Source organism: Amphiprion ocellaris, chromosome 5 (assembly GCF_022539595.1).
Source record: "Amphiprion ocellaris isolate individual 3 ecotype Okinawa chromosome 5, ASM2253959v1, whole genome shotgun sequence".
Taxonomy (NCBI): Eukaryota; Metazoa; Chordata; class Actinopteri; family Pomacentridae; genus Amphiprion; species Amphiprion ocellaris.
The window spans coordinates 26,033,032-26,141,712 of NC_072770.1; the positions used below are offsets into that span (position 1 = coordinate 26,033,032).

The 108,681-nt window shown below is 39.2% G+C and overlaps 3 protein-coding genes, 1 long non-coding RNA gene and 1 pseudogene across 4 annotated transcripts in view; 2 read left to right on the forward strand and 3 right to left on the reverse strand.

Moving 5' to 3' along the window:
* Positions 1 to 18,242: 18,242 nt before the first annotated feature.
* On the reverse strand, positions 18,243 to 53,507 carry LOC129348941 (spindlin-1-like; annotated as a pseudogene).
* Positions 53,508 to 55,210: 1,703 nt separating this feature from the next.
* gata2b (GATA binding protein 2b) lies at positions 55,211 to 64,300 on the reverse strand. Its single transcript, XM_023267350.3, has 6 exons — positions 64,132 to 64,300; positions 63,458 to 63,882; positions 62,404 to 62,997; positions 60,535 to 60,680; positions 57,859 to 57,984; positions 55,211 to 56,711 (listed from the first exon to the last, which is right to left on the reverse strand). Exons 2-6 carry the CDS (start codon positions 63,681 to 63,683, stop codon positions 56,427 to 56,429), a joined length of 1,377 nt encoding a protein of 458 aa, XP_023123118.1. The 5' UTR covers positions 63,684 to 63,882; positions 64,132 to 64,300; the 3' UTR covers positions 55,211 to 56,426.
* A 14,554-nt stretch (positions 64,301 to 78,854) lies between these two features.
* On the reverse strand, positions 78,855 to 83,358 carry si:ch211-157b11.8 (fibroleukin). Its single transcript, XM_023267301.3, has 6 exons — positions 82,742 to 83,358; positions 81,997 to 82,192; positions 81,552 to 81,629; positions 81,366 to 81,478; positions 80,970 to 81,232; positions 78,855 to 80,025 (listed from the first exon to the last, which is right to left on the reverse strand). Exons 1-6 carry the CDS (start codon positions 83,018 to 83,020, stop codon positions 79,683 to 79,685), a joined length of 1,272 nt encoding a protein of 423 aa, XP_023123069.3. The 5' UTR covers positions 83,021 to 83,358; the 3' UTR covers positions 78,855 to 79,682.
* Positions 83,359 to 87,719: 4,361 nt separating this feature from the next.
* Positions 87,720 to 97,918, forward strand: LOC111566639 (ras-related protein rab7-like). The gene is made up of 6 exons (XM_023267343.3): positions 87,720 to 88,068; positions 92,702 to 92,764; positions 94,502 to 94,628; positions 94,783 to 95,001; positions 96,244 to 96,372; positions 96,511 to 97,918. Exons 2-6 carry the CDS (start codon positions 92,712 to 92,714, stop codon positions 96,604 to 96,606), a joined length of 624 nt encoding a protein of 207 aa, XP_023123111.1. The 5' UTR covers positions 87,720 to 88,068; positions 92,702 to 92,711; the 3' UTR covers positions 96,607 to 97,918.
* A 2,833-nt stretch (positions 97,919 to 100,751) lies between these two features.
* The window catches only part of LOC129348949 (uncharacterized), a 145,101-nt gene continuing 137,171 nt past the window's right edge, over positions 100,752 to 108,681 (forward strand). Inside the window, exons 1-2 of the long non-coding RNA XR_008601724.1 lie at positions 100,752 to 100,888; positions 101,517 to 101,674. This is a non-coding gene — a long non-coding RNA (uncharacterized LOC129348949). The remainder of the gene's footprint in view (positions 100,889 to 101,516; positions 101,675 to 108,681) is intronic.

Genomic DNA, 108,681 nt, shown 5'->3' on the forward strand with positions numbered 1-108,681 from the left:
ATGGGAGGCTGATAGTGATTTCCTTCCCTAGCAACTATCGTTACCCTTGCACAGCAACTCTTAATTAGAAAACGGCTTGATTGACGTTGAGTATGCACTATACGCACTTTTACACACATGCATACATAAGCGTTTTGCAAAACTATACAACACACCTTTGACTTGTGAAAAATCTGCTATGCTAAATCCAATCAATACTTGCCTTTTTACGGCACCAGGTCTGACAGCTTTGCACATTTTTCACAGTATTTGGCGGATGGTTATTTCAAGCATTGTGGAGAACTCGTCTTAGTTCTTCTGCATCTTCTGTTTCTTCATGTAATCTTCATGACTCTGGCTTTACGTCTGGCATCATACTGCAGAAATCATTTGGGACCAGTCAGACTCCTCTCTGATTATACTGCATGATCAATGTGAATCTAAACACCCAAGCTTTTTCTCAGCACCGTAAACCATCTACTCTCACCCTTTCTTCATTGGTTTTCTGCTCACATCTCATCTTGTCAGAACTCTGATAGGTTAATTCATGCAGTATTTACTGTCCCCAAAAAGATTCCCATCAGGCCTTTCTCCGCCTCTGTTTCTCTTTTATCCCCCGTCTCTCTTTTCACTGCTTCATCGCTGCATATTAATCATCAGGTGTGTGTACATAACATCATTTCACAGACGCACACAGTGGTGTGGAGACAACGGAGACCATTCAAGGGTGACAGTGAGCGGGAGACAGGGACTGATAATGCAGAATAAAATATCTCCTTCTCTTCTTTCATTTGACTCAGCATCTGCGTCTTAAGGCATCAAACAGCCTGTTTGTTGTGTTGTTACTCTCTGGGATGTATTAGTCTGGATGCAGCAGCACACAGAAGTTAATGTGAAACACTGGGGCAAAAATATCATGTAATGTTGCTTAATCATCAATTAAAATTACATGAGTCTTTAAACTGAAATCTTAGTATTCCTGCTTCATGTAAGCAGTTAGGAAATACCATTAGAGGTAGGAACAAAACGATGCAAAGTGTTTAATATTTAGACAAAACCAACATCAAACCATAAACTGAGTACAAAGAACAAATGTTTAGATATACAATTATTACAAATCATTCACTAACAAAGTAAAATCAATATAATTAAAGAAAAAATTATAATTTCTGAGAATACTCCCCCCTCCAATTGTGCCCAGTGGTTTGGTCTTTGAACTCATAACCAGGAGTTGAGGCCTAGTTTCCTCATTTGTTTGTTGGTCAGAAGACAGCAACTTTTAGGTGAGTGCTTCAAATCACTGCTTTAGCTTAAACTGTTGGTTAAATTTCAAACACTTTTAAGCTGATGACACACAAGATGGCACATCTGAACTGTTAACACTGCTAATACAGCTTTCTTAAAAGTTTGGCCTACACCCATATGCTTCCTCAATCAACCACACCAGTAACAAGAATGTCAAAAAGTAGTCAATTATTCAACCAAGAATAAAAACTCAAGGTGTGTTTTTATTAGTTAAACAATCGATATGCTCTCCAAGTCATTCATCACCAAAAAGTAACACTTTTACCTTGTTAGTGATATTGACAGTGATAGCTTGTGCGTATTTCTTCAATTCAATGTAATTTATATGACCAAAAGTTAGAAATTGAGTTTTGACTTCTGCAGAGATTTGAAAGTTTTAAAAAAAATACTATTTTTAGCTGGCATTGCATCATCTGTCACTGCTTATCTGAAAGCTTTTTTATGTCAAGGAATTTAGTCTGTATATCTCCTAGCAGATTTGCCCAGACAAACAAACAAACAAACAAACAAACAAACATGAGAAAGCCACTAATCATATATACAGCGAGCTCGGGTCGGTAGTTTCACCTGCTCTGCAACCAGCAGGCCCGACCTTCTGCTCTCTGGAGAGGAAGACCAAACTGAATAAAATCAGATTAGACATACTCCTCACTCTTTTTCCTGCTCAGACTGTGAGTGGATGGGGAGATTTAATGGAGGACGGGGGTTGAAAGTTGTCTCTTCACCCATGTCAGGCCCAAGGCTTAAGGGTAGTTTCCCATGGAAATGAGCCATTAAAATTGAGGATTTATTTATTTTTCTCCTTCCTCTTTTCCTTGTCTGCATTTGGCATGGGGTGCAGAAGTCAGGCAGGCTGTTTGGGAATGATTTGGGGGACGGATAGACGGCCTCGATGGCAGCCAGGCCTGTGAGTTAAATTTCATAAATGGAAACGCTGCTTCGATTATCACGGTTTTATTATTTCATCAGCAGTATCTGGGAGGGGGTTGGGTGTCTTAAATGCTTCCGATTTGCCCAGACAGTAGTTAAAGCGTGTAACTGGATCTCTTATTTTCACAGACAGGCAGTGCAGCAAAGCTACGTGTGCACGCTATTGACTCTGTTGTGACCTTCTCTTCTCTGCTGTAGTTTTCCACCTTCCAGCACTTTGTTGCCATTTTGTTTTGTATTCTTTAAAATAAGCCCCACACATGCATGTACAGGCTGGTTTTAGGCTGATATAGACGATAGCACAGGATTGAGGGTGAAGTTACGGATAAGGTGTTGTTTTATCATCCGGCACAAGGCTGGGATCGGTGCACTGAGGACCGCTTTGATGCGAGTTGCGATCCAGACAGCGGGGAGGTGAACTATCACACAGCAGTGATGAGTGATGAAGAGTGGAGGCCTCGTGTAGACACAGATGAGCTGCACAGAAGCACCAAAACAAATCTACAGCAAATCACAGCTACGGAAAATCTAGAAGGAAAAGCCTGGTGAAATTATTTGGTTGTTTTACTTTTTCCTTTGATGCAAAAAGTTAGTCACAAATTTTCGTGCTGTTGTGAACCTGAACTTGTTCAGCTGATGAAAGACAGTGTGCACACTTAGTCATGTAATTATTCAATATAATTCCAAACATTTTTATAATTACAACATAGCAAGTAAAAAGTGCAGTGATATCAGACAAAAAACTGTCACCTTGAGCTCAGAAGAATTTTGATGGTCGGGGTTTTAATTTTAAATATTAAATTAATTATAAAAGAAAAATACTCATAGGTTTGAAGCTAAGCAGGGTTGATATGTAGTGTCACAGTAAAATCAAATGCTACAGCAGGAAATGAAAATATGGGAAGAAGATGAAGGAACAAAACTTTCACCATGAAGCTTTAAACAGCCTGAACTGTCACTTAAAGTAACAAACCCCCATCTGAAGTTTCTAAAGTGATGAATACAAACTGACTGTAGACAGATTTGGTTACGGACTGTTTTCTGTAAACACCAGCAATGAAACACTGGAACTCTTCCCTCATCCTCCATTTTGGGGATTAGCAGCTGACACATTTCTACTTTGTCCGGCAACGCTGTGTGCTTTTGTTTTGCTGCGTGTGTTTTTGCAGCAGTGATATGGATTCCCCAGAGTTCATGTAAATACCAAACTCACCATAACCATCATCATAGTTGTCTGGTCTGATCGTCCTGCATCTCTCTGTGTATTAATCTTCATAATTCCAGTGTTTGTTTAACGAAAGGCGCGGTTGATTTGAAACCTCTGAACTCAGACTGCAGAATGATTTCATATGGAAAGGGTTAGCTGGCCGAGTGGCTCACTCATCTGGTTGTAGTTTTGACTTATGGAAGACACATCTTGGTTCCCTCATTCATTTTCCTTTTTTTCCTTCATCCCAATGAAGCAAAACCATTTTCAAACATTGTTGCTGTTTGTCTTTGTCAGTGTAGTCTTGCCTCAACTCCACCTTCACATATTCTAATAGCATTTTATCTTGATTAGTGTTGATTTTCACAAACTTTATGTCACACTTCACTATTTTGTGTAAATTCTGTGGTGCAACAGTTTGTTCATCCCAAGTTAAATGTGAAAAAAGTTTATATGTGAAAACTACATGAGTTTACTTTTCACATTTTCATGGTGTTTGTAAGATCTCCATTCATTTTATAATGTATAAACAATAGGAATGCTGCAACATCTGCCGAAGAAAGAGGAAAATGTTTAACAAGTTGCATCTCACGGTAGCATGTTAACATTTGATAATTATTTTAGTACTTAATTAAAACTCACCTTTAGACATTGACGTGCACAGCTGTTTGTAAATGTCATAATAATCAATCCAACAGATGTCAACACATTTCATTTAAAGACACATGAATGATTTAAAGGAACTCATGACTTTGGTGTTCATCCTCTGAGGATCATGAGCATCTGTACAAATTTCCATGACGTTCCATCTTATAGTTAAAGTGACATATTTCAGTCTGGACCTGCTGAATGGCATATAAGTGATATTTCCACTGGTTGAGCAAAGTTTTATTTTCAAATGTAGCCTGCTCTGTGTCCTCATACTCTATTTGCTGTCACAAAACCATAGTTTCATAGCATAGCATTAGTCTGGTACTTGACTTTCATCCAGCAGACTGAGGGTCGTTTGCTCTGTAAAACTGTTGTTTTTACACTTTAATGTCCCTTTCACTCGCTGTTCGGTTAGATTTAAGCCCCAAAACTACCTGGTTAAATTGACCAAAAAAACATAGCCACATTTGGGTAACAATACGACCCTTTCACAACATGTTCGAAACTCCATTTTTTGGATACCAATGTGATGAACTTCTCCCCATCTAATGCATGATTGGTTGGCTGAAAAGGAGTGGCAGCTGAAAAGCAATACAATAAATGACTGAGTTATGTTGATGTTAAACATCTTTGTGACATGTCACAACAAATGTAATCTGTCAGAAAATATATTTCCCACAAAACATAATTGAAAATACAATTAAATTTAAAAGGAATGCAAATTTCACAAGACCGTGCTTACTATCTACATGCATAGTTTGATAATTATAATCGCAAGTTTATCGTATTTCTAATAGACATAATAATAAATGACATCAATTTGTGGCCCTTAGTCCATTGTCCTCGTGCTTTGCCTGCTTCTGCACACTATAGATGGTTCCCCCCTCAGGGTTTTTACATTTGTTTCTTTTGTATAATATGAACGAAGCACCACAATTTCATTAATTATAACATGTTGGGAAAAGAGGTAATTTCACTCAGTTCTACTGCTTGTGCAAACACTGCAGGCGAGGTATGAAGTGGCGTAGCTGACTGTACACTCATAAATAGGCATGCACATAATTGCTAACACAGGAGGGACAGACACATGCAGACGTTTACAATCAGGTTTCCTACTACTTTGATCCAGGCCTCGAGGCTTTGAAACCCTTTCAGTATCTCAGCTCAGACCACATGGTTATGGTGGTTAGTCTTATATGTAATATCGAGGCTTAATGACATAACTCCCACCTGGAGAAGCAGCCTTTGAACAGCCATTATGAAGCCTGCTGCAGAGATAAGGCAGCCATTAGCTGAGCTTGATCATTTCATGGCTGCTGCAACAATAAGAGTGACAGGCCCTGAGCGTTAACTACGCCCACTGAGACGTGCTGCTTCCTCTTTTTTTGGGCATGTCTACAGAGATGTGGTGGAGGGTATTGTGTGTGGGTCAGAGGCCGATTTAAATAAGCAATAAATGTTAAATCTGCCTGACATCTTCAGTATCCATTACTGCAAAGAGCATGGCAGGGAGGAGATGGAGACGGAAAAAAGCGGGAGTGAAACTGGTAGACAGAGGAGATGAGATCAATAGAGGCAGAATGGAGGATTGATTCAGGCTCTTAGATCTTTCAGATTAGTGGCTCGATTAGAGACAAATATGGAGGCTTATTCATGTGACCTTAGCAGTGACAGCCTGAACTAAGTGGCCATAGAGTAATTACATTCAAACCCCAATATCCCACTGATGCTGGAGATTTGTAGATGACTGCTGCAATGGATTTTCTAGAATCTTTGGAGACCAAAAAAATGTTTATATGGCCCAGTTTTAGATGAAGCTGGTGCACTCTGTCACTTAATGTTTCTCTGTGGCCAAGTTATTTCTTCCAACAGCCTATAGAGAATGTTGGATTTCACTTCTAACAGCAGCAACGTATGTTTTCACCTGAGCTGAGGTGTTTGATGCATCGGTTGTGAACAATGGAGGCTTCATGTGTTCTGGATGTTCCCGTATGAAAACAGGCCTCATGCAAATGCAAGCAAATGGATCACATGTAGGTTATCAGTGCTTATCTGTATTGTATCTTATCTACTGGCTCTTGACTGTAGGAACTGGTTTAACTGGTGGATCCACAGAATAACCTCAAATGATCCAACACACACTTCCCAACTGTAAAAATGGGAGAGATTTTATCATAGCCTCTAAGGACAAAGTGTACACAAGAAATGGTAAAAATATTAAGGGAAACACTCTCAACGCAAAAATGCTATAAATACAAAAGCTCAAACACCTACTTTACTGTCAAAACACATTCAGATTGCTAAATAAGGTCCAAATTACTACACTAGAGGTGTTCCAGGACACTAGAGGGAGTGATGGGCTGGGTTTGGATAGGTAGCGATATTAATGACGATTTTGCATGTGCACCAGGCCTAACTGCTCTTAGTTACTTGCCTGTGAAGTCAGTGTATTTAATGTATCTCTATTTTTGTGATGTGTTTTCCTTAGTGTTTTGGAATTCTTGTGCTGGCTTTGTCCTATGGGGCCAGTCTATTTCTATTATTGAATATATCATATTTTCATTATTTACAATGCAATGTGTTAGATGATAAACAACGAAACTCCTAAAAATGAGTTTTTATACTAGTTTACAATTAGACTGATATTTGAATATTATTTGAGTAAAAGTATAAACTGTATCATGCATGTTTTTTTTGTATAAAACTAACAAAAGAAAATTAAGTTTTGGATTATTGGAGTCTGATCTTCAAGCCACAAGGTGGACATTTCCATCTCAGCATTTGACTGACATCTGAAATTGCTACTCAGTCTCCTTGTGATTTTTGATGCAGCATTTCATATCATTGTAAAACATAAATGTTGACATATTTTTCTGCAAGCCTACATGGGATTGACAATCAATTATAGAGCCCTTTATGTTTTTGTACTTTAAGTGGTCCGTGTTTTTGTTTTTTGTTTTTTTTTGTCTGCGCTAGGAGACAAACACTTGAGGAAATAAATGGTCAGCACCTTTTCTGTGCATATCCATGAGGAGTACTGATGAGCAAATACACAGATTCAGACTTTCTGGGTTCAAATGTAACAAATGGAAGGAGCCAATACTGTTGCATGCTGGGGTTTTCTGTATTTTTCTCCAGAACTGCCTTAAGGGTCAAATGTCTCTGGCTGAATAACGCCGATGTTACAGCTTGCCACTTGTGTATCACAGTCTGGTCTTGCAGTGTTTGAGCAGAGTTTGTGAACTTATGTTCTACCGTGAGTAAGAAGAGATCCCACAAACTATAAAAAGAAGGTCATAGACTGTCTTCAACAGATGGAAAAAGAAAAAGTCATTGACCACCCATCTTTCTACGGACTTTATGCTGGACAAGTCATACCATGCATCTTACCATGCATGTATGGCCTTCCAAAAACACACAAGGAGGGACCCTTCAACAGCAGCATCAACTCCTGTCACTTACAACTTTGCTAAACACCTAGCTATGATTTTAGCACTGCTGGTAGAAAATGCTGCTCATCACGTGCAGAACTCCACAGATTTTGCTAGCAAGGTTCAGAGAGTGAAACTGGCCTCAGTCAGATCCAAACCTTGTCACTTCGCAAAAAAATAACTCCAACATGCTGATTGCCAGAATGCAAAACTCACAAGTAAAGAAAATGGTGTCCACAAACCAGCAGGTGAGGTTACTATGACAATGTCGATCTTTTTCTCAATCTATACTTTGTTTAATTTATTGAGTCATGATCCTAAGTTTGGGATTCCCTCAAATCACTCCTGGCACTATGAAACAATTTATAAAGTCTCTTCCATTTTTTTGTGACTGTACAAACTATATTTTTAGTGTCCACCCACACAGATACTGCATCAGTCAAATATGACAACATTATCAGTCAGTATCAAAAACTGACTACCTCTGGAGACCAGTGAAGTGGGCTGGTGATGCCACTGCTGAAAAATAAATAAAACTGTCGACCTGATATGTTGTCAGTTAAGAATTCTGTATATATGAATGTGCTTGTTTTTTAACAGAAATTTAGTTTTTGAAATCTACTACTGTGCAGTCTTTGTGTTGACGCAAATGTTGTTTTCTCCACCATCGTCGATGTTTAATTAACGTAGCTTCCGGGCTGCTCATGATTGGCAGGTGAAGTTTGTGTCTGTTGCCCACGCTGATACGACTGTGAGAGATACGAGCGTAAACACTTACAGCTAGAATTAACGCAGGAAAACCCCTTCCTACCATGTACAATGTTCCTGTGCAGACGACCATTTTAAATTAGATGAATAAATTTGGAGGCTTAATTATTTTTGGTGCTTTGAGCTATTATTCTCCTCTATGGGAAAGTGAGGGATGAGATGAGGGAAAGCAAAGTGGTATATGATCCCTAGAAAACAAATGCAGATGTATTTGCTTGAAATCTCCTTCACTTGTGTCCCATTCCTTCTGTCGCCGACAGGCATAACTTTATTTTTCTCACCCGTCATTAGATTGGCACCAAACAAAACAAACTCAATTAACCTCATTTGTCCCCTTTAATTCTCTATTTCTATCCAGGACGCACAAACAGATATGAATATTAGATCAGAAGCTATAATGGTGCAGTTTTAGTGATTAACAAGCGGTCGTAACAACACTCTTAATCAGTGTATAACCATCGTTATTAACCACAGCCGGTCAGTCTCTTCGCTTTCAGCCCCACACATGGTGTTTTTGGCCGAGTGTAATTCAATCAATTCACACCAACTCTCTCCTCCTCCCCTCTTTTCCTGCTGAACTTGCCAGGTCGTGTTCTGTGGCTCATATGTTTGATTGAGGCCTCCATCTCGTGTCTGGGAGAAAGGGGAGGTGGGCTCCGTGGGGAGAGACGGCCGGGTCTCATCGGGACTGAACTTCCCTGAGCTGGGAAACAATTACAACTTCCCCCCGTTCCTCACCCTCCTCCCCCTTGTTTCTCAACTGTCTGTCCTCGACTGTTCTTTTCTTTCTCTCTCGCTTTAACGCTGTCTCGTCCATCCCAGTCCTGGGGCACTACATACCCCGTTATTTATTTATGTATCGAGAGACGGAAATGGACTCCCACCCAGGGAAGAGGGGTGAGAGCGAGGTGAATTGCGACTGCGTGCACGTGGACGTGTGTTTGCATGCGTGTGCACGTGCAGGCATGCTGCAAATGCTGCGTGTGCTGTGATTAAGGACTGGTATGTATTTAAAATAGCCTGTGGAGCTCCTGACCACTAATGGTGTTTTGTGCATCCATGTTTAGTTTGTCACATGATGATGGGTGGAGTCGACATGATTCACCTTCCTGTTGCTGGTTTTATGCATTTCAGCCTATTGACAGTGTCATTAGTGAGATGTAATGGAACATATGTACTAATACAGACAGTAAAGAAGCAGGCTGACATATATGCTGTAAGAAATGAGGGAAAATTCAAACAATTTTTAACTAATTTTTTAAACAATTTTCCTGTTTTGCTAAATTACAAATAAAAACCAGTGAAAGTGCAGAATTTTTTTTTAACATTTGGCTTTAAATTTACAATTTTTTCCACTGTATTTAAATCAACAAGAATAGCATTATTTTTCAGATTTTTCCCTTATATAAATAAGAAATTCAGTATATTAGGGATTCAAAAAAGGTAAATCTCATTTTTAACAGTTACTTTACAGATTTTATTTGTTTTACATTACAGATAATAATTAGTAAAATTACAGAAAATATTGACTGTAAAATAAAGAAAAAACTGTACATATTATTGACATCAAAAATCACCATTTTTGCAAAGACCGATTTGCTCTTGCACTTTACAGATACTTTGAATGTTATAGTATTTCACAATTCTGTGTGGGTCAGGGTTATTTTTTGGCACTCCTGCTGCTGAATTTTCACTTTCTTTTTCTTCCAGAATTTTCTTTTTTTTAACGTAGTAAACAGCAAGATTTAAAATGTATTTATCAGACTCAAAAGAGTAACACTGAGCAGAATTTTATTTAACAAAATCTTCAGTTACAAATTTTAGAATTTTAACACATGTATTAAGTGTTCCATTAATCGGAGCATGTTTTATATTGTACAGAGGAGTGTTGTTTTCTTGTTTTTAAAAAAAAAAAAAAAATCTGCTTTCTTTGATGGCATTGTAAAGCAACCCAGATGTAGTTGTCATACTGCAAAGTTTTCTTTCCGCAGGGGTGACTTACAGAGCAAGAATAATTCTCAGCCACAAAAAAAAAGAAAAGAAAATCAAATAAAATGTAAACGACAAAAACATACAAGGAGCATGGAGCAGACTTACCAGTAGATGAGAAGTTCTGATTGCATTGTGCACTTCCCAACTCCTTCCTGTATGTGACCTCTGTCTGACCTCGGGGAGACCCCTCTGAAAGAGGTCGAGGACTTCTGCTCGGCTGCTTTGGGCTCAAGGTGGATGAGGGTGGGGTGAGCTGAGGTTCAGAGTGCCAGCTTTCTGTTCGTCTAGAGTGCACGCTATCACCGCCATCACTGCAACACACTGCTGTAATTGCAGCCTCTGATCTCTTTCTGGCCCAGCTTTCATTTTCCTTTGAGATTTTTCAAGGTCTTTCAAATGTTCTCCTCTGCCCTGTTTGTCACCCTTCAACCCTTTCATTTCGGATACTTGAAAAGAAAATCACATCTTTCCTGTAAAAACACTCACTGAACTTTGTCAGGTCTGTGCTTAAGCTACATGTGTTTTATTTTTTTTGTCAACACACAGTAAGTGACCAACCGAACTGCAATTTGCCTTGATAATGTTTAATTCTGCTTGACACTTCTTTGTTCTCTTGAATGCAGCTCTGTCAGGTTTCTATTATAGCGGACTGACAGAACAACGTTTCACATACAGCACTTTGAATACATTATAGTCTCGCTGCCTTCCAAAGAAAACATTTGCTGTGAGGTTTTACAGACAAGAGGCACATAGAATAGGAGCTCAGTAGCAAAATCACGATCGCTGGGTTTTGTCACCACTCTACCTCACAAATGAGAACACGAGTGCTTTAATGTATAATTATTATAATTTTATAGCAGGCGGTTACATGTCTTTTTAAAGTTACAAACACCAAGCTTTGGCATTATGTGACCTTTAATCACACTGTAAGATTAAAGCACTAGTTTGGTAAACTTGTTAACACAAATTATTGGTAATTTAGCTTAATAATGAGTATATTATATGTATATATTTTTTAAAGTTATTTTTTTTGGCCTTTTATCAGCTTTATTGGACAGGTGCAGTGAAAGAGAGACAGGAAACGGGAGAAGAGTCGGGGGAAGACGTGCAGCAAAGGGCCACGAGCGGGAATCGAACCCTGGCCAGCTGCGTCGCGGACCAGCCCCTGTACACGGGTCGCCTGCTCAACGCGTTGAGCTATACGGGCACCAGAGTATGTTATATTTTAAAGACTTGAGTAGGAAACTGACTATGAATCAAAATCAGAGTAAAAAGATTATTTCCAATCTCCAAAAACAGTTGAGGTTCAAATATTTCAAATGTTATTGTCAATGTGAAGCCTTGTGGAAAAAATATTTTAATGTGATATGATCAAATTTTCTATACACAGCTTTTATCTTTTATTGAGCAAATAAGAGAAAGGCTAGTATGACTTGGATAAATTTCAAGGTGTTAAACTATACCTGCAGTGTTATACATGGCAGAGGAAGTGTGCTGTGTGAGACTGTGTGTGTGTGTGTTTGTGTGTGTTTGCATGTGGTTTGCGTGGCTCTGAGGCCTGAGCTCATCACCTGCAGGGCCAGGTCTGCTTTCTTATCACTTTATACCTCTCTGATTGGCTTTTATCAGCGCTCTGAGCTCTGATTGGCCTTTATCTCTGGGCCCAGCTCTGATTGGGAGGTCATAATGCCTCGCTGCAATGGAGCATAAATAGCCTGATAACACACTGATACCAGAGTTCAGCCCCAACACACCGAGTATTATATCCTGACCCTCATCCTGCTCCCACCTCGTCCGTCCATAAGCAGACCCACTCAGTTTTAATGTTATGTAATAGTAAATTGCTTGTTTGTTTTTGTTTTTTTTTAAATGAAAAGGGTAAAGTTGGTTTCTGGTATTGTGCATCCACATTCTGCAACTTTTGACAAGTTTTATTTAGTTTTCCACATCACTCCCTGGGTTTTGTGGCTGCAATGAAAGTACATCCTGATCCTCAGCTGATATGAGTAATAATAAATTAAATTAACTGTCTTTGATAGCAATAGCTTGAAATATCCAGTTTCCATCTTGTCACAGTTGCTTTGATTTATTTATTTGCCCTGTTACATAAAGGCCAAACAGAACACAGATTTAAGGACTGGAAATCAGTATTTTCTGCTCTGAGTCCATGTTTATGTCACACTAATTTCTTAGAATGTTTCTGTGTGTCTTTTCTGTGAAACTTGTCACTGCTGAAAGCTGACTCCAGATATTCCGGATATTTCTCTGCTAAATTAATACCTCTGGGAGTAATTAGGACTGGTGACCCCCAGTGATTTGTGAGGGTTACATGAATGAATATAGCAACATAGGTGTCTACATATTTTTTTTTTTTTTGAATATACTTAGATTTTTTTTCTTCTCCTCCATTGAGAAGAGAAGATGTAGAATGAGAAGCAGAAACAGGGAAATAAATGTATTCTAGAGGATCCTGTGCATGCAGATTAAACAGACTGTCACTGTTGTTCAGCTTAATTTAAATAATTATCAGTGATCTTGTTTAATATATTTTTTTCTTGATCACTCACAATTGAGAGAGGACAAAAATGTTCTTTCAAAAATCTTAACAGTAAAGTGTATGTGTATATAAAAACCCCAAAAATCTTAAACTTTCAGGTGTAGTGTACTGCAGTTGTGTGTACAGTATGTTTCATACAGAATTTAATTTCAATGTGAATGTGTCATGTAATTACAAAATTTTCTCAGTAGTATATGGATAAAACAAATAAACCAGCTGAGGGATAGAATAGACTTTTTAACTCTATTAAGTCTTTTACAGTGTCTTTAGGATTAAACCAGTAGTCATGTAAAGTACATTTACTGAAGCATAACTTTAAAGATACTTGATTTCCAAAAACCCTGCAACTTATGAATATGTAAATATGCATAAAATGCATATTATTAATATTAAATGTAACACTGACAGAGGCCATTCTGTACAATTTGTCCCACTTTTTCTTTGTAATATAGTATTCTGTAGTGTTGCTTGCATTACTCAAGTAAATAACTACTTCTGCCATCGTGACAGTAGTATTAAATACTGCCAGCCTATTTTGTCTAGCTGTGTATGATAGCAGTACACGCTGAGCCGAGCTGAATTAGACTAAAATACTCCTGAGGTTTTCCACAGTGGAACATTTCCTTTGCCCTGAACTCGACCATTCTCCCCCTCAGTAACCAGCTCAGACCTTTAGTTTAATGGTGTACAGTATATCAAACACATCCAGATCTCAATTATCATTCTTAATGAGGGAGCGACTCCAGAGGAATCCCCTTTTCCATCTGCAACCTTCAAAGGCCCTTAAAAGAACATCTGAGGGTCTTTATCGGACAAAGTTTCTCCTTCATTTGAATAATTCTCTAAATCGGCCAGAGGGAGATATGAGATTGAAGAGTGAGGTCCTAAACTCCTGAAACTGAAATGAGATCTGGGTATCACAGGGAGGGAGTCGTAGTAGACTATGATATGGATTAGAGTTTAGGGATGTGTATTACTCCCACTCCACCTTTTCCACTTATTTTTTCCTTCTTCTTTCTGCTTCTCTGGTGTTTGCAGCGAAGCCCTGTACAAGTGTACTGTATGTGCAGACACATTAGCATATACACACTTGCTCAGAGGTAAAAGCAGGGTCAGGAGGTGTCGGAGGGGAAGAGAAAACGTCTCAGATACGAGTGTTCACAGGGCCTGTATCTCATTACATAGCAGTGTGATAGCCATCAGAGTCACAATAATATTTAGCACATGCTGCCTGCTAATGAAACGGTAATGTCCACAGACTGGAAATGAGAACCAGAGGGGGCTCTTTTTCTTCTATCCCCTCATCTTTACCATCGCTGCTCTGTGGACTATTGATCGTCACATCAACTGAATACTACCTGTTAGTTGTGAGAGTCTTTCTTTTTCTTCTGTTAAAAAAATAGCGATGGCACACATAGACTTATATGATAGCATATATTTAGTGCAACTGTCTCCTTACTTTCAGCTGTTTTGCGATCTATAAATGTGTGCTTTATTGAGTTTAATCACAGTAGTACCTAACACTCACTACATAAGGACTTTTTAACTTATCCTCAGTGTTCATGTTAAGATTAATTGTTTTATATCAGAAGCACAATTAATGAAAACAGAAATATCTTCAGGGCTACTTCAGGAAAGCTTCTATTTTGAGATTTTTTTTTTTAATGTTGCCTTTTGCCTTTGAAGTGTTTTGCATTGCAATTTTTGTGCCGGTATTTTTTTTTTCTGCACAAAGAGTCAAACTGAAACAAAAGTGGTGGCTATATGAAGAGCTGCTATTTACAGATAATTTTTTATGCAAATCTGGTCACAGCAGCTGTACATCTGTTATAATGAATCAGCTGGAGGCCAGTGAATTTACACAGCTGTCGTTTTTGTCTGTAAGTTTACAGAAAGTTGTAAAAGTCATTGATTGTTGCAAAAAGAGTTCATTATTTACATGTATGATCCACACATATGTACAGGCTTTTTGTATTGCACTGCGCATGTGTACAATCAAGATTACAAAATATAAAACCAGAATAATTTTCAAATGTAAGAATCTATTACTTAATTAAGAGATGTTTACTGTCGTCGGGTTTCTCCTCTATTTCTCATTGTTCCTATCAAGTTCTATATAATTGTTTGCCTTTCTATTTTTAAGTTGTTGTTACAAAAAAAATTAAAACCTTCAAGGTAAGTACAATTTGGTGCAGTAAGAAATTGTATAGGCTTGGATTCTCATATTGTAGATAAGATGGTACATGACTTGTAGAGGGTTATTTACTTATTTTTTTAAAAAATGTACATGTATATACAATGTCAATGTAACTTTCCCTGCAATTTCTATGCCAAACTTCCTAATAAAGGTATTAATGAAAAAAAGAGATGTTTACAGTTTTTTTTAAATGTCAGCAAGACCTGACTTATTGTTTGACCTTTTTATTTTTATTTTCTAGATGGGATTACAGGGTTTATATAACAGATTTCAACACATAAATACCTTTATTTTATTTTTTTTTAATAAATGAATGCTCAAGAGCAACATCCTACAGAGAAGCAAATTAAAATAAAACTGTCAGCAACTACTTTTAAATGTGCTTTAAAGACTCTCGGACCACACTCATGGCTCTGATGGTGGATTAGGTTTATAGGCAAAGCATAAATTACATTTTATAGCTGCACTATAAAACACTCTGTACTGACCATCCTTTGCTGACTTGATTTACTTTTTGGTTCTAATAAAGATCTTTGTTACTATTTGTGCGCTCATGTGACATTTTTATGAAGATGGCATTAATTCCAGCCTCATATTATCAAATAGTTGTTACAGGACAGAATGTGGATCTAGTATTACAAATGTAAATATCAGTAAACTAAGCTGTCATGTGTTGAATGCTGTAACATAAAATATAAATGGAAACCTTTTATTGGTACATTTGCAGCACTTGCAGATTAAATATAATCAACTCTTTAATACAACTTTTCTGAATTAAAGTCCACCAAAAGATGCATTTGTGCTTTTCTCTCTTCCCTTCACACACATTTGAGGTTTGCAGTCGCTAAAGGGCAAATGCAAATCATCCAAAACTGTAACCAAAAGAGAAAGCAGATCTGAACTCGACTTATTTGGTTAATGCCATTAAGTCTGTCTGTGTCATTCACTCTTCACACAGCCAGGCTTCTCTTCTCTTTTTTTTTTTTTTTTAACACACGTGCAAACACAAAAACACCTGCACAAAAGAAAAAGTGATTGTTTCAACTTTCATCCGTGCCCCCTCTTTTCTCTTTCTCTAGCCCTCTTCCATGTCGAGAAGATTTACATGCTCTTTTTTCCCCCCTTTCTGGCTCTTTTATGTAGCGACTGTCGTCCTGTGTAGAGCTGCCTCCTCCCTCCGTCGCTGCACAAACACAGCTGACAGGAGGTGGAGGCACTGCCTTGACACGGTCGCGTGCCATCCAACAAATCCCTCTCAATCCGTCAGCCAGAAGGCCCCAAGTGGGCTTCTCTGTGTCTTTGAAACTGTCCTCAGTTTTGGAGTGTGTGGGTCTGTGTGTTTTATGGGCTCTGCATTGGTGTCTATGTGTGTCTGTTTCAGCTTCCCTTAATAGTGATTATTTGCAATTATTCCACTGCTGTTTGTCCTACAGATCAAGAAGAGAGTTTATTGATTATTGCTTTTAAAAGGAAATAGTGACACACACTCGATTGATTAACTCGAGGAGCTTGTCAGTGTATTGGACATCAATGCAAGTTTGTTTTGAGGCAGCGTGTTGTGTTCATCAATCCTCCGTCTGATCAGTTTGTCAGCCTGCGTTAATCTATTTGTCTTTCTGTTGGTTCAGTCTTCCTATAAATCTATTCTGTCATTTTTTTTAAGCTAAAAATTTGCACACAAGATTACAATCTACTTAGTCGCATTTTATTGTTAACTCAAATCTAAAATTCTAAATTTAAAGTGGTTCATATATCAAGAGGGCAAAATCAGCATCTTAATTTAGTGTGTTTGGATTCAAATTTTGTTAATCCTCATCAGCACTAAATATAAAGTGCAGCTGATGCTCAGGGGATGTCATTAGTTTTGTGAGAATTTGGGTATAACAGTGAGAAACTGAAACATTAACCTCATCGTAGCACTACAGAAAGCGTCGGGGTTCATCCTCTGGGCACCACATATCTGCACCACATTTTCTAGAAATCCATGTGACACTTTATCAGAAGTTTCATGAAAGAAAAAACACACTCACAAAGGTCAAGCTGTTGGCATAGTGGATACTTCAAAGATCACCAAAATCATTAGGATTTATTCTCTGATGACCATGATTGTCTGTGTAAAACTTGGAAAATCTGCTCACTTTTTTTGATGTTCAGTATAGGCCAAAACGATGGACCGACAAACCGATTGGCTCGGTGGATGTCAGTCTGTTGGTGTAACAAACAAGAAATTCAAGGCTGGAACAGTTCTTTTCTTCTATGTTACAGCTGAATCTAATTTTGCACAGTTGCTCGTCTCTATTCAAAAGCTATTTTTTGTTCACCGGGTCTTTTCATGCATGACCTTTGCCCCGTTGCGCGATGTAAAGAGGTTGCTGTTTGTCTTTGCTGTTGTTAGGACGTTAGAAACCATGCAGACACACTATTGTCATGTAAATGAAAGTTGCTGGTGGTCTATTGTCTAATGTGATATTAAAATTCTAGACAGTTTGTTTCTGTCATTGTTCTTATGTTTATTTAAAACCAAGCAAGTTAGAAAAATACTCATCACACATCCTCAGATGATAGATGATAGTTTCTTTTGTTCTTTTGGTTGTACGATAGATATTTCCGTGTGTTTATATTGTGTGTCTGCGTCCGTCTTATATTCTGTTTTGGAGATTGAAGTGATGCAGTCAATTATGGATGGATTTTCTTTGCTGTGTGGCATTTTAACCAGGTCTTTAGAAACGGCTCTGCAGCTGCCTCCTGTGTGTGTGTTTAACACTGCGGGTTAAACACACACACTGCAGCCCTCCAGCTCTCCTCAGTCCAGGGGGCAGTAAAGTGGTTATCTCTCTCTTTCAGATCCTAATCTGACAGCAGCTCCTGCCTGTTGCCAGGTTACCCCTGGGGCGTCAATCTCCATTTAAATCCTCGCTGCCTCCCCGCCCACCCATCATCACCAGGCCTGTACACCCACCACCACCCTCTACTGCCATCCTCCGCTACCCTGCTCTCACCCCCCTCCACCCCTGAGGGTCCACCCTCTTCTCCCCCACCCCTCCGCCTGCCCCCACTCTGACTGCGATGGTGGCATGAGGCTTAATTCACACCAGGCAGCAGGTGATACACGGATGCTTTGGAATCAGCTGGTATTCAGGAAAAGATGGACGGCATGTTTTTGTGTTGCACCGTGTTCTCAGTGCTCTGTGTTGCAGGCTGTTCCCAGTGTTCTTTGGCAGAGGTTCACTGAGAGTGAACAACCTGGTCTTGTAGAGCAGGGGGATGTGGGCTGAGTGGGTTTGTTTTAGAGAAAGGCGGCAGACAGAGGGTCTCGTAGCTGTAGGAGGATGTGGGCAGAGCCTGCTCGGCCTGCTCTGCTCAGACAGATGAGGGGAAATGATGGAGAGATGGAGAGATACGAGGTCTGATGTCTGAGAGAACGATCCTTTTCTTCCTCTCCTCCTTTTCTCCATCCACTCCTGGCTTGTGAATGGAAGTCCATTGTGTACGTTTGAAGGGGCGTCTTGCATGTTGACCCTCACCCAGAGGTCACAGGGTGAGCATGGTGGATGAGAGAAAGCGCATAATTGCAGCACAAACACAAAGACGAGCCCACTGAGAGGCCTGCCGAGGTGCCAGCTTCACCTCAGAGGAGCTGCCAGCCTGAGCTGATCTGCAGGATGCACTTCCTGAGCTCTCAGCGTACAGTACAATGTCTGTCCTGCCTGTCGTGGCTGTTTCTGCTTGGACATTTGTTTGATCTGTTATCTGTTATTAACTGGTTATAGCCTGGAGGCTGAGGAAGTTGTGGCATTTTTTTCCAGGAAGTAGGAAGCACCAGTACCTGTTGTAAGGTAGGAGGTAGTGACATGGAAAACTGCCATGACTAAGACAAACACTTGGTAGAAAGGTTGGTTGTTTACACCGTTGCAGTGGGTAGAGCGAGACGAATCTGTCCAGCATATTTCACTTTTCAAGGGAAACGGAATGACAATACATTTATGATATGAAAATGCATGCAAAAATGTTTTCCCAAGTTTAACCCACATTAAGCCTCCATACCTTGAAGAACCACCGAGTCCTGCTTTCCAAATTATGAAAAGACATCCCTCTAAATAGACCGTGGGCCTTCCCCAACTATATCAGATGCTCTAAGTCTACATTCCTTACAGAGAAACAAGCCTCTTAGGGCTGGAACCAAATCTTCATGAGGGCCTCAAGTCCCTATTTCGAGCCTTAATTGTGTAACAGACAACTGTCCCATCCCTAAAACAATTTCCTTTTCCTGAAATTGAGCATACACATAAACAACTGATCATGATCATTGACATATAAATAAATGATAACCTAAGAGCTTGTTATGTTTTTACAGTAGATGAGGGAGGTAAGTAGCTATCCATCCATCTGCTGGTATTGTAATGCAAACACTGCACTAAATTTGTAATAAGTAATATTATGGATAAAACATCAAACCTATTCTGTATGAGTGTATGCACATGAATGTGGTGAAAAATTAATTAAATTGATTAGTCATGAAATACTTTATCAAAATATTTTGGTGGTTGACGGATCGCTTTAAGTATTTAAGTCAAAGTTTTATGGTTGCAGCTTTTTAAATGGAATATTTTCTGTTTGTATTTAACTTCCCTGTGACAGTCATCTGAATATCTTTGGGATGTGGACAAAAAAAAAGACAATTGAGGACATCTTTAGTGAACACTGCTAAACAATTTTCACCATTTTCTGACATCTTCTAGACAAAACACCTAATTAATAAAGTAAATTATCAACATATCAATAAACAACAATAATCGCCAGTTGCAGCAGTAGGTGCAGCTAACACCATTATACTTTCTTTTTCATATATATATTCTTGGGGCATTTTTGCTTTCATTGAATATTGCTAGTGGGAAGAGAGAAAATGTTGGGAAAGAGAAGATGACATGCAGTACAGGTACTTGTTGGAACAAGTGAGTAGAATCTAGAGCCACACTAATGATTTTATTTATTCTGTTTTTACATAGAACAGCTGCCTGAAGATAGTATTGATGGAGAAATTCTAGGATCTTTCTGTGTGGCGTTTGCATGCTCTCCCTGTCTGCATTCTCCAGCTACTCCACAGTCCAGAAACATGCTGAGGTAATGTATAATTCTAAATTGTCTGTAGGTGTGAATGTGAGTGTGCTTGTTTGTCTCTGTGTAGCCGTGTGATAGACTGTTGAGTGTCCAGGGTGTCTCCTGCCTTTACTCTAAGTCAGCTGGGATAGACTCCAGCCTCCTGCGACCCTAATGAGGATTGTGTGGTGTATAGATGTTGGATGGAAGTTTAAAATGTAAGAATGTGGAGGTACAGTATGTTTAGCATGCAGAAGTACAGTGTTCTCATAGGCCTCCAAGAAAGACATCTTTTTGGCATAGTTCAGTCTGAGCGTTAGCATCTGGCAGTAGCTTCGCTGAAAACCTACATGGGGAGACAAAGTCAACACAAGAGATTTGTGCATGTGCCTTGCAGCAGAGATGACACTGAGTCTTCCTTGGCACTTTGCAGCTGCAGTTTGGTGCCAGAGTTGCAGAGGACCAGAGGCTTTGGGTGGATGTGTGTGTGTGTGTGTGTGTGTGTTGCAGCCTCTGCTATGTTTGTGTGTCTCTGCAGATTCAGGCGGCTCACTCCCGGTCAGTGTGTCAGTCAGTGTCGTGTGAGAGGGCATGCTTGGTGCATCTGAAGCCCCCGGGCTGACGGCCGGCGGGCACGGCTCAGCCACCGGTGCTCCACCTGGCTGATTGATGCGGGCCTGTTTGAAGTCGTCTCGGGGAGAATGAGCTCCATTCATAAGCTGCTGCACCCTCCACACTCCCAGCCCCACCTCTCACTGCTGTCCCTCCACTCTGTTAACAGCTGAAATGCTACACTGCTCAGAGCTCATAGTGGTATGAACCTGAGGTGGACAGACAGCTATATGATAGATAGCCTCAGGATATTCTCCATCCGTGTGTAGCTGCAGCCTGTTGCGGCTTTTAGCTTCCTGCTATTCTGATTTTAATATATTATACTGCAGGGGAGAGAAAAAAAACTCCCTGATACTGCTCACTTGTGACATTCACCAGTGGATTGATGAATCTGTCGAGAACTTCATGTGGTGCTGCTGTAAGTGTAGGGGTAAACACTTTAAAATAGTTTTGTTTTTGGTTCTAATGCTTGTATTCCCAGTTATTAGTTTGGTTAGTGAAACATCAAGTAGCAGGTACAAATATGCATCATGATTTCCTACATCCCAAAGATATTTAGTTTATTGCCATGTAAAACCAGAACAGCAATAAATCCTTGCTTACATGTAGAAGGAGCCACCAAATATTTGAACATTTTGCTTGAAGGTCACTTAAATTAACAAAGTATTAAAACAATTATTAAAATATTTTACAGCTCGAAAAACATAAACACTTTACATAATGGAAGTTTGCTCATATAAAAAAAAGCACAAAAAAAATGGTTTGCATTTATAAAGCAAAAGTCCACATATTGTAAAGCAGAAATACAACTTTTTTTGCGTGAAATGAAAAGACTAATACCAGTTTCATGTCTATACAGTAAACATAGATTAGTAGATTAGTTTAGCGTAAAGAACAGACAGGTGAAAACTTTTAGTCTGGTTCTTTTCAAAACCAACAAAATCTGCTCATAGCAAAACGCCTAAAGCTCATCGACTAACACTGTATCTGCTTTGTTTTATCTGTGCAACACTGAAGTACAGCAATGACATGTTATCCAACTTAAGACAGAGTCCAGTTAGATTCCCAATGTCAGTCAATTTAATTAGGCTTTTTTTTGGACAGTTTACAAATAAGATGACAATAACTCATGTCCATTAGATTCTATATAAAATGTTAAATAAATAAAACTTTTCAAACACTTTAAACTGACTCACCTAATTCAACACACAGTAACCAATTAGTACTCGGAGTCACAGCTGTTGATATGGAGATTTGAGTGCAGTGAATGTGTTTCAAGTGAATGTAGTATAAGGACAACTTGATCTGGAAGATCCACTCAGTGTTGAATAAGTACTTCTAGTTTTAACTACTAAAAGCTCATAATAAACCTTGACTAGAGTTTGGAAGAGGACATGCGGGACTCTCTGAAGTTACCTGGAAGAAGATTCTTTGATCTGAGACCATAATTTAGCTTTCTGGCCATCAGACCAGACACAATGTTTGGTGGACACAAAAAACTGCATATGATCATAAAGGCATCATCCCCACCGTTAACCATGGTGGTGGCAGCATCATGATGTGGAGATGCTTCTCAGCAGCAGCCCCTGGAAGGCTTATAAAGGTAGAGGGTAAAATGAATGTAGCAAAGTACTGAGAAATCTCAGAGGAAAACCTGATGTAGTCTGCAAGAGAACTCTCACTTGGGTAGATTTGTTTTCTAGCAACACAATGACCTGAAGCATGCAGCCAAATAGAAATAATTTAGACAACAAGGTGAATGTTGTGGACTGGCCAAGTCAGACCCCAGACTTCAATTCTACTGAGAATTTGTAGCTGGACTTAAAACGGAAAATGAAGAATGTTCTGAGAGCACAAGATTGATCGAGATCTATCTACACAGGCTCAGTGCTGTCATTGCAGTAAAGGTGCATCTACTAAATACTGGCTTGATTGGGTAGAAATGTTTTCACCTTGTCACTGAGTCTTTCTTTTGAAAGTTCTTGTCAAAAAAGTCAAATTTAATTGACTATGATTCAGTGTTGAAAGGCAATAAAAAGGGAAAGCTTCCAAGAGGGTGAATAGTTTCAAGAGCGAGTGGTATCAATCTTATTATCTCGTTCCCTGCAAGAAAGGGAATAATTTACCAAAATGTTGAACTTGAGAACAAAAGCAACTACACCTCATTGGCCTGCGATTAGTTTCCAAAAATTAAACTGAAATCAAAGCTGCTGTTTTTTTTTTTTAGGTATGTTGTGTTGTGTGCTCATGCATGCACCTGGTAATAAGAGTGTTTTTCTTATGTCTTCTTTTGTCATGCATATGTGAGTATGGACCCTTGCAATTTCTATCAGAGAGATCTGCTGTTGACAGGCCAAGCCGAGGTCAGTTCCGGGCCCTCTCACCACGCTTTGTCTGTGGGATCCCAGGAATGTACAGGAATGTGGACTCCGACAGGTGGCGAGGTCCTCCTCGGAGACAGACACCCAGACACAACCCAAACCACCACCTACTCCCTATTCCCATCCTTTTTCTTCCCCACTGGTTTGTCTACCTCCACTGGCTGGTTCCCCTCTTTCAAGTTTCCCCTCAGTCTGAAGAATGAATGTCAGGAAACCGTTCTTCTCTCTTCTCCCTGCACGTGGTAAGCAGAGGAGAAAAGAAGTCAGACAAACGGCAGACAAACATTAGATTTAACATGAGAGAAAGAGTCCAGGCATTTCCTTTTATTTTTTTTCCTCTTGGTAATTTTCTTCCTCTGTCTGATTGATTGGGTTTGGACCCTATTGTCAACCACAGATAGACAGATATTCCCATTCTCCTGCAGATGAACTGTCAGGAAGCAAACGGGCCCCTCGTTCCCAGCACCGCATCATCCAATCTACCTCAGCGTGAAGTTAGACAGGTATTTCTCCAGGTTAAACTGGAGAAATAACCTGCCTCAAGAAGAGCAGGATAAAACTGAGAAAACCGTCTGCTGTCAGCTTCCCTCATCCCCCATCCTCCCACCACCCTCTTCCCTTCACTCAGATTGTTATCGTCAGTTAGATTATTGCTTCCTGCAGAGACCTGGAGCTGCCTCAGCTCTCAGGTTTATGTTCCTCATGTTTCTAAATAAAGCATTATTACTATCCACATGCAATAAATGCAGCAAAAGATCAGATTTGCTCTTTGGAGTAAGCCACCCAATATGTTTAAAACAAGAAATGGCTATTTTTCTTCTTTTTTTTTTTTTTTTTTTTTTTTTAGGTCTACCTACACAACAGGTCACACTTAAATATTGTTAATATGAACATTATTAACTCAATTTCATTAAGCATCCCAGGGAACTATGTCTATGAGTGAGCATGGTCCAAACAGCAACCTCTGGAGCTGAAAGATGAAGCCAGTGTCCAAGTGCCAAAAACTGCAGTTCCATGAATGGTCACTTGAGACTGGTTCCAAAAGTGACTCAATTCCCAAAGGTCCCCATATTAAAATACCCATTCATAGCTGAAATAAGCATGTTTACAGCCTGGTACAAAAACAGCTTTGGTCTCTACAGCTAATTTTCCTATTCATTTCAAGTATACAGGGGGTGAATTTTAATATAACTCACCAGTTTAAACTGTCTTAAGGCTTAAAGTTATGCATGATGACTGGCAGGTCGATGGCACCACAGAACAACACCACTCACATTATTGCTAATTTTTTGCTTTGTTGGGGGTTGTTCAGGAATCCTAATAGTGAATGTTCATCAATCTTAATTGCCAGTGTCCGACAAAACCAGAACCCTGGATGTGATCACTTTATTTCTCATTTAATCCATGTAAATAAAAAAATACTACATAGAATCTCCTTTGTAGTAAAAAAAAAAAAAAAAAAAAGTTAAAACACAAAAATTCCAAGGTGGGAGAATATATTTTTTTATTTAGGCATTACAAATGGCTTAAACAAATGTAGAACACTTATAAATAGCACCTGTAATTTGACTTGCATACTCTACAGTCTTTGTCTCACCCAGCTTTAGCAACAAATTTAACTTTAACTATGTTCGTCTGTTTTTACAAAACTGGCATACTTCAATTCCTAGAAATCATCATACTCATTAGACAGTTGAAATTCCAAAGGGTAAACAATTGTCTCTTTCTGGCCTTTATGTTTTCTAGTAACCTTTGGGGTTTTGGCATGAATTGGTTTGTCTGCAGCTTTTTTTTCTATTCATGCTTCTTAAGTTAAAGTCATCTTTAAATTGGGTATAGTCTAAGACCTCTATAACACACCAACTAACTATGAAAACATAAGATAAACAAAAATGAGACAATTTCAGTTACTCTAATAAACAGCAAACATTACAAACATGACATTTATGTTTGTTTGCTTTGTCTCTAATCTTGCTGATTGGACGCTTTTCACTGAGCTGTCTTTTATTTCACGAACCAGAGTTGTCTGAAATAAGTCTTCCCACTTCACAACTCTATCACTTTCACACTGTGCAGACAGAGACGCTGGTGCTGAAATGTTGCCCTAAAGCATCCTTTGAGCACATTTGCATTGTAATTTTAATTTTCCTGCACACAGTTGTACGCACATTATTCAAATATCTCGTGTCTCTCCACAGTGCAGCAGCCGCCAGCCTCTCAGTCTCCGTTACTAGATCGCTTCAGGGGGAACTGGAGCCATCCAGGCCCCTTTGACACCCACTTCAGCACATGCTGTCCTCTAAGACTTCTGTGTCCTCTGATTAGATTTGACTCCTCAAATTGAATCTCCCTCTGAAACAAACACCCTTTTTTGCACATGAAAATACACACAAATGTGCATAACGTGGACACTGAAACCCTACTTAGTTGATTGTTTGCGCAGGGACTCTTATTCTCAGTAAAAGCTGCTAATAGGAGCAAATTACTCCCAACAACTTAGAAACATCAAGTACCTAACTGCCCAGCTGTAATGCAGTTAACTGTCGACCAATTCAATTATGGGCCTGCAAGGGGCTCGGTGGAGCCGGGGAGGGACGGATGGGATGGAGAGGAGGGGTGTGTCAGCCTCGGGGGACAGGGGAGTGGAAGGTACCTGGCTCCTGGGCTGCTAACTGTCACTGTTGGGCTGTAATTGGATTTGGAGTGGACCGTGGGGTAGAGTTGCCCCTGCCATCTTTGAGCTGGGGATGTGATCTGATCAGGCTTTATTAGCAAACGTACAAGAGCTCAGAGTCTCTTATTCCCAGTCTGTCACAAAATTACTCCTCCTCTGTCTCATTTTAGGGCCATTTAGAGCCACACAGAGCAAAGGGTTTGCCATATTTCCATTTAATAATCTGAAAAGTGTTTTGCCGAACTAAAATGCTTAAGGTAATTGAGGACTTGATGGAGCACTTTTAAGGTTAAAGTAACATGTAGCAGCCCTTGGAGTGTGAGCAGTTTCGGCCGTAGAGAACCGCCGTGTGTTTGTTTTTGTTCTGCTTTGTGAGAGACATTAGGCGGGTGGTGACCCAGGAGGTCAGTGAGAACACAGCTCTCCGCTCGCTGGGTCAACTTTGTTTGACGTCTGGAAATATTAGAGCAGTGACTCAAACCAGGCCCATTAATCAGAGCTAATGCAAGTTTGATGCAGCTGTATTTCTCCCTCTATCTCCACTTCATTTAACCTCCATTACCTCGGCCTCGTTTCCTCATTCCATGTCCCTGTCCTCCCTCCTCCTCCTCCCCTCTCCTCTGTCTCCCAGTGGTGCTCTGTTCAACTGGCTCCATTACTCGGAGCCCCCCCGCTCCCCTTAGGCATCCCAAACCTCATTTACACAGATATGTTTAGCCAGCACAGGAAGCAACTCGTGCCCTTAACAAAATTACCGTCCAGCCAGCGAATGAGCCGCAGGGCTGGTCTGCAGGGACCAATCACAGAGGGCCTTGGCTCTACCACTTCCTCCTTTGAAAGCAATGGTAGTTCCAAAATGCTGACTTTTTTTCGTATTCCCCCTTTTTGTGGTACGACTTTGGACCCAACCAGGAGCTTACCTCTCGCTAATGCGGTCCATTACAGCTTTTATATGGGCTTCATGTGTAGCTTTGAATGATGTTAATGATAAGAACAGTAATGATAGTGATGTAAATGCACTGAGTGCTGCGTTAACAGAGCCAGGGTGCACGTCCGCGCTCTGATCACTATCTCTGCGGCGCCTCTGTAATTTGGCTCTGAAGTTCGCTGTATTAATGGGACTTTGCTTTTCCTTTTTCCTCTCATATCCTTTAACTCTCTCCGTCCCTGCATTCCTCTTTGAGCCTTTGCGAAACTCTCTTGTTTATCCAGCCACACTCTTTAACAGATCACACTGTTTATATGAAGGTTGTCACACCCATAACAAATTAGCCAGGAATATTTTCTATATTTGTAAGCGTAAAAATTTTTTAAAAGTCTATTTGAGTGCATGAAGCGCATCTATTTTGCATTAACACCTCACAGGAAACCTTAACAACCTTTACTTGAAACATTCCCTCATGCTTTTTACTGCTGCAGGTCTGCGGCTCTGTAGGAAACAGCCTAAAGACGAGCGCCTCCCTTTGATTCCTGTTTAATATTCCAGTGTTGTCTGTGGTCTTGGAGGGACCATGAGGCCACTTAAACACCCCCGTCTTCCCACTCCTCCCCCTTAAATCTGTTTCAGTATGCATCAGAGACTTTGGAGGGTAGCCATGTGAGATATCTCTCCTCCCTCATTCCAATCACCTCTCCCTCCATGCCCTCTGCTCAGGTAATTAACTTCACCCTCACATCTCGATCCCCCTCCATGCCCAGCCTCTCTCTGCTCCTTATCTGGGCTCCTTTCAGACTGTTAAAACTATCAGCCCTCTTCCCCATCCCCCCTGTCTAATTCTTCCAGCTGAAGGTGGGGAATAGGTAGAAACTAATCCAGACCTGCCCTCCACCTCCACCACCACCACCACCTCTCCTCTCCCATCCTGTCACTCCCCACATCTGCTCACTACCTCTGTCTCACACCAGCCGAATCACTCTCTATGTGTTTTGTCCCCCCCCCCCCTTTTTTTTTAAGAATTGGGTCTTTTCAAAGATTCATCTTTCTCACCTTCCGTTTGAATGGAGATTCAAGAGCGAGAGATTGGATTAATTAGACATGTTATCCTGATCAGTGAAAGAGAGGCTTGATCCCTGTTTCTCTATATCCTGATTAGGACCTGCACACACATTCACACTGAGGAGGCGAGGTGAGCAAAGACAGGCTAAATCTTTGACTTTTGGAACTGCTAGGGATTAAAGGGAGATTGTAATTGCTTTTCTCCCCCCTCGCTCAGTTCATTTGTATTGACAACTTGTTACTCCTCTGTCACACAGCAGAGAGCAGAAAGGTCGCCGCTTCATGAATGGAGTTGGGATGACGGTTGACAAAGACAGAGCACGAATGAGGGGACAAGAGAGAGAGGAAGAAGCTATCATCTCCCCCCTCTAATACACTAATGCCAAGTTATGATCTGATTCAGAGCTTCTGTAAAAAGCTAATGCGCACACAGTTGGCAGATGTGAACAGAGAACACAAAGGAAGGTGTGATCTTTGGCAGATAATCACCGTCATAATTACCATAGCGTGATAATGGAGAGGGAGCTCTGATTGAATGTCAATGGCATTAAGTGGAGGGACGTATACGTTGCTCTTATTCTCTCTTTCTTGACTATTTATATCCCTCTCTAACAGCCTCTGACTCCTAGTGTGTGGTGCTGCTCACCGAGATAGAGGTCAAGTGTTAAGTGTTGTGTGTGTGGTGAGGATTTGTTCCAGATCTTGTGCGGTTAACCGAGACGAGGTGAAGTGCACTGTTAAAAATGAGCTGAACTCGAAGGCACAAATGGTCCAGCTCAAGTGGAGGATGTCAGTTAAATTCAGCAACAAGAATTAAAAAAGTTAAACAAACAAAGCTATGATTAATGTTTGTCGGACAAACAAACTCTCAAATGCTTCAGCGAGTTTGTAAAATTAATAGAAGAGTGTCTGTTGACACACATTTTGCAGTCACAATTGAAATGAACAAAAAAAAATTATTTTACCATTTACTATTTGTGCTTAGGAGCATATCAGTAGTAATTCTCGTAGGTTGTGGATTAACAACTGTTATTTTATTAAATGTAAAACTCAACTTAATTTTTTTAATACCAAAAATGAATTATTAAGGTCAAGTACCTTTTATTAATCATATGTGGAAAATATTTTTGCTATAAATTGTGTGCGGTTATCTAAGGCTGGTTGTTTTTTTTAAATATACTATTTACGGTGTGATTTTTTTTTTGTTACACCATGTCCTATTTTGCAACCTGTTTTCCCTTATTTTGAATAAGATGCCTTATAGACCTTATAGTAGGATGATGTACACTACCAGTCAAAAGTTTGGACACACCTTCTCTTTTAATGGTTTTTATTTAATCATTTTATACATTGTAGATTAATACTGAAGACATCAAAACTATAAAAGACTACTTATGGAATAATGTTGTCAACAAAAAAGTGTTAATCTTCAGTATTAATCTACAATGTAGAAAGTAATACAGATAAATAAAAAGCACTGAATGAGAAGTTGTGTCCAAACTTTTGACTGGTAGTAGGAATGACATAACATGTTTTTCTGTACACAACTATCATAAAACTAAATTTAACTGAACTTAGCTGAAAAGTCTTAGTCATTTTTTTTGAAGAGAGATAACTCTGTTGGCTTTATCCTTTAATCAATTTGCCAGACAGGGTAGATCTTTGTGCACCAATGCTCTAATAGCAGGCATGAACATGAAGGATTTCTGTAGAGGAGGATAAAGCTGTCTTTGTATGCAGATGATTTAATTATACACACTTACAAAACAGACATTTACATTTCTCAATCATCCTGGATGTAATAGCTAGTTTTGAAAATAACTGCAAATATCAGATTATATCAGATATAATCAAATTTATCAGATATTAAAGAGCAGAACGTTCACTGCGTTTCAACAATTTGACCAGTTTACATTTAAAAGCTTGTGATCACAAGCTTTAAAAGATGAGCAGAATTTGATTCAGTGCTCCTCACTCCCCTCATAAATGGTTTAATTATTGGAACTAGACATATGCTTCTCACAAAAAACATATTTAAAACTTGAAATGTGAAAAAAAGAAATGTAACTCCATTTTCAGAACATTTTTTACAGTGTAAAATGAGCTCTGTTGGACATTCAGAGTTTTCTCTGAGCTTTTAGCATCAGCTGATCTGAGGTGCTCTGTTGATGAACACAAAACCTGAGTCTACAGTTTCACTCTTTGCCTTGTCCTTTGGCCTCCACTTAAACTGCCTCAAAAAGAGTCACCCATAGTTTCCAATGAAATGATTTCTGTCAGTAAATCCTCTGTCACGGCCACAGCACATACATACTGGACAGTGTAAATTTCTAAAGTGAGGCCTTTTTCTTTTTCCTCTCCTGGCCGTGTCGTGTTCCCAGGACAAAGCCGTGGAGATCCCTCCTCCTTTTACACCTCTGACTGTAGCCATGTACAAAGACCTGATTCACACACCCTCTAAGCACTCTTCTTTCTTTGAGTGTTTATTGTTTACCTCGACACCTACAGCCGAGGTTGGACTGGATCAAGCTGGGCAGCTAAAAGGTGGCAGAGCTGAAGCTGTGTGGGTCTCTGTGATGAAGCAGGATGGAGGGACTAAAACGAGGACTAAGATACAAGTAGAAATTGAGAGATGGAGGGCTGAAATGAGAAGGTGCAACAGGAGAAAGGAAGGCAGGAGATTACTCAGTGCTTATCTCAAAGCGAAGCACGGTTACAGTGACAGAAGCAGAGAGAGACAGTGGTTTGGAGTTTTGGGCTAGTTGGTCAGTGTTCGATGTTTCCTCATCACTACTCTTCCCTACTATCACTGTTTGGGCTTTAAAACAGTCACAAGGATAAACAGAAGGGTGATAGGCTTCACATTCTTGCTTACAGTTTTTCACTGAAGATATCTTGATAAATTGCAACAGAAAACGTTCCTGTGTAAATAATGAAATGAATGGTGGACAGATCCAGTTTAGCTGCTGTGGCTTCAGATTACTGGTTAGTGTTGGCATTGTTCCTCAAAATAATGCATTACATATTACTCTTTTAAAAAGTGATGCTTTACTCAATGTATTTACTCTCCGTAAAAAGTAATTAGTTAAACTACTTATTACTTTACTTTTGCGTTACTCCACAACATTGCCAAGAATGCATTGTCACGTAATCGCCTATTGAAAATATATTGTTACACCGTACATATTCCCACATATCAACAGAAATTCTTATTTTAGTGAGGAGGATATATACCAGATGTGTGTTCTATGCTCTTTAACCCTCTAAAATGTGTTGAAATACAACTGAGAAGCCACACACCTACAGTTACCTGAGACAACTTCAGATACTGTTCAGCTGAACTGTAGACTGTGTTTACACAGAGCAGATAAGAGACAAGTATGGAAACACATTAAAGAGATTGAGAGCAACAAAAAAACAACATTTGAGCAATTAATAAATGTAACATGGCTGAAAAATGGTAAACGGGATCAAGTTGTCACCAAGCTGTTGGAAGATGCGTTCAGCATGGTGAAACATCTTTCTAGAGTTCATGTGCACATAATGTGAAAAACAACTAGTTTGTATGAGATTTATGATTGGAAATCCACAGTAGAATGTCTATAGCGTATGGAGCCCCATTACTTTTTTCCTAGAGCTGATAACACCTGGGGGCATAGGAAAATGTTGTATAAGAGATTCCAGAAAAATGAATCCACAGTGTGTGAAAATGTGACTGAAGCAGAGAAAATTGACAGAAACTGCTTGAGGATCTGGTGATTAATAATAAAGTAATAGAATGATGCCAACAGCAAAGCTGGTGAAAATCAGTGTAAAAAGCACTTCGCAGAAAACAGTTACGTTAAAAACAAGGCTTCATTGAAAGTCAGAGTCAAGAAGGTTGTAGCGGTCGGCTATACTGCCTCGAAATTAAAGTTAGTTAGTTGTAGTGTGATTACTGAATTTAGAAACAGTAATGTCTTCCATTACTGCACTACATACAAAGGTGATGGGATCCTAATACTTTAAATGGAAACATAACTTCATCAGCAGCTACAGATTTTGTTCAGATGAAGTGGAATAAACTTGCAAGCGAACTTGGAGTTGAAATTGTTTCTGCAAACTAGAATTTTCAGATCAAGAATGACTTTTCTTGTTTACCTTTCAGCACACAAAGAAGAAATGCAATAAAATGAATGAAATTAAAACAGCTACTAAGCTTAAATGTCAAAAAATCCATCCAAAGACAAATGAGCAAACTGTATACGTTCATGTGATGAGTTGGAACGCTCTGGAAGAAATTAGAACATGAACCATGAGGTAGGATTGTTTAGAAGAAGCTCCATGGGACGGCTTTAGTACGACTGAATCACTGACATGACTGTGCTTTTAATGTGCTCTTAATCTGCTTGTATTCATCATTCATTTGCACTGTTACGCTTGTTTTAATGGCATACTGTTGAATTTGTCTTGGAGTGTTAGTGCTCACAGCTGTGCTCTGAAAATGCTGACCTCTCAATTTTTTTTTTATGATGGCTACATCTTGGCCTTATGGGTTTAAATGGGTTGAATCACTTGGTGTGTCTGCTCCCTGTTCTCCTAACCCACAATCGGTCTCGGAAGCAGCCAGTCTAACATTACCCACCATACCTCAGCAGCTTTGTTGGCACAACAAAGAGTGGAGTGAGCACTCAAATGACAAAAATATGGAGTTGCATAAAACAACCACCTCCCCTATTTGCAAACACAAAGACGGGCAGTCATGTAATGCTTCCTCTATATTTTTTCATTGTTCTGGATGTGCAGTTTTTCATCCTTACCTTCTCTCGTTATCATCTAACTTATAACGGGTTGAGCATCCTTTTTTTCCTGTGCTGTATATCTCTAACTCCATCTCAGTGCTGTTACTGTAGATTACATAGAAGGGTTGGATGGCATGTGCTTGACACTGTTTTTTGCTGTTTATGTATAATAACGATTTCTTATGTATAATATAATGCAATTCATAAGAAGTTGCAACAATGAATTGTGTTTGATAAACCACGTTACCAAAACGGTCGGACAGTTTGAGATCTCAGTAATTTAAATGCAGCCACCATCACTCATTCACGACGTGACAGATGCTGCAAAGTGCCGTTACAAGCAGCTCCCAGGGGAGTGCACAGATAACAGAGCAGGATTCAGCAGGAAGGAGGAGTAATGGGATGCACAGGGTTACTGGAAGATATGATTTCTATGTCAATCAACCCCAAGCCATGCAGGAACAGTTTTCCTTTAAAATTTTACAGTGCCCTCTTAGCACATTTATGTAAAGAAACAGGAAAAGCTTTGGTGACATATACGAGGGCATAATGTGTTTTGGGTGCTGCCCCTCTGGGTCTGTTTCATTGTGTCTAACTGGATTAGGATGGACAGATAGAGATGGAACCAGCAGGAAAATAATGGCATTAGTACCTGCAGACCGAGCACTAGTGATCCGCTGTCAATCCAAACTCACTCGGCCATGATTGACTAGTGATAAAGACTTTTAAACGAAGAGCACTTTGCCCTCCATGTGATAACCGTACATTTTAGGACGGGGCATTCACAATCTAACAGAGTACACTTTACATGTATTAGCATTGGTTGTTTTTAATGGTTTTGGGCCCATTGTAAATCAATCAGATGGAATCTCATCGTAAACCAGCTTTCCATTGACCATCTTTGCTCTGAGCAGCACAATGAGAAGTGACTGACTGGAAAGTGTTCAGTGAGGAGTGGGCTGTGTATCTTTTTTTTTTTTTCCCAGAATAATCAGTGGCTGTAGCCGCTTCCTATAAGCTGGCCAGAAATCTCCCTGTAAAAAGTAGAAATACCAGAGACAAGAAAAGATAGCAGAATGTAACGGTAATGGTGAATTTGTGAGCCTCAATCTGCTGAGATCTCCATTAAGTGGCAGCGAGCAGAGAGCCAGTCTGATAACCTTGCTGTCTGGGAGTCTGCTCTATCTGTTAAAAGAGGACATCATTGGATTAAGAATACACTCCTACAACCCAAAACATCTGATCTCCAACTGATACATGTCATTATTAATTACCAAGTGAAAATACAAATGGACAGACAGTCAAACACTGATTAAGCGCAGATGCATCTTGAAAGTCTTACAGTAACCTCCACTTCTGTAGTTTTTTTTTTTTTTTTTTTTTTTACACTCTTGTGCCTTTCAAAGGATTATTTTTGAAATGCCAGTGAGCTGCGTGTGCTGATACAGTCGTTTCTGTGGGTCTTATTGCTGTGATGGATGTCTGTGGTGGTTGTTTGTTGCATACAGATAACTGATTATGTTTAACTTGGTTGTCAGATTGAGTTGAGTTGTGTATTTTTTGTCTCAGTACTCTGTTCATTCAGTTTAATCCATTGAAAGCCGTCTACACATTCAACAAATACATGAAAGGCTTAGGGTCTAAGAGCAAACATGAATTTCAGCTGAGGTGGTGGCAAAAGTGACAAAATACAATTATTAAAGTATAAATTTGACATGCTTGTACTTGAGTATTTCCATTTTATGCTACTTTATACTTTCACTTATTAAAAAAATATTGTGCTCTCTGTTCTTCTGCATTCGCTTGACAGCTTTAGTTGCTGTTAGGATGATTTTACACAACAGAGAATATAACAAGCTTTTAAAGTTTAAAAAAAAGTAAAGATTAAACCAGTGCTTTCTTACTTTATTGGCTTATTATATCTAAAAACATTGTGCAGGGGTCATGTTTCAGGTATCTGTGATATTTTTTCCCCTTGTCAAATTCTGACAGGTCATTTCAGTAAATGTTTAAATGATCTAATATCTCGATTAGAGAAAAAAAGACCAAACACTGAGAACAGATTTCTTCATCAGAACTTAGTTTTTTATATTATCACATGAATCATGTAATTAACCCTCAGATATGTTATTGCTGTACTAAACTGTGTATAAAGCTCCACCTGCAGTAGCTACAATAGTAACTTGCTGTCGACACACTGATGCTTCACTATCAGTGTTATACTGAATAATGGCCAGCACTGTCACCTCACAGCTAGAAGATCCCTGACTCCAGCTCCCACATGAACCTACTGAGGATTAAGCGGTGTATAGATGATGGATGAATGTCCATAATAATGTTTCAGAGGGATCAAACCAGTACTTTTACTTTGTTACTTTAGCTGCACTTTGCTACTTATGTCCTTGAGAATGATTTTAAATGTAGGAAGTTTACTTGTCAGTGAACATCTCTATATTGCTGTAATGGAACTTTTGCTTAAGCAACAGACCTGAATACTTCTTCCACAACTACATGGGAAAATCCACTCAGTGGTGGTGGAATGTTTTTAGAGACATTTATTGATTAAAAACTTGACTTCCACACAGGGAAAGTCAGGAAGTCGTCAAACTCTTTGGGAACATTTATATCATGTCTGTTCAAAATTTCATGCCAGTCTGTCCAATGTTTGAGATATTTAATTTGGTACCATGTTGTGCAAAAACTGTCATTAACCTTAGAAACACAAGAAGCACTTGAATTTATTGCAATAGGGAGTAAAGCAGCATCTCTCTCAAAGACAAGAACAAGAGTGGCCGCTTATTTATAGCACAACAATGGACATAAAACTCTTTTCTATTGACTCTGTTTGGATGTTTCAACCAGTTTAACCTATGGAACTCCTCTTCACTGTATCTCTGAGTCTACTTTCCATGTGTTGTTAAAGCTGCTTCATGAGACTGAAACTCCATTCTTCAAAAGAGCCTGAGGTCTCTATTTTTGACTCTTCTTGCACAACACAAATACACATGCTGAGCTGAAGCAGTTGTCAGCTGTTGCCTAAAAAGACATGAGCATGTAAAAGGTTATGCATAGATAATTACCACAAAAATGATAACTTAATGGTTTACAACTAAGTTTTTCCCTACCATAGTGCAGGACCAACATTTACATCCCTAGAATCACATGGTGACTGAAAATACCATAAAAGAATGACTCAAGCATCAACTAGTGTTTAGTTTATTTATGACATTTACACAATTCTGTATCAGATCAGCATTTTCTGTCATAGTACCAAAGTGAAGAAAATCCTAAATGTGAAATATTTTAAAACATGCTCATTAGCTTTTAGACTGTGGCTGTTGATCTATCGAAAACTTTGAGTTGCTGCCTGAGTGCCAGATGTATGCAGCTGGAGATGACAGAGAACAAACAGACAGAGGACCATTTGTGATGAAAATAAAAGGAGGAAGAGATCCTGTAATGAGCGACCAGCCATGACAGCTGACTTAAGAATGGACGGCTGTAATCTCTCATTGAGGTGTTGGAAGGAAGTTTTACAAATGATTACACCAAGTCTATTGAATAACAAACATGATCTGGCAGATTGGTTTTTTTTCTTCACTCCCAATATTCTGTCTTAGAAATGTGATTGATATTAGTGTAAGTGAGATAATGTGCTGCTGGTATCAAAGCTTATTGCCTCTGTGTTATTTGAAAGGAAGCGCGGTGGCATGAATGAAGCTATTTGAATGCGGGGAGGAGAGAAAGTGAGCATTAACACAGTGGAAGTGGCGCTGTTCATTTGTCAGGAGATGGATTGCAGCCATTGAGAGGAAAAGCTTTTAATTTGGCTCTGGTGTGGTAATTAGGTTTCAATTCGCTGTGCTCACTAAGAGGAAAAGGGAGGGTAATGAAGTTAGTCATCTTACTGTGTGTGTTTGGAGGCAGTGGGGGTTAAGCATGCACAGCCCACAATTTTCAGCAGCCCACTCTGCCTCTCATGCCCTAATTCATTGTGTAATGCTGTTTATTGTGGGTATCAATGTACTTTTATGCATTAGTTAAGTGGCCTCGACACATTACTGTAATGGAGGATAGAACATGAAAACATACCGAAACCTGATCCACCTCCTCTCTCACTCTCTTCTTTATCTTATTAATGTCTCTCTGCCTCATACACAGTATTTTTCTCCCGTCTCACTTGTTCTCTATCATCTCCCCAAAGTCTGTTTCCCCTGATCTCCTTTTCTTTATGTCTGGACTGGGCTGATGTCACTAATGGCTCGTTACTCTGAAAAATAAAGGTTCTTCAATGGTTCTTCAAAGTATCATCAGCAATTGAAGAACCTCTTTATTTAGTGGATGATTCTTCATGTAACTTAAATAATTTGGGCGGGTCTTAAATACAAAATCTTCATTTGATGGTAGGTAATATAATGAAATTAGAGTTGCAACTATTGATATTTACATTATAAGTAAATCATTTGGTTTATAAAACATCAGAAAACGGTTAGAAATCCCTATCACACTTTCTCAGATCTCAAACTGACATCTTGTAATAAGTTGTTCTGTCTGATCATCAATCCAGAACCCAATATATTAAATGTATCTCAATGGAAATGCTGCTAATTCTTACAGTTGAACTTTTTTGTGATTAAAAAGTCTTATGATTTAAAAGAGTAAAGAACCATTTTAAAAAATGGTTCCTCAAAGAACACATTTCTGCTGAAATATGTCTTTGAGGTACCGTCAGCAGTTTCTTTGTGGCTCTAACAATGGTTCTTTTAGACTGTAAAAATATCCAATTCTAAAAACAGTTTTTCAAATAATTCCCTTTAATTTTACAGATTTTCCTAGTTGTGTTCAATTACAGATAACTAACAAATAACTCATAAAATCCAAGAAAAAAATATTTATTTAGATCTTGACTGTACAAATAAATAAATAATCCTACATATATCTAAATCAAATACCAAAAAAGTTAAAAAATCAGTATTTTGCAACTAATTAATTCTATTATTTAGTAGACTTTTTTTTTTTTACTGTGTTTAAATCAGGCAAAAATATCAGAATTTTACAGACATTTTAATTTAGGGATTGAAAAATAGTAAATCATTACTATGAGCATTTGAGCATTTTTTTTTCTGGCAGATTTGGCTGCCAAATTTTGATTCTTTTTTTAATTATTTAATAAATAAATAAATTTAGTGTATGGCATCACTGAGAAAACCATTTTTAGTTCCAAGACGCACCTTTATTTTTCTGAGTGCATAATAGGAGGAACAACGTAGTAGTAGAAGACATTAACATGGGAGAAGCGGTATTAATATAAACACAATTTTTGACAGAGATGAAGACTTTTGGGACTCACAAAGGTGAAACATGTCCTGGTAATAACAGAATGATCTCTGTTATGGAAAATGATGAACTTTTGTTTATGTGAAAATGAGCTTCGAGACATTTTTTCAGTATATCTTAATTTGTGTCTATGTAGCTTTTAATGTCCTGTACTGCTGAAGTGCCTCAGTGTCTCTGTGCACACTGATGGCGTATATTTGTGTGTGTGTGTGCATTTGTGTATTTCACAGTGGGCACAGTAGCCACATGACGACCCCTCTGTGACCCCTGGAAAGCATGTAGGCGCCGGGTTCAGTCTGACTTCTGTCACATGATCCTCTGCTGCCCTCCCGCTACATTCACAACGGAGTATTAAACTGAACCACACACACACACACACACACACACACACACACACACACACACACACACACACACACACACACACACACACACACACCAGTCCAAAACAGTCACACATGCTTTGTGCAAAAAACATCACACACACACCAATAAAAACTCTCTTTGTCTCCATGTGTAGATCTTTTTGCACACAGTATGGATACTAAACAATCGTTAACGCTCGGTTCCATGTTTGTTTTATGCAGCCTCCACAGCCAGATCTGTCCTGGTCTCTCATACTGAGGCAAAGCTGCTGATGCCCGATGGCTGCAAAGTTTTTTAAAACTCTAAACTCATTCACCGGCCTCACAGCGCTGTTATTCTCTCCCCGTCTGTCTGCTGACTGTGTGGGTTGTCATTAAGGGATTAGTGGGCTGAGAGACAGATGAGGTGGTCTCAGGTGGAGCTGGGTTTACTGTAAATAGAGGACGTGTGTCCTCTGTCAATCATTTCACTCTTTTTCACCCAAGTGGATTCAAAGCCCTCTGCAGAGTTTTAGTTGTGTCTCTGACGGGTCGATATCAGTTAATAGACTGTTAGTTAGCGAGCCAAGGCTGGCTTCCTCTTACCTCTCCCATCTCTCCCACGGTTAGGCCTCTGCTGTCCCAGCATCCTTGGTGTGTGTGGGCTGACTCCAGCCTGGCTTCCTGTTATAGAAATTAGCGGAACCATGTTCACCACACACATACATTCACACACACCCACCCTCAGCAGCCCTGCAGCCATAGGTGTGTGTGTGTGTGTGTGTGTGTGTGTGTGTGTGTGTCTGTGTGTGTCTGTGTGTCTGTGTGTGTGTGTGTGTGTCTGTCTGTGTGTGTGTGTGCGTGATATAGTCTGTGTGCTCACACAATAGAGTCGCCACATAAGAAAAATCAAGACTGGAGAAATGGAGAATGAAAGGGGATGTAATGTCACAGAATGCACGTCCTCAAACACTTACACTGAGGTAGTTGTAGGGCTGAGTTGAGCTAATGTCTTATTCTGGGACAGTTATTGGTGTTTTGTTTGCCAAAGAACTGACAAAAAATAGAGGCACCAATCCTGTACTGGTTAAGCACACCAAGAACTTCTTATGTCAGTTGCTGGGAGCAGGATAATTGTGACCAATATCCCCGACTAAAACTTTGTTTCTGCCTTTTTAAAAAAAAAACAAAAAAAACAACAACAACAACAAAAAAACAGATCGTGTCTGTCTAACCTGAAGAAGAAAAACCAGAGCTTCGGTCTAGACATGAAATCAAAGCAGCCGTATCTGGAGAGCCAGTGATGCATTTGTGTCATGTTCTGTGTTGATGTTTTGAACGGCGTTGCAAATTGCAGCTCATTGAACAATGTTCATAAAATGGAGACTGCCGTTTCCAATGGCATTCATAAACTGTATTAGATGTTTAAATATCGTAGCTGATGTTTATAAGTGCCATTGCGAACGCCAGTGCAGAGAGCCACATTCATAAGCACCAACTGCCATTTGCAACTGCATTTACACAGACTGAAGATATTAAAACATTAAACAGCGGGGAAAATGAGATAAACACTGACCTCAACTGCCTTCCAATAGTGGTTGGTGGGAGAGACGGATTGTCTCCTTGTGATGTAGTCCTTAACAAATGCCCAGAATAAACTAGAAGGAGCTTCAGTAACAGACATGGAACAGACAAGTACAGTGATGTAATGATGTGACACAGTGGCAAAGCTGGTTCTTAGAAATTTTGCAAGTAGAACCAACTCCAAAAATAGCCCCAGCTAGCACCCAGTTCACATTGGTTTAAACGGGGTATCAAGATGCCATGACCAGTTTAAAGCTCTGACAGTGGTGGACTAAAGAGTACAAGAATATCCTACTGACTAAACATAAAACTGCACTAATTGATATTATTATATCCACAAAACATCACATAACAGTGTGAGACAAGTGTAGTCCTTCATGATACTGAATCCACAGACATAGGTCTAGGTCATAGAGGTCTAAAAATCCAGAACAGACATGATGATGTGAATTTAGTTGAAATTTAATACGTTTACACGAGAAGATGAATCTCCAAAAACCAAAGAGCAGCCTTCATTGGATAATACTGTGTCATGTTGTAAAGCTATCTATCTCTTTGTTTTTAGGGGTCTGAACTGAAAAAATCATTCTTAAAAAACTCTAATTTGGGGGTATCTTTTTAAAATATCAATATACTGAAAACAATCTATCTTTTGACCTGGCTTTGACTTCATAAATTTGCACAAAACATGATAGCTCAATGCTGTCCAAGCATGATCTGACAGAGATGCAAAGATCTTCTTGTAAATGTCTCCCGACAATGTTCATTTGTGCTGAGATGAGATGACTGTTTCCACCATCCAGTCTGTTTTCCTCTGTGGATTAGCTGCTGCCAGGTGTCGTTTTCTCTCCTGTTTGTGACCTTATATTCACCTTTCTGTTACCATCAGAAATCTCTTGAGTTAATCTGTGAACAGGACTTTTTTGGCCTGCTAGACATTTGTCTTTTTACAGGACTTTCACTAATTAGAGCTCTATTAATGTGTTCATCCCCTGATGATGTGCTCACTATGGTTCTTACTGATTGTAGTTTTCATGCACTGCCTCCTTAGAAACCTTTATTATTACTCCGCCAAGGAACGGTGGAGGTATGTGACAATCAGCGTACATCTGTCTGTGTGAAACATTACTCAAAAACGTACTAAGGGATTTGGTATGAAAATTTCAGGGAAGGTCAGAAATGACACAAGGACCAAGTGATTAGATTTTCACTGTGGGGCTAGTAGTTGTGATACAGTAAATCTAAATTGTTTGTTTTAATTCTACATAAAAGCAAATACCCTACTGTTAAGCTTAGAAGTACTACAAATATTTTAAGTTTATACAATTTGAATTCATTCAATATTTCAATGGTATTACACAAGGGTGTTCTATCTTCTGTTTTATATTGTATAAATCTGCAAACTGCAGCTTCAAATAGAGTGAAATACGAATGATATGACGTTTGACAAGCGTCTGTATTTGCATAATGTTCAGTATTAGGTTCCTCTAATATTTCTTTACCTGAATTGAACTGTACTTGAAGTTACTGTGAACATCTGTGCAAATATCCACAAGTTCGAAGCTGTGATTTCCTCATATTAAATTCAACGATCTTTCATTTTAGAAAAATTTATTGCATATGTGTGAGATCAACGCTAACACCTTGGGACAAGATCATCACAGACTTAATAAAGCTTTGTGAAGTATCAGCCTGAGTTTGTTCGACACAAAATTAGCAATACCTGCTTCAAGCAAAATCCTGAGGTCTCCGTCAGCGTAGTCGTCCCACAGCTGGTACATGTAAAGAACGGGGTCCTTTTCATAAGTGATATAATACCAGTTAGTCATGATGGGAGCTCTGGAGAGGACCATTCCTCTCCACTCATTCCTTCTCTCCATCTTCCTTTTCAAACAAATGCTCCACAGCTTTGCCCACCAGTTCCTCCACCTCTGAAGGGATTTTGATTTTATTGTTTACTGTGGAGACAAGTGAAAGAATTAAAGTAAGAAAGATGACGATTTATAACCCAGAATTTATGATCTGAAAATTGTTGATTAACCAACTATAAAATGATCGCAACTCACCAACCTTTTCTGACAAGATTTGCAGCTTTGATACTCTCATCCATGAAGAACTCAATGCCACAGACGCAGTCATAGCCGTCATATTTCACCATGAAGAGAGAAGGATTTACACTGTCTGTCAAGTGCTGTTCCTTTCCATTAGCTCTGATTTCCCCCTCACGCCAGTTATGCTGAATGCAGACTCCCAAAATGCAGTTGGAGTCTGGGGTTACTGTGTCACTCAGTTCCCCGCTGCTTCGTTTCCTGGTAAAACAAGACAAATATGTAGGTCTGTGTGTATAAAGCTTAAAATCAAGTATCTGCCTTACATATAAGCTGAAATAACTTATGTTTCTTAATCTGCAACGTTACCACAATCAGAACATAAATATGTTTTCTATTTTTAAATGTAGCTGAATTAAAACACAGTAAGATTTTTGTTACAAATTCCAGCTATTACTCAATATTACCTATTAGATAACTGCAGTGACTTCCACCTGGTTTAACCTCTTTTTTCCTTGTTCTAGTCCTGATTTGATGTGGAAAAAGCTCCTCATTGCTCACAACAACAATTTGACTTCTGACACTTCTACTTGGATCTGATTCCATGTTTCCTGCTATCTCAGTGCTACTGATTCTGCAATATTCTGCTGGAAACTTGAGGCACAGACATATTTATAGCAGGTGAACAGGCTTAATTTACTTGGACATTCCTCTGATGAGTCGACTAAAAGAGTGTTTTTTGAACGCTGCTTCAGTGGAAAGGAAATCTGACCTTTTGTATGAAGTAGTTAAAACCTAGAAATAGTGCAGAATCTTAAATATTTCCTCTTTGTCACATGTCCTAACTTAGTGTGATTTTATCTTTACGATTTCCCAGTTTATATGAACATCTGCCAGACTTCCAATGTTGTCTGAGACTTTTGGACTCCACTGTATGTAATTATCACATGACTGCAGTTCTCCTCAGCTCTATGATGCATTTTACAAACTTGGTCCCACTCTCACATCATGTTTTCAGCGGCAGCAGGCAGCAGTTTTAAGCAAAAAAGCTCAGTGACAACTAGTGACAACACCGTGGAGCATTTTGGCACCTATTATTCCCTCAGGAGTTAGTGGTAGACAAAAACAGAGCTGATATGAGAGTGAATATTGGACTTAGTTTTTTTACGTGGACACAATCATGACTCATGTTGCTGCAATTGTTGTTGACATGTCCGCCATAAGAGCTACAGGCCAACAATTCTGTAGGTTATATTTACGGCTTATTGCAATCCCACCAACATGGACAAAAAATAACCACTGCTGCTTTAAATAATGTATTTGTGCACATTATTTGTGTTAAACTATTGAAGAAAACGCAGCAGTAGCTCTTTTAAAGGCTTCTGGGTATCAATTAAGGCTTATTTGAGCAGGTTAACTATATTATCATGCCCTCTCCGAATCTCTGTGCTCCAAGTGATGACCACTTTGACTGGTGCTTTAATGAAGCTGACTTTTAAGAGGAATAAGTGATTGATGCTTTAAAGTAAATGGAATTTCCTCCTCATTTTGCAACACTTTAAAATCTGCTTGAATAAACAAATAAATTTGGAATTTAGTGAAACATACCACCATAATCACTTACTCTCCTAAAGAAAGACTTTATTTCATAATGATGGGTTGTAGAAACAAATTCTGTATTTTATACAGTGGTGGAAAAAGTTTCCAGATACCCTTAAAATTTTACACAATCTCAAATATTATCATGAATTATTTGTGGAAAAATCTTTTTTGTGTTTCGAAGGGTGTGGCTGCATTAGACAGACACGAACACAAATTGTATTTTTTTTGTTTATTGTTTACAAGAAAAACTAACAAAACTAAATTCTACCAAAATGACCCAATACTCAAAATTTCTTATATTTATGGAACCAATCAATTTTAAATTTTAAATGACTCTTTTAGGATTTGTTTAGTAATATGGCTGTGATTATACTAAAAGAAACTGCACTTTAAGACCCAAGAGTAATTCTTAATGCCATACGCATACAAATGTATGGGGTGTCCGAAAACTTTTTTCCACCACTCTGTGTTTTCCCACTATTGCTTTGCATGAAATACTAATTGAGTTTAAGAGGAATAAATCCTTTTACCCTTTGCTTCCTTTAAATGGAAAGCAGTGCATATGTTGTTGTTACAGTAACTCTGGTTTACAGGGTATCTGAGGCGCCTAAGAGATGCAGGTGTAACAGGAGCGCAGCACAGTGCAAGGTGTAATTTATAGGTAGAGAGGAGTGGAGAAGGTAAGGAGGGTGAGGTTTCAGAACATGGACTAATAACCTCGCGGCGTCACTCAATCCACAGCGATTGTGCCGGAGCTCCTTGGCTGCGTTGTCATAGCAATCTGAGCAGCATTGTTCCCATACGTGGCCCAGGGCAGTGGTTCATGAAGGAAGTATTTTCTTAACTGACAATAAAAAGCACAATAACAAGGTGTAAGCGAGCAGTTTGATCATGTTTATTCCACAAAAGATTCAGTTTAGAGACGGCGGATGGATTTCCTTATGCTCCAGTGCGGTTAGACTGTGTGAAAGTCTCAGGCTGAATATGTGGTCACACGATAGATGTAGCTCACACTTAGGAGATTTACATTATACAAAACAGTGGAAGGACTTCTTTCTCACATATCTTCCATATTTGGATTTGATTGTCTATGATTGTAAGGGTCAAAGTGTCCGAGCTCAGAGTGATGTAACTGGCTAAGCTTGGGCCCACATTGACTCCAGGACCCTCACAATGGCACAGTAAACACATTGTACTGAAACCAGCCTGAAAAACCCCCACCCTGCTCTGCTCGTGTGGTGGCCCAGCGTGGAGGGAGGCCGCCGGGATGCTATCTGCCTCGCTCATCAGCAGGTCAGAAGAACAAACCCCAAGAAGGACTTGAATGGAGAGGAATGTGAAAAGGTTTTAGTTGCACTGAGAGCTTGATAGATTGAGGAAGAAATGGGAAACTTCCTGATATTTCATTCACTGATATCATCCAAATGTAGCTCTTTTTTGCCGGCAGGGCCCCCTTTTTATGTCCTTGAAATGATGTTTATGTCACGAAGTTGCAATAGAAGTCCCATTTGGAGATAAATGTAATGCCAAGGAGTGTTTCTGCAAAGTCGCAAAATATTAGTATGAAATCTATCTGTACAATGTTCACTGACAACATACTGTAATTCGTATATTTTTTTACACAATAGTCACTTGAATTATATCCACTTGCAGCAGTTAATGCTTTTTTATGGCTATTTTAAGCATTCACAGCACTTAGTTATGGTTATCAAAAAGTGTATGTGTCCACTGTAAATTCTGTGCTTTCTCTCCACCAGCCAAAAGTAAACACTTCCTTTTAGTTCCTTTTATTTAAAGAAAGATCTTGGGTAAATACAAAGCGAGAACAAATAAGTTTCTGTCAGAATGTATTAGGCAAAAAAACCCCAAACAATATACATGCTGTTTCCCTGAGTCAGTGCTAAAAAAAAGTACTAATTACCTTTATACGTAATTTTCTTACTTTCTTCTCTTTTTCTTGGTGCTATCCTTTTTAAAATCCTTCACTTACCCGGTCTTGCCTCCTTTCACCATAAATAACAGACTACATTCAACATTCATTAGGTCCTCTCTATATACTGTATACTTGAAATCTTATTAAATTGCTCCTCTTGGACAAATAATTTTCTCTCTGCAAGTGACACACAATTACTTCAGGCTTTTTCAAACACAATTTCAACTTTTTGACATAATAATCCTCAGCTTCTTTAATTTTCTTTCTTTCTGTGTCAGTAGTACTTAGTTTAGACTGAAATAAGAGCAAATTTAAGACTGCATTAATACTAAAGGCCAGTCTGGCTCCATTACATCCACTGTTTAGTCAGATGTGCAACCAAGCAAAAATCATCCCGTCACAGATACTCTTGTTGGCACATTACTTCATTTATTATAGATGTTTGATGCTTTGTGATTGCAGATTTGTAATTTCTTCATTTTTTAATAGATTTTTTGATGGTATTAGATTTGTGTCAATTATGAGCAAAGGACTGGACATATTTTGGATAGTTTTTTTAAAGTTTTTTTTTTTTTTAACAATTTATTACAAATGCACATGCACAAAAATATTGATTTGTGCTTCTAATCTTTCTTTGCACATTTAGAATTGATACACGTTTCCTCTCAAATTTTCAGTTGTTTTGGCAAATGGTGCAGAATCCTTCCTTTATTTGCATAACGTGTCAGTCATAGATCTTAAATACGAGTACGTGTAGGTGTGTGTTTGCTTGTGCAAGTGATTGGCTGATGGAGTTAAACTGTTTAGGAAACTGGCCCACTGAGTCGTAGCAGCAGCAAAAGCCTGCGGTGATCTGTGTGCACACAAAATGGCTTCATTATATCAGGGCTTTATAAAAGACAATACAACAGGGTGTTGTGGCCGACGCAACAATAGCGGTGAAATTAAAGATGTGAAGAAGTCGGTGGAGGCTGTGTGTAAATGGTTCCAGGGAGCTGTAGGGGGGAAGGTGGGTTTAAAGCAGCAGAAGCTACAGGTGAGACAGATCCATGTCTGTCACTCTCTTTTCTTCTTCACTGCCTGTTTTTCTCCCGCTGCTCACATCCATGTCTCCAATTTCTCTTGGCCCGATTTCCGTCCCTCGCCCCACCTAAGTGTGTGAAAGTGTTTGTGAGTGTGTTTGTATCTCATGCAGTGTGAGATTGCTGTTTGTGAATTTTAGAGTCAAAAGAGTAAAGACTAACTGCCACAAACAATCAGTCGTCGCACATAACACACTGGTGGTAGAAGGGTTAAAGAGACGCTGCACAAATTGTAAAAAAAAAAACAAAAAAAAAAACAAAGAGAAAAGCAATAAAAAGGACAGGAAATGAAAAGCAGCTTTATGTGGCAGGTGATAAGACGTGCACTCGTCAAAAAGGCAATCAACTCAAATAAAAAAAGTGCAACAGAAATGTGAGAAACAAGAAAGATAGCTGCATGTGTCACATCGGAATGCCTTTGCAATCAAAATCAAAGTTTCATGAGTTTGTGTGTAATCCTGTGTGTGGGTCCCTGTATGTCCAGTTTTGCATATTTAATTCATAATCAATTCCCAGTGCAGTCATTTCCACTGTGAGATATCAGAAGTGAGATCTGCCTGGAGGAGGTGAGTGCTGTAAAAGTGCTGGAGGTGCAACATGAGCTGGATGATTCAATGCTGAGCCTCTAAAGCTCTGCTCCACTCAGGACAACCTGATCATTTAAATAAACAAACATCAGCGCTCAACATTCTCTTCCTTCTTTTCCAAACTTGCCATTCTCGTTCTCGCTGCTTCCCTTGCTCGTCTTTCATCATGGCTTCCTCTTTCTGTCTGTTTTACTGTTGTTCTGCACCGCAACAGCTCTCTTGGTGCTTCTCATTTCGTTCTGTTCTCTCATTCTGCGCTTGTTTCTCTCCAGCGACTGGTTCGCAGCCAAAGGGGCCTCTGCTCTGAGCTGTCGTATGCTCTGTAGGTCACTTGAAGGTCAGCTGAGAGGCAACATTAACAGCAGAGATACTCGGCCTGCAGCATCGAACCCTAGAAGTGATTATCTCCACTCTCTCCCGCATGCTCGCTCATGGCCATCATAGGACACAGTTATTTGTTCGAGTTGCAAAACATAAATGAATGAAGTGATGTGTTGATGGCAAAGAAATCAGCTTGATCCTTCAAGCTAAAGACTTGCCCTTTTTAAAACACTGTAGTGAAAGTGAAGGTAACTGTGTAAGTAGTAAGTTATAGTAAACTCGTGGACAATGAGAGTGCTCCTCTGACAGATGATGTGATAAAACTGATAAAACAGTTAAATTCCTTGATGGTGCCCAGAGATCTTCAGGTAGTCATGTGCTCTGTCAAATCTGCTCACTCATGTGAAACAGCGTATTGTTGGTGTGTCTACATGTGTGCAATTTTGAGCAGATTTCTTTCTCCTGAAGTGTCCTTGAGCAAAATTCGGACTGCCTGCCAGCTGATGCTCTGATCAGTAGTTGATCCTGACCTCTGACTTCAGAGACGTCAGACAGACTTCCCTGCAGCAGTCATGTTACTCTCTATCTGAGAGTGGTTGTCAAGGTTCATTTTTCCTGTCTCATTCATTGGATTTAGCCATATTAAAGTGATTGTGCAACACATTAGCCAATTACCCGAGAATGTCAATGCACCGCTTTAACAAACTGCTTGTCAAATGTTGAATCTCCTCTTGAAACTCCTCTCTGATGCTGGATTGGGCTGAGCAGCATTTGACGTTTTCCCCGTCCCCTGCCATAGTGAGGTTGACATTTTTGATTTTAATGTCCACGACAACCATTAACTACCTGCAAAAGTAATGGTATTCCAACATTATTTGGCTGTACTTTGTAAACAACAAAAAATGTACCTGCTTAACTCAGCATGTTAGCATTGTCATTGTGAGCATGTCGTATTTAGCTCAAAGCACCACGAGTATGCCGAAATACAGAAGTACAGCCATGCTAGAGGCTGTGTGAGACTTTTTTTTTTTTTTTTTTTTTTTTGCATGACTACCGCCATTACACGATTAAATGTTGGAAAAAAATGTTTTTACACTTGGCTGAGGAAGAAAAGGTGATGTATAAGCAAAGGTGGAGCCTTTTCTTGCTATTATATTGCTAATGTATTTTTATACATTGACCCTCCACAACATTAAAACCACTGACAAATGAAGTAAATAACATTGATCATCTCATTACAATGCAATGGTCTGAACTTTGGGTCCTGGTGTTCATCTGGATATTATGTTAACTTTTATGCACCACCTAAACATTGTTCCAGATCCAGCACCCAAAGGATCCAACTTTTTCAGAGCTGTTTAACCAACACAGTATTAGCCAGGTGGTTTTAATGTTGTGGCTGTTGAGTGTCAATAAACACATTTGGCAATTACATACCTCAAGACTGTCACAGTGGGTGTAGTCTGCTCTGTGTGAAGTTTCAGAGTAATGGCCAGTTGGCTTAGTTGGTCCGAACATAGTCAACAAAACTACGTTCTTTCTCCAGAGCTCTAGTTAGTGCTGGAGAATGGTCAGACTGCATCTCATAGTCAGTCTGCCATAGTGAAAAAAAAAGCTCTGGCTTGTTTGTATTCCTTCATTCCAATCGCAGTTGTCTTGGGAGGAGCTAAGCCCAGGATGCAGCAATGGTACTGCTGCAAATGCTACTAGCCACAGGGGAATTGTTTTGGTGGAACATTTGCACACAGGGAGGCAGACATTGTCATTGAAATGACTAATTCACCCAAAGATGTATGAACTTTTTGCAGCATGTAGGTTGTGAGCTTAGAGGTCGTTGCCGTTATTTCCCATAATGAAAGGGTTGCTGAAAATGCAAACATACAGATAGTGTATGAGGAGGTAAAAGCTGAGGGAAATGTGGACCAGAAATATGGGTCTCATACCTGCAGTATACATTCAGTGAGTCAGAAATAATTGAATGCTTCCCTTCCGATGTTAAGGTTGTAAGTTTAATAGGAAGTTCGTAGAAAGTAGCCTTTGCTGAAACAGAATTATTATTAGGTAATCATAAGATCCTAAGGTAGTGATCACCATACATCTATTGAAACTTCTGGAATGACTGAAAACTAAAATCAGGCCTGTTTGGACCAATGAGGAGATGCTAATCTTTCTCAAATGATTACATGAAACAAATATAAAAGTCCTATTTGCATCATGTTTTTTTTTTTTTTAACATTTGTTAATGTTGGTGAAGTGAATACAGCTCTTTTAATTATCGTTTAATTATTACATTATCTCATTATGTCCTGCTCTTCTGTTAAAGCACTCACTCAGTTTTTAAATTCTGTGCAATATATGAATAGAAACTTAACTTTTACATCTATCATTTATCTCAAACCATTTAGAACAGGGTCAAATAATTTTGTCTTACGATGCATCGTACAAACTAGTTTGTTTCAAGAAAGACATATATAGGGCAGGATAGGTGCAACGTACCTGAGATGTTGTGTCCCTCCTTCTCTCTTTTCTGCCCTCTCGGCCTAGATACCCCACCTCTCAGATTTCCTGAGGGCTGAGCCCTGGGCTTTTTGTCAACTTTGTTATAAGATAGTGGGGCCCAGACGCCCAGTCCCAGGGGCCCTAACACACAGCACACTAGCTTAGTGCCTACAGTGTAGCACTGTCAGGCAGATGTATTTCTCCCTCCCTCTGCTCTGGACCCTCCCTCCTCCTTTCATTGGCGCAACAGGCAGAAGAAAAGAAGAAAAGAGGTGATTGTAGACAAGAGGGATGAATTTGTCTGCCTCAGACAGGAGAAGAAAAGCAGTTTGAAAGGGAATTGCCAGTGGTTGTGGATCGGGTGGTTGGAGGGTGTCCCACTTTTCAGAGAGAATGCACCGTGTGTCAGCATGTTCTACCTTTTCTGCTGAGCCCAGTCAGTCACACTGTGTGTGTGTGTGTGTGTGTGTGTGTGTGTGTGTGTGTGTGTGTGTGTGTGTGTTTGTGTACAGTGTGTGCTGGAGTGTGCACATCATGGAAGGTAAACCACTGACACATTTCCATATTCACATTAGTTCACTCAGTGAGAGTATGTCAGTGTGTCTGTGGATATGTAAGTTTTGTCGGTGACATTCATTTCTCCCTTGGGATTTTGAAGATCAATAATGCTAGCCCTCTCTTTCTCTTTTCTGTTACTGCTTTTTGTGCATTTCAATCCTCTTGAGATCCCAGCAGAAAAAAAAAAACCCTTGTGTGTCAAACCTAGAGCTCACTGACGCTCATCCCAGACTACAATAGAACACCACTGGAGCAGATCTGAGATATCTCACTTTTTTACTACTTAATGAAAACACAATGACAGAATGAAGGATATTTTTCTTGTGGTTATTCAGTAATTGGTCTGCACTTACACAGTGCCTTTTTAACCTTTTTTTTTTTTTTTTTTTTTTTTTTTTTTTTTACAATGTGTGTCCCATTCACCCATTCACTGGTGGTGGTGGAGTAGCCATGCAAAGTGCTCGCCTGTTGTGAGGCAGGTTAGTTTTACCCTACTGATGATGCGTTGTTGCAATAGTAATCCTGCTCAGTATGAGACAAATTGCAGGTTGTGGCATTAGGAGTATGTTCTTGGCTGAGGAGCCAATGGTGTGAAGCTACCATCTATGGGATTATGACTGAACACCTTTAAAGTCAGAATCTCGCCTAGACGTGACAGGTGCTAAGGACACTTTTGCACTTGCAGGGGCTGGGGATCAAATCGCCAAACTTATGAGTAATGGACAACCCACTCCACGTACTAATAGGCCACAGGAGCCTGGACAAGCATGCAGACAAATTAGTTTTAGGTAGTCTGAATCATTTTGGTGGTGATACTCACCATTCTACAGCAACACAATGCAGCTATTGAGTTAGAGCCATAGTAAAGACAAGTGCTGCGTTCAAAGGACAATCAACAGTTTTCTTTAATTAATTTCAATGTACGGTTTCTATTTTCCTCAGAAAGATGTTAAAGTTGTCTTTTCTTTTCCACATGTGGACATTTGGGTGTGTGTGTCACTTTGATGTCAGGAAGATATGGCAGCAGGATGCATTATAGGAAAGAAACAGGGCGATGCTTTGGGCAGTGTTCTGCTGGGAAACTTTGGGCCCTGGCATTTATGCACATATTACTTTTATATGTACCATTTACCTAAACATTTCAAACCACAGACACTTCTCACTTCATGGCAACAGCATTCCCAGATGACAGTGGCCTCTTTCACCAGGGTAATGCGCACTTTCACACTACAAAAATAGATTTGGAATAGTTTGAGGAACACAACAAAGAATTCAAGGTGTTCACTTGGCCTCCAAATTCCCAAGATCTAAATTTGATCTCACATCTGTCCAATGTACAGAGACTATTTCCAAGACCTAAAGATTCTGCTGTTAATGTCTTGGTGTCGGATACCACAGGACACCTTCAGAAGTCTGTGGAGTCCATGTCTCAGTGAATTACAGCTGTTTTGACAGCATGAGGGGAATCCACACAATATCAGGCAGGCGATTTTAATGTTGTGGTAGGAATGGTACAGTATCCCAAACTACAGCATCCATGGTTCCAGCAGTACCAGCAGTATCACTACATTCACCAGAATTCAAAATTTATGCACTAATGCTATACGATGTACTGACTTCATTGTTGAGTGTAAATTTTAGACTGACAATTGGATTGAATTGTTCTAGACCCCCATAATCATTAGGAAAAGCTCATATAAATATACATATTTTACACATACATTACCCTTTAAAAGTTTGAAGTCACCCAGACAATTTCATGTTTTCCATGAAAACTCTACTTTTTAACTGCACAAAGGTTCTAATCATCGATTAGCCTTTCAACATGATTAGCTAACACAATGTAGCATTAGAACACAGGAGTGATGGTTGCTGGAAATGTTCCTCTGTACCCCTATGTAGATATTCCATTAAAAAATCAGCCGTTTACAGCAAAAAATAGTCATTTACCACATTAATGATGTCTAGATTGTATTTCTGATTCATTTAATGTTATCTTTATTGAAAAAAAATGCTTTCAAAAAAATATGGACATTTCTATGTGACTCCAAACTTTTGAATGGTAGTCTATGTGCATAGTAAACATATTTATTATTACTTTTTTCATTACCCTTGAAATCCTACATCTTCCTATTGTTCACCATCAAGCTAAATTATAAGCTAGTTTTTGGCATCTTAAAGAGTTCAAGCTCTCCAATAACTGAGGACACTCTTACACCTAACAAGACAAATTTTCTGAAATATATTCTCAGTGTATTTATGCATGTGTCATTTACAATCAGTCATGTAATTTATACTGCATGTAATCAGAACCTAATGAATCTTGGGCTCGCCATATTGCAAAAAGAAAACATTTTTCAAATTCATTTTAACTCTGAATAAAAATACCATTCTGAAAACACAACTTATAGCAATTTATTGGGCAAACTATTTCACGGGTTTCCCTTTTCTATAACAGAAAAAACTAATTGCATGCTAAATTATATTTATATGTTTCCTGCCAAAATCTCTGACAAAACTCTGCTTTTAAATCAAAATCCATAATACTGAATACTAAAATAGAGTTTTTAATTTTGTATATAATGTTCTCACTGCTTGGTGGTTTTGAGTTAAGTAGTGTCTCTTCACAAAAACGACCTCAGCTTCAGCTCTCGAGGATCCAGAAATAATGTGGATGAGTTGTTTTCTCCCCCTTCTGGTCGGTGCCCCCTTCGCTTCATCATTATTAGTTCTTTGCACTGGATAAAACTTCCCTTTCATCTCCTCTATCACCATCTGTCTGCTAAGTCACTCCTCTGAAGTCACTTCTGTCCTTGTTTTTGAATTCCTGTAATTGAATTTGGTAGAAAAACAAACGGTCCAAAGAGATGTTACCGCACAGAGGTGGGAGTTCTAAATCTCCCTTGTGAGCTGATTTAGGATGCCCACCCAGTCCTACAACCGTCAGTCCACAAAGGTCCTCCGAGAGGTTCACCTTTCCGAAGTGGCTCTTACTGCTCGGCTGCTTTTTATCTCCTCTTTACGGGGGAAAGGCTTGTGTTTTCGCTCTGTCATATTTTCGGGGAGGACATGGCTGCACAAGGTGACTGTGAAAGAGTCTGTGGGAGGCCTTGGAAGAATTACAGGGTAAGTGCTTCCAGGGTTAGAGGTTGGGGGAGTCTTGAGAGGAGGCTGCAGGCTGCACTTCAGTTGACCCTTAACTCCGTGTCTCAGAGCTCAGCGTCTCGGGCCAGAAACTCCCTTTAGCTTTCTGAAGAACTCCTGCACATACAGACATTTCATAGCTCAAACTTGTCTCAGAGACAATACTGAGATGCTCCAATATGTATGTTTTTGCATGTTTACCGTGCTGCTGATGCTACTTTTCATACAAATGCCACACTTTTTAAAATGCTTAGCGTGTAGGCTTCCACCGGGTTTCATGCTTTTTTCCCTCCTGTATTAAATATTATACAACTAAGAAAATCTTCAGATAATAAAAATCTGTTATTATTAAGTATTTATGTTAAAATTCTGTTCTTAAAGCTTTTACAATGTGCAAAAACACAGTTTTATATGCTTAGTTTCTGAAGCAGCTGTGGCATTCATTGTGATGAATTATCTGCAGTAAGCAACAAGCCTGAGAAAACCCTTGTGCGATATCATTCAAAATTAAATGGCTTTACAAGAACTTCACTGTTATTCAGTAGAAGTGCAGGGCACACAGTGTACCCAGTTTGTCACCTGCTGGTAGAAAGCCGTGGTTTGTGGATTGATTTTGTAACTGAAAACAAATCACCTCTCAGGCGGGCAGAAACAGGGTTGGCAGTGATGTCTTATATCACTGTTGGGTTAGCCTCATGTACCAGACTGATCATGAAAAAGCCAATTTCATAAGTGTATTATCCAATGAGCAGATGCATCTGGTTAAGTAACTGTGGCTCCCACAGTTACTTAACCAGCTGCATCTGCTCATGGCTCAGCCAGCTCAGTTTCTGGTAACGGAGCTAATCTCCCCTCCCAAGTAAAGGAACCCGTTTATTAGAAAGTGGTGGTTTGTGTCAACAAAAATGAGAGGAGGAACTCGAATACACTGAAACTGTTCTATTGAGTGCAAATGCTGCCTTGAAAAGAGAGAAGTATTACACAGTCAAGGAGGTCAGTGGTGGGGGGTTACAGAAGCATAAAAAGATGCTGTGTCCAGGTCAGACAATGAATATGCATCTGTTTTTATACATTTATACATCGGTCTCTGAGCAAGGCAGTAATAAAAAACAACTATAAATACAACACTAGCATACTAGTAATCAATATAACAAACTTTTTAGCGAGGTCTTATCATTGACTTAGAGCTGTGCCTCTGGCCACCTGGACATTCACTGTCCTGTTAGCTGTGATTTTAGTTTGCACCATTCTCTGTTAAATCCTCCAATATGTCTAACAGCTAGCTAATGTCTGTCTTTTTTGTATTTTTTTTGGTCTCATCAGATATTTTTTACTGACAGCATGCAGCTGCCTGTTGTGTCCAACAATGACATTATGAGAGCATATAACCAAAAGAGTAAAGCTGCCCGCTGTAAAACCAAAAACAGAGAACTTAAAGACAGTATAAAAAAAAAAAAACACTTCGTAGAGTTGAGGAGAACTTTACAGTCGACAATTCTCTACAGGTTCATAACCCCTTTTACATGGAAGTAGTCATGGGTTCTATTTTTAATTTTAAATTAAGTTAATAGAATCTTATCAGGTGTGAAATAAGTATCCTCAGTCATCACAGCTAGGTTTATATATTTTATTATTTTTTATTATCAACAGTATGCAATGGGCACCAGATTTTCAGCTTGTTTTGAACAGGTAGCAAAGAGCAAGCATATGCTCTCCAACTCTGGCAGGATGGTAGACGTGCTACATGAATATGACACAGATTATTAGTAGAAGAATGGAAAGATATTCTCCACATGGAGATAATAGCGTCAGCTGTGGAGAAACCTTTGAAGGTAAGATGGCTGACTGTTAATCTGATGCTGTAGAGAGGGACAGGGATACAGAAAAGGATGCAGAGCACCTGTTGTAACATGAGATTGTTGTTGTAACAGTACACACTTACTTTAGCTGTGATTTAGATTCAGTGGACTTGGCACCATCATGAAGGCTGCTGGTTAAATATACACTGGCCTCCGGTGTCTCTCAGATTCAACATCAGATTTAGCCATGCAAATTTTTGTATCCATCCTCATCTTACAGACGTACATATCTGATATTAAATAGGCAGAACAGATCGGATAATAAAGTTGATCTCTTTATTTCTTGAGAGTATAAATGTCGACCACCTCAGACAAAGCGCTTCAGCTAAAAATATATTCATAACTGGGATAACAGTATCCGTATTATGATTCAGGTAATATAGTCAAAGAAAAAAACAATAGTGAAAATAAATTATCTGAATAACAATAATAATTATAATAACAATAATTATAATAAACAGTGTCAAATTAGAATTCATAAACCTTTTTTGTTTGCTTGTTTCTTTTGTGAAAATTCCTTTTAAAATCGTCCGTGAGCAAAAAATCCAGCATATTTTCATTTTTAAGGTGTGAAGGACACACATTTACAATATTCACAGTAACTACAAACCTGTTCAGCACATATCAAGCCACACTGCAGTCAGTCAGGCTGTCAGTGGGGACAAAACTATGAGGTGCAATGACATTTTCATATTTATATGTGTGTGCCTGGCTGACGGGGAGCGGAATCTTTCTCCCATGTCAGAATAGGTACCTATAGATAAGGAGTAAAAGGTCCTTTCCCCTCACAATACGTCTGTTCTCCATCCTACCATTGGCATATGCAATTGAGAGATAATCAAGATGAAGACACACAAGCTGCATGTCTGTAACACTGTACACTCTGTCCTCCGGTTCGACCCTCACCCCCCTTCATGGGACCATCTCAGGTTCTTGAAGCAGCTCCGTGTCAACACCTCGCCTCGTCCTCTCAGCCCATCGCCGTCACCATGTTGGAGTGGTGTGGGTGGCCGAATGACGGGTGTATCGGGGTGGGCGTGGGGAGCATGTGTCCGGCGTGGCTGAAAGGCGGCAAGTGGCCCATGGACATGTGACCGGCCAAAGAGGCGGCGCTGAAGGGAGAGTTCTTGTCGTGCAGACTTTTGGAAAACTCCTCATAGCTGTCGCTGCACCGCTTGTTCTTTTTGGATTTGTTGGACATTTTCCGGTTGCGTGTCTGTATTCCTTCCTTTTTCATGGTCAGAGGCCGGTTCACCTGCGAAACGGAGAGGTGAATGATGTGGTTAAAGTTTTGGGGAACAGTTTTTTCTCACTCAGGAATTAAAGATATGGATTTTAAAAACACAACCAAATGCATTTATAAATAATGTATCTGTGAAGTTTAAGTGTTCAAAGACGAATTATATTTTCTATTCTCTATTGTCTGCAAATGGCAAAAGAAAATAGATTAATCTTTATATAGCTGACTTATAAGCATTTTTCCTTGATTTATTAAATTATATACCGATATACCTCTGATGCACTTTATCGTTTGCACTTGAATAGTTTTGCATACAGTTTGGTTGTACAATGACAAATGTATTCTATTTTATTCCATAAAGTCCCAAACCAAGTAGTTCCTACTTTTTTCCTTCTTCATCCTATCTGAGACATTCGGCCAAAGAGGTTCCAACTAAGAACTTCCAATAACAGGTCGCTTGTATGAAGTTTCATTTTTTTATGGTTTCCTAAAACAGCTGTGTACTGTGGTTTGTAACAAACATAACACAGAATAAGTCTAAACAGTGCATTTGTTGGGGACAATTTTCAGCCATAGATGAATACATTATGAAGCACTTACAGCCCTAGAAATATATATATATATATATATATATATAAAAAAATAAAAAATGGTAAATAAAACTACAGTGCCCATGTTCAGCGTCGTGAAGGAACATATCATCCAGTGCAACAGCGTAGTTCACTGTTTTAATTTTAATAGTTTAATTGGACAACAATTGTGCTCTATGACACAGAGAAGTGAGCTGTGACAGGCTTTAGCTATACAGGCAATAATTTTAAGTAGTACTTTTCTTTTTACAAATATGCATCCCTGGTAGCCATATAGTCTACTTTGATGCCTCCAGCCTTAATTCTATTCATATGGAGACCGGCCTTGTGGCAGTCCCACTTAACAACAGTCCCACCATTGTGAGTCTCAAGGGGATTACGCCTACCATGGAAACAATAAGGCACAAAGAAAGAAAACACCAATGAGTGCAACAGTGTCTGAGAGTAAAACAACCCTCGTTCTCCCTCTCCTCTCTCTCTTATCACTCAACAATCAATGTAACCTGCCCGCTCACTTCCTGTCTACTTGGTCCTACTGGGCCCATACTGGGGTTCAGCGGTCAAATACTTACGTTGTGCAGTTTATAGTAGAGGCCGCAGGCGTTGCACACTGGGTCTCCATTTGCATTGCGCCTCCAAAGTGTAGTGGTGGTCGTCTGACAGTTAGCACAACAGGTGCCTGCTCGTCTGGCTGCAGACTGTGGAAAAATAAAAATTGGGCTTTGATTAGGACAGTTTTATGGGGGGAAGAAGGTGAAATTTATTTCAGTATACACAATCTGACATTAGCTGAACTTTCTATTTCTATTGATTTAAACAGTTTCACGACAATGACGTCACTAAAGATTGTTATTATAGATTGTTTGACACTGAATTCACCGGTCCATGCAAAAAGCTCATCACATGTTCCCAGAACACATTGTGACATTTTCAAATGTCTCATTTTCTCAACCAGCAGTCCAGAGTTGTTCAGTTAGTATCATGGAAGAGGAGAAAAAACACCAAATAGAACTTGTGTAGCTGGAAGTAATAAAGCTTTGCCTTTTTTGTTCATTAAACCATGAATAATCATTAATTGCAACTGTTGCAGATAAAATTTGTGCTTAAAAATAATTGATTATGATGACTATACTATACTGTATGTACTGTATATGACTGCAATAGACAATCTCAATATCTGGGAAGTAGATTTCAAATAAAAAATATCAAACAAGACGTCAGATGGAAAACATGATTGGGAAACAGGACATGTGACATTACAAATATTGGTTAAACTCATTTTTTGATTAGTTTAAGAAGACAAATCGGCATCAAATTAAGAGTCTCGTGTCACATAATGGTTATTTAACATGATTAGTTCATGCTTTAACTACAAAAAATTACTATAATCTACATCATTCTCAGTCAGACTAACTATATTACCTCAATAAACATGAAATCAATCATTTATGCCACGTTTTTCCATCACTTTTTTTTTTTACAGTGAGAGCTGCGTAATTGTGCCCAAGAGTACTCTGTGTCGCACATCAGCTCCCATACCATTTTTAAAAAATATATATTCGTAGTTTCAAATCCACTGTACTGTTCTTTCTCTGTGGTGGACGGAGAGATTGACCACTAGAAAGTGAGCTGCGGGCCTATAGTTAGTGAGGAGGCCACAGGAGGAAGCAGCCTCTGGCCCCCGCTGCTTTATCTGGACCGGTCAGATATCCGGATAGGAAACAACTGGAGGGCTGCTGCCTCTGAGCGCACGACGCGGTGGAGCAGTGCGAACCCGGCCGAGCAGCACGGAAACCAGGCCTGATATATGACCGTATATGCATTTATGTCGCTGGGGGGAAAAACGCTGGTATACTTTGTATGAAACAGACAGTTGTTTTACTGCTCGTATTTCAGTGTCAAGTAGATTTAATCCGTGGAGCGCACGCGTCGAGCAACTGACTTTTCATCAGCGCAGGTGAATAAAACGCATTTTAAAAAATTATTAAGTGATTTCGTAGAATAGTGTCTTCTTAGTATCAAGTATTAGTACTAACACTCCACTTTTTTCTCAGTAAATCTTCATTTTTCAGCGGGTGTGAAGTTGCGCACATTTCGTCGCGCCATGGCACAATCTGCGTCTCTGCTTCGATTATGCTGCTTTCATTAAAACAAATGGTAAAATCCAGGCATTCGCTTTTATTTTTAGCCGTCCTAAGCGTTCCTCGAAAACCAAACTACTTCAAACCATTTCTCCAAGTCCTGCTCTACAGTAGTGTCTCCTAATTAGACTCCCTCTGATTTAATGTGTGTTGACTGCAAACACTGTCTTCTTCTCACAGCTGCCACCTGCTGCAACACACAACAGCAGCTGCACAGGGATGCATTCAAAGTGTCAGCAAAATGACCATGCAGGCACATTTAGAGTTATTTCAAGCAGAATTAGTGTTGTTTGCTTTCAAGTATTTCACTGAAATAAGATTTCACCTCAGCTCCACCCTGGTGGGGAACAATGTCTAAATGAATGTGAGCGTTTTTAAAGTGATGGGTGTGATGTGAAGTTGGAGTTGAATGTTGACCTACTTCTCAACAGTAATGCTGATGTTTCAAGCAGTTCATGGTGGGAAAAAGCTGTTTGATCTGCTGCTCTAGTTCCCCACTGTCCTTTTAAAACCATAAGTCTCCAAAATGTCAACCATTATCAACTGTTTGATTGTGAATTTTCTCTTTTTGTAATTTTTTTTTGCCTAACAAATAGGAAATGTTCTAAAATCACTGGTACACCTAATCTTAGTAGAAAACATGAAAATAACCCAAAGTGGAGACACATAGTTTTCACTAGACAGCAACACACTGCTGCCCACGTGTCAAAAACCAACTTAGACCTTTATTTAAACATTTTACCCCTCAAATCTAAAAAAAAATCAGCACATCACACAGCAGCATTACGGCCAGAAAAGTGTCAGTGAGGCACAGCGTTGTTTTGAGGGATGGCACGCCGGCCCTGCTATCAATGACAGTATCAGAAGTAGCTCTAATAATGATAAGAGAAACAACGCAGACAGTCCCACTCGGATAACAGCCCGAACTGAAGGAGCAAGAGGTGAACTGGAGACACAATTCCTGGAAACTGATTGGGAAAATACAACTTTCCTGGAATTGTGCCTCCTCCCCCTCCCCCTTCATTTTACGCTCTTTTTATTTACTACCCTACGGAACACACACTCGGCGTTGTTCTCTTGAACACAGCAGCAGCAGTGTGGACTCACCAGCCTGCGTTTGGGTTTGATGAGTGGTCTGTTCTGGCCGTTCATCTTGTGGTAAAGGCCGCAGGCGTTGCACAGATAGTGTCCGGTGCTGTCACGTCTCCACAGAGGCGTAGAAGTGGCTCCACAGTTCACACACTCACGGCCCTCTGAGGGAAAGCACACATGGACATGTGTAAAATTACAGGCCATATAATATATGAACAATTAAAGCCAGAGTTTTCTTTTTATGTCCATGTGTGTGTGGACACATCTGGACTCAGAGGCCAGACTGGATTCTGTCAGTAGCTTTAGCTTCAGCCCCACAAACAAACATCTTTAGCTGAAGCAGTTTTTGGGCCCGCTGAGAGTTAGTCAGAGTAAAGAGGGAGAAACTGTCGGCATGCAGTGCACCGGAAAATGAAATGACTCCTTCACGGTTTACATTAGCAGAGGCACAAAACAGCCAAAAGTTGGATAAGAGTTTACGCTTCTAGTAACTTCCTCTGTGCTTTCACGCTCAGCATTTCTAAAAGATCAACTCCACACCCATTTTCTTACTTTATGTTTTTTAAAAAGCCCTCAGCAGAGCCATTTATTACCACTTCATGAAATAAATCAGAGTTCAAAACCTCTGAATCATTTAAAGCTCTGAAAGCAAACAACCACTAGAGAATAATTTATGTTGTAATGTAATAAAATCTTCATGTTTCTGCCAGCAGCTAATCAGTGTTCTGTGAAAGAGTAGAGAAAGTGAGTTTAGGTTACTCCACACTATACCTCTGATAATACCAACAGGCTTGAAGCTGGGAGGCTCCTGGTTTGTAATCAAATAACAATCAGGACACTGTATTAATGTCTTATGTAACAGAGAAGTGACTACTAGCCTAAATACAGAGGTTTTGGCTGTGTACGCCTGAGGATCTTTTCTTTCACACCTCTGGGCTGGATCCAGTTCACTGTTGTGCTGCAGCCAGCTCAGGCATAATTACAAAGTCACGGTTTACAGAAAAGGATTATCAAAGTGGCTCTGTGTCGAGAGCAGATCCGGCCTCTAATATCACTTACTTGTGGGGACATATCCCTATTATTATGAGGAGGATTTTGTTTATAAGTTATTCTTACCTAAATTGTCAAATTTGAAAAAATATTAACGCCAAATGATGCTAAATCACGGCATGGAATGGGCTGAATGAGTTTAATGTATTTTATTGTATATACTCAAACTAAATTAATCACATAATTCCTAATCTGGTGATTTTGAACATATTAAATGGATTTTATAATTTAAATGGTAGTAAAATAACAGAAGAGAATCCTTCCTGACAGGCTGCATTGTTTAAAATCTTTTTTTTAAATTAAGATTTAGTTTTATAAATAAATATTATTTGTTTAAATTATTTTCTTTCATTTCAGTTTATTATTTCATTAAGAGTTTGGTGGTATTAATTGTACATTTACTTTATCTGGCATTTAGACACTGCTTCAGTTTTGACAGGTAGCTTGTGAATGATTGTGCAGGTTCACAGTTAATGAGTATAATAATCCTCTTACAATAATATTAACACAATAATATGGAATTTAAAGATTGATTTAAGATTTAAAACACATTGCAATAGGATACAAAGATGCACAAAAGGACAACCACAAACAGGCCTACACAAATATTATCTACACTAAAGTGCCACAGGGCGTTTTAGAAATATATTAGGTTACTTTGTTATTGTTTGAGGGTTAACTTTAGGTTCGGTTCATTTCGTTGGCTCCTATAGATCAAAGCTGCAGAGCAAAGATAAGATCAATATATTCTGCCTCTATGTCCAAACACGGTCTGACTGGGTTCAGCTTTAATTTCCTTTATTTAAAGCTGCAGCAGATCTGAGCTGGACTCACCGGTGCAGGACCGTGTCTTGCCTTTGTTCTTGGGGGTGAAGCTGGACGAGGAGCCCAGCAGGCTGCCCGGGTGGAACAGGCTGCCGCCGTACTCGTGGGCCGCTTGGAGCGAGTAGGGGGCGTATGTGGGTATGGGGTGGTGGGTGGATGGAGTCTGGGCGCTCATGGAGGCCAGGCTGCTCCTCAGCGGGCTGGAGCCCTCCATCTTCATGCCCTCCGGTAGCGACACTTGGTATTTGATAGATTCCTTCTCGTCCATTCTGGTGACGGAGGACGACGGGGACGAGGCCCCCGGGTCCGGAGACACGTCTTTGGGCGGTGTGGGGGGGAAGGTGTACAGGTGGGAGCTGGAGTGGGACGGCGGCGTCAGCGAGGATGCGGAGGCCGCGTTGGAGTTGCTGCCGCACGGATACACGGCGGAGAGGGCGCCGGGGGACGCGGAGCCCGGGTGGTGCAGGCTGGGCTTGCTGAAGGGACTCACGGCCCAGGCGTTGTGGTGGTGAGCCGACAGGGCTGCTTTCCCTCCGTCCAGCCACGAAATCCCCGGACTGTGGAGGAGATGAGGCCGACACACCTGACTCCCCGTTAGACGAGCTGTGGAGGAACAGCAGAGTTCATATATTATGATGCTGATCCACCCTCTATGGCAAGTTTGGATGCAAAATAAGCGCGACTTGTTGATTCACTGGCGTGATTTAAACGTCCAAATAAAGCAGCATAATCTCACTAAAATAGACTAATTAAATCTGCATTTTTCTGAACTAAATATGCCTTTAAAAACTGAAGTATCTCATCTCAAAATATGTTTAAAAATTGTCCAACATAAAATACAAAAGCACAAAAAAAATCAACAGCCACAATCACATAAACAAACTAGTTTATATAGCACAAAAAATGCACATTTTAATTAACAATTTTAACATACTATGAAACACCAGCATCGCTTTTACTGTTTTAACATTGTGAAAACATATCTTTTCCTGCTTCTCATGCTGACCAGCCACTGAGTTTGTGTGTGTTCCATTTATGTAACCCTGCCTTGGCTCCATCTTACCGTGCGCTTGGCTGTAGGACACTCTGGCCCTGGCAGAGTTGTGATAGTACGGGTTTCCCTGTGAGTCCAGGTGATTAAAGAAAACATCCACCTCATCCGGAGGCAGCAGCTGCGCCGTGGGCTCCATGTAGTTGTGGCCCAGGCCGGGATGGTGAGAGTCCGGATGCTGTCCGTTCAGCACGGCGTGGTGATGCATCCAGCGGGGCTGATCGGCCGCCACATCCATCTCTGTGGCTTCCTGAAGCGCGTAAAGTCAGAGAATATCCAGGGAGAGGACACGGAAAAGTCTGAATTATCTGTCCTTTATGAGATCTGCTTCACTGTGTCCATCCACAGCACAGAATGAGTGTTTTGCTTTCTTCTTGTTCCTCTGAGTTAAGTCCCTCTCTTCTCCTGCACATCGAGTCGAGTTTGACACTGGAAACCTGCAACAAGCCAACATCAGATGTTAATATTTTAAAGGAAGAGGTGTTGCGCTGCCTGCTGTTTGTGATCAGTCCTATAAAGCTTGTGCACAGCTTCTACCGTGATGCAACTTCAGAAAAAAAAATCATCTCCACCCAACATATTTATAAACCATATCACCGTTCGTGCCACAGCCTGATGGGCATTTTTACGCATAACCCTGACCAGACTGTTTTACGCACCGTGACAGTCACAGAAACATGCCGTACCTTTGCCAGTGGTTGATTCTCAGCGTCCGAACAGCTCACGCCTCTTTGGCAGAAAAAAAACCCTCTGCTTTCTGTTCCCTTCCTCGGTGCTGCAGGTCGTCTCCAGGTTTCGCTCGGTGTTTGTCGGAGTAAAACCCAGTCCGCTGGGACTTAAAGCAACACGTCTAACTGTGGCTGACAGCGCGGGGCCAGCCTTGTTAAACTCAGGGGCGGAGTCTGCAATCCAGCTTTGACTCAGCCAATTGCCTTCAACCTCTGCAGGAGGCAAAGCCAAGCCGAGAATCACGGAGATGTTTCTCTAATATTCATGGAGACATTGTTTGGCTGCTTGGAGCATTTAGAACCACTTTCTACTTTATGGAAGTTAATATTTTATTAATAATAAAGACTCTGCAGAAACAAAAATGACTGTCAAATTGAAATGAAGAGAGAATGTAAATGAAATATGTATTTTTTCAACAACACACAACCAGACTGCTGAACCTATAATATTTAAATGCATTTCATAGCAAACAAGGGCAGGTAATCAACAATAATACATTATTATTATTTGGTATTTATTTTTAGTCTTGCTGCATCCTATTGAAAACAAAAAATAACACGAGACGTGTTCATTTAGAAAGTTTGGTCAGGGAAATAAATATTACCTCATAATATAACAATGCAACAGTGTTCTAAGACACCAGGCTTTTAATTTGAAAAGGTTTATAGAAATTATAATCAAATTTATTAATATAGTGGAAATCAATTTATGTTTAAATTAAAAAATGAGATCTTTTATTTTGGACTGTTGCATGTGGTTTCTTTGTTGTTGGTTTTTTTTTTTTTTTTTTTTTTTTTACTGCTTTTAGATCAGATTTGGCTCTGCAGAGAGTCCAGGCTGCATTACACGCACACACACGCACACACACACACACACACACACACACACACACACACACACACACACACACACACACACACACACACACACACACACACACACATTCTCTCTCTCCGTGTGATTGACAGACAATAATTGGAGAGGGAGCGCGTGCAGCCCGGGCCGCTCGACGCTGCCGCCTGCTTGACGCCGCTCTGTGACGTCACCGCATCTTAGGGAAGAAAAAACAGATTCAGCAGGACGTGAACTTTTTCCAGCTCTGAGGGCGACAGACACAGTAATACAGAGAGAGAGAGAGAGAGAGAGAGAGAGACGGGGGTTGCCCGGACTCTGCTTCAGTCAGTCCCAGCGGATGAACTCGAGGAAGGACACCGCAACTGATATTTACACTGTGGCAGCATTAATAATACATCAAGTACATCCTCCTGACCCTGCTGAGATTTCCAAGAACGAGCCAACAAGGACTGAACGACCAACTTTTTTGGGGGGGAAAGTGGAGATTAGATTAGATTAGATTAGATTAGATTAGATAGTTTAAATTTCCCCAACTGAAGAAATTCTCTTCAGCAGAAACAAACCCACCATTAAAAACTGTCTTGAACTCATTGCAGTGAATTAATCAGGGAAAAATCTAGTGTTGTGTGCATGAAAAATAGCCAAAAAAAAAAGGAATTTGACGTGAATTATTCTTATTTACCTAAAATAAAATTGTCACTATAATGAAAGTTATGAGGATCAACACTGGCTTGGCCTATTTGCAAAAAGCAGAGACACACAAAACATTTCATTTATATTTTCTGGGTAGCAGGAGGAAATAATTACTTTAAAATGTCAATTTGTCAACTCCACTCTTTATATAGTTTTCTTACCACCTGTGCCAAGGGTGACCAAGTTTGGAGAAAAGTCATATATTATATAAAATCAACATATATTAATCATATCTATTCTATATATAAGAAGACATTGTATATTAACATCTATCTATCTATCTATCTATCTATCTATCTATCTATCTATCTATCTATCTATCTATCTATCTATCTATCTATCTATCTATCTATCTATCTATCTATCTATCTATCTATCTATCTATCTATCTATCTATCTATCTATCTACATCTAAAGTCATTTTTTCTATAATAATTACACAATTTGAAAACAGCAACTTCACATTATTAATAAATAAATATTATATACATTTAAAAAAGAATCCAGGCTACACTACCAAAAGCAGTCTTTTTTTCCTAGATATAGAGAACAATTCTTTTTAAGCAGCATTAGGGGGAAATCCACCGTATAGATTGGAGAAAGCAGAACGCAGCGGAGGGACAAGTGAGCAGTATTAGAGCTCATCAGCATGATAATGTGGAAATACACATGCTTTGAGTGTGAGCCCTTTTGATCTGGCCTGGCGATAAAAAACCTTATCGGCGCCGAACATCCACTTCCATTTTAGGATTTGACATTAATTCAATCCAGCCTTTTATTTACGGCTCTTTTTCTCACCCGAGCTCAGGAGAAAGAGGGGAGGTCGCTCCCCAATTCAGCTCTGAGGATTTCATTATGGCACTGAAAGGGAAGGAGGTGTTCGGTATTAATAAAGAGAGCTAAAAATGAGCCTGTGCCACATGCAAAATATAGTGAATTATACCATAATTTAATGCAAAATCATTTAAAATCTCATGTGTTATTATTTTTATTATTTTATTTTTTTTCCCTTGTTTTTCTCTTTTTTTTCCTTATATTTGCTGGTGTTTTTAATGAGAATTTTCTATCCAAATAATTATTTTCTGCGCTAAGGGCACGTTGCATTGATGTGTGCGTGTGAGATTGAAGGAGAAATCCAATGCTGCTAGGATCCTTGGATCCCACTGATTATAGCCCATCCCGGGGTAATTTTTCATCGGTGCTGGCTAATCTTTGTTCTTTGTGAAGATAATAAATAGCCTAATCGTTATCAGCGAGCTGCTGGAGGTGTCGGGGAGAATGGGGCTGATCGGCCCGGGAAATAGGCTCCAAAGTGCCGCGGAATAAATGGCATTTCTTATCTCTCGCTCCCAGATTATCGCCGCCTTTTCAAACTCGCACAACAAATACATCTAATGCAGGGAATGCATCACTTACTGGACCAGATCTGTGAGGATGATTGATAGATGGATAGATAGAGGAGGAGGAGGGAAGCGGGCTGCACGCAGGGAAATCACGGTGCTGCCTATTATTTCCAAGTTTAATGTTCTGCATGTGCAAAGTCTTTATTCGGTGCGTTTGACGGCATAAATTCAACGCGCTTTCCCATTATTTATTTATTTATTTAGGTTATCTGAAGGAGCCATCTGAGGTTTCGCTTCTTTGTTGCCGTCTATCTTATTTCTTTCATCCTGGATTTAACTGGATAAGAGTTAAACAGACGCAGAAGCTTCCATCCAGGGAGGGAAAATATATATTTGAATAATGTTTTCATGTGTTGGAAATTTTGCAAATGGCAAACGCAAGCAGGAGCGGTATTAATCCAGGGTGTGTAAACAGGCCTTTTCAGATTCACTTGAAACACACACACACACACACACACACACACACACACACACACACACACACACACACACACACACACACACACACACACAGGCAGACAGTGGTGGAGGTATTTATTTATTTAGTCTCATTATCTTGGTTTAGACCCTATAATGAAAGCAATTAAATGATTTGGTTTGGCTGCTGCCCAAAGTCACATTACACCAAAGTCTTGAAACTTTCTTGAAATATCTACAAACCAAATTCCAATAAAGGAAAATGAGAACAGCAAGCAAGCACAAAATTGTTTTAAATTCCTGATTTATCTTCTATAAATCCTAAAGCTATCTATTTAGCTTTAGGCACAAAACAACACTGCTGATAAAAATGAACTTTTATCCACACAATGGCAGCAGCTTCATGCAAAGATAAGAAATAAATATCAGTGTTCTATATGCACCAGGAATGAAGAGGAAGCTGTTTATTATAGCATTAAACTCTGTGCATGAGTGTATCTATGGGGAGTGACCAGCCATGGCAGAAAAAAAAAAAGGTATTTTTCCAATATATACAAACTGGATGCTTAATAACTTGGCAGCTGCAGCAGCCCTGGGTGCTGCTGATGGTCTCCAGGGTAACACAGATAACAGGGCAGTCATTTTCCATATCTTACAGTCTATTATATTCAAGGATTAGTTCTCCTTCCCAAAAAGGTCAAACATAAAGTCAGGCCAGCCAGGAGTGCTCCTCCTCCTCCTCCTCCTTCTCCTCCTCCTTCATTCCCCCTACAATGACAGAGCATTTCCCATTTTTCATATTGTCTAGTTAAACCAGTGTGATGACCTTTACTGACATGCTTTGATAGATGCAAACCTCCACAACAAACCAAGCAAAACATTCCTCTAATATTCTAATGTGTTTGCAGTGTGCAGTGATTTTATAAGGTTTTTATCTCCAGTTAACCATCATTATACTTTTGCTGTAATTAACATTTATTTTTGCAGTTCCACATGTGAATTATCTATTTAAAATCACAGTTTCGTCACCTGATTTGTGACCCAGACGTTTCTATTTCTCGACTCAGGAGACAAAATGGAAGATAAGGTGATATGATACCTCACCAGGGGTAGGCTGGGATGTGCAACATTTGGTGTATTCTGTATAAATACAAAGATCTGAGACTTGCTGGGGTCGAAATCTAATAGTCGGCTGTATTCACAAAACATTATGTAAGGGTCAAAGTAGCAAAGTAGTAGAGAAACTCTTAAAAATGATGGGCCCGTCCACTCGCTCAGACATTATTTGGCAAACCGTTTTAGACCTAATATTGCTGCAAATTTCAAGAGAAAGTAGAAGCAGATTGATAGTTTTCTCATCACTTACACTTGCTCACTGTCAGTCAAATGTTGCAGTGAATATGCATCGTTATGTCATTTTTTTAGTAAGAATTCCACAAAAATGAATGTTTAAATGTGTGTTTTGAAGGCAGTTGAGTAAAAAATAAATGTCACAAGAGATGACAGATTGAGGATAATCATAGTTCACAGTGGTCATGGACTTGAGAATTATTTCTCAAGCCAAAAATGTGACATTAGGATCTGCATTTGTCTGACAATTTGTTAAGTACACAAAAACAAACAAACAAACAAAAGGGCTCAAATTAGTATGGATGATTTTATGGACACTCATGCATTAGCTTCAGGTCAAATATATAATTACCCCTTCAAAGGGTTGTTCAGTCAAAAGCAAGTTTATTAATGTCATTTTGTTCTTTTTAAATGTATTTTAATTTGAAATGTTATTTGATTGATATTGTGTTTATATATTTATTTTACCATAGATTTGTTTTTATTGAATGAATTGTTCTTGTGTGATTTCATTTAATCTAATTTTATTTAATTGCTCTTTGAGTGTAAATTAAATTAGTTTAATTTAATGTTGAGTTTGATTTTTCTGAATGCACCTTATTCATAAAAACATTGTTCGAATTTTGTTGAATTTAACGTTTCACTGACAGACTTTTAACTTGACACCAACCGCTTAAGAAAATATGAATGAATTAATTTAGCCGCATGCTATTATCATTATATTCTCCACTTTCTCAGTAAAAGTTGCTCTCAGCAGCTTTGTGAGCCTGTCAGAGGACACTTCTTGCTATGAACTTTCAGTGCCATTTTGGAGGACGTGTAATAGTGAGATAAGAAAAAAAACCTCTGCTGCAGGCTGGAATAATCAGGCAGACAGTGACACCTAGAGGAGAGGAGTTGGTCTGTTCATCTTCAAACACTGCCTCCCTACTTTACTAGACCTACGGCCTTTCATCTAAATATATATGTATTCATAATATAATATAATATATTCCACATTGTCTACATGTGTATTTCTCACAGATAACACAGGAAAACGCTGCATATGCATGTTATGGTGCTGAATCAAATTGTCTTCACAACCACGTGATGTCACCACTTTCTACCACCAACATTCAAGCACCCAATGAGGAAATATGCTTAGAATGAACATTGTTCATCCTTTCAGAGTTCAGGGACTTGTAGAATATATGGCATTGAGAATCTTTTAGCTTTGTCTCGAAGGAAACCCTGTGCCATCTTTGAAAATACACAGGATGAAGATGGTTTACTCAGGCAGCTCTCGTTTATGTTTCACTAGTCAGCAGTATACAGGGTTTTCAAAATGGGTCCACATCTATTCAAGTGATAGATGCGTTCATGCATTCTTAACGGTACTTCAATAATTATACTTTGGCTATATAAAGTATTCATACCTCTCGGAAGTTTTGTCTTTGTTTGCTTTTTGACATTAAATTATAACCAATTTTATTCTGCACCTTTTTCTGTTTGTTGTGTTTTACAAAAAAAATCTTTAATGTCAAAATGAAAATAGATTTTTTACACAGTAATACCATATAACTATACTATACCATAAAGCCAGAAGAACAGTCCAACCAGCTCCATATAAATGTGCCTGAAAAGCATAAGTCAGGGGAAAAGTAAAAAAAAAAAAAAAGCAGAATTACTGAATATTCCTTAGAGTGCAATTAAATCCACCATTAATAAATGGAAGAAATATGACACATGCATAAATCTGTCAGGAGCAGGACTTCCTCAAGAAAGAGACTAGTGAGGCCACCAAGACACCTATGATTCTTCTGAAGGAGTTACAAGCTTTAGCAGCTGAGATGGGGAAGACAATCAATACTCTCTCCACAAAATTATATTCCCACACATAATTAAATATGCAGTTTAGTTTTTTGTGGAAGCAACATTTTAGAGTTGATACAGCAACTGTTATCTATTCTTCATCCCACAAAGCCTTATAGGAGAGTGGCAAAGAGAAAGCCACTGTTGGGAAAAAAAACCCCTAATTTTATACTTAAGAGACTCTAAAGTCAACTGGAAAAGGGTCTTTGGGTCGGATGACACTAAAATTTTGCTTTTTGGCTGTCAGATTAGATGCTACGTTTGACAGAAACCAAACACTCCGTGTCATCATAAACACACCATCCCCCCTGTGAAGCATGGTGGTGGCAGCATCATGATGTGAGGCACTGAAAGGTTTCTAAAGGTAGAGGGTAAAATGAATGCAGCAAAGCATGTGGAGATCCCAGAAGACAATGTGATGCAGTGACTGGGGAGAAGATATGTCTTCCAGCAAGACAGTGACCTGAATCAAACAGCCAAAGCTACAAAAATGTCAAATTCGTGGCTGGACTTGAAAAAGAACCAGATAGTTGGAGCAATTTCTCAGAGAAGAACGAGGTGAAATTGCAGTGTCCAAATGGGCAAGGCTGTTTAAGTCCTATCCCCACAATCTCAATTCGAAATGTGGATCTATATTGACTTGAAGGGAGCGACTCATTATGCAATTTGTTATTTTCTGGTTTATATTTTGAATTATTGACATTACATTCAAATGTTTTCACTTTGACATTAAAGAATTTTTTTTTTGCTAATTCTTGTCAAAAAAAGCTAAATTAAATTGTCCATGATTCAGTGTTGAAAAACAATTAAATAGGAGGAATATGAGGAATTAAATAAGAGTTTAAGAGACTGTCTTCAGTATCTCTAATATCTTTTAAAATGTCCTGATTTGATCTCATTCTTCACTGTGTGCAGTCTTGAAAAGGATCTTTTCCAAGTCATTACAGGTCAGAGGTTCACCACTTCACTTCCTGCCCAGAGAGCAGCAGGAAGTGAGAGTTTACAACACCTTGTCACAAACCACCTGTCAATCAGTCTCTGTTTCACTGGAGATGTCCGGGGAGTTGTAGAATTCAAAACAACTTCTTTTTCCCCTCAACCTGTGAGTGTTCATCAATTTCACATAGCTGAGCCTTTATTTTGTCTTCGTGTGAATCCAGTTCCTGTGGTTGTGTGTCTCTGTGTGTGCACTGGATACCGAGTGAGCATATACAAATGTGTGTAATAGTTTGTGCTTAATAAGGACTGCAAATGCTGCTACTGATCGGGCAGAAAGGCTGCAGATAGTCATGTAAAACACCACAAACTGGCTAAACTAGATAGACAAGCATTTGGAGAATTTACCTCAATTTGTAGATACATTATCGAGAGATGATGGTTCAAATGTAAATTTAGCTTTAACAAACTTGTCTGCTCAAAGAAAACAAGTAAAGAATTGATGAAATGTCTGTAGGGTTGAAGAAGGCAGATGGATGAGCTTTAAATTTCTTTTTTAATGAATCATACAAATGCATTTGCTCGTTATAGATCCTTAAGTAGAGATCATATTCATTTACTTTTGCTAATAATTTTCAAAAGGTCAACATATGATTTTATGTTTTCGGTTGGTTTCCGGTTGAAATCAGTGATGTATAGACATCCATTTATTTCTCCTTATATTAAAGTCAACAGACTCCTCCACCTTGTATGACTGTTACTGTCACTGCTGTGTGGTGATCATAGACAGTTCTTAAACTTGGACAAACCCTCTGTGACCACCAGTAGGTTTTCTGAACAACAGCTTTGAATATCATTGTAGTGGCTCTGGTTCCCACCATCTTGGCAATGCCAAGTGGCCCCTTTTAACTCCTGGTTTATCCAAAAATGAGCAAAGAGGTGAAGTGTAAACAGAGCTAAGGCAGGGCATGGACTGCAGTGGTACCCACCTGTCACTCAAAGTAACTATGCTCATGATTATGCATTATTTTAAGTTGTAATGAACGGGGAAATTGGTTATAGACACCAAAAATGTTTTTTGTAACAAGCTGTGAACATGTTTATTTCAAATGGCCACTCAAGGAACTACAGTTTTTAGCACTTGTGCATTGAATTAATTTTCCAGCCCCAGAGGTTGAGGTGAAGCAGTTATGTGTAGATTGATCTAAAAAGTCTGCATTGTGCACCCTCACAACAGTAAGTAAACTTTACTGGAAAATAATGCAGAATAATTCATACTTCATGTAATGGACAAAAAACCTGAAATAAATTTCTAGAAATTTATGATGAACTAGAAGAGCACTCTGAGAGCACAATCCTACACCAATGCCCCGTCTCACAGTTTTAAAGAAAGTGTTTAGGATTTGCACCACAATTTAATCTGTTCTTCCTTTGGCCATGCTCCACCTCTCCACCAGGTTTCATGATATTCAGCCTGGTAGTTTTGGTGTCAAACTTGCGGACAAACAGACAGACAAGGCTGCATGTAACAAGCAACATCGACATACATGCCAGGACTTGAAGTTTCCCAACAAACCATTACATTATACTGAGATGATCATCATCATTCACTTTACCTATTAGTTGTTCTAAAATTGTGGTTGTTTAGTGTTGATCTGACATTCTTTCATCAGTGTTAGCTGCTACCATGACTACAAACAAAATGAGAAACAAAATCTCTGTGCTCATTCTGTGTCTGATCCGCTGCGATTTTGAAGATATAAATCCGCTGACTTTCCTCCTCCTGTGCACAAATGTCTTTGCTTAAGCTGATTCTGCAGAGCTAACCCATCCTGTCACACACACTTCAGACACACACACACACACAGAAAGAGAGAGAGAGACAAAATACCAGATCTGATCCATCTCTTGTCTCGCTCTCTGTCTTTGTATAGGAAGATGCCTACTACACACACACACGCACGCATGTACACACAAACACAACAACAAAACAAATTTTCAAAGCATTTAGAGGAATTGACTGTGTCCTTAGCTGCTGCTCAAACAGAGGACACTGACGCTGTGAGACTGCAGTTACAAGACGTGTTTGTGCGTCTGCTTTGCCACAAATCTGCAGGTGCAGGAGAGAAAGTGACAGAGAGAAGAGAAACACAGCTGACCATTGGGCTGCTTTACCACATCCTTCATACTCTACTTCACTTCTTCCACAACACACACTCTCTCTCTTTCTCTCTCTCTAAGTTTCATAATTTTACAAACACAGTGTGCATATTTGTTGTGATTTAATAATTGTCAGACGTTTTCCTGGTATTTCATGTGGATTATGATGAGCCGCTTCTGACCTTCTCGAGGTTTCTCTCGTGTGTTTTCGTGTCAGTAGGTATTATCAGATTAGATGATCCTTTGATTTGAGGAACAGAGTCTGCCTGATCAGCATTCTCAATCTCCTCACCTTTTCTCTTGCTGTTTTTCTCCTTCTTACCCTCATACCAGAGTGACAGTTTGGTGGATTATGATGGAACAGCACCACCAGAGAAGAAGAAGTGAACTGCTTGAGGGAAACTGCTTTGATGCATTATGTCATGATCCTGAGACCATGTCAGGTTAAACTCATGTCAGCTGAGAACAGTCTGAGGCTGTAGCGGGCAAACTTTGTTTTAATGAGCACGATATGAAATTCAGTTTACTTCAAGGCCTCACTAAACAGCCACTAGATCTGAATGCAATAGCACACCTTTCCAATGTGGTAGACAGGAGATTCACAGCATGAATGTACAGAATTTGCAGAAAATATGTGATGTATTCATGTAAACATGGAGCAGAAGCTCAAAGCAGTGTTTGCAGCATGTTCTGGAATCATGGATGCAATGAATTTAGGCTCTTTTGACAGAGAAATGAGACCCTATGTAGTATTTATGTGTCGCTGAGTGAAGGTATATACATAAATAAATACACATATTCTACAATGTTAGCTCGCTACCTTTTGCATCCAGAACCTGTGGCTTCTTCATTATGAGCAACATCTTTCACATGGAAGTGGTGATGAGCTCTATGAAAGCACTGATTATAGCTGCTTTACAGAATTTTTGAGTATCATTATAACCACTAGGGTCAAAAACTGATCAAAAATGGTTGTGCTTTGAATAAAACTATTTGATTATATAAGTGTAAATGATATAAATAGGTAATCTAAATTTTTATAATGTGCAGTCAGTAAGCAATCAGCTTTGCAATGTAAAGAACTGAAAAGATGTTGCACCAGGAAGTCCTGGAGGCCTCTGCAGTCATTCGGGGTCTCAGAAAGATGACACACATGCTGAGTTTTAACCACATAAATATATAAATGTTTGCATTTATTAAAATTTCATTTAGTTTTGCAAACAGCCTCTAGTGCTTCCTCCCACTGCCTGCAAAAACCCTCTCCACCTCCACTTTCATTTGCAGATGTAGACCAGAGATGGAGTGAGGCCTGCCACATGGCGCCCTCTGTGTCCTCCCTCCCTCCTCTCCCCTCCTCACCCCCAGCATCTCACCACATCAGGATACACTTGTTCTGCTGAATTCCGGTTTCAAACGGAACGCTGCCTTGCTCTGGTTTTCTGCAGGACCAGTATTAAAAGCAGGCACATGCTGTCTCTCAGTGGTCCTGTGGTCAGGGAAGGGGAGCCACTAACGGCCTGTTACGCTCACACACCTTTCAAACCTCACCCGCTCCTGCTTCCTCCCTACTCTTGAACATTGAACACTGCTCCCCCCTTCTTTACCCTTGACAGCCTTCATGCACACCCTTATCACCATGAGAGCAGATTAAAGAATGAAGAGTTTTGTCCACTGCAGGTCATTAAGTTCACCACCTTCATCCGAGCCTTTCATGCTGCCTCCTCCCCGTTTTCCACTGCAGACACACTGCTGTTTAGCCCAAGGTTTGTTTTCTCAATATCCCACATGAAAATGTATTGTAATGTTATCAGCACAGTATGAAAACTGTTGTCACCGTGGACAGTTTTTGTCCTTTGACCTTCTTCCTCAATTATAGTGCCCCCGGTGCTGAAAAGAGGCACTGCAGCCTAATTTTTTTTGGGTGGGGTGTTTAAGTTCAACATTTTAACAGATTCTCAGTCAAAGCTCTCTTGTATTAACTCTGATTGCCTGCAATGGATTAAAGGCAGGTGCACTTATTTTACTGAGACATCAGAAACATCCAGCTGAAGCATAAAATATGTGGACTTAAAACATCAGTTACCTTCTTGATCACCAGCCTTCACATAAACACAGTCAAAGTTTAACACAGTTTTAGTCTTTAGCTGTTTGTTATATTATATGAGACAGTAAAGCCATTATTCTTTAATTTCTATACACAGCGTTTCTGCCTCTTTTGCTCAGGACTGAGGCATAGCTTCTCATGAAAGTCCTACAGAGTTGTTTTCCAGATTTCCTCTAGCCAACATTGCCACCTGCTGTTAACTGGATCACCTGGCATCTGTCTCCATCTTCATTTACTGTTACATAGTTGAACAGGAGCTGTTGATGTTTGAACTGCAGACAACAGAAGCGAAATAAAATTTTTCCTCATATAAATTGTCTGCCTAAATATTAAACTTTTATCTGAGCTGTTTTTTTCCTTGCTTATGCAAATCATGATTATAGTTCTACAAATTCTAATGAAAAATGCCATTTGTACTTGAGAGAAATAGTGCAGTGTATAATGAAGCATGACTCTGTCGTCACACATATTATTGTCTTTATTTACCCAGAGTGAGACTCATTACTGAATGATCACTGGTACTGAATATTAATAAAGTTGGGTGGATGGTGGAAACTGAATAGAAAATATAACCAACAAGCAAATCTTCTTTTATGGCCATTTTGGGATTAGGTTTATGATCATACTGTGTTAAGTTTGTGTGACTACCATGTTTAAAATGCTTCTGAATCAAGTGATATTCTGAAGTGAACTATCCTGTAAATGTGTGCCCCTAACAGAATAGACGCCTGAATGCTACATGAAGGTCAACACACTAATATCAAGATAAGTTTTCAGCCTGATATTTTCTTCAGAAATGACAGAGATCACAGGGGAACTTCCCTCAGAGGAGCTCTGTGTTACTCAAAGGGATGTGCTGGCTAACCGCTGCCCAGTCTGGGCTTCCGGCCCTGGGGCAGCAGAGCCTGCCGGTACCCCTCACACCCTGCAGCAGCACCACTATCACCCCACTCCAGACATGGTGCCAGGATACTGTGGTGACACAACCCTGGGCCTCTGTTCCTCCCTTGTCAACAAGACTGATGGATGCAGAGAGGAGGAGAGAAGAAGAGGACAAGGAGAACAGATTGATGTTTAATGTGATTGTAGCTCAGAATTTGCAGAATCAAAACAAGGAGAGGATTCATACATTTGTGAGATATTGTTAGTATGAGGGAGCAATGCAGAATAGAGGGCCGCAAAGATGAATAGAAAGTTGCAGGAAGGAGTTAATCCTGATTTCTTTTTGATGATAATATAGAATGAATGTCATTTTTAAGGCATTGGGCTGCGATTGAGAAATTTGTCAGAATCGAGAAGGTTTCAAGAGCATCTCTCAAGGATGAAAATGTTATTTACACCAACTAGAGAGTTGCCCTTATAGCTTAATTGCTACAAGGTGGATTTTAGCAGTAATCCTCAACTGCAGCAAAACTTCTTTTTTTTCCAGTTTCTTCCATATGATTAGGAGCCACCAGGGGGCAGAACATGGAGACTTTTAAGGCTGCATTGTTTTCTCTAGTGATACAAAACTGCACACACACACACACAGATGAAATCAAATGAGAAAGCTGATACGTATAATGGGTTTCATGGGTGATTGATCTTGATTGCTTACTGTTAACTGTCTGATGGGTGTGTGTGTGTGTGTGTGTGTGTGTGTGTGTGTGTGTGTGTGTGTGTGTGTGTGTATTGAAGCACGTGTAAAACAGAGAAAAAGGGAAAAGGAGCTTTTGGTTGCATAACAATAATTAAGTCTCCATGATGTGTACAATGGGAGCCATTTGTTTTTATGAAGCCAAGCACATCATGCACCTCCTGATCTGCTGAGAGAACTAACTTTGCATGGTGTGTGTGTGTGTGTGTGCGTGCGCGTGTGTGCATACATGTATAATGCCGTGTCCTAGTGTGTATAAGTCATGTATGTCAATACCATGGCAAGTCATTAGTGTACAAATCAGAATCGGTTCCTCGGGTCCTTCTCTGGTTAATATTAGTTTTCCTTCTTGTTGGAGAGACTGGCAGCTCATCGCAAATGCTGCAAAAATAGGTGCAGCATTTTACAAACACGGTGAGACACACACTCGCCGCTCACACACAAGCTCTAAACTCCCAGAAAGGGCTTTGTGAAGCACAGCCAGGGAGGGAGCCGCCCGCCTGACGCCAACTCTCGAGAGCAGGTGAGGCCGAGTGTGGGTTTGTGTGTGTGCTGATAGTCGTGGGTGGAGGATGATTTTGGAGTATGACGGCAGAATAAGACTCCGAATAGTCAGCATCACTATGTCAGGCCTGGAGCTGGGAAAGTATTAGTAAGGTGAGGAGAGAAAAAAATGCCTCTGCAAAACTGGGTTACTCTCTGTTTGGTGTCAAACTGTGAGCTCTGGGTTGGAGGCAGAAGATAGAGAGCTGTGGTTGGACAGAAATGGAGCTTTAAATCCCTATCGGCCCCCTGTCACATAAATGGCAGTGTGATGGAGTTTGAATTTTAGGAGGTGTCTATCTAGCAACTGTTTGAGTCCTCTGCATGGACATGATGACCTCTTGACTCTCATGACATCATCTGACCTAAAATTCATGAGCAGACAGTTTGAATTGTATTTCAAGTGCCTTTAAAATGTTGTTATATTGCTGCCTTGCACTACATTATAATGACAATAAAGCTTTTCATTTAATTTAACCTGAAAAAAATCTGTGATGCTGAAATTGAATGAGTTTTTGAAACAAAGTTCTAAGTAGTTGCGACTGATCACAAACTAACATGCAAACAACATTTTGACGACATTAAAGGAAAAAACATCTAATTTTATAGTAATTCTGTATCAATCTAGGCACATATTAAATTATAATGTATATGTAGATAAATTACTGCTCATTTCCAGACATTTCGTAGTGTTTGAAATTCTTGGAGCTGACATTTGAAGCAACAATACATTTAATAGTCATACTTTTGAAACAAGCTATATGTGCTATGATTAAGGCTGGCTATCTTGATCATACTAATTCACTATTTCTAAAGCCCCATATAGTATAATGTAATATACTATATATAATGTAAGCCAAAGGTTGTTGTTTTTTTCAATCCGGAAGAGTAAATATAATCTTAGAGGTATTTATAGATTAAATTTACAAAAAGCCATAACACCAATTAAAAGGTACTGCATATCTATGGTGAATAATGGTAACATAAATTTTCAAGTCTATTTTGAGGGCTACAAGTGTGAATTATCTTTTCTTTTATTTGTGGTGGGTTGCATAAATGGATAAATAGATAAATTCCACCTAAACCTCAGTCACTACTGAAACACAGATTGTTGATTTTGCTTAAGTAATTATACTGTACACCTATTTGAAGGCTGAATCAAACCAAACTAAACTAAAAATGCCTCACCAGGCAACCTAGTGTGTATGTTCTATTTTGAATGTACAATAAAGAGTCTGTGAATTTATTACACATCAGCTTCCACAAGCAGTGTTTTCAAAAATGCATTTCTTTGTTTCACTTTCATGAAGCATCATCATGAGAAACCCCATCGTGAACAAAAGTGTAACTTCAAACAGTCTTCAAACAGAATTAGCTGCCATTTGCATGTAAGTGATAAGTGGCACAAAAGCTGCTCTAACAACAGTGATGTACAGACACTGACTAAGACATCTATTAAATCAAAACTATGCAAAACAGGTTTTTCATCAGTGTCTGCTGTGATTATTACTGTAGTCTACTGTGCAGAAAATCCCCCATTCTGATCTATGGTCATTATCTTTAGTGTGCTCCCACAAAGTTCTTGGGTCTTGTCTTCACCTCCACTCTCTTGAAGGAGTATCGTTCCCCAGTTCGTCCGTCTGTCAGGATGTACCACGTCCCCCAGTAGATACCGTTGGTCACCCCACTGTAGCGCCCTCGGTAATACCGTCCATTCAGGTTAGCAGCCAGGCAGGCATCAAACCACCAGCCTGCACCATAGTACTGACCACAGTTTCCAGATGTGTAACGGTCGTGGTCTCTGTCAGCGGTACTGAAAGATCTGCCGTCGTGGTTGTAACGCTTACTGTAGCTCAGAGCGTTGCCTGCATCACCAGAGTACTCCCTGGCTGTCAGACGATACCTGAAAGACAGAAACAACACGGTTTTGCTAAAATCTGAGTAAATAATCTTTGCATACTTATTTTTTAATCAAGCTGCCACATGTCAGTTGGTATCTCTATTAACAGAGGCCATGGAGGAGTATAGAGGAGTAAAGAGTGAAGTGCTGAGTCACCACCAGCTACCAGAGTAGCTTCGGTGCTTTTTGCCATCGATCATGCAGTGTTCCCTCACTTATTCTTTTGCTGATGTACGTTTAAAGTTGTTTTGAATGAAGGCAACTGCGTTTCTTCTGTTTCTCTTCTGATTTATTTATCTTTTAATTCATCATCCATCTGTTGTAAACAGAGTAAATGTGTGTCAGACACAAAGCCCACATTTGCCCAGTATGTAAGACCAGAAGAGTGAAAAATTAAACACGACAAGGCCTACACTATAAATTATCTGCATAACGCCACTCTGATGTTGCATTTTCAGATCTGATTTGCTTCTGAAACAAACGTGTTCGGTCACAGAGATTCCCCCGAGCTTTCTTGCTGATTCTGGATCACTGTCCACCCACCACCCGCCGACTCCATGTCACATTTAACAAAAGGCCAAACTCTTATTTCAAGGATGATGAAGGCCTCAAAGTCCCTAAAACTTGGCAAAAAATGGTTATGAGTCAATTACTCTGACACTTTATCAGGTCTGTGTGGATCGAGTTTGATAAAATCTGATTGAAAGTGGCTCACAAACCTTTGAAAACAACCCCAAAACTCCCATCACAGTTTGAACCAAGTGCTGCTAAATTCTGACTGATACGTGGGAGTATATGACATCACCTTTTGAGAACCCAGTGAAAATATAATGATACAGAAATTCCCTAGACGAAATATCCCAAATTCTTTCAAAGTTGGCAGAACTATTGTGCGTGCATCTAAGACCACACTGCAGATACTTATGTATGTTTTCAGTTCACTTCACCTGTGTGCCTCTGAGGCCACTTTAAAGTTGCTGTAGGTGGCCTGGCGCTTCTGTTGGTGCCAGTCCTCCAGCTCGATGCGGAGCTGGTGCTGGCCGGTGGAGGTGAGGGCGTGCAGCGCTGCATTGCCCAGCCAGTGTTCTCCTTGCAGACTGCCGAATCCCTCCCGGTACTCCTGCCATGTTCTGTTGAAGTCCACTGAGCCGTCCTGCCGATTCTGGATCACTGTCCACCCACCACCCGCCGACTCCATGTCACATTTAGCCTGAGTCAAAACAAAGACTGATATTATAAAACCCAGGTTTTACTGACCCACGGATAGCAGCGGATCTCTAAAATAAGAGCAGCAGGGTGGGGGTCTGTCTGTGTGTTTTATGAGTGTGGTGAATCTGAAATACCTCCAGCGCAGGCCCGTGCAGGTCAGGCTGGATGGTGTAGATTCCGTTCTCTTTGATCCCGAGTCTATATATCTCTGCACAGTCCTGAGGATGTAACCTCTCCAAGGGGGCAACTGAGAGCCAAACACAGTTTAATTCAGCTTATTCATCAACAACAAGTCACATGATCACCTCCCATGCCCTCACCTGTGGGTGGATGCTGTGTGATGCTCTTCAGGAACAGCAGCAGGTCTTTCTCCCCCTCTCTCCCCACTGCTGCACTCTCTGTCAACCCAGAGCAGGATTAGGTTATCAGTGAGACACATCACGCTGTTGTCAGGCACTGAAAATAGAACCTTTGTCTTTATGTACTTCACAAAGGGATTATGTGATAGCTCTTTAAAGCTTCTTCACATCGAGAGCTCGACTGTACGTGTCTGTGTGTGCACATATGCAGGGTTTTGGCCATGCTTCTCTGTGCAGTTAAATTCCTATGCACTCACCTATGACCGACACGTAGCAGGCCTCATTGAGGTTCTGTTTACTATGTGTGGGGGAGTGATGGCGCTGGCATTTGTGTCTGTGTGTGTATGTGTCTACATGTTTGTCCGAGTGTTGCAGAGGTGGGGGGATATAAATGTGCACGACTCACCCAGTCGTTTGGCCATCGCCCCAAGGGCCTGGCTGTGACAGTGGAGGTCACACTCTGTCAGCACAGCTGCCATTAAAGCCAGGATGGCCCCGAGAGAGTTGCTCTCCTGGCCCCCGTGACTCCAGGGCCCCCCTGTTTCCTGGAGAGAGCGCATGCAGCGCTGCAGCTGAACCAGACGCTCTTTGACACCTCCAGCCTGCAACACAGTGCCCACAAATACAGGTACTTCTTCATAAGACATTGTGTTATAAATCCAAGTCTTCATATCCAAAAATTTGGTTAAATGCATCCTTTGGTTTGGAAGATGACGTCTCCAAGGATAACCCACTCATGAACTGAGTGAGTGTCACTCTCAGTCTGTCTCTTACACTTACATCAGCCATTGTAATCATGTCCCTCACACACCTGTCGCTGCATGAGCTCAGCACAACCATATGATGAGGACATTTTTAAAGCAGACCTAATTTTATCCCTTCTTTGATTGCTGATGGTTAATGCTCCATGGCTGTTAGGTGGTGCCAAGTTTAGTGTCCCACGAGAAAGGAGCTGCTGGCATGTGCTTGATACTACGCTGCTCATTCTCACTGGCACACGTGAATGAACAGAGGTTTAGATCTGCTTCAGGTTGTCACTCACAGTTACATAGCTGGTTCGAAGTTGCGTCATCTGACTTCTCTTACAATGACATTTTAAGATTTCCAAGTTGAAAACAATAAGCCATTTTCTGAACCCAAAGTTCACTTACCTTATACTGAACCTGGGGAAAATCGTGCCTGTGCTCCACCCTCCGAGGTACATCTGAAATGGCTGGAAGTGAAACTCCCATCCTGCAGACCCTTGTCCCAGTTTGACCCTCGCAGGCCCCGCTACCCACTCCTGCTCCGGTCCCTGGTGGGATGGGTGCAGCCACCAGACTGTCCCTGCAGGGAGGATGGACGCAGGCTGGAGATGCATCTGAGGACAGCAGCGCTCCCACATACAGTGACAGCAGAGGAAGCATGCTCAGAGAACTGAAAGGAATCATGGGAAAATGCACAGATGCAGGCTTTTCCTAACCTTTCTTTTGAACTCTTAAAAGCAGTGGTCCAGCCTTGTTCCCCAAATCTGAAGGTGCTTTTTGTTGATAAATCCCTGCAAACCTTCAGTTCACCTTCCTATATATCCCAAAAAGTGCCTCTTCAGGTGGAAAATCTTTGCTGGCTTGCACTTTTTTGTTTAGATCTTTGTGTTGCTGTCCTTGTCCATGTTGTTTTCAACTCTCTGTCTTTCTTTCATCTCCTTCTTCTGTCTTTTTTTCCTCAGTTCATCCCCCTTGTCGTCTTCTTTCTCCCACTCGCTCTCTGTAAGTGAGGTTGCTTTGGCTCAGATTCCTAGATAAATGCGGCACTCTTTGCTGTCTGACACGGACTAATGCACCCACCCCCTAATAGACACACACACACACACACACACACACACACACACACACACACACACGATCTGTCCATCTCCTTAACTCATCTCATTCTCTCTGCTACACTCCCACGCAGCCACACACAGATTCATGTTTACACACACACGCGCACCAAGAAGGTGAATTAAAAATCACACAATGTCTTGGACACATATGCAGTGTTACATTATGCACATTTTGAAGGACATTTTTCACTAATAAATAGACTTTTCTTTACTATTGTGGTGATCTTTGCCTGACTAAGTGCTTATATGTGTCTCGTTCATAACAGACATTATCCACCTCTCACCCTCAGCCACTAAGGTAAATATGTGACTATGGTTGTAGAGATGACAATCCAGCAGATGCTTCAAGTATGTGGCTCCTTTCCTCCTGTGCACCGTTTTCACACTCACATGCTTTTGTGTTGCAGTGTTTGTGTTGACAAACTGAGTTCCAAAGAGGCCATAAAGACTCAACATTCAATGGGTGCCAGAAGGCAGGAATTCTTCTATAAACACCAGAGTCATCCCAGTCATCAGGACTGTGCAGAGGCACACTCCCAGTAACGAGGAGGACAAACACACATGTAGACGCACTCACGCATGAATACGGAGATTAAATCAAGCTGAGATCTCCTTTAGGGTCAGCGAGGGGAAATTACATCCTAATGTGAAACTGTAGCTGCTCTGTAGACTCTAAGTTTGAGTTTAGATAAAGATTTAAAAGACTCAACAAAATACTAATCTTACATTACTGAATCCTACTTGACTCTTGGCCAAGTAGGATTCAGTTAAATTATCAGTTTAATAATGAGAAAATTGTAAAAAAAAATAAAAAAAAATAAAAAATAAAATAAATAAAAATAACATCAACTACTGCTAAAGTTGTGATTTTTTCTTATTATCTTTGTATTTATTGTACTTTTGGTTTATTAGTAGTCAAGTAAGATCATTGATTAACAGCAAACTTTAACTAAGCCAGTTAGCCCACAAGGCTAACTTTGTTGTCTCTAACCAGATGTGTGCTAGTAATAGAACTGAACAGTACATCTTAAATCAAGAAATATTAATAAATATCAAGCAAAAGATAGCATAAATTTACCAATCAGTAAAAAAAAAAAAAACTATTATGCTCCATTACAGATCACTCGGGAGTACCGGTAAACAAAAACTTATTTATGACAAGTAAATTTCATGTATCTCAAAATTGTTATTTCTACTCCATAAAATACAATGTTATATTCTGTAAATTCATGGCATGCTTTGAAGGGCTCTTACTGCCTGATAAAGCCGGAATTTTAGTCGTGACAGATGGTAATTTTTTGTGTATCACCAAGTTACTTCTATTTAATTTACAGAAAGTCTCTACTGTCTATGTTGATTCTCAGTCATCCAGATCATGGTAATTCTAAGTGTTTAAGCAGAAGACAGCTGGACTTCTCTTCTTGGTTTTTGAAGATGTTTCCCCTCTCATCCAAGAGGCTTCTTCAGTTCTGTATGTACACAGTACCAGAGTTGTTCAGCATTGCACTATGCATACTACTACTTTTATCTTCATCTACATTATTATAATGTCGGAGATCACATACATGTTAACAATATAAACCTCAGCTCAATGAAATTTAGTTCAATTTTTAAAAACTAAAAAACGAACAGTTTTTAAAAGGCAGTTGTGAGGAAATAACATTTGTCGTACCCAAGAGAAATGCAAAAAGTGTTTCAAGTGTCCCATGAAACAAATAAACTCCTAGTGCTGTTACTCCGACCACACCTACACACACCTACACACACACACACACACACAGAGAGAGAGAGAGAGAGAGAGAGAGAGAGAGAGAGAGAGAGAGGCTGTAAAGGCATGTTTCATCAACACACTGTGTTTCTGTGTTTAGGGGGAACAACAGCAGTTTTCACGTTTCATAACCTATTTTTGACATCTACCCTCAGTATGATGCCAGTGCTAAAGAGGGCTACATTATGCTACAGAGGTCAAAAACAAATGTGGAGAAAAGTCTTGAACCATCACTTCACTTTCAAAATGAGTTAACACTGTCCCCTAGTGGTGGATGTTCTCTTTTCACTGTAACATGTTAAATGTTTAAATTAACCACACTAAACCATGCTATCTTGAACATCCACAGGTCCACAAACATAAGTGCTGGAGGGTATTGAGGTTGTTGGCTCACGCAGAAGTGAAAGGCCAGGCAAGGTTCAATAACCTAATGATGTCTTATCTTTATGTTTTAAACATGCACACTCATCAGCCATGCATAGACTAATCGACATCATAGGTCAGACTTTAACCAGTCTTACTGTACACATGCTTACAAGAACATTAGAGTGGTCTAATGCTATGCAGTAACTTTAAGTTAACCACTCCAGAATAATAATTTGCAAAGGCTTAACAACTCAGACCTGACTAAAGATCCCAAATGTGTGATCCATTGGGTTTACCAACCCCTAAAAAGTGCGTGTTGGGTACTGAAATGGGAAATTAGTTGCTAAATGTGTGATGTCTTCAAGATCTTTTGTAGAATTATGTCCTATTACCTAGCCTAGTTTGTCTCCTTTGGTTATTCAGGTAATTTCACTGATTAGAGTAGAAGAATGGCAATATTGAAAATATTGACCATGTTGGATATTACAAAGAAAACAGGACTGAAGTAAGGGGCATCAGAGTAATTAGTGAAGACGTATTATTCTTCATTTTGTGCAGCAGGACTTTTCTAATACAAAGTATGATCTTGTGAAAAAATGAAAAAAAAAACTATCATAACTATAGAACTGATGAGCATCATGTAATTCTGACATACGATGATGCCTTGCTGATGTCGTCAGGGTTATCGTACTTAGTCATTATCAGTTCTTTAACAGAAACATTGTGGTAGAAATTGGGGGTCTAATAGGTTAGAAGAAGTGGACATTTAAGGTGAATTTCCAACAAAAAACCTGCTGAGTTGAGATTCGGTATTTCCAGAGCTTGACCTCCACTAAGGACTAAAAGTCAGGAAGTCTATTTTACACATCCTTTTAAAACTCTGTCTTTTTTAATCCTGTGACTTCAGTTAATTCCAGCTGAAGAATCCTGCAATTTCAGCTGGAATTCAACAAAACTGAACCTTAACATCAGTCATTTGTAATCTCGAAACAATATGTATCCATACACAGAGGCGCCGCTAGGATCTTTAGATTTTAGCCTCTTAACTCACCATTTTTATGTTGTCTTAAAGAAAATTTATATAAACTATAAGACACTGTGATCTAGGTAAAGTGGAGTCATCCCATTACTTACCTCATATTCCATATTATTATCATGATTTCAAGCCAGCTTGAACTAGCCAAACTCTCTGCCTTAGAATTTAGGATGATTTACAATGCTCTGATCACATATAAAGGTGTCCCTTTTGTTAAAAATGTTAGAAAACCACTAAAGTAAACCAGGGTTGTCACTGCAGGTACCAGCTGAAGTGAGACTATATATCTTCTAGGTTAACAATGTTCAGTGATAATAATGCTAATAATCTTGTTCAGTAATTATTGTGGTCACCAGCTTTTAAACAGTCCAGGAGAACAGATGCAGGTGGTGGTGAGGGATAAAGTCCACACATTATGTCCCACAACACAAATCCACAAATATATAGATGATAATAATAAGAGAAAATCTGCTGTCCAAAAGTCTACACTCCACTTAGCATTGAGCTGAGCAGTGTTTCAGATCAGCAAGTACATTTTATTGATGCTGTCTAAAATATGATTTGAGTTTCTTCTTTAAAAACAGGTCTTATTAATGGTGATTTTTTTTTTCAACGGGTTTCACCAGTTGTGGATGTCAGTATGATCTTTAAAGTCTCCTCACAAAGCTTGACTGCATGTTTTCTTTCTGGTCTATGCTTCTTTATGCCTTTGGTTTTTATTTTAGACTTGATGTAACTTCTATTGTGTTTGTCCTCTGCTTCCCCAAACTGCAATTATTAAATTTACTTTTATTTGTGTATTAAATTATACAACTACAAACATATTTTTCTTCCTTCAGAATTGTTGTCCTTGGCAGTTAGGGGATTTGACTGCCAATATTTGAAATATTTGTATATTTCCTTCCCCAACCAAGGAAATATATATATATTATCTAAAAATCAACTTCTGAAAGACCAACATTACAGTATTAAAGCAGAAAAATCCCTAATTCAGCAACTTTGGTGCACAGTACTATGAAATTACAGGAACACGTCATTAGCATTCTGCGTCTGACGTAGGACGCAGGCGTTGTTATGGAGGAGGAAGTGAAAGGGGAAGACAGAAGCTGGGGGTAGTAGGTAGTTAGCTGGCAGACAGGGAGGCAGGCAAGCAAGCAAGCCTTCAAGCAAAGTGCCAAATTTACACAGCAATTGTAGATAAAATACCTCGTCAATTTACGACACGGTTTTTGTTGGTGTTCACGCAAAGGGGAGCACTTTTTTCTAAGAATTTGAAACGAGGCATTGCCAAATTAACGCTAGCTACCGAGTTTAGCTCCAGCGAGCTAGCGAGCTAACGTAACGCCTAGTTAGCCGTTGACGCTCTCTGTCGTGAACAATAACAGCAAGTTAGCCGCAGCCGGCTCCGACACGGTCCACAAGTCAACTCTCCGCCGTGCTACAAGTAAGTTTTTGAGACGACAACAATCTAGTCGTGTGTGTGATGTTTGCTCACTCAACAATGCGTTCGGTGTTCCATTAACCCTGACGCTGTAACAGCTAATGGTGGTGCAATGTTTTTCGAGAAGCTGGTTGGCAAAAACAAGGCCAGCCCGTGGCTCCTCTGGGTCCAACAGGGAAGGAGAACCGGGGAGTCGAGGCCGGTCTGTCGAGCAAAGCAGTGTGAAAAAAGACGCCCCCTCCTCTCTGCTGAATGTAGGCAGCGAGCACATCGATTTCTCTATATAATTTCATTTGTAAGTGGCGTTCATGTATGCAGAGAAGGATGGATTTCAACTTAAAACTTCTAATGTGTGCATGGTTTATTGATCAGACGCCGAAGGTGGATGCTTTGCTACCACGTCTCAACTCTGGTGAATGTCGACATTTACACATTTTTAACTGCCAGCAGATTGCGTGAAAAATTTAACATATCTGTGTTGTTGTGTTGCCAGGCAGACCGCACTTGTCATGTGTTTTCTGTGTTAACTAGTTTTTGTTTCAATTGTGACTCACAGGTCATGCCAGTACACGTCGTTCACTTTGTCTTTTTAAGCATACATGTACTTGGTTCAGTGATTTGTACCAACAAGCTTTTTAGGATTAAGTTATTATGACATTTGCTGCCATTCAAACACAAAAGGATTGCATATTTTATTTGTCAAATGCAAATGTTGCCTGACACTGTCATCTAAGTTTTATCCTTTCCTTTTGCTTTCTCTGGTTGTAAAAGGTCACATGTTATGCGGAATATAAAGACTGATTTTCTTTCAAATTATTTATTGCCACTATCCCTAGAGTGCATAAACCTCCTGTCAGATTATGTGATAGTGTACTTTGACTCTGCATATCTGCCTAGATCAGCTATAATTTGCAGTTAACTCATATCTCACAAGTTAATTTGAGTTTGATTACATTATTTGAATATAGGTTTTCTGTACTGGTAGCTGTTCATGTAGGCTTGTTGTAGTTCGGACACCTGTAAATGTTTTTAACTTCGCTTCACAGCTGCGTCTCATTTTACATTCCACGGTATACCTTCTACTATGTTCCAACGAAGTGAAGGTATGAGTGTTATTTGTTGTTCAGCATCTAAGTGCATCAGTAGAAATCTTTATCAAAAAAGGGTTGTCTATTTAATACAGTCCTAAAATGCAATTTCTGACAGTTAAAAAATGAAGTACTGAGTGGGTGACTAAAGCAACCTTTTTTATGGAAATCTACTGCTAATGTCAAACCTTTCTTACTGCATTATTTATTATATTTCAGATGTATTGTTGTATTGACTAGACTTCTTATTCTGGGCACTAGTAAACTAAGAAACATGAGGGTGGCCTAACTTTATGACGTGGGAGGATGGACCAAGCATTGAGAAACATCTGAACTCTGCCTTCCAAAATCTATATTTAGTTTCAAGTTTGTTTGTGTCTGTCGGTGGGCATTCATAATCCTTATCAGAGGTAAATTCTAGTTGCACTTGCCAGTGATGTACTGTAGTTTAATGATTGATGGTTTTTAACACACATTTCTGTGAATCCATAAACAGTAAGTTATGTAATCTTAGCTATCACAGTGATGAAGGAGGAGTTATGAATATTAAAACTGGAATTAGTAGCAATTTAATTATCCCAAAATTTTTGGTAACACATTTGCCCTTTTGTTGCTTAAATAATACAAGGAGATTTGAGACTGACCATGAACAACAGACAGATACAACATCACAGGCAATAGATCATAGATTAAGACTCGTTGAAATTATCTGGGTAATACAACAAATTTGACAAATCAGTTTAGTGGAGTTGTGGTGAACAAAGAATGAAAGAAATGTTTAGCTTTTTCTGTTGCCACAATAATGACCATTTCTGTGAGTTATTCTGTAATTTTGAGGGGTTTATTAAACAGTTATATATCAAACTTATAAATACTTTTAAAAATATTACACAAATATTTGATGTCAGCACTCGGTGCAGCCCTTCACAAACTGGCTATAAAAACCTGCAGTTACTAAACATTTTTTTCCCTTTTATTTCAAGTGCTGATACTAGTATCAGTGTGATTTGCAAGGTAATGTCCCTTTTTGATGACAGAATAAAATTAGGCTGTCACTTCATTATAGACTTAACCTCTTGCCAGAGATCAAGTTTAGAATTGAGAAATCTATGTCCAATGTTTTGTGGTTAGTCAAAGGTTAAACATCTGATCTCATTTTCTTCTGTCATCATGTGATGGTTGTCTGAACACACCTAGACTTCAGTCAGGTGTTGTTGTTCATACTTTCGTCAGCTACTTTGTGCTTCACGGTATAGTTGTGACTGGAGTGTTGTGCTCGTTCCTTTCAGAAAGAATGTAAGTGTCCTTTCCAGCTCCTCATGGTAACAGACGTGTTTGTGTTTTATGGAGGGTTAGTTGTAGAAATTTACATTTATATTAGGTGTCATCACCATGTTTTTTCCTGCCCCAGAATGAGTCTTGGGGTTGTGACTACTCCCAACACTAAGGATGAAGGGTCGATGTACAGTAAAGGCAATGAGTTTGTGTCATGGTATTTGCCAGAAATCTGTACATATTTCTGTTATTTCAGACTAATAGATCAACAAAAAAGTATATTTGTTATGCTTAAGTTAATGAAATTCCAGTTACCAAAACTGGTTAAAAACATTTTTGTTGTCAGTTCTCATAGGGAATTTTCTTGGCTTAAGCCCCTTTGGGAAGTGCCAGATATTCCTCTAGGCAGGAAAAACTGATTACTCAGTATATTCCTAGAATCACAGTTGTAGTTTTTAAATCTTGTGTCAGGGTTTTGTTTATTTTAAAAGTCTTTTCTGTGCTGTCAAACTGAGTGACACCAAAACCGGTTCAGACAAATTTATCAGCATGTATGTCTTTTCATTGTCGATTAATCTTTCGGTTATTTTCTTAATTAATCTATTAATTGTTTGGTCTATAAAATGTAAAAGAAAAACAAGGGAAAAATGTTTTAGCAGTGTTTCCTGGAAGCCGAAGAAGACATCCTTAAATCTCTTGCTCAAATATTTAGTCAAACACATTTTTCGATAATCAGAATAATTGGTGGGTAATTTATTAGTTGACAACTAATTGATTCATCACTGGAGCTCTGATGGGAAGTGGTCAGGTTTTTTGTCAAGCTGTACTTGTATATTTAATATTTGTCTGTATACTGTATTCAGTATGCACCATCGCATATAGTAGCCATCATTATCTCCAATCTTTAGGATACACGCTACATATTACCATCAGCCAGCTGCTACCACAGCCATTCTAACTGACAGTTTGCAAGCCTATAGTAGACTTTCGTCAATAGCAATGTGATAACTGTGTACGCAGCACAGATAGGACAAAGTTGTGAATAAAGATAGAGCAGCCTCTTATGAAATCACAGTTTATTTTACTCTGTCTATCCTATTTGTGCATGGATAAGGTTTACAGATAACCTTTCAAGACTGGAACATATTTTACTGCCCTGCACTACGTTTTATAATGAGTTTCACCCATGAAAAATGAAGTGGATATATTGCAATTTGCCAAAAATGAAAGCTGGTGAAGGAGTACAGCTCACCTGCATGGGTAGAGGGCATAGAAGAATAACAGACAGTGTGGTACTATCTCAGTAGTATATTCTAGTTATCCATGGACTGGAATCTGACAGAAGCACATGGAAAGTTTATTTAAATCCTGTAATTTAAGGGCATTCTGATTGATCTAATACTGCATCGTTTGAAGGTATGACAGATGAAAATTTTTTAACAGTACACCCAGATTTTTCTACCAGGTTTTCTTAATTATTTACAGTAGTTACAGGGAGATATTACATAATTTGTTCAGTCATCCATGTGGTGGGCACTATCAGAGATCTTGCTCAATTCAATTAGATGAGAATTGAAGGAAATTATGTGCATCAGTGTGCAATAATTTGTAAAATACGATCTGACTGACATACTGAAACCATGGGAAGCATTGTTTTATTGGGTAAATCAAAAATGAGGCAATATTTGAACCCAAAAATGCCCAATTTGTGCCCCATTCTTGCAAATTATGCTTTGCAAGAATACAGTATGTTGAGTTTCAGAGTGTTTCAAAGAAATTGCACATGATGTACAGTTAGACAGATAGTATGGCTTTAAATACAGATTTGTTGTATTTGTAATTTTGGTCATACTTGATCATCATGTTTGATAGTGTACTGAGAGCAGCGTGTGCTGTTGTTGGTTTATTGGCAGCCATATCAACAGAAAAAGTAAATGTGTTATGTTATTTGGACAGCAAGGACAGGGAGAGGTAACTTCCTGTGTTGTGTGAGAGAGAATGAGAAAGAATGATGTGTTCCTCGTGATTTGCCCAACAGCTTAGGAAGCACATGACTTGGATGAATGGCATTCAAACCTGATTGGTCCAAGGCCCTAAAACTCAACACACAAATTTGCAGACTAATGTTTTCCAATAAGCCGATCTGCATAGAAACAGATTGGCTTTGATATTGATTTTATTGTCCCTGAACAAAAGAAAATTAGTGATCATGTCCGGACTTGGAATGAAGAGGTTAAAAAGGCTGAACTCTGTTGCCTTTTGTCGTTCTGCAGCTGTGGAAAAATGACATCCAGGAAGAAAGTGCTCTTGAAAGTCATCATCCTGGGAGATTCTGGGTGAGTCACATCTTAAATCTACCATCTACATGTTTAAACCGGTAAAACAGGGTTGCTTTTCTGTGCTAAAAATAGTTTGTTAGGGGGAAAAAAACTGAATTACTTTTATTTTGAAGTCAGTCTACTTTTGTATTGCGTTACTTCCTTGTTGAGTTATTATTGTGCCATAAGCTGTCTCCAGGCAGAGGCAATACTCCTCCTGCTCCTTGCAAGCACAACCCTACTGTTTTTCATCTACACTTCTTGTCTGCAGACCCAATAAGATTTAATTACTGCTATTATCTTCATGCTCAGTTCGGCACTGTGATGTTGATGAAAAATAGTTATTATAAGCAATTATGGAAAGACTATTTAAAGGGCACTTGATGTTTCAGTATCTTTGAAAAAGGCTTTTAATAAACATTGTGATGGCAAGCTGAGTGATACTGGAAAAATCTCATGTTTTAATTTTTTTCCTCTACTGATATATGATAGTGTTTATATACATATTTATTTTGTGTAGTACTGGAAACCTTAACTGTGCATTCATTTAAAACTGTCCAAAATAAATAAGTCCAAAAATGCATCTCTCTTACTATAAATATAACCTTTTAGCCTAGGACAAGGGAATACTAAGACACTGTATAGTTTAAAATGAAATAACCAAGGTCTAGGGCTGCCCCCGCACAGTCACTGAGTCAAATTACCTGTTGGAAAGACCTGAATTCAATTCTTCTACTTCTTGTGGATAAAATGCAGACATAAATACAATTAACAACTTACAAGCCTCTCCGTTAGTCAGGCCACTGGTGTATGCATCTGTCTATGTTCCTAAGATGGACGTCAGAGGTGACTGTGTGTGGTGGTAAAATCTTTGTCTCAAGGACTTCCACACGTCTGCAGTTTTGTTACAACAAAAATATTTTTTACAAATAGATGCTGTCTCATCCACAAAGGTCATCACTTGGCTGCACTGATTATGAATCAGACTGAATTTTGTCACTTTATATGCAACAAGAATAACAGATGGATAATCTCATAACTTCAGTGTCACTTCAGTTGGTATTACCACATGAGTAATGAGCCTAGAAGTGGCTACTTCTCCACCAGCAACCTATTTAAGTGCTCAGATGTGAGAGGTGGTTTGGGCAGTCAGGATTTAATTCGCCTTTAATGTGATTTTGTTGCACATTTGTAATGGGCTTTTTGGAAATGAGATACCTAAAGCGAGATGCCCAAAGCTCATAAAAGAGATTAACTTTAAATGGTGTGTGTATATATGTGTGTGTATGTGTGTGTGTGTGTGTGTATATATATACACACACACACACACACACACACACACACACACACACATATACATATATACATATATATGTATGTATATGTGTGTGTATATATATATATATATATATATATATATATATATATACACATATATATGTATATGTGTATATATATATATATATATATATATATATATATATATATACACATATACATATATATGTGTATATATATATATATATATATATATATATATATATATATATATATATACACATATATATGTATATGTGTATGTATATGTGTGTGTATATATATATGTGTGCATATATATATGTATGTATATATATATTTTTTTTTTTTTTCCCAACTCCAAGTGAATGTACGTAATTTAGTTACTGCATATTTCACACTAATTGCTTGTCTTGTTGTGCAGCTACTTTTCTCATGTTTGTTGTCTCCTCTTCTCAGCGTTGGAAAGACTTCCCTAATGAACCAGTATGTGAACAAGAAGTTTAGTAACCAGTACAAAGCTACAATAGGAGCAGATTTCCTGACCAAGGAGGTGATGGTGGACGACCGGCTTGTTACAATGCAGGTGTGGAATGTTACAACTTGAAGACGATTATCTTGTGAGGAGGAATGAAACTGTAAATTGCTATAGCATTCAAAGCGCATTGTTATTGAATTTTTTTTCCAGATCATTAGTGCGTCATCAGAAGACTAAATGTTTTTCCTCTTTGGTTGTTTAGATCTGGGACACAGCTGGCCAGGAGAGGTTCCAGTCTTTGGGTGTTGCGTTCTACCGTGGAGCAGACTGCTGTGTGCTGGTGTTTGATGTGACTGCGCCTAACACCTTCAAGACACTCGACAGCTGGAGGGATGAGTTTCTGATTCAGGCCAGCCCTCGAGATCCTGAGAACTTCCCCTTTGTGGTGCTGGGCAACAAGATTGACTTGGAGAACAGACAGGTTGGTATGAGTGGGTAATGCTAAATGTCAGATTCCTGGAATACAGAGGTCCAGGTCCAATGGCCAGACTGTCTCCGGTAGATGTGATTTGGATCGTTTTCCAGCATGCATGCATACATACACTGAGCACACCATGACTGCTACTGTTGTGCTACTTTTTGGCTCCTGTACAGAAGCAACAAAGACTCAGTCCTCAAACACTTACATTTACATCATGATCACAACAAGTGTTAGTGGGATTAATCTGCTGTGTAAGGAAAAGCAGAACACTTGGTGAAATTACAAGAGTCACTTTATCTGAGCAGAGGCATTTCTGTGGCCAGCAAAGTTCATGACTTATGTGGAATAGAAAATGTGAATGTTTGTTGCTCACCATCTGAATATGGCTTAAAAATAGCATATTATGACTGACCTGATCAGGAGCAAATCAACATAACCCCATAGAAGAAAGAGTGAAACACACCCCTGCCTGCATTTAAGTATGTTCTTGGCAACTTTTCTGCTTTTTAAGAACATTCTGTCTTTTTAGATGGCATTTCACTTTTGTTTTATAGTTACAATAGAGATACAGACAGGCAGTGTGAGTCAGATAAAGGTTCATCATGTACAACAAAAATCCTTGTCCAGAGTCAAAACAGACATAATGCAGTTACACAGTGGCCAGACACACAAGTGAATCCTTTACGATTGCCTGCATTTATGTAGAAATTATAACCAGATCATCATCTAAGTCAAACATTTACAGTAAATTTCCCCTGGGCTAATGACTTTAACAATCAGGAGTCAAAAATCCAAGTTTACTTTTAACCTCAGCACTGGGAGTTAAATTTAATTGTTATGTTAAACACAGATACAAAAGCTTATTATCGTTTGTATGTTATGAGTATGTTGTATTTATCTGTACTTGTGACTTAAACATCTAATTACATCATATGACCAATGAACCCAGAAGCCAGCTAATTCCAAAGGGTTCAAATACTTTATCTTGCCAAGTTGTGGTATGCATCTCAAATACTAATACTCTGCATCCGAATTGTCTTCATGAGCCAGTAAAGTACATTGAGGTTTTTGTACTATGTTGAATGATTTATTTATTTTTTTTATTGTTCATGATAGTTTTAATCCAATTTACTCAAAGTAAAATAAAATTAAGCTTGCCATTCATGACTTCATTAAGAGGTTATTTTCTTCCACGTTTCACTTAATCATTGCTGAAGGATCTCTTTATCATTATGCTCACAGGTGACCACCAAAAGGGCTCAGGCTTGGTGTCAGAGTAAGAACAACATCCCCTACTTTGAGACCAGCGCCAAAGAAGCCATAAACGTAGAACAGGCATTCCAGACAATTGCACGAAACGCCCTCAAACAGGTGAGTAACAGTTGCTTTTAAAATGACAAAAACGTGATGTCTTTCAATATCCTGTTGCTTTGTTTGCACAGCGATGACAGTTGAATTGTTAAAATTCTCCACACTCAACACTGGCTGTTCTCTCTTGATGCCTCACAGGAGACAGAGGTGGAGTTGTATAATGAATTCCCAGAGCCCATAAAGCTGGATAGGAATGACAGAGCTAAACCGTCAGCAGAAAGCTGCAGCTGCTAAGGGACAACTTGGACCATCTTCTCTCTTGGCTTTCTGGAACACCCTGTCACCTGTTACATCACCTCCACCTCGCTCCCAGGGAAAGGACTTCCCTACTGGTCTTCCTCCTTCACGCCATTATTCATTCCATCAACATGACCCCTCACACAGTCTGCTGCACATGGATGTATCCCCCCTTCCCCCCACCTAGCACACAGTTTAATACACTAGCATACTCTCGTGAAATACGCTGACAAATCCAGTGCCCAAAGATCACACGAGAGAAGAATGACACCCCTTCTGGCCACACAGTCCCTGACTTGATAGTGAGTGATCTCCTGTCCTGCCCACCAGTTTGTCCAACTGTGGCCCCTGACCCTCACACTGAGGGGTCACGATGGAGCCACGTTCAAAGAGAACAGTTGGGATCTCAAGAAGGACCGGCTGATGCTCTGTAATGTGACACGATGTTGTCTAATGTCAGCATCCCAACTATCTTATTCTCTCTCTTTTCTGTTTGCTTTCTTTTGCCTATCTGTCAAGAAATAATCTAGTTAAACTATATATATGCATATGTATAATATAATTGACTGATGTTATTTCTCAAGCCAATCTGAAACACATACTTGTTTTTTTTGCACTTTCTTTTTATGTTTTTGCCTTTAAATGTTATAGAGGGATGACTGATTCTGGGCAACGTCTGCTAACACGCCTTTCGGTAAACTTCAAATTATGCCTCCTCACTTGTTTCCCCCATCAGATATCTCCTGAGAATCTGTTGAACACTGGTGATTGTATTGCCTTTTCCCTTCAAAGATGGTGTGTTAAAGCGTTTGTAACTGCCTCACACTGCAGAAGAAATGTTACTAGGTAGACTCTAAAAGCTGAGCAGACAGTCGCAGTTTAAAAATGGATCAACTCCTTGATATATTACTATTTGCCTTTTACGTAACATTACTTGTACTGCTACTATTACTGCTGTATGTGTTATGTCCTTCATCAGACATCTTTCAGTGCTATGGAATTACAATATGCATCACCCACACAGCGTACACCTGTCTTCTGTCATGTCTTTGTTATTGCTGTTCTATCTATCTGCTTGTAGCTCAGGTTGGCTAAGTACTTAATATTTTTAACGGATTGTGTATTACGGTGTATACATGGTAAAGGTGAAATGGATTGAACTAAAATGGATGTTCTCTCCCTCCATTTAAAGAAAATATTCAACTATTTGCCCTGGTATTACGCCTCCTCCTTACAGAAAAAATTACTGCAATGCCAATGATATTGTCAAAGAAAATTTGGACGTCAAATAATAAAACTCTTGAATATATCTGTGTGGCATTATTTGTCTTATTTCCAGACACCACCTTACTTGCTTGATAAACAAATTCTCTTTCTTGACACTGGTTCGTTTTGAAACGTAGAAGCTGTGTGATGCTGAGCTGCGGCGGCTGATCTCACCTCTCCTCAGGACTGTCTTGTGTGAATATGAGTTGCTCTGCAGAAACTCCCTGACCATCCAGTTGTTTTGCCCCCATTAATGAGAGACTTAGACTGTGATTAAACTCCCTTATTCCACATTTAATGCTTAGTTTGCGCTGTAGTGAGCAGTATATTAAGGCATAGCTAGGTCCACCTATCTCTGGTGTCAAACGAAGGCAAATCTCTCAGAATAACTGCAAAGCCGTGGGTTTGTACGGCTTTGAAGAGCAGATCAGTACATCCTGTTGCAACAGTGTAGGAGTGAGCAGCATGAGCAATACTGGGACTCTAAAAGCACAACAGCCACATGGAATTCAACATTAATTCTATATTTACGCCTGGGCTTTACTTACTGTCAGATATCCATGAACCTGTACCTGCTCAGTCACTCCAAACAGAGCAAGAAGGTGTACAGGTGTAACCGATAATTAATGGACACTGCATTCCATTTGGGTGAGCCATCTCCAGAGCTCTGGGTGCTGGGATGCTGACTCAATGCAAGGCTTTATTTAGACACTTAAAGGAACAGAATTATTGTTTTTAGCTTCACTAGTGCTTTTGATGCCGGGACAAATTAAAAGTGTCAAAAATGTAAAAATGTCTTAAAGCTGACAGAGTTCAACCTCCATGTTCCAGTGTATGTGATACCTATGCTTTCTTTAAAAAATGCTTCTTATATTTTAATTGAAAGAGGCACTTATAATGCTGTTGTTCCCAGGGTTTCAGGAATATTTAGGTCATTACTCCATTTTCCTCTCAACAGACTTTTCCTGATTTCATCAATTTGAATCAGTTTGAATAAATTCTGCCATCACAACTTCACCCACAGAAATTCCTTGATAACCAGCACCAAATATCCCAACAAAATGTGTCCATTCATGTTTCCCGAATTATACGCTTATGTTGTATTTCAAGTGATTTTTAAAAGCTTCCTTTAATTTGAATTGTGTGTGTCCAAAACAGTAAGATTTGAAGTAAGCTGATGCAAAAATATCAGAATATTAAAAATAAATAGATGTTTAATATGTGAATAATCATGAATGAACCCCCAGAAACATTAGTGAGAACAAGAACTTGCAGCAGCCCCTCAAAAAGCTTCCTTTGTATTATTCATATTTCCAGAAATTCAGAAGAGACAACCTTATACTTGAAATAAAAAAGTGTTGCTCTTGTCATTTTTATTTTTTTATTTGTTCATATATTTTCTATATAAAGCGTTCGTTATTATGGTAACGACAGAGAAATCTCTGCATTGTATGTGTATGTGTCCAAACAGTCACATATTAAGGTAACTGGTCGGAAAAAATCACAAAATGACGTGTAGTAAGTCTCTGATCATAGAATGAATCCTCAGAGTCCCAAAAAGATAGTATAAAATAGCAGTCACACCACCAAGCCATACACTTATTATTGCTATTATTAATAATAACCATAATTTCAGCACCCTTAATGGGTCAGTACATAAGAATGTGACTACAGGAAAGACTAGCAGAGAGATAAAATGCTGAACTTGATTAAAGTCATATGCACATCTTTGTCTAAAGTGAGGTTGTTACTTGTGGTAGATTTGTAAAAAACAAAAACAGGAATTATTCTGCCTTTCCTTCCATTAAAGTTTTAATAACATGCACACAAATTAGCTATGAGCTCTACGGATAAAAAATATCTGCTGTTTAATAGTTAATGTTATATTCTTGCTGTTATATTTCTCATCTTTACAGCTGTGCACAGTGTTTGGCCTGGCCTCTGAGGTTGTATTTACAAATGTTTTGTGAATATCATCAGATTTAAAGTTTGCTTGTTCTTTGTTGCTCTTTCAAAAGTCATAATAATAATAATACGTTAGCCCTGGATCAATTACCTGTCATTCCAAAGTGAACCTTCGGAAATAATGTGTAGTTGACCAACAACACAGGAGGTCTGATCTCTGTATTTAAGTCAAAATATTATTCTGTCATATGAAGTGTTTTATTATGGAGACTTTTCTGTTCACACCAAAATATTTGCAGCAGTGACATATCTCTGTGTATAAATGTTTCTCCATAATTACTTAGACAACTTCATCTCCTCAATCATTAAATTAGCCTGCCTACTAAAATATAAAATATTGCAACAGGCAGCTGAGTATTCTTTTATTGGAAGTTGCTGTATTTAAATAAGTTGTCATCTGACTATAGGCACAGTTTTCTATGTTGTTTGTCAGCAGTATGTGCAGTCATTTTGGTCGGGTATTGTTAATTATTTATTTGGGGTATTGTGTTATGGGACTTAATGGGTGAACTGTCTTTTCCCTCATCAGAACCTGCCTCTCGTCTCCTCGACACCACTGTTCCCTCTAAGCTGCGCGCGTGCGCAATTGCGCACTGCTGACACGGTCTCCGCGCACAGAAAATCTGCGCTGCGCACAAAAAAAATCCAACCTAAATTGTAAATAAAATAAACACGTAACAATTCATTCTGTGCTATTTTTCAGTGTGAGTCAGTGAGTGACCGGTGACTGGCTGCTGCAGCCAATGATGCGATTCACATACGTATTTACCATAGACTGTATATAATGGTATTTACGCAGCTAATCAATGTCAGACGTCCTTATGTGCAGCCATCGTTGTTCTCATAGATATGAATGAGTAGATTGGACACGCCCCTTTGAGCTGCATGCTACTGCGAGGCTAAGCTAGTGGGGGAAAGTTTCAGTGCATTCCATTGATGTAGACGGCGTGAAAACGGAAACAACAAGTATGCCGGCTCACTGTGCTGCATACAGTTACACACTGCGTCGTACGATTGAGACAAGGAAACTTGGAATGACTTTTCATAGGTAAGAATAGTTTTTGGCTCTTTTTTCATTATGAAATCTTGTTGAGAGCTTCCAGTCTATGAGAGCTAACTAGTTAGCCACTAGCAAAACACTAAGGCGAGCTAGCAGCTTGACAACCAAATACCAGACGATTAATAGTAGCTGTAGTATAGTTGTACAAGCAGTAGTAGTAATACTAAATGTACAAGCAGCAGTAGTAGTATAAATAGCTGTTAGAGTCGTAGAAGCAGTATCAGCATTTGTAATAGTATTACAAGTTGTAGTAGCAGTGCCAGTATCAGCAGCAGTAGAGTGTACTACCACTACTACTAGTAGTAGTCACATTGCTATTACTACCACCAATACTACCAATAGTAGTTATAAAGCCTAACTCATGCATATCCAGATTACCATCTATGTTCTTCCTCCAAACCCATTTTATGATTGGGATTACAGGCAGTTCTTTAGGACTGCTCTCAAATAATTGAAATGTTACTAAACGAGGTTATACTTATCAGATTAAATAGCTCTGGTCTCCAGTATATTGGCGAATTTGGTTCTTTGTACTTAATTTATTAGCATGATTTCTTTTTAATATGTTGTGTACAGACTTAATTACTTCTCTGTCTACTTTTCTTACTCCATGTAGGTTTCCCAGAGACTATGGGTTGAGGAGGAACTGGAAGTTTGTCGGCTTAGACCTGTGTCATTCCATCAGTGTTAAACTTCCCGGCTCATCTTGGAAGAGTACGTGCCAGAAAGACCACGACCAAGCAGCCTTGAGATCTTAGGCAGCGTCTCCCTGAGGTGGGTGTCGACGGTGTTCACAGTCAGGTCTGTGGTAATCCCGTCAAAAAACAAAACAGAAAAAAATCTAGATTATAAATCAATATGTAACCAAAGCACTCTGTGTATAACGCCATAGTATAGGATGTAGTTCAGAAAATGTCAAACTATGGTGTACTTTTCAAGAATAACATAGTATGGCCTGTAGTTCATAGTATAGCATGTCGGCAAAACAAAAAAAACCATAGATTATGTGGTTCAAAAAGCGCAAAATGATAGGATGTTGCCTAAAATTGTCATGTATGATATGTGGTTCAAAAAATGTCATAGTGCAGTATATTGTCAAAATAGTATGTAATTCAAGAAAACATCAGAGTATAATATGTCATCTAAAAAATGCCATAGAATAATAATTTCATTGCACAAGTAAAAGTATAGTAACTTTTAAAACTGTTCGAATCCTTATATGTTGCTAAAAAAAACAAAAAAACTAAAACATAAAAAACATCACAGTAATATGTCAATTAAAAAAGCCTATAGTATAGCGTGTTGCCCAACAAACGTCATAGTATAGCATGTCGCTCTAAAAAGGTCACAGTATAGCCTTTAGTCCACAGCTGTCAGTAGGTGAGGAGCAACACAAAAACAGTCCAAACGCTGGTTTCCAGAGGGTTAGACGAGTATTTATTTGAAAGAGTAAGTTTACAACAACACAACATGTGAGGGGGTTAAAAGCAAATAGGTGTTAGTAAAATAAAAATAAATAAACAGAGATAAAAGTGCACTTCCTGTTGACATTGATGGGCATTCCAACCAGGAACAAAGTAAAAGATCATCAGTATGAAAAACAACTCTTCCTGTTCACCTCTTAAAACCCAAAAACACACCGCAGTAGCACCCTAAACTAAAACTGCCAATGGGTTTCTTGTTTTCCTTTCTGAATAATTCAAAGGTCCCTATCTCCCTACACATCCACCAACCACTGGAACACATCTCCAAAGTTCTGCCGGGCCAGCTCAGCTTCCCCTCAGAAGAAGTGCTGCCACCTGCCAGATGAAGGAGCCTTTTGAGAGGCAGCTGGCATCGTGATTGGACTGTACTTTGGTCTGTTCCAATCCAGCTTCAGCTCCAGAGACGGCAGGCGGGACGAGTCAACGGAGGCCTGGTGGACGAAGGCATGCAGCTGAGTACAATCCAGAAAACAACAGAGGAGGAATGCAGCATCCCAGGCCCAGAACAAATAGTAGCAAGGTAAGTCTCTTAGAAAACATCATAGTATAGCCTTTGCTATGAAAAAACGCCATCGTATACATTGTATATTGTACAAATAACAAGTCAAAGGAAAGAGACATACATTGTAGAATTGTAGTAATTGTGGGCTGACTGATTTACTGATTATCAGTATTGTATTTTTTACTGATTTCTGGTAATAAATACATTTAAAAATGGCGCTACTTTGGCTCTGAACCTTAATCTACCTGTGGTCGCTCTGTCTTCTGGAGTGATTTGATTGGTTATACGTCACAAATAAAACTCCTTTAACTTAACATCTGTAAACAAAACAAAAACGTATCAACAAAGTTTTCTGTTAGAGTTTGTGCTCTTCTAAGTTTAACTCCAAGATTTTAAATACTTTCATTTACTTCAAATGAATATCTCCTCCAAATGTCTCACTAATAATCATTATCAGCCTTAAAAAGCCCACAAAACACCCCTCTATACTCGACCACACTTAGTATAGTCCGGTTCCCCCTTCTATAAATCTGCTTGGAATCATCCACTTCCTGTTTGTCAAAGTGGCCTTCTACCTGGACAGGTTTTGTTGGAGCTCATGCAACAAACATTTTGGGTAACTGCACTTTAATATGGATGGATGACACTGAATTAGAGTCTGTTTTAATGAGACTGAGTTAAGATGTTTAGTGCTGTCATTAAATAGGAAATTGTTTCTCAGAATTCACAGAGAAAAGTCTGAAATGTTTGCTAAGTTAGCGTCCCACATGTTCTTTGGCTCAGCTAAAGCTAACTCTCTCCAATTTCTGGATCTCTTGAGTTGCTTGTTGTTAAAATATCTTGCTAGAGGTGCTGAAGCTCAGAAAGTCTGAGATGTTTGTTCAGAATAAGCTCATTCTCAAGTCTTCTCTGAACTGTCCTCTTTTGTTTTAACTTTCCCTAAACTTAGGAGTTAATGACAGAGCAGCACATCCAGACTCACTCTCATTTATGTAGAGATTAAACTTCAGTGTCATTCATTGATGTTAAAGTGCAGTTTTTCAAATGTTTGTTGCACATGCTCCCAACCAAACCAGTCCAGGTGGAAGACAATGTGAAGAGAAAGCTCCAGAGGATGAATATCACACATTTACGTTGGAAATAAATGTCCTTTAATTAGACATTGTCATGCAAAAGTTGGATTTCCCTTTAATGATGTTCAAATCTGTTGAGTGTTTTGTTGATGTTGGTTTCTAAATGTTTTTTGACACTCGGCCCCAAAGATTAAAACTTTTACGGCTCACAAGCTGCAACAATTCACACATTATCAACTATCTTTCTGACTAAACTTAGATAAAAAGTGAAAAACTGCCTGATTCCTGCATCATGAATGTAAATCTTCTTGGGTTTTATGACAGTAAACTGAATATATTTGGGTTTGACATTTTATAAACCAAAACAAGAAATGAATTAGTGGAGAAAACAATCAACAGATTAATGGACAAAGAGAATGTGTTTTCCAACATATATGGCTGAATTACTCCAACATTACAAGATACATACAATTTGAATTCATTTTTATTTATATGACCCCAATTACAGGTCAAATTGTCTCAAGACACTTTATTTTTATATTTTTTGTCATATTTAAAATATGACAAAGTAAGAAATTTAAACCTCTTGACTAATCCAATTTATTATTTGGTTTTTAAGAGACTAATCGACAACTAAAATAACTTTCTTCACTAAAACTAATAAACATGAGGTGAAATAGAAGGAACAGTTTTAAATACTGCAGTCCCACGATGACAAGAATAAAGTTTGTCAACAAAAACTAAATCTGCTGGTGGATTCCATTAAAGTCCTAATAAATGATGATAAAGTGTGACACTAAAGGTTTGTGGTGCTAAAAATGCCAAAGTAAAGATATCAAGTTGAACATCTGGATGGAGGTTGATAAAAGTTGACCTTCTTTCATTTCTCTGGAGCCGACTCCATGGATTTTATGGATGGTGGTTAAAGACCTGCTCTTCTAGTCGTCTTCCTTCTAGTCGCTGTAAAAAGTCAGTCCATCCTGGCCGACTTCAACACCTCTTCATGACAGCTTGTTCTGCCTCCGACCTCGTGGAAACTCCAGAAACTCGGGAAAACCCGTGGAGACTCGAAGAACTCGTGGAGACTCGAAGAACTGGTTGAGCGGGGGAAGGTGTGGTGGGTGGTGGGGGAGTCTGGGTGGAGTCAGGGCGGAGAGTAGGCGGGGAGGTGGGTGGCGGTATCCCCCCCTCTACTCCCCCCCACCTCCCCGCCTACTCTCCGCCCTGACTCCACCCAGACTCCGCCTTGGCTCCACCCATGTGGTCACTTCGGAAACTACGATGCCAAAGGGACGACGAATTTATTTCTTTTTATCTGATCTGTAGCTCAGTGAGTTAAGGATTTGCCTATGGAGCTGCAGGTCGCTGGTTCAAGACCAGACACTTCTTAAGTTTTATCAAAATCCTCACAAAGACAAACAAAGAAAACTGCCAGTGGCGGGTCTTGAACCTGCGACCTTCCACTTGGTAGTCCATCTCTTATCCTCCTGAGCTATTCGCTCAGATACTAATTCTTCTTTTTTTTGCGCATTTATCATCTATTTTTTGCCATTTTCGAGTTTTTTTTTGAACTCGAGTCTCGACTCGACCGTTTCTCTCAGGAGGTTGGACTTCAGCCTTTGTGCTGGAGGGTTGAACCCTCAGTTCCAAGACTTTCCAAGCCTCCAGACCTCCCAAGTCCTCAGGACCTGAGCTTTCACACAGTCTGAGGGCTGAAATTTTCTAAGTCCCACAGTAGTTCTCTGTTAGATTGAACTTTCAGACAGTCCAAGGACTGATATCTTCTAAGTTCTTGAGTAGTTCTCTGTTAGTTTGAACCTTCAGACAGTCTGAGGGCTGAAGTTTTAAAAGTTTCTCAGTACTTCTCTGTTAGTTTGAACTTTCTGGTTAACAGAAGCCTTAAAACTTGTGACCATGAGTCTTGATTTCACATTTAGACCATCCATCCGAGTTCTTCTCAGACCTTCACCTGTGGGTTTTTTAGAAATCCTTAACAAACTTTGATTCTCTTCACTGAACAGTAAAGTTTGTGGAGATCAGAAGGTAACATTAGTTTGATAAATGCCTTCAACCTTTAGTAGACTTTATCTGGAAATCAGTTTTCTGAAATGAGTTCTTAGCAAATCTGTCCACAATCAAACCAAGAACATAGAAAGAGGAAATGTTTGAAGAAACAACTTGATGTTTTCATTTCAGACTAGAAAACACTAAGACTTTTATCTGTTTTTGCTCTTTTGATCATTTTATTGTTTCTTCTGTTTAATTTGATCTTCTAAAGTTTAACTGGTGTCTTTTCAAATGTTTTGTCTTTAGTTTGATTCTTCTTAAATATTTAGTTTTGCTCTTTTCTCGCCTTTCTTTTCTAATGTTTGATTTGATTTCCAAATGTTTTGTCTTTTTAATGTTTGTTGTTTTTTCAAATGTTTTATCGTCTTGTTTGAAAAATTTCCTTTTCTTTCCCAATGTTTAATTTTTCGATTAAATCTTTGTTCAGGTTTTTCTTTTTAAATGTTTTACCACCTTTTAGTGTTTAATTTTCTTTAATGCTTCATTGTATTTTCTGTTTAATTCCTATTTAAAGTTTTATTGTCTTGAAGATTTAATTTTCTAATTAAACATTTAATTTTTTAACTAAATGTTTTTACTTTTAAAGGTTTAATAGTCTAATTAAATGTTTTGTATTTTTCTAAATGTGTAATATTCTTGTTTAATTGTATTTTTTAAATATTTAATTATCTAAAATATTTCATCTTTAATGTTTAATATTTTTGTTTAAAAAAATTTGTTTAATTTGATAATTACATGCTTTGTATCTTCCATTTAATTATCTAATTAAATATTTTGTCTAATATAATTTAATTGTATTTAATGTTTAATTTTCTTTTTTAAAGTTTTATTATATTAAATGGTTTTTTTCCTTTGATTTAATTGCTTTTTTACTGTAGTTTATTTCTTCAATCTTTTTTGTCAAGATTTTAACCCCAACCTTAAAAATGAAACAAACCTTTAAATCACAATGAAAATACTTCTGTTGTCACAATCATGAGTTAGTCAATTATTCAGTTTATCAATTCAACTTTATTTGTTTAGCACCTTTCACACAGACTACAAAACTAAACAAGCAAAGAGAAAAAACTATGCTAAAATTATGATTAAAACTCAAAAACAAACAAACAAAAAAAGATTTAACATGGTAATAAAATATGTTGTGTCCAGGGGATGGAGGGAGTTTATTGAAGTCTTCTTGGGTTCACATGGTAAATCATTTAAAATATAAACTTGATATTCAGTCTAAGGAAACTGCAGAGCAACAGAAGAACCAACAATATCTCCTGTTTTCTCCTTTAATGAGTCGACTCTTCTTGTGCTTTCAGACCAAAGAACTACAGACTCTTCACAACCTGCTCTAACTCTTGGTACAGGACCTCACCACACGGGTCAAGAAGGTTTCTGTCTCATTTCTACTCTGAAGCTCACCTTCTCCTGCTCAAACTGCTGACAAATGTTTCTGCTGCTCTAAAGTCTGGTCTCCAGAACTTTCTAAAAACTCTCAAAGTCTCTTCTGCTGCAGGTTGCTTTGTAGAACTGTTACAGAAAACCTCACTAAACCACATGGAGGGGCCTCAAGATAGTCGTCCAAATGAAACCATACAAAAACCAAACTGGCACAACCCAAACGCTAAAGTCTCCTGCAGCCTAACAGAGAACCTCTGAGAACAGAGAATCAGGACAGGAACTCTTACCTTCTGGACAACCAACGTTGGTTCTCAAACAAGAATACAGAATGTGTCTGACCAAAAATCTCTAAAGACTCACTACAGCCAAGATAAAGACACAACTCAGCTGCACCAAATCCACTAATCACTGCACACATCAGCACCATGTGCTAACTGTGGCTAAAGAACCTCATTTACCAAGACAACTATCCAGTACAAAGCCCTAAAACACACCAAGAAACACATTAAAGATGATTTTACTGCTGGAAGCTGCGAGCCAACGCCTAAAGAACAAACTGAAGCAACGGAACCAAACCCGGTTCATTGGTGAACAGAAGCAGAGGAAATGTTTGTCTGCAGCTAAATAAAGCAGGAAGACACTGAGCTGCTCAGGTGTTCCTGATAACACCAAGCAGCCACCTGGACAGCCAATAGGAACACAGCTTACTGGAAGTCCAGAGGGCTGGGTTAGTGAAGGAAATTTAGTTTAAAGTTGAGGCAGAAAGTTAACAAAGAAAGTTGAAAACCACCTTCTGATACCTGAAATCTCTGAGTTTTCACACAAAGAACACCTGAACATGTCAAACTGGCTTCATAATAGAACCATCATTGTAAAAACGTCATAGTATGGTGTGTTGCTCAAAAAACATTACGACCCAGCTATATAGGGTAGGAGGAGGAGCAACACAAAAATAGGACAAACGCTGGTTTCCTATAGTTTAGTAAGTCGTCCAAAATGTTACAAAAACATCATAGTTTAGTGTGTCGTCCGAAATGTGAAAAAAAAGGTCATAGTTTAGTATGTCGTCCAAAATATCACAAAAACTTCATCAGTTAGTATGTCATCCAAAGTGTCACAAAAACCTCATAGTTTAGTATGTCGTCCAAAATATCACAAAAATGTCATATTTTAGCATGTCGCTCTAAAAATGTCATAGTTTGGTATGTCGTCCAAAATGTGACAAAAATGTCATAGTTTAGTATGTCGTCCAAAATGTGACAAAAA

Bases quoted from the DNA above. Each gene is read 5' to 3' on its own strand.
- LOC111566639 (XM_023267343.3), top strand. From the start codon at position 92,712: ATGACATCCAGGAAGAAAGTGCTCTTGAAAGTCATCATCCTGGGAGAT. The intron at 95,002-96,243 runs GTTGGTATGAGT...TTATGCTCACAG, and splicing joins TTGACTTGGAGAACAGACAG to GTGACCACCAAAAGGGCTCA. The intron at 96,373-96,510 runs GTGAGTAACAGT...GATGCCTCACAG, and splicing joins CACGAAACGCCCTCAAACAG to GAGACAGAGGTGGAGTTGTA.
- si:ch211-157b11.8 (XM_023267301.3), bottom strand. From the start codon at position 83,020: ATGATTCCTTTCAGTTCTCTGAGCATGCTTCCTCTGCTGTCACTGTAT. The intron at 82,193-82,741 runs GTAAGTGAACTT...ACTGTGTTGCAG, and splicing joins TTCCCCAGGTTCAGTATAAG to GCTGGAGGTGTCAAAGAGCG. The intron at 81,479-81,551 runs GTGAGGGCATGG...TTTGGCTCTCAG, and splicing joins CACACAGCATCCACCCACAG to TTGCCCCCTTGGAGAGGTTA.
- gata2b (XM_023267350.3), bottom strand. From the start codon at position 63,683: ATGGATGTGGCGGCCGATCAGCCCCGCTGGATGCATCACCACGCCGTG. The intron at 60,681-62,403 runs GTGAGTCCAGCT...GCTTTCCCTCAG, and splicing joins CAAGACACGGTCCTGCACCG to AGGGCCGTGAGTGTGTGAAC. The intron at 57,985-60,534 runs GTGAGTCCACAC...ATTTTTCCACAG, and splicing joins TCAAACCCAAACGCAGGCTG to TCTGCAGCCAGACGAGCAGG.